This window comes from Leuciscus leuciscus (genome assembly GCF_965113295.1).
Source record: "Leuciscus leuciscus genome assembly, chromosome: 9".
Classification (NCBI taxonomy): Eukaryota; Metazoa; Chordata; class Actinopteri; order Cypriniformes; family Leuciscidae; genus Leuciscus; species Leuciscus leuciscus.
Window position 1 is genome coordinate 31,687,987 of NC_138733.1, and position 144,179 is coordinate 31,832,165.

A 144,179-nucleotide genomic window follows, 5' to 3' on the forward strand; every position below is an offset into this window, starting at 1 on the left:
CACTGTAAAAAAATTATAATAATCCTAATTTTACGGAAAATAACAGATTTTTTTTCAGGTTGTTTTCTTTTAATTTAAATTGTAGTCAAAACTCTGTAAAATTATCTCTAAATTAACATCTCTGCTGGTTTAAGTATTATGATATTAATGATAAATTACAGTAATGAACACTGTAAAAAATGTCTAACCCTCCCAAATCAAAAATTTCAAGTGACCGATAACATCAACATTTTTCAATTGGCCCACGTGAAATTCTTGTTGCAATAGTCTGTTAACATTGGCTCAATGAGAAATAATACGTCAGACTAATTGAACAATTTAGATGTTATCGGTCACTTGAAATTTTTGACTTGGGGATGTAATTTTTTTTTTTACAGTGAACGATTTTATACAGAAAACAATACCATATTTTTATACAGTACTTTTCTGTTTTCTTAAATTACATAGGCTACAAATGTTTGTAAAATTTCAAAAAATAATCTGTAACTAATACAATAACAAAACAGTTAGATGATAAAACAGTCAAATGACTGGCAGCAACGGCTGCCAAACAAAAACCTTAAAATTAAATCTCCTTATGTAAATAAGCTGAAAACACGTCACATGACATTAAACACTAGTCAAACACATTTTTTAAACATTACCCCAACTACACTAAGAGACTAATAGAGAGTTAGAAAACCTTAAAATTATACAGGGGCTTAACGTGTTCTTTGTATGGCAGTGGTGCTATATAGCACCTCAACCACCCCAAAGAACCATACTGGGCTTATTAACAGGTTCTTTATACGGTAGCGGTGCTATATAGCACCTCAACCACCCCAAAGAACCGCTGAAGAACCATACTGGGCTTATTAACAGGTTCTTTATACGGTAGCGGTGCTATATAGCACCTCAACCACCCCAAAGAACCGCTGAGGAACCAACATTTTTGTGTGTGTGTGTAGACAGTAAACAATGGACAGGCTTCTGTACACCACATTCCACTTCACCTTAATGAATGCATTTTCTGTCCGGCAGATGCAGAAGGTCTAAAAGCCAGATGGTTATACTCCGACTCAAAATCCACATTCTGTTTAGTCTTATAGAGATTTGCTTTGCTCTTTCAGCCCATGCACATTTACACATCTGTCTCTCTCTCTGGTGAAAATCTCACTTAGGATTCTTGGTGTGCGACATGAAATAATCATTCATTTATAATCAGATGCCCAGATGGCAAACCACAGCAGATATAACACATACACATCATCACCTAGTCCTGTCGCCTTCACCTGCTCTCTTCATTTTACATTCTACACACAATCGTTCACGTAGCTAAAAAAAAAAAAAAAAAAATACTGCCAATTATTAGAAGGTCTTTTTATGGCGAGATTAAATAAGCATTATTGGACGAGGATTACCTACTTCCCAAATGTACTGTGAAGGATTGCTTTGCAAAATCAGAGCAAAATTTACATGTATATACATTCTCCCTCAGTACTGCAACAGTTCTGGGATGAATGATATTTTCATGGTCCAAATATAACACTAAATTTGGTTCATAAAGTGTAAAATCCCTCCAAAGGCAGACGTTGGAGATGGTGTATTGACTTTTTTGCTTTTGCTTGTGCGTGTGTGTGTGTGTGTGTGTGTGTGTGTGTGTGTGTGTGTGTGTGTGTGTGTGTGTGTGTGTGTGTGTGTGTGTGTGTGTGTGTGTGTGTGTGTGTGTGTGTGTGTGTGTGTGTGTGTGTGTGTCTGTGTGTGTGTGTGTCTGTGTCTGTGTGTGTGTGTGTGTGTGTGTGTGTGTGTGTGTGTGTGTGTGTGTGTGTGTGTGTGTGTGTGTGTGTGTGTGTGTGTGTGTGTGTATTTATTATATAAATTGTTGGTTTCAAAAGTCTGAGTCCACACTTGGATTTTTTTTTCTTCATTTAAACTTGGAAATTAGTCCTTTTATCATGAATATATTTTTCTTTTCTTGCATCTATTATTTATTAAAATTTTTAACTCAGTGTTTAGTAAATATGTGAGTAATTTATTAGTGTGAAGTTGATTTCATTTTCTGGGACCTCTGTGGAAATATCAGCTTGGAATTCTTCAACTGATTTGATTTTTCCTTTATGAATATTTATTCTCAGCTGTATTACTGCAATAGCTTGTGTTTGAATGATCAAATGCGGGTGAAAATGCTTAATCAGCCAGAGTTGGATCAGAGGAATAACTTTACAGCTTAAGAAAAAATAATTAGACAACCACAAGATATGTCTTTTTTTTCTCAGGAGATATTTAAGTTAAAGTGTATACTGTAGATATGTCCTGTAATATCTCTGAGCGTCTTTTGCAGTGTAATTACTTGCGTCTGAACCTCCAGGGCAAGTGGAACTAGATCCATTGAGCAAAACCAACAGAATGCAAGTTTCCTTTAATGTATGCTGCTAACACCACATATGGAGCAGAGATGTTTAGTATGCATTAAGGTCTTATCTAGCTCAGTCCTAATGAATTCTGAGCCACGTGTGCATTAGGCATCCATTTCAGAGCCTGTTTAAGTGATAAGAAAGCTGATGCCTTTTTGATCTAGTGAAGGACCTAATATGACTCAAGGCAGGCGAGAGAATATGAGTAGGTGAACCATCTTTATTGACTTAATGATGAATCTGATCTCCCATAATGCCTCAGTCCATTTAGATTTCCTCTCTGCTCACCTCTCTTTCCTACACTTACTCTTATTTCATGTTACCACCCTTTTCCATGAATAGGGTCCAACATGGACCAGAAACGCTTAAAAAAGAAAGTGTATACTACCATTTAAATGTTGGGGTCAGTATGTATTTTTTATATTTTAAGAAATAAACTTTTATTGAAGGATTAAATGGATCAAAAGTGACAGTAAATACATTTATAATGTTACAAAAGATTTATATTTCAAATAAATTTCAAAAATAATTCCTGAAAAAGCTATCACGGTTTTCACAAGTATATTAAGCCGCACAACTGTTTCCAGCATTGATAATAATAATCAGAAATGTTTATTGGGCACCAAATCATCATGTTAGAATGATTTGGTGCGAAAAGGATCATGTGACACTGAAGACTGGAGGAATGATGCTGAAAATTCAGCTTTGATCACAGGAATAAAATACATTTTAAAATATATTCAAATAGAAAAGTAGTTATTTAAAATGTTAATAATATTTCACAATATTACTGTTTTTACTGTATGTTTGATCAAATGAATTCAGCCTTGATGAGAATAAGAGACTTCTTTTAATAATAAAAAAAGATGTAACAAGTATTAAACTACTGAATTAATATATGAGCCATTTTAATATTATTCATTAATTTATTTGTATATACTGTATGTGTTTTCCATTTACTTTAATGGGCAGAAATCATGCGGCAAACAAAATGTGATATTTAAAATATATTTTAATTTTTTTTTACTACAATAATTTGAATAGCACATCAACAGATCATGTCAAAATTATGATATTATGTAATTTTGACTGTTGGATAAAGTTGGGACAGGCCAAAGTCACCAGGGGGAATAACCATATTTCAAGAACTTTGGAAATGCATGTGTTGAAATTTTGTTAAATAGTAGATTATGTAAGATATCTCATAATTATCACGTGTCTCCAATGTTAAAAAAAGAAAGAAAGAAATGGGACACCATACTCTATTTGTGGATAATTACAATTTCATTCTCATTATTGTTTCATTTCTCACCCACTCCTTCTCTGAATCTCTGGCTGTTTTTTAAATTCAGATCCCAGGCTTTTCTCTGACATGCTCCAATTTCATATGCCTCCCCGCTTTCTCCCTCTTTCCCCCTCTCCTTTCATTCTCACAGGCTATATCTCCTGAGATCTCTCTCTCTCTATAACCGATGAAAGTCACAGTGACTTTGACAGCCCAGGCTTCAGAAACAGGTCTAATTTAATTTATTTGTTTTTATTACCGTAATAAGTATGGCCAGGCACTGAACCCTGCGTATATGTGTGTATCAGTATGTGTGTGAACACATACATTAGTTTAATATTACTTCATCTCAAATAGATAAGGTTTATATATTTTTTTTCATCATGAAGAATTTAAGCCTGTCCACAGTTGAAGTTGCTCTCTCATAGCTCAAGAGACATAATTTAGTTATCAGCTGTTTCATTTATGCATTACCTTTGCCTTCCAATGTTGAAATAAATCACAATTAAATTAATTCTACTTGAATTAAATTACTTTTTTGTAGAAAATGTCAGTTGCATGTTTAAATCTTGCTGCGACAATTGATAGATTTTTGCATTTATTCATTTATTTGCTTGAATGAGAGCAGAAGTTCCTGTTTTTTCTCAGGAGAATACATTGAGAAGCAGTGGACTAAAGTCAACATGCAAGGGCATTCACAATCAATCGTACATAGGCTAGATGTGACATATATGAGTGAAAAAGTATTTAATAAGAATAAAATGTAAGGTGTGACTTGATTTTAGCCATCAGGTTTTAATTGGATCATAAAAAGTGGGCACTGTCATGTCAAAGAGGAAAGTCATTTCAGAGGTGGAGCAAATAATTTTGCTAAAAGTTAAAGACATTTTTTTCTGATGAATTGCACAACATACAAGGAACATTCATAAAATAGTCTGTTTCCATTTTTTTTTTGTCTGAGATAAACAATTAATATATTAAAGAGGACCTATTATGGCCTCTTACAAAGTCTTGATTTTGTTTTTGGCCTTCACTAGAATAGGTTTTCATGCTTGAATGTGCAAAAAACACATTGTTTTTCACATATTTTACATTATCACAAGTTCAACACCTCTTTTCCCAGTCTGTCAGTAACGCTCGGTTTAGTTCCTTTCTCTATTATGCCCCTCCTTCTGAAAAGAGCAATGTGCTCTGATTGGTCGCCTGGATCAGTGAGTTGTGATTGGTCAACCTCAAACAAGTTTACTAACTCACTAATAACTAGGGATGGGTATCGTTAAGGTTTTAACGGTATTACTACTCTTACCGATACTCCTTATCGATCCGGTACTTTAACGGTATTCTTATCGGTTCTTTTTGTTATATTAAAAAAAGGGGAAAAAATTATTTAGGACATAATTAATATTGCTTTATATTTTGAAATGTAAAATAAATATCTATAGCAAAAGAAAAAGCAATGCTTTAACAAAACAAATAAAACATGTATGTTTTGCAGAAGGGTGCTGGCTTTTGTGTTTTATATAGACAGACAGGACGCCAAAAACAAAGTACAAACACATGGTCAAACAAAAAAGTATACAATAAAACAAATATACAAATTATATACCCAGTGCTTTAATTTCAGTAATGTCCACTGACATTACTGTTCAGGAGTAATATGGGTTAAAAAGACATCTAATAAAGTCAGATGTAAAATAACACTGCATAGTTTATCATTGATAGATTAAAGCTTATATCATTCAAGAGCTGTGACTGATTTTCTCTTTGCCTTTTGTTGTTTGATTCACATTAATGGAGCAATCGTCAGCAGGATTATTAGACTGCTGCCTCTTTAAGACCAAATGCAGATCTAATCATTATTAAGCCTCATATTTTCTCCCAACTATTTACGCCGATTTAAGACATAAACTGTATTTAAGTGAATAAACTGTTTAAGTGAATCTCCAAGACGGCCATTTTGACATATTTGTGTATTTGATCGTTTAGATGCGCACATGAAGCCCAAAATATACGTTGCTTGTCTCGTTGCGGTGTGTTTCGGAGCGCGCGCCGCATTTTGGAACAGCGTCTTTTGCGTCAATTTTGGTACTTTTAATAGCCTTTTATTATCAAACGCGTCCCGCAGTTTAGCAACAGTATAGACTACATTTTACAACAATCACCGATCGTGCAGATTCTGACGTTCCTTTTGGGTTTTAGGGAGAAATTACAGCGCATCGCTCTGTGAAGGGAAGGAAGTTGCGCTGGAGAGAATGTGGCTTTAGTTTTTAATGGTTACACCTCAAATATCTTCTTTTTTATAATCATTGGAAGCCAAAATCTAAATCTAAAATAAAATTAGTTTAATATCAAAGATCTAAAGTGTAACCTTTTGAATGTTCTGTCCTCATCGTCACTCATTAAGCAGGGCTGTTGTGTTGCGCGCGCCGTGGCTTTGCGTTAAAGATCGCTCTCTCTCTCACACACACACACTCTCTCTTTAGCAAAAATGCATCACAGACAAATGGTTCAATATTATTATATATAGAAGTAGCTGGCGAGATTAAATTCGCAAGATAATAATTTCTTAATAGCAATAATAAATAGCACGTGTACTTTCATAATTTCTCCAGTACCGACAGCAGAACCGATAACGTCCGAGCTTAACGATCCAGCGGTCTTTCAAAATTCAGCACCGGGGCCCGTTTAATACCGGGTTTCGGTACCCATCCCTACTAATAACTAAACTGAACCATGCGATGCTCCTTTATTTTGTGTATGTTTTGGCCAAGAATTATTTAAATTAGGAATATTGTGACATGTTTATCCTGGAAGAAAACTTAAGTCTACAATTGAGGTGTTTCAGGGAGTTCAGAAACAGTGTTATAAGAATAACTCCCTTTGGTGACTTTGTGCTTTGTTATTTTGCAGACCTTTTTCATGCTCCAAAAACAACATAATAATAATAATAATAATAATAGGTCCACTTTAAAGAAATCAGATTCTAAAACCCATTAGCGGATCCTGAGCGTTAATTTAGGTAGGGCAGATTATGGGTCTTAGCGCCAGTTTATGATAAACATTTTATAAGCTTTACATTGTATTCTCTGAACACTAGACTTGTAGTCAAGACCGCCTAAACCGAGACCAAGACACTACCAAGACCAGAGGGTATCGAGACCAAGACAAGACCAAGACCAAGACCAAGACAGACCAAGTCAAGACCAAGACCAAGTCGAGACCAAGACCGAGACCAAGTCGAGACCGGAGGGGAAAAAAACAAAACAGACTAGTGTTGAAGCTAAGCAATAACTTGTATGAATTCAAGAACAGCAGCATACTAGGGTTCAGCCGCAGTTTACATTCAATACATATTAGACGGTATTACTTCAACTACACAGGCAGAACAATACAGAGACAGACCATGTCATGTGTGTGACTGTGAGCTCACTTTAATGTTTTTGCAGACTGGGTGAGTTCAACTATGTGTAGCAATTGCATGACGGCTGCTACTGCACTATTAGAGGATTGAAACTCCCTTAACTTTTGTGTACTGTTGAGGACTGACATAACTGGTACTGATGGTTCATCTGACAAAACATCAAACACCTCCAACACCATCTTGCTCCTCCAACAACTGTCTAAAGAATGAGAAATATGTAACCAATTGAAATTATACTTAATGTGTAGATGAAACCGTAACATCAAATTAAAGATACACAATTATAAACTTGGATTAGGCCTAATGTTTAGTCAACACAACGGAGATATGCAAATGATATTTAAAAGACCATTTATTTAGTCTAACACCATCTTAAATACAATACAATACTGTAAATCAAACAACACACAAACACACAGATATCAAAGTCACAAATTCATCTAAGCAAATGCCTGCCTATCTCTGCCGATTTCGGAGTCTCCAAATGATTCCATTCAGCAACTTTTAAATACATAATTCAATTTTTAAAAACGAAATTATAGGCTGAAGTGCAGGATCCGAAAGTTGGTCGTTTTGTCGCTATGGTTACACACACACACACACAGCGGTGTGTTGGCGGTGCGCTCAAAGTCATCTGTCAGTTGTGCAGTTACCCAAACTCTCCTGAATGAAGTTAAAACCCATCATGTCACTGATATGTGTTTTTTAAATCAAGTGATCAAAGTGCTCGTTGCTGCGGCGATCAGTGGCGCGGATAAAGTGTTTTCTGGTGTGACTCGCGCACACGCCGAACTTTCACTCGGACGCGCGCTTCAATCCGTTCAGTTGCGGATAATAATGTTGCATTATCGAACGTTGTGTCGTCGTGGATATTGTAGTATTGTATTGCAAAATTCCCAGACCACTATGTCGGTCTGAGACAGCGAGACCTAGACAAGACCGAGAGGTCCGAGACCAAGACAAGACCAAGACCAAAGACCGTCAAGGCCGTGACAAGACCGAGACCACGCAAAAGTGGTCTCGAGACCGGTCTCGAGACATACATCACTACTGAACACACACACAAAACCTTTTGCAGAGGTTGCGTTATTCAGCCTGGGTGTGGCTCGCTAATGTTGATTGACAGGCTAAGTACACAGAATTGCCTTAAAGGGATACTCCACTTTTTTTGGAAATAGGCTCATTTTACAACTCCCCCAGAGTTAAACAGTTGAGTTTTACCGTTTTCGAATCCATTCAGCCGATCTCCGGGTCTGGGGGTCCCACTTTTAGCATAGCTTAGCATAATGAATTGAACCGGACAAGACCGTTAGCATCTCTCTCAAAAAAATGAACAAAGAGTTTAGGTATTTTTCCTATTTAAAACTTGACTCTTCTGTAGTTACATCGTGTACTAAGACCGACGGAAAATGAAAAGTTGCAAACTTTGCTGCAGTACCATGGGTGAAGCAGGCGTAATGATATGACGCAGCGCCTGATAATAGTCCCCAGCTCAGTAGCCTATTATCAGGCAGCATGTGCTGCGTCATATCATTACGCCTGCTTCACCCATGGTACTGCAGCAAAGTTTCTTGATTATTACGCAGGAATGAGAGTATAGTTCCTAGTCATATCAGCCTAGAAAATCGCAACTTTACATTTTCCGTCGGTCTTAGTACACGATGTAACTACAGAAGAGTCAAGTTTTAAATAGGAAAAATATCGAAACTCTTTGTTCATTTTTTTGAGAGAGATGCTAATGGTCTTGTCCGGTTCAATTCATTATGCTAAGCTATGCTAAAAGTGGGACCCCCAGACCCGGAGATCGGCTGAATGGATTCGAAAATGGTAAAACTCAACTGTTTAACTCTGGGGGAGTTGTAAAATGAGCCTATTTCCCAAAAAAGTGGAGTATCCCTTTAATGTAGTATGTACTGCCTCCAAATGCTATTTTAAAATATTACAAGTTGAGGAGGAATTCTAGGAATAGAAAGTCTATTCAAACATAAAACAAACACAACACCGATGTAAAGGCTATTCACATGACTACATTGAAACTAAAGGATTTATACTTTAATTTGATACATTACGCCACATAGGAAAAACAGACATGCCAACTAGTTACTGGCCTGATGCAAACTAATATTATACACAAAGCTGAAGCAGACTGATATTGTCTTGTTCTGGAGCGGGGGTTTATGTAAGATAGCGTGAAAATAAACGGAGCAATCTGAAATCTGCCCCAATGGCTCTCAAAGAGAGCGTGCTGTAGTTCCATTTTTCACCACAGATTCACATTGGGGCGCTGTAGAGCCAGAGAGGCACCCTCTGCCCTGCTTAGTATCATAGTATCACCAGAGCCCGTCTACGGAGAGCCTGTCCACTCCCTATTAAGCCCTATTGTACCGAATTTTGGTTGTAGTACCACCAGAGTTCCACTGGGGGCGCTCGCCATGAGTGCAAAATGAATGGGAGTCAATGGGGCTAGACGGCTAAATTTGTCTCTTTCACCCGATTGCCGTTGAGAAATCTCAGATGTGATTGTAGATTTTGCAAGTTCAACATGGGTTTTAGGTCGAAAGTTGAATGAACGAGTACTTATGTCGTTTTGATTTCTTACAGGTTGAGTTGTTGTTGCCCATAACACGCTAGCATTCTGCTAATGACGTCAGCATTCTGACGTCATTGACATTTTGAAAGACTTTTTTAAATCAAATAAGTGACTCTAAAAAATCTAACACCCAGCAATGTGTAATTTCTTTGCATCTCCTTTCGAATACAACATTCAAATTACTAGACAAAAAATTATATCCTGAGAAAAGTGGATTTTGAGGGGTATACCGCCATTGACCTCCATTCATTCTGCACTCGTCCTGTGAGCGCCCTCATATGGAATCAGAGTGGAACTGCAACCAGTTCAGAAGCCGGAAGTGTAGTGAGAGTGAAACTTCTCGCCATATTAGACATTCTCTGGTATCACCTGCCGAAGCCATGCGTTAAATTTTAATATATCCTGTTCACTTTGCAACTTAAAATAGTCTATAAAATCAAAAAAATATTTGTTTAAAATGTGTGTCTAAACCACACCTTAAATCATGCACCGTTTTCTCTTTCTCATTGTGTGGAACTCTTGCAAATATGATTTCTCATTATGATAGTGGCGTAGGGAGGGCTGAGGCTGAGCAGGGGATTGTGGGTAATGCCCTGCTGGCTCACGCCTCAGGCTGTCAGGTTGTGGAGTGCAGGATTGACAGAACCCAGAGCTCTGGGGTACGAATATGAGAACGAGTAAAAGAGGGCCGAGAGACTAAGATCCCAAGCAGGGATTTGGTTAGTGACCCGCACGTTTTTATGCCTCTGGCTCTGTATCTTTGTTGTTCTCTCTCTCTCTCTCTTGCTCTCTCTCTCTTATTCACTCTTTCTTATACCTTTGTCAGCAAAAAGAGAGTGAGAGAAGGGGGAAGGTGAAGGAGAGGATTTTATTCTGGTTAAAGCGCATTGAGTGGTCAACCAAGTGTGAAATTAACAGACAGAAATCAGCGCCTCTCACATATATCAAAATATGCTTAAAAACTGACCCTTTACCACATGAAGACACACACACACATACATGAACAAATGAGGCCTAAACCACAGCCAAAGACAGATACACACATGCAGACCAATGTACTCCTAGAATACAAAATGCTAAAGATTGCCACTCACAAATTGGACTGTAACTATATTCTTTTGATGGTGACCCGGTTGCTAGGGGCATGACTTAGCAGTCATGGAAACAGCAATAACAAATTCATAATGAGAACCTATCTCGTCTTTAACGAACAGAGTTTTAGAGCACAGAAAAAAATTTTTTAGAACCGAGGGCCAAATTTGTTGCCTGCTCTGCCCTTTATTCGTGTGAGCTCTAAAAAAAAAAGTCCTGAACCCAAAACTTTTCTGCATGATCAGCATTATTTTTTTATGTTTTCTACAGCTTCTCTCTCTTTTTCTGACTCTCTTTCTTTTCCATCAGTCTGTTTTGTTTGCTTGTGCTGGACGTGAATAACCTTCGCATTCTCATTAGTCAGAGAGAGTAAGCGTCGAGTCGTTGTCTAATAGAAGTGCACTGATGCTGATTGGTGTATTGCTTTTTCACAGCAGGGGGAAAACCATCTATTAAATATTAATCTCTTTCCAATCCAGCTCATAAGACTGAAAACTCCTTCTCCAGCTGCATTTCGATTATGAGAGTCACACAGACAGACACACACACATTTTTATAGCCGTCTCTATGTCAAGGATGGAGTGTCCAGTGCAGACGTTCATGGTCTGGTAACATGAAACTGTCAGAACGTGTGTTAAAACACACACACACACACACACACATACTTCAGGAACAGACAGACGTGTGATTGTCTCTGTGGATGGTCTGTGAAAGTCGTTAGATATTTTACACCATCTCTTTCTGATCTCAAAGACCCCCACATTAAAAGAAAAACACAAACCCATACAAGGTCTCGCTCCGCTATAACAACCTGACCATTACATCAGTCTGATTCCTGTTAACCTGTGCCTATGAGCAAACTGGGATAGCTAGTATTAGTTTACAATCAATCTGATTCTCTGGAGAAGGAAAAAAATACTTGACAGTTTTAGTGTTAATCAGTTTTAGGATATATTTAGTTTCAACACAAAACTTAATGTTAAAGAGTTATCCATCATATACATCAATATACATTATAAAACGACATTACTTACCTTTCATAATCAGGCTTCAGCTGATGTCTGATGACTGTCACTGCACCGAAAAATGTATTTAACCCAACTGCTGGGTTATGACTAAAATAACCCAGCGGTGTAGAATATTTTGTGTAATATTTTAACTTAAGATCAAATAAGGATTTAGAAAATGTAAAACATTAAATTGTCAAATGGAAGACCAAGGCTGAGTCCAAAAACTTAGGCAATGACTTTGCAGGCAGAGTTTGCGCACAAAGATACCTCACAAAACTGATTTGAAACAGACTTCTGAGGCAGCGTAACGGTTTAATGATCTACAGCAAGAGCGAGCTTTGGTGAAAACTAAGTGAATATTTAATTACTATAGTAATTTCTCGCTAGAAATGACTTCATATGTGGAAAAAGTTGATCAAAAATGTATATTTACACACAAACTGACGACCAGCCGAAACTTTCAGACACCATCTTTATTTTTCTAGCTCAACTGTCACAGAATGGAAATCACAGGATTTTGGGATATCAAAGGCAGCGTAGAACACATCTGTGCTGCCTTCAAAAATCAATCAGATGAAGGTATCTCAGGAGACAGGAAGTGAAACGTCTCGGTTACGTATGTAACCCTCGTTCCCTGAAGGAGGGAAAGTTGACTGACCAACAGAACGGGGATATCTACCAATATACCACTGTTGCTGGCCCTTCCAGCGCTCTGCTCGAGTCTCCTGGTCTGCCCCCAACTGTTTGTGGGGAATCAGGGCTCACGCAGAGAAGGTCTGTCACTGCTGTTCCGCATGACCCATTCAGTCAGACCTAAATGATAACACTGGGAAAGCGTGTCCTTTCAGTGGAAAGGGAGACGCTGCCGAAGCTACATCCTGCCCGCAGGGAGGTATCATGTGGAAGTTACACATATGGACTGGGTGTTTCCGGACAGTACAACATATGGGGCCCTATTTTAACGATCTGAAACGCAAGTGTCAAGCGCAAAGCGCAAGTAACTTTGTGGGCGGGTCTTGGGCACTGTTGCTATTTTCCCGGCGGGATAAATGCCTCTTGCGCCCGGCGCAAATCTAAAAGGGGTTGGTCTGAAGTAGCTTCATTATTCATAGGTGTGGTTTGGGCGTAACGTGAAATAAACCAATCAGAGCGACATCTCACATTCCCTTTAAGAGCAGGTGCGCTTGTTCTAAAGCGGATTCCTATTATAACGGCGGATTTGCCAGGCGCGCGCCAGGAGCGGTTCACAGCCGAGGAGACCGACGTTCTCGTCAGGGACATTGGGGATGGAGAAACCCACCCAAATTAACTTTGGTTAAACAGGCGTATGATAATTTGGGTAAATGTGTAAGCTAGATGTATGCTTTTATAATAAATTGTCTATCTATCTATCTATCTATCTATCTATCTATCTATCTATCTATCTATCTATCTATCTATCTATCGTAATAATGTATGATTTGCAAAAATGAAAACTGCTGCTTCTGTGTAGATGAGAGAATCAAAGTGCGCACATTGATTATGGCCAAGCATGCGCCCTTAAAATAGCATATGAATAACATGCGCAACGCGCCACTGACTTTAAACTATTTTTTCCTGGTTAGTGGCGCAATTGTTTTCTAAACCTGCAAAATAGCATGAAGGAACGTTTGCGCCAGAACACGCCTCCTCTTTGCGCTGCACCGCCCTGGGGAGCGCAAGTGTATTTCCTAACTTACCGACGTGCTTCTGTGGAGGGAAAAGTCCGCTTTGCACGGGTGCAAAATAGGAATGATACATGCGTCGGTGTACAAAGTCAGTTGCGCTGGGTGCAAGATAGGGCCCATGGAATGTCACTGAGGTGGCTCCGGCCTATAGCATGGGGGAGACAAAACCGGTCAGAGATGGCAGAGTGGGCTCTGCTAAGCGAAAGACACAGGCTCGCCACAGGGAGCCGTGCTGTGGAAGAATACATATATGGGATCGCTGTAGGGATCACAACATATGGGCCCATCCTAGCACAGGCTCCACCAGTGCATACGAGTGCTAGGCCTGGCGCAGGGTGCTCAGCCACGTCCGACTGCCGAGGGGTGGGGAGGAACTGGAGCAGAAATGGTGCACGTATCTGGTCCATAGGAGGGAAATGGCGCAGCAAGCCGACACTTAGGGCCTACGGTGTTGACTGGCTATGAGAAGAGAACACACGGGAGGCTACCGGCTCAACATGAAGGCTATAAAACCTAGTTAACGTGTTTGGTGTCGCCCAGCCCGCAGCTCTACAGATATCTGTCAGCGAGACACCTTGTGCTAGCGCCCAAGAAGAAGCTACACTCCGAGTGGAGTGGGCTCGCAACCTAAGGAGGCACACTGCGTCTTGGGATTGATAGACCGAGACAATGGCATCCACTATATCCATTGGGCCAACCTCTGCTAGGAAACACCCTTTCCCTTCTGCTGTCCTCCGTAACAGATGAAGAGCTGGTCTGAGGTCCTGAAGCTTTGCTTTCTTGTCCATGTATTGGTGCAGAGCACGAACGGGACAGAGAAAAGCCAGGGCTGGGTCTGCCTCCTCCAGGGTCAGCGCTTGCAGGTTCACTACCTGGTCCCAGAAGGGAGTGGTAGGAACGTTGGACACATATCTAGGTTGGGGTCTCAGGATGATGTGAGAGTCGGCCGGCCCGAATTCCAGGCACGAATCGTCGACCGGAAATGCTTGCAAGTACCCTACCCTCTTGATGGAGGCCAAAGCAAGCAGGAGAACTGTGTTCATAGACAGGATTTTTAACTCTGCTGCCTGCAATGGCTCAAAAGGGAGGTCTCTGCAGTGCTTTCAGTACCAGAGATAGGTCACAAGAGGGTATAGATTCAGTCTTCTCGTGCCCCTCAGAACCCTGATGATCAGGTCGTGCTTACCTAAGAATTTTAGAGCACCACTCAACAAACAAGTTCTTGGCCATAGTATTTTAGTCATTATAAACAATAGTCTTTTAACTGGAGTTGTTCCTAAACATTTTAAATACACTCTTGTCCAGCCCCTTTTGAAAAAAACTCATTTGGACCCTGCTGTTGCATCAAATTACCGGCCAATCTCGAAGTTACCTTTTTTGTCCAAGGTTTTGGAGAAGGTCGTTTTGAATCAAATAAATAGCTTTTTGATTCAGAACGATATATTTGAAGTTTTTCAGTCAGGTTTTAGGCCTTTTCACAGTACTGAGTCTGCCTTGATCAGGGTTTTAAATGACTTACTGACTGCAGTCGACTCAGGGTCTTCAGCAGTTCTTGTTTTATTAGACCTTAGCGCTGCGTTTGATACCATTGACCATGACATTTTACTCTCACGTCTAGAAAATGTAGTAAGAATTCAAGGTACAGCGCTTGCATGGTTTAAGTCTTTTCTTTTAAATAGAACCTTTTCGGTAAATATTGGTCGAGACAGTTCACAACCTGCCTCTCTACCTACCTACCCCTTGGGTAAATTTTTAGCAAGCATAGAATACCCTTTCACTTTTATGCAGATGATATGCAAATTTATCTCCCTCTGAAAAAAAACAGCAAGAACCAAATAGAGTTGTTGCGAAATTGTATACATGACATTAAGTCATGGTTATCTTTAAAAAAATTTAAACTAAATGAAGAGAAAACTGAAGTTGTGTGGTTTGGAGTTCCAAATAATCTTGATGATCTGGGTGATTTAGCCCCCTTTTGTAAGCCATTAGTCCGAAATTTAGGTGTTCTTTTCGACAGTGATCTCAGGTTTGAGAGACAGATTTATTCTGTCGTTAAGTCTTGTTTCTATCATCTGAAATTAATAGCGAAAGTGAAACCATTTCTGTCCACTCGTGATCTTGAAAAGTTCATTCATGCATTTATATTTACAAGACTAGATTATTGCAATGCGTTATATGTCAGCATAAATAAAACACTGATTAATCGCTTAAAATTAGTTCAAAACGCCGTTGCGAGACTTTTGACGGGTACTCGTAAGCGAGACCACATTACCCCCAGTATTGAGCTCTTTAAATTGGCTACCAATTGACTACAGAATAAATCTTAACATTTTTATTTTGGTTCATAAATCACTGCATGGTGATTAGCTCCAAAACTCTGGAATGATCTACCCCTCTCTATCAGATTGGAACGTACATTTACTGTTTTTAAACATAAGCTTAAAGAATACCTCCTAACTTTAGCATTTAATGGGGTATAGTAGTTGCATTTGTAGGTTTATCAAACTGAGGGGTTTATTTCATTGTTATTTTAAGTGGTGTTAATGATGTATGTTGTTATGATTGTTTATGTGTTTGTACAGCACTTTGTTCAATGACAAGTTGTGTAAAAGTGCTTAATAAATAAAAGAAAGAAAAGAAAAAAGAAGAAAGGTTCCACTTCAGAGTGTAAGCATGCCTCGTAGAGGGTACTTTCGCAGAAGTCATGGTGTCTATGACAGCTTGTGGTAGATCGCCTAGAACCTCTATGTCCCGTCCAGGGACCAGACATGGAGTTTCCAGAGGTCTGGACGAGGGTGCCATAGGGTGCCCAGTCCCTGAGAAAGGAGATCCTAGGCTGTCAAGAGGAGCATCAGTTCGGGGAATCAGGTCCAGTTGGGCTAATAATGGGCAACTATCAAGACCTGCTCCTCGTCCTTCCTGACTTTGCACAGTGTCTGTGCGAGAAGGCTCACTGGGGGAAACGCATACTTGCGTAGGCCCCGTGGCCAGCTGTGTGCCAATGCATCAGTGCCGAGGGTCCCCTCGGTCAGGGAATAGAACAACCGGCAATGGGACGAGTCCGGAGAGGCAACCGGTCCATCAGTGCGGCCCCGAAGTGGTCCCAGATCAGCTGGACCGCCTGGGGATGGAGTCTCCCACTCTCCCGGGGCCACAGGCTGTCGTGAGAGCTCGTTGGCTGCACGATTGAGCAGGCTAGGGATACAAGTGGCATGAAGCGACCTCAGATGCTTCTGACTCCATAGGAGGAGATGGCGGGTGAGTTGTGACATGCGAGGGAAGCGTAGGCCACCTTGATGGTTGATGTACGTAACATTCGCAGTGTTGTCCGGACGGACCAGCACATGCTTGCCGAGCAGCGGCGTTTTGAGGCGGCTCAGAGCAAGGTGTACTGCTAGCAACTCGAGGCAGTTGATGTGCCAATGCAGTTGGGGGTCCGTCCAGATACCCGCTACTGCATGCCCATTATACGTGGCCCCCCAGCCTGTGTTGGAGGCATCTGTGGTGACCACAGCATGCCTGGCCACTTGTTCTATGGGCACTCTGGCCCGGAGAAACGAAGGGTCTGACCATGGGCTGAGGGTTTGGCTGGAACAACAGCTACAAATTAAAAATGAAGGAAGACCCATGCCTAAGATATATAGGCTACATGTATGGTTGAGCTTCTGTGTATGTTCACTGATATGTTTAAATGTGAAAAAAGCCTAAATTAAATCGGTTTACTATATAAAGTCTGTAAATTTGTACTAAACCGCTCAATTCGTATGAATTTAACAATCGCTTAATAAACTTTTTGAAACGTTAAAGTGGTAGTTGCGTAGCTGTCAATGGAGAGACAGAAAGCTCTCAGATTTCATCAAAAATATCTTCTTTTGTGTTCAGAAGATGAACAAAAGTCTTATGGGTTTGGATCGACATGAGGGTGAGTAATTAATGACAATTTAAATTTCTGGGTGAACTAACCCTTCAAGTAAACTTTTAAGTAAAAAAGTTATTGTGTGTAAATCTGAAGGATGAAATTAGAGACTTAAATTCAAGAAGAAAAGACATTTTGTTTGTTGCATAAAAACTGTTGCATAAAATATAATGCTGGCAACAAATTCAAGGCATTCAAGCAATTTGTTCCAAAATGCTGATTCATTCTGCAACATATCTAGTTTATGAATGAGTCATTAAGTCAAGTCAAGTCAAGTTTATTTGTATAGCGCTTTTCACAATACAGATTGCATCAAAGCAGCTTCACAGTATTTAATTAAAATAATACAACAAAGTTTGTTTCAAGAGGAATTTATTGATTGATAAAATTAAATTAAATATCCCCAAAATATCCCAAACTGAGCAAGCCAAAGGCAACAGTGGCAAGGAACCGAAAAACTCCATCAAGTGACCTAATGGTGTCCTAAAACTCCATCAGGTGCCTTAATGGAGAAAAAAAAAAAAAAAAAAACCTTGACCCTTAGACCCTTTCAGACAGCCTTTATTGGTAAATTACTGGTAACAGATATACCAGTATTAACCTTTACAAATATACCGGTAAATTGGTTCCTGGTAGTTGTAACATTACCAGGAAATACCGGTATATGTGCTGTGTGAACGCGGAATGAAGATTACCAATATTTTGCCCGTACGAGGTCAGAACGCGCTGACCTAAGAAGTGATTTGGGCCAATCAGAAGCCGTTGAAAGAGCAATGGCTCCCATTCATAAAATTCTGGTAACGCGTTTACTCAGCACTGTTTACAAATGTCTTTAAATTGGAGTGATACCGAAACTAAAGTGCTTCTTCTCGTCTGGGCAGATGAAGAGATTTGTCTGATGTGTGAACGGTATCTTACCGGTAAAAATCCAGAACGCTGTGTGTGAACATCACATTTTTTAATTTACCGGTAAAGTCGTTCTGGCAATTTTAAGGTAATTTACCGGGATTGCTGTGTGAAAGGGCTATTGAATCATTTAAACGATTCGTTCTAAAACACTGATTCATTCAGAGATGAAACCTGACTATGTGCATTGCAGAGACACGCAGCGGCTACATCTGCTTTGTTTAAAACTAAAAGTATATGAGATAATAGTGATGCTTCTGGATGCACAATTAAAGCTAACGATAACTATGCATGCTTGCAGTGTAGCCTACACAGCTCCGTTAATTAGCAATCTAGTGTTTGCATGCACTGCTGGCTGGAAGTGTCGACAGCGGTGTTTGGTGATTTGATGCTAATGCCCTGCTGCAGATCCTGCGGTCTTGCCTGCTCTGATCAGCATCCTATTTATTTATTTTTTTTAAATCTGTGAAAAAAAAAAAAAAAAAAAAAAAAAAAAAAAAAATCTCGAGCAGACTCGCGCTTGCTACGGAGCCTTTCAGGCTGAAGAGAAAAAACTTTGAACTTCAGAGAAGGAAGATGAGGAGAACGAGGGAGAGGGACCTCTGCAGAAACACAGCATGTTTGGGAAAACAGCCTCATTATTAAACACTGATGATAGCTCATGTAAGATACCCCTTTCAGAAGATTTACCATGGTAACTATTTAGTTTCCGCCATACTTACAAGTTATTGTTTCCACTGCTACCACAAAAAGTATTTCTGTTTTAATTCATTATGGTTTTACAACTGTAAAAATAACTGTCATTGAAATGTACTTACCATGGTATATGATGGTAAAGATAATTACAAGATGATAATTTAATGGTACTTTGATAATATGAATGGTTGACATATTCATATATCATGTAAAACCATGGTTTTACCTTGCCATTCAAGTGCCATAGCATATAAATTTGCGCCATTCTATTAGCATCTCATGCACCATCACGAAAAGGGGTTTAAAACTTTATGACTAATATTTTCTGTTGTTCATAAAGAATTCATTATCACCACGAAGGCGTTATCTGATGATCTTGTTCAATTAGAAAGCACTTATCATTTGGAGAATGTTGTGAAGACCGAACACAAGTTTTTAATGGAAGGTTTAAGTATCCATGACCCAAAATGTAGCAATAAACAAATTAGGAATGAATTTCATTAAATGAGATGGATAACCTTCAGAGGAAAATTATTTTGGGACTCGATGATAGAAAATATCAATTGTAAAAGGGCATGACTTCTACAAATGATGTTTTTTGCAAGATCATCTTAAAATGTTACATAAAATACATCCCACTAATGATATTACATTAGTCTTTCGACCAAGTGATAAACAATTTGCATCAAAATAAGTCCCTTTTTTCCTAGCCTTTAAACAGTTGATAACATGCCAAGATATTTAGCTTGTACTGATGGATGCTTATACTTTTTAGTCGCATTTTTTCTCTCTGCATTTAGTATAGTTTTAGCTGTCTGCTAACCATTTCGGGTTGCAGCCTGCCGTCGCTCAGAAAAATCTAAATCCTAAGTGTTTCCGTAGGCTCATCTGCGGTGAGTAAATATTGGTCATGAATGTGCTGGTAAAGGAACTGATGAGGGTTTTATTTGATGTCACCCCTGCAGCTCGCATGCAGCGCCACGAGCGCCTCTGGCCTACATGGTGGTTAATGCATTCCCTCTGCTGATGCGTGTGTTTTTAATTTAGCTTTAATTAAGAACGACGGACTGAGAGGGGGTTCGGGTGGAGGAAAGTTGGGTTAGCAGTCTGGGATGAAAGAGAGCAAGAGAAAGAGGCAGATCAAAAGGATAAATGGTTTTAAAATGATGTCGATTGTTTGCTGAGAGCAGCGTTTTTCTGCTCCACTAATACAAACAGAGAAATTAAACAAAGTTTAGATCATAAACACGTTTTATGACTCGCTCGCTTTCTCTGTCTCATCATTTCCCCATTTATACACACAAACTGTGAAAGTCCTAAACATTCGAACACATGATCCAATTTCCATGCATGTTGGGTATTTATTGACCTCTTTTTACAAAGCTTAAATGGTGTCATTTCTGCTCAGCATTTTCAAGGAGGCTTCCTTTGTCTTCCATCGCTCAGACAAACATATTCTTTAAAGTATTTTTTCATGATTCACAATGACAAATACACACACACAAGTCTGTTTGTAATGTAATTTTCCTGGTTGAATTTTGTAATTTTTTCAGCATGACTGCTGAAAAATCAAAGCATCAAATGTTCTGCCTGGCAATAACAAGCAGCAGCATTACTTATTTATGGGTTATATATAGTTCATATCTTTTCTTATTGTGACATGTGCGGGTGTTCCGAGTTATCACCATGGAGAGACCGTTTGCATGACAACTGTGACCACGAAGATGCAGCATAGCATTGACCAATCCCAGAATCCAACACTTCATACATTTATAATGCGAGACAGGGATTGAAAAGACTGCATACAAACGTTAGTCCATTTCAGGCTTCACAAGACATGAGACATTTTAGGCCAACTGGTTGGTTGTTCCTTCCATGAACCTCTATTTTCTGTCCATTTTTAGATGTCGCCTAGATGGCAGCAGGGTTACTGCACTTGTCTACAACTAAAAACACAACACAATATTTAGTTATAAATATAATAAACATTAACTGAAATAAAACCTTAAACGTGACATTAAAAGTAATACCAAAAAGAAAATTGACAAAAACTTTAAAGCTGCTAACTGTAAGAATTTCCGTGTATTTTCACGCCACTTTAAAAACGAGATCTTCCCTGACTTCCAAGGTTGTCTATAAAAGCATGTAGACTGATTTTTAATGTGAAGGACTCCCTGTTGGCTTGCGCAGCACTTACACACACACCCCATCTTACCTCATTCCTCCATTCCCTGCTGAGGCAATGCGGGTGCAAACGCACGCCATTAGCACGCTGGTTTTCACACACGTAACATATCCACTTCATTTCCATCCCTTATAGAAATCCACGCTGCGCATAACACACACATATCTAAATTGTCTTTGGTTTCTTTTGATTTTCATTTTGTTTGTTACGTTCATACTTACCTGTGTTCAGTGTTTGTAAGCGTCTGTGTTGCCGGTCTTTCATGTTGTGTTTTCTTCATCGGCTGGCCAAATCTGAGCGCCATCCAGCGGCCTGGATAAATAGTGCCTGTGTCGCTGTGTGCGTCGGTGCAAAGCAACCGCAAGTCGGCTCGTCCATTGTTTGTTAATAAGGGGGATTATGGAAATGTAGCGTCATTTTTATGTGCTTATTATTATTTGTATATTTGTATGTTATTTTGTCAGAATTTTGTTTCTGTAAATATTTTGTTAGTTTATGTGTGTATATGTATTGGTGTTATATTGTAAAAATGTACATAATTACCTGTATACTTACCTCACCAATGTTTGCAGTGGTTTTAACTAAAGGGGTGGGGCTTGGACTATAAAAAGGAGCCCCAATCTAGCTTATGGTGTCAGTTAACCTGGTGAGCCAGTGAGCAATTGTGGTGCTGTGAGCAATTTTTAATTTTTTTTTATTGACAAAGTTTGTTCTTATTGTGCAGTTTTTGTTTGCTTTTTTATTTATTTTAAAATGGGACTGTTACACCTCTCGAGCACTGTAAATAAACATCACTTTACACCTAACATCACTGTGAGTATTGCCATCTTTTTTTTTGTGTGCGAACCTAGTTTTGCCTGACAGCGAAGACACGTTGTCTCACAACAATGTTCAGGATAATAATGAAAGAGCCATTCAGTACTGTAATGTCAATGTGTCATGCAAAGAAAAGAGATTCATTCAAACTAAAGTCTCACAGACAGATCTGTATAGATATATAGCCTTTATAGCCTCAAATACTTTATAATCAAACTATCATAAGCATAAGAGTATAATTTTAATGACCTCATCTGTCGACATGATGCCAGTGAATCGCAGAGCTGCTGCAAACATATCCATATCACTATGATCAGATGCTCTTATAACTGCTGTTTTCTCACCGCTGTCATTTTTGTTGTTTATTTTGTTACTGAGAGGAAAGTGTGCAACACATATTTACATATTCATCTAAACGTTGCTCTCAGCAGCAGTATATTGCTGCAAAGGTATTTCAAACTTCTTTTTACTTCTAAGCAAAGAATGAAAAAGAAATTTGCTGTGAGTATATTGGGGCATTAAATCATGTCCAGTCTCTTGTACGTTACGTGTGCGACTGCGAGCACGAGCAATTATTTGCTGGCTGCAGTTCATTTAACGGCCACCAGTGTCACTAATAACAAGTGTTTCGGAATTCTACTTATAGCCTCTTTGACTAAAATTAAAATGAAAACAGAAAATATAAAAATGCAAGCGAATTCAAAATATGAATTAAAATGATAAAATATCTCTATGATACTTAAATAACACTGGATGGCAGGTCATGTCGTTCCAAACTGTTTCTCTTTCGTCTGTAGAACACAAAAAGAGATTTTTGCCTAATTATTCAATTAATTTATTCAGCAAATTCCTTTTAAGCAGAGGTGGAAAGTAACTAATTACAAATACTTTCGTTACAGTACTTGAGTAGATTTTTCATACTTGAGTATAATTAAATTGTGGTTCTTTTATTTTTACTTGAGTAGAATAAAAATGAAGTATTCAACTTCACTACATTTATTTTTCACCAAAAGTACAAAGTACTTTGAAAAAGGTGCCGACGGAGCAACAGGGCGAGCTGACATGTGACAGGCACTTTTCAAACTACTGCGGTGGAGCCCTGCGCTTCAGCCAATCACAGACAGGTCTGATGCACTTCAGCCAATAACAGACAGGTCTGACTCGGGTGGAAAACCAATAAAAACTTCCAGTTCGGCTGGGGGGCGGGGACTTCAAACCACACTTTGACATTCAATCACTGCAATCCTGTTTTGAATCAGTATCGCTAACGTTTCAATATTTTAGTGAATGTAAGTGAGCTATGCTCATATATTTAATTTTTAATTATGGCAGCTCCTGAAATGGGTCATTCCATTGATAATACCAGAGCACTGAGTAGTTGAAGTAGGCTAAATAAAAAACTCAGCTCATAACATCATGGACACAGTTATTGCATGGACGGAGCTTGAACAATGTAACTTAAGTGTCTTAAAAACATGGACACAGTTCAATTGAATGGTAAAGCTCGCCTTTAACAATACAGTTAAACTAAATGTACAAAGCAAAATATGTACAAAGCTGAAAAAACCTCAACAACAGTGAAATAAGATCGCATGATGATGCATGTAAAACTGTAGTTCGTTACTATAGCAATGGACTCCCTCCCAGCACATTTGCGGTAAAAAAAAAAAAAAAAAAAAAGAGCATTTAATTTAACATGTTAACCGTACCCCACTTATTATTTTTTACTGCCACTTTTTTATTCATACTGGTGTACATCTCTCTTTTTTTTTTTATTGGACCTCTCACTTAACCTTCTTTGCTTTCAATTATGAAATTATTCAAATGAAAACATTCAAATGATCTTACCTGGATTTACTTTTCAAAATTAGTAATAAAACAATTGCTCGACAACAGGGAAAGCTAGTATGTTTGCTTAGCATACTGTCAAACACTACAATTTATGAGTTTAATATCATGTTTTGCTCCAAAATGACAATACATGTCAGTCGTGTTTAAAATTACTTCTGTGGTTTCATGTTGCTTCTTAAGAGTGAGAATATATAATTTTATTAAATTCTATGATACAGGCTATGTTGATTAACACTGCATTAAAGGGTTAGTTCACCCAAAAATGAAAATTAGCGCTCCACTTTTACTCCAGGGGGTTAATAAAAGCCTTCTGAAGTGAAGCCATGTGTTCGTGTAAGGAAAATAGCCATATTTCAAACTTTATAAACTATAATCACTAGCTTCCGAAAGATGGCCTACGCATCGATTCGATTTACAGTGAAAGACTAACCCCTGACCCGACGCACAACGTAATAACGAACGCGTAAGCTCAGAGGAAAGAGCAAAACAAAACCCTGGTCGCAAATTAGCAATTTTGAAGAGAAATGTCAGAGGATTTCTATATAATAGAAGAGGAGCTTCAGTTTGTTGCCCAGCACTATTTGTTTAAACCGCGAGAGGCGTCTAAGCTTACGATACTCCTACATCCTACTTCATACATGCGTTACTGGTTACTCTTGTGGCGCAAGGACATTTTTTTATGTAACTCAGATTGCATTCATCTGAAAGAATGTCATGTACACCTATAGGAGTACACCACCATGAGAGTGTTTAGCGCTCCATATCACTATCATCTCCCCATTTGGGGTAAAAATAGAAAAATAATACTAAAGTACTTTGTAATGTAGTTACTTGATAGATTTTAAGCAAACTACTTATTTACTCTTACTTGAGTCATTCTTTTTTCAGTATTTCTACTTGTACTCAAGTAAATTATTACTTGAGTAGCAATACTTTTACTCAAGTAATTTTTTTTTGTACTCTTTCCACCACTGCTTTTAAGGCAACTTTTATGCTAAAGAAGGCAAAGAACAAATATAAAGAAACTATTGAAAATTGGAGTTTGTCCTTCAGGAGGATGGCTTCATTATTTAGTGATGAATGAAAACGCCTCGGTTACGACTGTAACCTCGGTTCCCTGAAGAGGGAACGAGCGTTGCGTCGAGAAAATGACGCTGTGGGAACGCTTTGCGTGATGACGTCTTGAAGCACATGTAAAATCAGTCCAATGGTGTGGCGGAACGTCAGAGGCGGGTGACGTCACGTACCAGGAAGCTATAAAAGCCGGCCCGAAACAGAAAACGAAAGCTTCGTAAAGTCTGAAGTCGCGCTGACAGGCATGAAGGAGATATGGCAAGGCGACGCAACGCTCGTTCCCTCTTCAGGGAACCGAGGTTACAGTCGTAACCGAGGCGTTCCCTTTCAAGGGAACTCCCGTTGCGTCGAGAAAATGACGCTGTGGGAACGTCTATACCAACGCCTCCATAGCTACAAATGTCTGTCCTGTGTGAAATCCGTAGAGCAGCACTAGGAAGACAAGACATGAGACCCTGGAGCAGAGTCTAGATCCAGAGAGTAAAACCTGACGAAAGTGTGCGGTGAGGACCAGCCTGCCGCATCACAGACGTCCTGTAAAGAAACTCCTGAAATAAGGGCCTTAGAGGCCGCCATACTCCTAGTAGAGAGCGACCGGACAGCCAAAGGAGAAGGCTGTCCAGCCGCCTCATAAGCCAGTGAGATAGTCTCAACCACCCACTTGCTCATCCTTTGCTTAGACACTGGACCTCCCTTGTTAGGGGAGCAAAAGTCACTTTTACGCCACAGGGCAGCTCTGTGGACATACGCGTCTAACGCCCGAACAGGGCAAAGCAAATTATTCGCCTCCTGGTCCGATTTCGAAAGGGAGGAGGACCTCCAAGTGCCACGAAGGAAACGAGATACCAAGGGGTCTTTCCCCACAGACATTCCACCCAAAGGACTGTGGTAAGCACCTATGGCCGCCACATAGACCTTTAAAGTGGACGGGGTCAGACCTGCAGTGAACCGTTCCTGCAGGAACTCCAGCACTGTACCAATTGGGCAGTTGACTGGGTCCAACCGACGGTCACTACACCAAGAAGTGAATACTCTCCACTTCAGGGCATAAAGTTTCCTCGTGGAGGGAGCTCTGGACTGTAGAATGGTCTCAACAACCTCGGTTGAGAGACCTGACTCTATGAGCTGGGCCCCCTCAGAGGCCAAGCCCACAGGTTCCACAGTTCTGGCCGAGGGTGAAATATCGAGCCCTCTGCCTGGGACAGAAGGTCCCTCCTGACGGGTAACTCCAGAGGATGCCCGTCGAGGAGGGACACAAGATCGGGAAACCCGGTCCCTGCGAACTCTTTCCAGAACTCCCGGGAGCAGAGCAACTGGGGGAAAGGCGTACAGACGTAGCCTCGGCCACGTCTGTACCATAGCATCCAGTCCCAGAGGAGCTGGATGCGTGAAGGAGAACCAAAGTGGACAGTGAGACGTCTCTCGAGACGCAAACAGATCCACTTATAATTTCCATATCAGCTCCACCCCCTCAGGGGTGGAGCCACCATTCCCCGGGCCTCGGCCCCTGTCTCGACAGAGTGTCTGCTCCTATATTCTGGACCCCGGGGATGTAGGCTGCCTTGAGTGACAGCAACTTCCCCTGGGACCACAAGAGGATATGGCATGCCAGCGCAAACCCCCTTGATATAGGCGACTACCGACGTGTTGTCCGTATGTACTACACATGGTGTCCCCTGAGACCTGTGATAAAGCTCCTCAGAGCCCGGAAGACAGCTAACATCTCTAGGCTATAGAATGCCAGGAACGATGATGGTCTTCCCACAGACCTTGAGATGAGCGACCCACAGGATCGCTCCCCAACCCGTGAGGGAAGCATCCGTCGTTAGCAGTTTGCGACGACAAGGAGCTCCCAGCACTGGGCCCTGGGACAGGAACCAAGGTTTCTTCCACATAACCAAGGCACGTAGGCATCACCGCGTGACCTTGATTGTGCGAAATGGGTTGCCCCTCGGGGAAAAACCCTCTGGTCCTGAGCCACCACTGCAGGGGCCTCATGAGCAGCAGTCCAAAAGGTATCCCGTTGGAAGCTGCTGCCATGAGACCCAACAGTCTCTGGAACTGTTTGACAGTGAGTAGCTGGCCTAGCTTTACACTTCTCACAGCTGCCAGGATGGAATCGAAGCGTGGCGATGACAGGCGCGCCTGCATCGACACTGAATCCCAAACCACGCCTAAAAAAGTGGTCCTCTAAAATGGAGAAAGCACACTCTTCTTGGCGTTCAGCCGTAACCCCAACTCTTTCATATGGGCGAGAACAACATCTCGATGTTGAACCGCCATCTAATGCGACTGAGCTAAAATCAACCAATCGTCGATGTAGTTCGTGATGCGAATACCCCGGAGGCGCAGAGGCGCCAGAGCTGCATCCACGCATTTGGTGAAAGTGCGGGGTGATAAAGCAAGGCCGAATGGAAGAACTCGATATTGGTATGCTTTGCCCCCGAAAGCAAACCTCAGAAACTTCCAATGACACGGACGGATGGAAATATGCGTCCTTGAGGTCTATCGTGACAAACCAGTCCTCGGACCTGATCTGTGGCACGATTTGTCTCAAGGTTAACATTTTGAACTTGAGCTGCATGTACTCGTACAGAACTCGAAGATCTAAAATGGGACGCACTCCCCCGTCCTTTTTTTGGAACTATGAAGTACCGGTTGTAAAACCCGGTTTCCCTGTTGGAGGGGGGTACATATTCTATGGCCCCTTTCTCTAACAGAGTGTTTACTTCCTGTTCCATAACCAGAACCTGCTCGGGGCCCACCACTGTGGGCAGGACCCCCATAAACCGCGGTGGGCGTTAATAGAATTGTATCTAATACCCTTTTTCCACGGTCTGCAGGACCCAACGAGAAACATTTGACAGTAGCTTCCACGCTGTCAAAGATTCTACTAGAGGTACCAGTCTCTCGAGACTGGTTTCTGGATTTTGTTGCTGTTGAGTAGTCGGTTCGTCGCCCTGTAACGGCGCACCGGCAGGGAACGACCAAACAGACTGCTCCAGCACCCTCCTCAGAGGGGGCGGGCATCCCGAGGCCACTACGTTTCCGGGTGGACCTTGAGATATGTGCTCGCCGGAGACCGCTGCGCCCTGTAACACCGGAGGCGGCAGGGTTGGCAGAACGGTCCCCTGAGGGCACCGAAGAGAGACGGCACCGTATTTTTCTCCTGCTGTTGAGTAGTCGGTTCGTCGCCCTGTAACGGCGCACCGGCAGGGAACGACCAAACAGACTGCTCTAGCACCCTCCTCAGAGGGGGCGGGCATCCCGAGGCCACTACGTTTCCGGGTGGACCTTGAGATATGTGCTCGCCGGAGACCGCTGCGCCCTGTAACACCAGAGGTGGCAGGGTTGGCAGAACGGTCCCCTGAGGGCACCGAAGAGAGACGGGCACCGTGAAAAGAGGTGTTAACCGCTCTGCTTCGGGGGGACTACCCTCATTTGTCCTGAGCCCTCAGACATCAGGACTTTTCCCCAGCAGCCTTCTTGGCGGTAATAACGGTCCGCAGATCCGTTTTACCCCTCGAAGACTGCTGGGTTTGAGAGCGCCCTCCGTGTCCCCGAGATTTTTGTGGGGGAGCACGAGAGGACACACTCTGTTTTTGAGTGGCACGATGTTCAGCGCTCTTTAGAGGAGTGAGGCTGCTCCCGCTCAGCAGCCTCAATGAAAGAACGGCGGGGGAGAAGTTTTTGTAATGCAGCTGCCTGTTTAGCAGCTTCCTGAGATTTAGCTACCGCACTGTTTACTGCATCACCAAATAAACCAACAGTGGAAACCGGAGCATCTAAGAGAACGAGCTTTTCTTTCTCTTTTATATTGCTCAAATTGAGCCACAGATGCCTCTCAGTGGCCACCAGGGCTGCCATAGACCGCCCGATTGATTTAGCGGTCTCCTTGGTGGCCCTGAGAGACAGATCTGTGGCTCTGCGTAGTTCAGCCACTGTGTCAGGACCAATTCCCCCGCCCTCCTCTAAATCCCCCAATAATTCTGCCTGACAGGCTTGCATAATAGACATCGTATGCAGACACGCTGCAGCTTGACCAGCGGCTGCATACGATTTATGAACCAGAGATGATGTGAATTTTACTGGCTTAGAGGGAAGTGAAGGAGCTTTCAGGGAAGATGCCGTTGCTGGAGAGAGATAGCTCGCAAGCGTCTCCTCCACCTTCGGCATCTCCCCATAACCATATTCTTTATATTTGTGAATGTAAGAATAGTGGGATGTTTGTGGTGCATACACTCTGTATGAAACCGGTTTTCCCCACGATTTCGACACCTCGGTGTGGAGATCGGGGAAAAACGGAAGGCTTCTTCGCTGAGGCTGTGTACGAGATGGCAGGAAGCGTTCGTCGAGCTTACTTTTCGAACGAACGTCCTGCCTATCCTCTGGCCACTCAATAGATAGTCTGTCAACTGCTCTAGTAATAACATCGAGCAGTTCCTCAAACGCATGAGACTGAGGTGGCGAATCCTCAGACTCAGCTTCAATACTCACAACATCCAACTCCTCAGAGCTGGACAGTTGCAGTATTGGTGCCTCTATCGGGGGGGAAGAAACCGCAATGCGTGCTTCCACACCCTGATGAGAGGCACTGGATCTGTCAGATTGATGCTGAGATAAGGCAGAGCCCGTCTCAACATCCACTGACAGATCCATTTGCGAACCCCAGGTCTGAGATCGCCGCCGAGCCTCAGCCGCGGCGGGACCCGAGCCCTGGGGAACGCGATCGGGATTGAACCGAGCCAAGCGGGATCGGAGCGTGCGCAATGGAAGCGCGTCGCAATGCACACAGTCACCACCCTCGAGTGCTGACTGGGCATGCTCCTCACCCAAACAAACAACACAAAGAGTGTGAGTATCACCTCCCGTTAAATAACGCGGGCAGGGATGGACACACACTCTAAACTGCTGCTTGCTCGCCATACTGAATATATATATATAATATAGACAGACAACACCAAATAACAAGGACAGATTCAACACAGAGCGCAACTGAAGACTCAGAAAGCTTTCGTTTTCTGTTTCGGGCCGGCTTTTATAGCTTCCTGGTACGTGACGTCACCCGCCTCTGACGTTCCGCCACACCATTGGACTGATTTTACATGTGCTTCAAGACGTCATCACGCAAAGCGTTCCCACAGCGTCATTTTCTCGACGCAACGGGAGTTCCCTTGAAAGGGAACCAGTTTTCTAGACACAAACAAAACCATCACTTGAGGATTCAACTTTTTCCTTGTCTGGAAACTCAATACAGTGTCAGCTGTAAGAAATATAATCAGAGCCAAGCAATAAAAAAGGCTTGTCAGAGCTGAGCTCATATACTCTGCTGTGAAGTATTGAGTGTGTTTGTCTGACGCTTGACCCTGCTTAAAACCTTCACATAATAATTAACTTTTTATTGGGAAACACAGCTCTGGCATCCTGATAAGCAACCCCCGAAAATGATTAAAAAAGGATATGAAAAATAATGCAAAAGACCTGTGCTAAACTAAAATCAATTTCTAACTCTGGCACAGATATAACTGTTTAGGCAAATTAATCAAAAAGCTCCACAGTAAAATCTTATTGACTGACTGGTATAGTCAATCAAATCCTGATTTAAATGAAAAAAAGCTGCTTAGCAATGAACCGAGCAGCAGATTGTGTTGAATAAATTCACCTTAAGGTAAAAACCCAACATTTCAGCATCTACACTCAAAAAAAAAAGGAAAAAAAACCCTCTATAGTTTCACTCAATCACCCTTTGTTCACATTAAACGCATGTGTTACTTAAATTCTTAACTAATTTAACTGAGTAGTTTCTACAAAAAATGTGTATTGTCAGGTTTACTTAATGAGTGTTTGTTCATTTGTTCAAAACGCACTATTTAATAAAATATTCTGCCTAGAAAAAGTGATCTAGGTGTCCACAGTTTTATTATTTCAAGTTATCGATTAATTTATTTTATAGTCTGGCTATGGTAATCTGTTGCATATCAGGGGCCGTATTCAAAAAAACATCTTAAGGCTAAAAGTAGCTCCTAACTTGCTGATTTAGGAGAAACACTTAAAAAAAATGGCCATGTTTTTTAGGACGCCAAAATTTTGCCTTAAAAAGAAAATTTCACAAATCATTTTAGTACTAAAATCAGCTCCTAAATCTGTGAAAAGTTATGGGTATAGTCAAGAGCCCTCCTAAGTCACTAAGACCAAATCACAAACAATCCTAAAAAAGCTGAAGCTGGCAATCTGCCTCAGCAATCCGCCCAAAGACACTGTACACCATTGAGGCAACAGGCAATAGAGCCTTGGGTGCTACGATGACATCAAATAAAGGTTAATTTATGCACAGGCAAAATGCATTGAATGATGATAGTCTTGTGGGTTCCGGCTCTTGGACCTTTTTCCCCTTTCTCTCTCCCACTTCGCTTCCCTACTTACGGTCTTATCATTATAAAAAGGCAAAAAACACCAAAAAATAAATAAAAAAGCAAATAAAATCTGATTACATTGTTTTTACAAGTTCACACTTCAAATGATCGAATAGAGTAAATGAGTCAAATAAGCGTATTTGGCGTGCTGTCCGAGGGGATCGAGGGCTCCAAACTCTGAATTTGGCCCAAACCTTGAGTACTCCTCCGTATTGCTAGCCAAGAGTGAGGAACGGGGTGGCGGAGGGATGCAGAAAACTGTCGAGGTAACTAGGTGAGTGAGCTGTGTATTCATACCTCCTCTCGGGATCATTAGATAGACCGTTTGAACATTCTCCTGCCTGTTTTTTCCCAGAGAAATTAACAAAAAATGTATGGCTTCAACTTTGGATAAAAGTGTCTGCCAAATGCATATATGTAAATACCCTCAGAGGGTAGCTGAGAAACTGAAATGAAAAGATATAGTACATTACTTTTTTTTATTTTCCTTTTGGGTCTGTGCAGTTGCTGCTATCCATGAAATTGCAGGTCAAAATGTTGTACACGCATTCAGACTGTGTCGAAACTTTGCAGGCATGTTCATGACCCTAAATGAGAGTGTCTAATTTTCTCAAATTTACAAAAAAAAAAAAGAGGAAAAAATATAATAAAATCTGCAGTTGTCATTTCAAGTTCATGAGAACATTAACATACAAGCAGACGTTAATAATCAGCCTATTCGCTGACAATTCAGGTCGCTCAGTCACAGTGACCAGAGGTGTCAAAAATATTCACATTCATTACTCAGGTAGAAGTATAGATACTAGGGTTTAAAAAGACTTCGGTAGAAGTTGAAGTATCAACTCAAGCTTTTTACTCAAGTAAAAGTGTAAAAGTACTGGTTTCAAAACTATTTAAAGTACAAAAGTAAAAGTAATGTAAGGAAAAAAATGGCATTAAGGACAAAAGCTTAGGCCGCGCCACAGGGGCCTGTAGTGCACTACCTCACCTCCTCAAAAAAACATTATTCTAAAGGCCATAATGACTATAATGTTATATAAAATGTTAATGTTGAAAAATTTGGGATGCACTAGGGGTACGCTACTGTTTCAGCCGCATATGCCCATTGAAAATGAACGCATTTTAGTACAATGCAAATATATTACAGAACCATATAATACTGAGCATTGACGTGTTTCATGGAGTGGAAGATATGATGACTAGTTGCCTTGAAGTATTGTAATGGTGCACAGTGTTGCCAGATTGGGACGGTGATTTCCAGCCCAAAAGCTCACCAAAACCCACCCACTCCAAGGAAAAACTCCCATAATTTGACTGCCAAAATAATGTGATATTTTATTACCATGTCATTCAAGGTTGATAAGCACCATTTTTATCTCCTTAAAATAAAATAACGATGATAAAATAAAATAAAAAATAAATATATTTTCCAGGAAAACGGATCAAAACAGGGCAATAATTAAGGAGAATTAGCAAATATGACTAAAACGTTTCCCCATGCTGCCTTGAGCGCAGCGTGATTTTATTCACGCTGCTAGGCAGCCTGGATTCCATGGACCAGATTTTCGCCTCAGCGAGGGGACCAATCACAGAACGGGATGGGAGCAGCAAGACGATGACGACGTCTATGCGACACACCGAAGCAGTTTGTTTATATCTATGGATCCAACATGGCAGCCGACGCGAAGTTACCTTTCGATGCAGCCTTAGATAGTGTTCTAAGTAAAAAAAGAGCATTTTTTGGCATTAAACCATTTCATAACCAAGAAGGATGTTTTTGCCCTACTACCAACAGGCTTTGGCAAAAGCTTCATATATCAACTAGCCCTGTTAGTGGCTAAGGCAATGGGGCTTAGCGAGACCCCAGTCGTTATGGTCGTTATGGTATACAGCCTGGTAATTCAGGAGGAGCAACGCTGGCAGGATCTTCTTGATTGCCCTGACTCCTGTGGGACTGTCACCCCTAATAACGCTAACCTCTCGGATAAACTCTGTGGTTTTTTCGATAAAAACATGTCTGTAGAGTGTCCATATATACCTTCTACCCTCATGTTTGTCTTGCACAAACGGCAATAGTCGCTGAACACCATCGTGTACACATAAATCTCTGACCCATCGTCTTCTTCCTCGTCGAATTTCTGTCGCTCTACATACGTCACCTGGTATAATTGAAACGATTGGCTATGAGCTACGTACAGGCGCATTTGATAGACATTCGTAGTACCCAATAAACGGCTCTGGGCATTCGTAAACCACGCCTCAAATACGAGAAAATGAACGTGGTTCTCAGACCACGTCTCAATGAGACGAGGTCTGACGTTAGCCAGGCTAGATTCATCATTGATTCAAACCTTTTTCAGCAGCTGTCAGGGTGGGACAAGTAGAGTGCATGCAGTCTGGACGGTGTAAAAGTTGCAGATATTGGTTAGGCTAGTGTGCACATGACCATGGACAGGAGTCGTCCCATATTCGATTTCAATTCAACTCAACATTCAACTGTGCTCTCCTCTCAGAGTTATATTCACCATCGAGTCATCTCCCACCACATGTGTACGTTTTTAGAGTTGCTCACTATCTCACTCTTTACTGTAGATACAACTTACTGTATAGTATGTCACTTTGGCATTAGTGATCACTTGAATATACAGCTACAGCTTATAGCGCAAAATCACGTCTGCCTGCTGATCGCTGATTGGCTAAAAGTGTGTGCTCGGTGACGTCAACATAAACACCAGCTGACTCTGCATGGGCGTGTGTTAAGTACTGTCATGATGACTGATTTTATGGACTACATGCACACTTTAGTTTAGTTTTTTAACCACTTAGACTTTAAAATGTAGATGTTTGAAAACCGCCGCACTGACCCCAAACCAGCCCAAATTTTGTCCACACGCTCAAACCCTTTTTTACCCGCACAATCAAATTCAAAACCGCCAAAAAGTCAAACTTTAGAGGCAGACGATGTACACGATGGATCGCGTACAAACTAATAGGGTATTGGAATGGTATATGTTTATACTTCTCATCCAACCACAATCAAATTCACTCTATCTGGATAGGTGTTTTAAAAAAAAAAAAAAGCCGGAATGAAAACAAGCCGAAATGAAATGGGAGTAACAAGGCTATTTTTTAAATGTAAGGAGTAGAAAGTACAGATACTTGAGTGAAAATGTAAGGAGTAGAAGTAAAAAGTCGGTTGAAGTATAGATACCCAAAAGTATTTGTACTTCGTTACTTCACACCTTTGCAGTGAAGCAATGCATACTTACCCAGCATACTTTGCAGCTGGGATCAAATCAGAGCAAGGCTGATCTGAATATTCAGTAGTACGTGTGTAAAACTGATTTCAATGTAATCATTATGTTCACAACTTGTAATAATTACTTTAATGAGCTCATTGTTTCTTCCTAAAATTAATACATGATGTTCTCTAACTGCATGATTTGTATTATCTTATAACTGTACATTCATGAAATATGAACATTTCTGCACAGTCACTACTGTAATGTAGACGCATGTGATTTCTGTAAAGCTGAATTGAAATTACATATAAAGCACTTTACAAATAAATGTGAATTGAATTGTAATATTGTATGTTGCCATTTTTTTTTTAGATGTATAGTCCAAAAGGTGTTGGATTGTCTGCCATGTTTTGTTTGCTTGTGCTCGTGTTATGTTTGCTGCTTTCCATACTTCCAGCATGCCATCTATATACCTAAATTAAACAATAAAATGAGAAGTGTTGAACATGACAATACTTAGTATTTTGTAATGGATACTTTACCCCAAAATGACAATCCTGTCGTCATTTATTCATCCTCATGTTGTTCCAAACCTGTAGGACTTACGGTATTTTCTTCGGTGGAAGTTCTGCAGGAGAAAAGAAAGTCGTACATGTTTGGAACAACATGAGGATGTGATGAATGACAACAGGATTGTCATTTTTTGGCTGAAATATCCCTTTAACCTGATGCAATTTAATGCAGGCTTTGCAAAGAGGCTGTTATTGAAGGATGAGGCACAACTCTACTGTACCTGACAGTCAACTTGTATCCTGCAAGAAATCAGTAAGAGATCGCAAGAATTGCAAGAACCGATTGTTTAAATCCAATGGTCAGCGAGAGGGAAGAAAATGGTCACCATGGGAAAATAGTAAAAAACCAACCGTGAACTCCAGAGAAAAATTTTTAATGATACTATCGCACATGATCCCTTTATTAAAGATTCTGATATTTGTGGAAACAACACAGTCCTGGTTATTAATAGAGCTTAAATTGGTCAGAATATTTCTAATCTTGACAGGGCACTGGCAACGACACAGGAGGCATATGGTGGAGCGACATGCATCAGCTCTCGCTGATTAGTTCGCGTCTCTAACGAATCCTAACAAATCACATCAAACAAACAAATAGAAAGAAATCCACATTCTCACCAAATATGTGAAGCCGAAGGGAAAAAAGCAAATGAAAGAGATTTCTCTCTGAGCCTGAACGTTGTCATAGATCATTTAACTGCACTTTTCCGAAGCAAAGCACTGTGTGAAGGTGTCTTCAATCCCTTCTTCATAAAGGTGACTTAAAATTCTTAACTCACTCTCTGCACGTCTCGACTCCGAACACCGTCATAGATCATTTTCCATTTCATAGCTCACATTTCTGTGCGCAGCTTAGGAAAATAAATAAAAAGGAGGAAAACGGAAAACTGTTGGACTGGTTTGCACAGCTCCTGTACAATGCCTACACACACACAGAAGCCCCTTTCACACAGCCCGTTGATCCCGGGAAATTGCCGTAAAATTGCTAGAGTGCCTTCTGTGTGAACGCAAACACGTCCCGGAATTGATGTCGGGATCGATGCCGGGATGGGGACCTAGTAACATTGCCGGGATCAGTCCCAGCCAGAACGCGCCCTGTGTGAACAAAACCCACTACCAATGCAATAAGGGGGTGTGTCGTAGTGATGACGCACGTGCCATCGCGCGACTTGCTCTTAGAAGAAAGTTTTGTGTTCGTCATCAACAAAGAAAGAACGAAAAAATGTCTGCAAACTGGAATGAAGCAGAGCCCAGGGAGCTCCTTACTATCCGCGCTGAAGCTGAGATCGTTCGCGGAACGGTACGCGATGCATTAGTGTACATGTTTTCGTCGCGTACGTTACACGTCACATCCTGACGTCACGTGTCTTTACGGGATCTTTACGGGATGTGTGTGAACACACTCACAGATTCCGGAAAATCACTGGCAGTGTGAATGAACCAATATCAAACAATTTTCAAACAGATTACCCCTGTATTTTCCAGTATTTCTGTGTGAAAGGGGCGAGAGAGAGAGAGAGAGAGAGAGAGAGAGAGAGAGAGAGAGAGAGAGAGAGAGAGGCAGTAGTTGTAAATTGACACATTACCAGTTTGCCTTGATTTATTCATGAACAGCTTTTCTGTTTCCCCCCGTCCCTTTTATTCAAAATGGCAAGATTGACTCGCTGTCGCTCTCAAACAGAAATGAGATTACGGTCTTTTTTCTGCTCTCTTCCGCACTTCTATTGAAAATATCCACTTGCAGGAATGTTTGAATTAATGTAATACAAGGTACGACGGGGAGTGTTTGACAGCGTCTCTCTCTCTGCAACACTCAATTATTAATGGCTCAATGTGCCATATTGATCGTCTGTTGCAGAAAACGTCTGTCGCTCTTTTCAGGTTCATGTCCTGTATATCTATATAGCTATATTCTGTGTTCATTATGTGAGTGTGGGTTATATTGAGCTGCAGAATCATAGGTGACGGTGATGATGATTGTAGCGATATATCTTTCTGTCTGTCTGCTGGCTTCGTCTAACGTCCTTTCACTCTGATGGTATCTTACGCTCACATACACACTTAAAGAAATAGTTCAGGCAAAAATTGAAAAATTCACTCGCCCTCATGTCAACCTCCAATAGGAAGGGATGTGTTGTGTTTATCAAAAGTGACTAGAAAGAAATGTATAATGTTACAAAAGATTATACATTTCAATGAATGCTGTTCTGTCTGATTTTAATACTTGTATTTCATGGAATCCTGAAACAAATGTATCACTGTTTCCACACAAATATGAAGCAGCACTGTTTTCAACATTGATAATAGTCATAAATGTTTCTTGAGCATCAAATCATCATTAGAATGATTTCTGAAGGGAACATATGACACTGAAGACTGGCGTAATGATGCTAAAAATTCAACTTTGATATTATGGGAATAAATTAAATATATTCCAATAGAAAACAGTTTCACAAAATATTTCACAACATTACTGTATTTTTTATCAAATAAATGCAACCTTGGAGAGCATAGGAGTGTACTTTCAAAAACATAGTGTAAGTGAGCAGGGTCTCAAGCTGTCAAGGTCCAAAACAGCACCATAAAAGTTTCTTCAAAGCAGTCGACATGACTCATGCAGTAGTTGTGTGTGAGAAACAGACTGAAATTTAAGTCATTAGTCACTGAGAAAGAGCGCATGACCTGAGCCGACCCTCACAACCCACTGCGGATCATCCCCCGCTATATGCATCATAAATGCAAATTATACAAACTGTTGCCTACTGTAATTTGTTGTTGATGTATGGGTGTTTCTTTCACCATGGGTAGTTTGGGCCCTGTGGACTTTAGAAGAAAAAAAAACTCTTGAGTAAACACTTTCACACATATTAATTTTGCTCACTTACATTGTCCAGCAGTGTACACTTTTTAAAACATTTTAAATCAAATTGTGTTTCTTTTCATTTTTATTTATTAGGCTATGTCTTCTGTACCTTTATGATTATTTTTTTGTATCACTATGTGCTATAAATAAACTTGCCTTGGCTACAGACTTTCATAGGAGAATTCATTCAGTCATCTTTGCCTGTATTTCCGCCACATCTCAAATTACTTTGTTTGTGTAGTATTTTTGATGGAAATTACATTTTAAACATTTATTGGATTATAATCCCCTTCTTTGTTTTTTGGTAAGGTTTATTTCATATCTAGCATTTGATGTATCAATACACACACACACATGTATACAATACACACAATTAAATCATATTTTCACACTTAATATATAATAATGCATAATTACTGCTAAATGTTTACCTTGATTTTTCTTTAATTTCATTTCAAACTTTTCACAGACACTGTTGTCTTCTTGTTAAAAGGGGAAATGATAGTTTGGTTGAAATTACTGCACATTTGTGTAGTAATTTTGAAATATACTGAAAGGTTTTTATGTCAGTCTTTGTTTAGGTTATTGAAGCTTCTAAAAAGGCAAAAAACGTAATTTGCAGTCAAAGCATTGTGATTTTTTTTACAGCTGACTCTTTTCTTTGTGAACTCTCCATTACACTGTAACTCGTTTACAAAACAATTAGCAAATTCTCCGAACAAACATATCATCCTTCGACGCGATCCATGACGCCAATAAACTATCAGCTTGTTGTTCCTGATGCTGAGATTCTTCTGAAGTCTCTAAAGAAATGAGCAGATGAGCTGTTAAAAACAGGACGCATCAAAGCGAACGTTCCTTTAATCTTCCATTTACTCTTCCATTTGTCCTGTTGTTGACAGACTCAAGTTTGTGGAGTATGTCAGAGTATGTGAGCGTGCATCTGTCTACTGTATCCGGTGTAGACAGTCAGTGATTATGATGAGTTCTGTTTGCTCTTGACGCGACACATCCGGTGCGTGAGCAAATGTCAGCCGTTAAGCAACTGAATGCCAGTGGGCGGGGCCTATGATCCAATGATGTATTCTTCGATGTCTTGCTCTGGTCTTTTTTATTTTATTTTATTAGTCTGGGGGCAGTCATATGTGAATGCATTTGCCCGTGTGATGTCACATATCACACAATATCAAAACTAGTTATTTTTGGAGCTTGATTAAATTAATGCTTTGTTTATAATGATGAGGATGTTTTAAGCTCTGAAACTTGCAGGATGTTGATTAATTGGTACAAAAAACTCTAATTTGTCAAAAGATCAAGGGATATTTTATTTCTCATGTCATAAACCCTTTAAGAAGAACTAGCATGACCAACTAGCAATCAGTTTCTCATGATCAATAAGGCCAATCTATGTTTTATATAACTGACTTATATGAACAGTCTTAAAGAAAAAAAAAAGGACTACTTGTTAAACCAGTCTTAGCAGTTTATGATACTGGTTTAAATAGATAAAAAGTTTAAAAGAATATGACGTTTTGAACATGAATTATATACAAAAAACAACAAAACAATATCTGTTAAGTTTTAATACAAATCACTGTTACCTTAAAAAAACTTGAAGTCTTATACAAGCTTCACATGTGGCTTTCTATATAGATACAATGTTCATTATGTGAGTGTTTCTCAGACTGTGGTGTGGGTAGACCTGAGATCCTGCTATATTGAGCTGCTGAATCATAGGTGACGGTGATGATGATTGTGGCGATACGTCTTGCTGTCTGTCTGCTGGCTTCACGACTCCTGCAACAGCCTTTCACTCTGATGGTTATCTTTCACCCACACACACACACATATGCAGCACACTGAACCCTCAAAGCACATTCAGAGCCAGCTAGATCACATTTGTAGTGTAAACTCATATATGAAACACTAATATACGCACTGTTTTTTGAGAAATGTTAATGCTTTTATTTAACAAGGGCACATTAAATTGATCCAAAGTGACAGTGAAGACATTTAACAAGCTACAAATGGTTTCTATTTCAAAGTAATGATGTTCTTTTGAACTTTTTATTCATCAAAATCCTGGGGGAAAGAAAATCGTGGTTTCCGCTAATAAATGTAGCAGCACAACTGTTTTCAACATTGATAATAATAAGAAATGTTTCTTGAGCATCAAATCAGCATATTAGAATGATTTCTGAAGGATCATGTGACACTGAAGACTGGAGTAATGATTCTGAAAATTCAGCTTTGATGACAGGAATAAATTACATTTAAAAATAAATTAACATATTAAACAGATATTTTAAACTGTAATAATATGTCACTACATTACTGTTTGTATTGTTTTTTTCCAAAATAAATGCAGCCTTGGTGAGCAGAAGATACTGTAGGGTAAAATCTTACCGACCCCAAACTTTTGATTGTGTAGTGCCTAATATTTGTGCATTTCTTATCAACAGTGCCTTGATGTATTTGTTAAACAATGTGTTCATGATATGGAGGAATTTGAACTTAATATCCATCTACTGGGTTTGGACTAGACCGACATATATTAAAAGTCGAATCTAACGGAAAAATAATTGGATAATTTCAAAGTTACTCCTATTATTTGTACACCTACAGCACTGGGGCTCTGGGATCCCAAAGTCTGTTGTATATCTGTTTTTCGCTCTTAAAGGGATACTCCACCGTTTTTTCATATTAAATTATGTTATTCCCTTAACTAAGACGAGTTGATACATACCTCTCTCATCTCAGTGCGTGCACTCAATCGCTCTGGCGCGCGGCGACACTTTGATAGCACTTAGCTTAGCCTAGTTCATTCATTAGGAACCAAACAGAGATGAGGTTAGAAGCGACCAAACACCTCCACGTTTTCCCTATTTAAATACAGTTACACGAGTAGTTACACGACCAAGTATGGTGACACAAAATAAAACGTGGCACTTTCCTAAGCGGGTAAAAAGGATAACTATAATGTTTGGCGGAATAGCACTTGAAGTTGGAAGCACTTCGACGCGGTGCAGTAAAAAGTCACGTTGGTTCTAATGACAGAAGTGAGAGGGAGAGAGGATTTTTCAGGAGTGACTTTTTACTGCGCAGAGTCGAAGTACTTCCAAGTGCTAATTCCGCCATACATTATAGTTATCCTTTTTACCCACTTAGAAAAGTGCCACGTTTTATTTTGTGTTACCATACTTGGTCGTGTAACTACTCGTGTAACTGTATTTAAATAGGGAAAACGTGGAGGTGTTTGTTTGGCTCCTAATGAATATACTGGGCTAAGCTAAGTGCTATCAAAGTGTCACCGCGCGCCAGAGCGATTAAGTGCACGCACTGAGACGACAGAGGTATGTATCAACTCGTCTTAGTTAAGGGAATAACATAGTTTAATATGAAAAAATGTTGGAGTATCCCTTTTTAAGTTATTTCTCTTTCTCTCTGTTTGTGTTTTAAAAAAATCAATTGATCCACAAAGACATCAACAGCACTAAACTAATCGCTCATACATGTGCTCAAACACAACCTAAGCTGAATTTATCAAAATGAACAATTCTGCACACATGCACTTCACAGTGTTGAAGAACCATTCAAATAAAATTTGAGTGTTTCTTACAAAAACAAGAACTTCACGTTGAATTTAGAGTCCGCTCACACCGCACTGCATCTGTGTGAGCGTTTGCTCTGAAACAGGAGTGAGTCTTTTGTCGCAGTCCCTGTTGCATTTCTGTGCGTGTGTGTTTGTGTTTCTGAACACCCTTAACAATTGACCTCTATCTTCCTGCATTTGATTAGAATCCTAATGTGTCGTAATATTATTTGCTCAGATCAGTTCATTTCCCTGAGGTCTCTGCGAGAGCTGATGCAGTCAGTTTGTTTCGTTCATTTGGTCAGTGTCAAACTTGTTTTCCAAACTCGGGGCGTGTATCATCAAGTCTGCATTAAAATTTACTTGAATGGATGGACTACCATTTGCAATTAGTATGAATAATAGTCCTGATGCTCAAACTGTGGAGTATGCTGTTAGCAACACCAAGGTCATGGGTTTAAATCCCATTTGAAAATGTGTCAATTTAAGTAAACTGCTATTGATGTCATTGATGATAATGTCAGACAGATGCAAATAGGTTGTGTGTGTTTGTGTATGTGTAACTGTGAGGCTGGCGTCTTCTCCTTTATCTTCACTGTAAAAAAAAAAAAAAAAAAAGAAACAAAATAATACTCGGCACAGTATCCAGGTACAAAAAATGGTAGAAATTCACCATTAAAATAATTATTGACATTTTTTTCTTTCAGTTTATTTTACAGTAGAACATATTGGTGCCATGTTATTTACCTAACAATTCAACAACTTTTCAACAAGTTATATAATGTTAAAATATCAATCTACTTGAACTATCAAAATTTGCATTTTACTATAAAATCTACTTATAAATCTACTTACAATCTACCACCATATAATACAGGTAATATAGAAAGTCTAAATTACTATTCGAAAAATGAGAAGAATCTAAATTATATATATATAAAATATAGTCATATGTGATGTATTATGCAGGGACTTTTACTGTTTTTCACTGTAAATTATATTGTCATTTAGTTTTTATAAAAAAAAAAACTTAATTTAACAGTATTTTACAGTAAAATTACATACAATTCAGTGTAAAAGGCACACTTTCTAAGATTTTTGGATCAAAATGTCCAAAAACCACTAGAACAATGTTATACATTTTGTTGATTTGTGCACCGACATTATCCCAAATGTTTACATCCAGATAAATAAGCAGTTTTAACCAGGACACGGTCCGTGCGTCGCTTATCAATGACATCATACCCGCGTTACACTCGATTTCCGGTTTTGTTTTGTAGAAACCATGGAAACTTCAAAGACGCTTTAATATATTATGTGTTTTACTAGACAGGTGAGCAACTGTTTGGATACATTCATCGACAGAAAACGAATCATTGTTATCTAGCTCAACATGTTTAGTCTTTTTCTTTAAATCTCATTTTCTTGATTTACCGCGAGTACCATATTTACCATGCCTACTATATATCTAGCTCACTGTATGTGCAACAAGTGTATCTTATATTAGCCGCTGAGCGAACGCACAGAGTAGCATTATGACAACTTTCGCTTGTCTCTCGTTAGCAATCGTCCCAGTGGCACTCGTTCCACTCCAAAGTCTTTAATACATGTCATCAGTGAATATGATTTCTGCCCGAGTCCCGTCGTATTCTCCACCGGCTGTAGAGGTGAAGACAACAACTCCCATGATTCCGCGAAATCAAGGCGTCATCAAGCTACGCCTTTGTTTTGAATAAACAACCTCTAGTTGCGAAAAATTACATAGTATGCCTTTAAGCCATTCTTTCAGCTTTCACTGTACTATACGGTAAGGTAACTAACAGTTTGCCAATTAACAGGATAACTTACAGAATTTACAAACATATAAACAGCTGCTGGAATCTAACGAATCGCTCCAAAATGTGACTCAAAAACATCCCTAAATTGAACTACTGCACAATTGTGACACTTCGACAAATCACATGCTCGCTTTCCAAAAACCTTGACCAATCACATGCCCTCTAACTCCTTCACCCGACAAAACTCTTCAACATTTAAGAGAACTAAGCTGTCAGGATGGCGAACTCCTCACGGAGATGTTTATGCTCAGCGGTGTGAATCGGTGGATAATGAAACCGTGTAGTCGAGATGGATGGGGACACAGATGAAGCTGATGCAGCAGGTGAACCTTTCCCTCCAGGTGTTTCTATATGAGGGAATCGGGTTTAAATTTAGTCGATCAATATAGGAGAAAACACCGCCTGTGTTCATTACCAAATCCTCTCAGGCAGCATTATAAATTAATCATTACAAACACTCCACATTGAACTCATCCGCATTCCAAATAGTGAAAGTCTAGTAATGTTTAGGGCGGTCTGGTCAAATGTTGCTGTAGATATCAGGTGTGTGTGTGTGAGTGGACATAGAAGGCTTTTGTCATTCTCATGTCGCCACTCTCTCTCTCCATGACAGATGTTACTCTGTCTCAAGGGTTTTTATTGGACAGTGCAGAAAGAAAGAGCTGTTAATATTTATCTCTCGCTCACACACACACGCACACACACTCATTCAGTCAGAAGCCCTTCCTGTGACCTTCATAAGTGTCATTACAATGGATGGCAGACTGAATGGTGAAAGCACACACTATAATGGAGACACACACGCCCCATAGACATATGGCTAACTTATGTATGTATAAATCACAACCTTAATGTGGTTGGTTGATGAAGCATTAAAACAATTAACGGATAGAGGTCATTTGAGATGAGAATCTCAGTAATGGCCAAATTGTCATTGTGTCATTTAAGCTTACCTCTCTAACAATGATCCAAACATCTTTTGGCATTCGAACGCATTCTGTAAAGGGATATTTCACAAAAAAATTAACATTACTCACCCTCGTGTTTCTTTCTTCAGTTAAACACAAAAGGAGATGTTTAATGAAATGTTTTTGATTATTGGCACTGTGAAATATTGGGTCAAGCTCCAAAATTTGACCAAAAACCTCATAATGTTTAAATTATATTTGATGTCAAACTTGATGTGGATGAATGAGATTATTATTCATGAGATCTTTTTTTAGTGGTCATTTTCTGATGACATGATCTTCAGATCTCCATCCCAGTCTCATAACATCTCAGGTTTATATTCTGCTTCTTTTATTGTTTCTGAATCATCTTTAAACCTTTTACTAATCTTCTTATCTCCAACTTGCTCTCTTTAATGTTCCCCAAAGATCATTTCACGAGTTCACTCGTACATGGAATCAGATGTAGTCATTTATACGTATTTGGCGTGCTGTCCTGGAGAGGGCTCCGAGCTCGGAATTTGGCCCGAACCCAGAGTACTTCCCCAAAAAGCCAAGCAAGCGCAGGACAGAAATCGTAAAACGATGTGAAAATAACCCCCCCAAAAAGTGAAGGGCACGAGAAGGTATTTGCAAAAAACGAGCTTGACCATTAGACTGGGAGGGCTCTTGCAGCATCCGATGGGAGCTTGGATGCTCGGGGCATCGGACGGGTAAACCCCGCCAGCATTTGAACTGTAAGCTCTTGAGTACAGCGCAAGATTTATTACGTGCGTGATTCAGGAACGAGTTTAGCCGTTCGACAGGGAGGGCCCTCGTAGCATCCGACGGGAGTTTGGATGAAGTGCTCGCGGCATTGGACGGGTAAGCCCCGCCAGCAGTCGAGCGGAGGGCGCCCGCTGTAATCGGTCGGGAGGGCTCAACCAGCGCTTCGAAGGGCAATGAATGGTGTGCAGGTGATGGGAATGAACGATTTAATTAGTTAGGGCTTGGTATGCGTTTCTGATGTGGAAGCGGCTGGATCTGATGTAGGTTTTGAAGGCTTCTGATGACCAACGACAAAGGGTTTGAATTTGTTTTTGGGAAAGACCCTTTTGGGCGGCTGTGGTTGTTGCTCCGATACGAAAAGAATGACTTGAAAATTGATTTGCTGCGATACCTGACTGGATGAGAACTGCTTTAAGGTGTTTTTGGAACCAGAATCTCGTGGCTGGATGATTGGAGTCGTCTGCGAAGAGTGGATCGAGTGGGGATTTGAACATGGAACGTCTATACTGCAGGTAATTTATGAGAGAATGGTACGGTTGAATGGGAGTGACCTCGATCAGTTTTACTTTGTTTAATGAAGAAAGATATGGTTTCGTTATCTATGATCTGTAAATCTGAAATTGTAGGGTAGATATATGTGTGTCGAAGTTCATGTCGAAGATGTGATTGTTAATTCGGAGCAGCGAAGAAAACCGAAGAAAGTTTTTGGTGAGTATGACGATTGTAATAGGTTGTCTGGTCTCCGGGTGGGTGGGATGAGTTCTTTGAATTCCTTTAATGAGAAGGGAAGTTTGAGAGTTATTTATGGTGGGGGCGGGCTTACCATAGTCTAATTTATGGAAAAATGTAATGCCGCTTAGATAGCTTTTTATTGACCCAGCTTGGAGACCTTTTACTCTATTAAGGTGAGATATGAAGGACGTAACGGATAAAAGAGAGAAATCGGGAAACGGATTTGAAAGCTTTCCATGCTGTGTAATATGTTTGGAGGGTTCTTGGTGAAACTGCTTGGAGGAAGGAATTGATAGAAGTGTCCAAAAGGGATTTTAGCGGATGATCAGTTGAGAATAATGAGGGACTGTGGTTGGAATTGGATCTGCTTCTGGCAGACGCGAACCAGCGTCCTTGGTAAAATCCCCCTGCAGAGGGGGCTGCATCGGTAACAGTTTAATATCGAGTGGGAGAGAGATGTATTTGTCATAGAAAATAGTTAAGCCATTCCACTGGTTAAGGAAAGTTATCCATAAACCTAACCCGTTTTTGCAATTGCAAGATTAAAAAAATGTGGTCTTCCAGCTTGTGAAAGGATGACGCGAATGTGAGTAGATGTGCGATGAAAGGGCGGCCTTGCGGAATTATGTGCATAGCATAGTTTAGGTGGCCAAGCAGCGAGAGGAGTTCGTGATTGGAACAATTTGGTAAGTCTATGAGATTGATGATTGAATGAGATAGATTTTTTCCTTAGGCAATGAAGCCTGTAAATTTAAATTAGTCCAATTTGATGCCCAAAAACTCGATGGATGTTGTTGGACCCATTGTTTCCTCCTGAGCTATCGGGATCCCTCGCTCTGCAAAAACTTTTTGCACCGTGAGGAGTTGTGTTGCAGGGATGGCTTCGTGTGGTGAAATGAGAAATCATCAAGCAAACGGAGAAGGTAAGAAACTGCGTAATTATTGGATAGAATCCAACATATGGCTTCGGATAGTGTCGAAAAAAATGTTGGGCTGCTTTTGCAGCCGAAGGTTAAACGCACAGCGAAATAAAACATTTTGCGCCAGTTCACGCCGAATAAATGCCATGAATCCGGGTGGATTGGCAGTACTTTGAAAGCCGAAGTGATGTCCACTTTTGCCAACCATGCGCCGCGTCCAGCGATTTTGATCATTGTTATGGCTTGTTCGATATCGTGATAATGAAGAGAATATTCTTCAAGTGAGATAAGACTATTGATGCTTGGAAAGCTGTGTTGTGAAGGGCTGAGAGATCAATTATCATGCGCTTTTTTCCTGAAAATTTTCTGGTAGCTACGCCTGTGGGGCTAATATGAAAATTATTTAACGGGGGTATTTCGAAGGGGCCGATCATAAAACCTGATTCGATTTCTTTTTTGATCAGTTCGTCTACTACTTCAGGCTCTGCTAGAGAGGATTGAAGATTATCGCAGATGATGTTTTGAGTGGGCTGATATTCTACGCCAGGTTTGAAACCTTGTTTGAGACCAGACAACAGATAATTTGTAAAATTAACATCGGGGTTATGAGATAATTCATCAGGTAGACAAAATATATTCACAGGAGTCGAGAGATAGTTTTATTTACAGACGTCTACATGGGCACCACCACAGTAGTTACAGATGTGGAGATAGCGACAGCGTTGTCTTGGGCATTTCCCGTCGTTGAAATTATTGCATACTTGCCTGTTGGCTGCAACATGTGTGGCTCTGCTTGAAAAATCTCTACCGAAAGAGTGATCCTCTCTGGGGAGTCGTAAAACATAGCTGGTAGATTTAATCGGGTTCTGTTCTGGACAGGGAGGAATTGAGGGATTAATTTGAGGGCATGCCGTGGTGGCATGGTTGACGGATCTGCAAATTGCACATGAAATATTTCGGCATCCGAGAAAAACTCTGTTATGGAGATCAGTATCCAAAGCACCCTAATAATGACACTGATTCCATTGTGAGATACGTACGGCGCATTTAGCAGAAAACAGTTTGTGGTACGTGTAGAAATGGCTACCCCCATAAGACTAGCATAGCTCCGCTATGATGGAAAGATAATCATTCTAAAAGCAGAACAAATTATTTCAGTATAGCGGTTGAAGGAAATACAAATTTCAGCCAATGACAATGTGCGTGACGAAAATGTTTTGTTTTTTAAAGTTACGGATATATCGCCGCAGTCCACCTGGTGATTGGACTCTGATGGGGGAAAGGACAATAAAGAGCCCAAATCCACATCTGCACCTGCAAAGATTTGTGCTCTGATATTGTTCATCACTGGAGGAGGTTCTGGGGCGACAGCGTTCGGAGGAGCTGGTTGAGGTGTTGCTGAGAAGAGAGAGAAGGGAGATCGAGCATACCGGGGCTGTGGCCGTTTGCGGAGGCATCCTCACGCAAAAATCGGCCCCCGGGATAGGTGGAGGAGCAAGAAAAGGGGAAGAGTGAGGAACAGGAAGGGGAAGAAATGATGTTGGCGCTTGTCCGGTTAGCGGAGGCATCCTCACGCTAGGGTGAGAGCCTGGAGCTAGAAAGTTCTGCTAGGGGAAAGGGTAGGAGATAGGAAGAAAAGGAAAGGTTTTGATGTGTAGTTGATGTTGCAGGTGGCTGAAGCGTGCCGTGCGATGGTGGGAGGAGCTGTGGAGAAAAGTTGATCCGGGAGAGTTTCAAGCCCTTCCGCGATGGGTTCTGGGGCACGGCCCAGGCTCGCTGAAGGTCTGCGGCATCGTGACGCAGGGGCAGGACCCGGCACTGCGTGGGAGGAAGGTGGAGAAGCTGCTGGACACGCGACCGGGGCCCAGCAGGCCTTGCTCGCTCGAGCAGATGAAGCGGAAGCTGTAGGAGAAGGGTGAGTAGATTGCAAGGAGAAATATAGATAAAATAATTCTGCTTTGTTTAATCTTCGTAAGAAGTTGACGTCAGAATTAATTAGGGGTGGTCTCAGCCCTTTAACAGTCCATTTGAGTGCGTGGAGTGGATCGGAGGATGGAGGCTCGATGATGTTTTTGGTTGGAGAAGGATTATTCCTTGGAGCGGCGGATTGCGACGGAGGCTCAGCTGTGACGAAAGAATCGTCATCAGAAGAGCTTTATCTCAGACATGACAGCAAAAGGGCGGGGCCAAATGCTGTGAAACTGTTATGGGACAGAGGTGAGGGAAGGCTATATTTATACCGGCTTCCTCTTGTGCTGATTGGTTGATTGGCAGAATGTGCTCCTCCCGAACTTTGTTACATAAAACTTCATTTCTTTTAAATGTTTAACTTGACAGACCCCTACAGCGTTTCATTGGATCTCCTCAAAACACACTTTAGATATACCGGCATATATAATGCAGCAGTGCCTTTGTTGAACTGCATCTAATGTCATAATCCTTCCTTTGTTCTTGTTTATTCCATAAAACATAACATCTAAATCTCATCCAGTGCGCGATTAAAAATGCGAAACCACAAAGGCTCGCTTGGGAGAGAGAGAGAGAGAGTGAGAGAGAGAGAGAGAGAGAGAGAGTGACAGAGAGAAAGAAAGAGACAGGCACATGAAGGTGATTTCCTATGCAAAGCATGTTAATGTGTCTGTGTGAAGAGGTTTATACATTGTTCGGCTCAGAAAACAATAGATCATTTTGTTTAATAAAGCCTTGAATCATACGACGCACACATCTGGAGAAGAAAGAATAATTCTCCATAGAGAATAAGGACACTCCCTCACAATGCATTAGTGTTCTTGCAGACACAAGCAGACAGGTCACTATTTTGAATTTTGAATAAAAAATGTTTGTAAAAATGACTTTTGGCAGAGCAATCTAAGAATGATTTAAATTAAAATTGCAACTGATATTACTTCATTCCAATGGAAATGAATGGACAAGCTGAGCACATTGCATTGTGGGATACAGTATTCTGTGCTGTGTGCTGTTATATACTGCATATTTAGCAAATGTAGTAGGTATTCTATAACGAAAATATGCACTGTAAACATTATATACTGCAGTAATAGTAATAGTAGTATGCTATTCTGGAAATTGCCATTTACTTCACTGTCTGTTTAATCTTCATTGTAGTGCTTTTCTCTTTGAAATATGTAATTAATTTGATTAATTAAATGCCATACCATGTAATTAATTTAATTAAAATTTGCAAATGATTGACAGGCCTAATTTGAATGTTTTCTGTTTCTCCTTCGTTGAATAAAAACACCTGAAGCAAAACAACTGAAGAGGAAGAGACATGGATGTCTTTACAGGAACCTTTACATGCTTTTGCCGAGAGAAAACAAGAGGGTGAGTGATGCGTTTCAATCGAGGTGGGAAAAAGGGCTTCTCACGTTTCATAGTGTGGCCATTTGAAGGCTCATGGGCCTTAAGTCGATGCTTTAGGTTTTTTATTGTTGGCCCACGGCGGTCGTAACATCCACAGTGATGATGCGATGAGACAGTCTGTCACCTGCGGTCTCACTCAAGTCTGAGTGGACCTGCGCACACATACATGCACGCTAAATTTTCCATATGCACTCTCACACACCCAGATCATCTGAGCAGACGGCAGGAACTGGAGTGGAGAGAATGTCATAAGACTCACATGGTAGCCTTTGATGTATTATTTTGATTGCATTTAATGGAATTACTTTTAAAATCTACTAGTAATTTGTTAAGTCTATTTATTATATCCTAGCTTATATTGGTTATTTAAAGGGTAACTAAACCCTAAACCAACTTTTTTTAGTTAATGATCTCGAAGAATGGGGCTTTATTAGTGCTGTTCATTGATTCGAATAACTTTTTTGACATTTGGGTATAAAGTGTTTTAATTCTACAATATATGGTGTAAAAACGTCTGAGTGCTGCCCTCTTCAGGTTGAACGGTGGCTACTGCAGTTGAATTTTCCTATTGGATGTTTGCGGTGCTGAGTGACGTAAGCGGTACTACGTGACGTAAGCAGGTTCCAGCTCACCACGCCCTCCCTTGGTACAAGCTACCACGCATAGTATTGCATCAGTTAGGATAGATTCAAGTTAGCGTAGATTTATCTGTATTTAGTACAGTGTTCCGGAGGGTACGTAGGTGTGGTGTTGCTGGTTGCAACAGCATTGCTGGACTTTATAGCTTTCCAGCAGACTTGGAAATTAGGCGCCAGTGGAGCTCAAGTGTGCAACCTGAATTTTACGTGGGATTGCTTCTCCAATGCAATAGAGGTGGAAATGGGCTTCTCCACACAGCTCGCGCTGAAAAGCAACGCAGTGCCAAACGCTGCTCCTCCTGCATGGACTCCACCACCGCAGCGGCGTCTTGATGTGAGTGATCATATATATAATCACAATTTATGGTTAGGCTAAAGTTAATCCTCTGGGGTCGACAAACGCGCCGGCGCATTTTGCTGGATTTTTTCCACATAGCGGCAAAATATTAATATGTTTATTTTTAACATATTTAAGGGTTTAGTTACCCTTTAATGACAATAAGATAGTATGCTAGTATCGGATCAGGGCCTAAGAAATTATATAATACCTGTGGAATAATATTCCTATTCATCTCAATAGCAGTTTCTTTGCTGGTGCAAAACTCTCAGGAAGTCAAGTGGTGAAAAAGTCCAGTTGATGGTTTTAAGAGCCTGCAAAACAGAATCAGTCATTAGTAAAACATCTAAATAAGCTCACCGCACCTGTTCAACTGCTTGTTAATGCAAATATCTGATCAGCCAATCACAAGGCAGCAACTCATGGTCAAGATGATCTGCAGAAGTTCAAACTGAGAATCAGCATGGGGAAGAAAGTAATTTAAGTGACTTTGAATGTGGCATGGTTGTTGGTGCCAGACAGGCTGATCTGAGTATTTCAGAAACTGCTGATCTACTGGGATTTTCACACACAACCATCTCTAGGGTTTACAGAGAATGGTCAGAAAAAGAGAAAATATCCAGTGAGGTACAGTTTTGAGGGCAAAAATGCCTTGTTGATGCCAGAGGTCAGAGCAGAGGAGAATGGCCAGACAACTCAAATAATCATTTGATACAACCGAGGTCTGCAGAAGAGCATCTCTGAACGCACGACACTTCGAAGCTTGAAGCACACGGGCTACAGCAGCAGAAAACACACCGGTAACATTCCTGTCAGCTGAGAACAGCAAACTGAGGCTACAAATCACACTGACTCACCAAGATTAGACAATAGAAGACTGGAAAAACGTTGCCTGGTCTGGATTTCTGCTGCAACATTCAAATGGAATGTAAGCAATTTGAAAAAAACATTCTGATGTAACTATGTACTAAATCGAATAAGCAAAACGATTTTTGAAGATGTTACATGAATTGCATTCAAAATAGCTAAATATATGTAAATTAGTGCTGTCAATCGATAAAAAATGTTTTAATCGAATTAATCACACTTTTGTTTTGTGATAAATCTATTGCACACTTATCGTGAAATTAAGCATACACCATTTATCTTGTTTAACACGTTCATTTTGTCATCATTTGCTCTATCCAGCAAAGTAAACAATCAGATTGAAGGGCGATTCTCACAAAACTGTATTTTCTGCAAGCTTCAAGGACCCTTGGAGACTCCAAAAGGACACCAAATAACCAAATGATATGAGTCCATATAATTCTATTATATAATAAATGTATGCACACCAAAGCACACCCGTAAAAAAAAAAAAAAAAAAAAACCTTTACAGACTTCACAGTGTGTAATATGTGTACAGAGCAGCAACAAAGAGCTTGTTTTCATTTTAGACGAGTAAAGCTGTGATACCGAACAGGAGCACACAGAGATGCCAAAAAAACTCCTAAAAATCGTCCATATCAAATAACTCCGCCTTGACTTGACTGCATAAATCTACGACTACTAAACACAGCAACATACACATGACAAATCAAGCATTATCCTGAGTGTGTGGAAACAGTGTGAATGTACTCAAATGTGTCCACACATAAATGCAGCGTGCGATCAGTGATCACATACATACACGGTTTGTTGTTTTTGCATCAATATAACGGACTCTCACGCGTTTACTGTACAACTCCTGTACGTCACCAAAATTGCGCTCTTTTTCGGAAACAATCACAGAATATGATAGAGCTTGTGTTTTAAAGCAAAGCACACACTGGAACGAATAATTCACTAAAAACACAATGTAAGTCTCTATTCTCTCTGATATCTCTGATGTAATCAGCCTGGCCTTCTTTACATTAACACTGTTTTGGAGTGGTTGTGTGAATTAATTCGATTACTGGATAGAAAGGAAATTTCCTCCAGGGTTACAAGTGCTTGTAGATGCTCAGTGTGATAAGCTCCCGACTTCTGAGATCATATACAGTAAAATCATGATATTAATGACGCAGCTTCACATACTTTTGTAATTTATTTGTGTTAATTGTGTTAAATAATTATAATTGAAATTATGCTGACAGCTTATAACAATATGTACAAACATATGTAAATAACATAACGTAAATTACGTTAATGATGCAGCTTCACATACTTTTGTCATTTATTTGCGTTAATTGTGTTAAATAATTATTTTAATGCGTTAAGGATTTCGAAATTAATCGTATGCATTAACGCTGACAGCATATAACAATATGTACAAACATATGTAAATAACATACATTGCATGTTCATGTAAGCATTAGAAATCTATCAGCATTTGGTTTCTTAAAATCAACTATTACTAATTTTTAGGTATGTACATTAACTTTGGCTGCTTTGAAATCACATTTCTCACAATTTTTGTCTGAAAAAGTTTCATACACTGTTAGACTTTTCTGTAATTTCTACAGTTATTTACTTTAAATCCCCCAGTATTATACTGCTATTTCTCTTTACAGTAAATAACTGTGATTCCAATTGCATCATGGGAATTTTCTGTGACGTCTAACACCACATACAGAGACTTACTGTATTTTTTAAATTTGCTGTATACTACTGTATTTGACGTAACTGCCTCTCTGGCTGGCACCATTCCACCGTGCTTTTTATTTCCTAATTTTTGCCTTACACCACGTGTCTACAACGCTATAATAGCCAGAGGCTGTCTATATTGGACACATTGAAGCGACCGGACCTTTAAATGCAAACCTGTTTATCCCTTGTAAGAACTAGTGCGAGCGCTTGGACTCGTATCGGACTACGTCTGAAATATAACGGCCGCGGCGCATCACTACACTGTCTGGGATTTGTCGTGTCGCGTCAGACAGACATCCAGTGTAGGTAATGGGGTCTGTCTTTTGTTGGATCGCGACGTTCGTGTCTGGCCCGGGGAAGAGACGGAATTCACTTCACCGAGAGAGAGATCAGCAAGCAAGGTAAAAAAAAAAAAAAAAAAAAAAAAAAACATTCTGTGTGTGTTGTCAGGATTGTGCCCTGTTTAACGTATGTTATAACGTTAACGTTAGCCTAACGTTACTCGTCGTCAACATGGCGGTAACGAACTTTACCATGGTAAACTGCAGCTAACGTTTCATTTTACACACTTTGTTAGATTATTGAATTGTCGAGTTAAAATATGCCAACGAGCAACGCGTTTACATTAACAATAAATGTGAATAAACTAATGTGAAATTCTGTTTATATCTTAATGTTGGCCTACTGATGAGAACCTTTATAGTTTTAGCATTAGTTTGCTAACTATACCATATTATAGTTTTTTTATTTTTTTTTATGGAATTTAATATTTACTTCCATTTTTGTGTTTAAAGGCAACTGCAACAAAGCGCCAATTCGCGCCAGTGACTTAGCAAGATTCCAGAGGTAGGCCAGCCCATTTGTGATATATTTTGAGATAAGTTTGCTGAAATGATTAGCATACACTATGTGAAAATTGCTTTTGAGCCACTGGTGCAGACTAGGTAGCTAACAATATCTTATAAAATCTCTATAAAATTGGCTAACTTTATATCAAATAAGTGACCTTTGCATTATGTCTAACTTTATTACACAGCAAATGAACCAATCAGAAGATGGACCATTGTCTTTGTTCAGTCTCACCAGATTAAATGTATCCAGGTAAGCACTGCAGTAAAACTCTCACTAATTCATTCAGACCAAATCTAGCATTCTAAACAACTTAAGTTTATATTTTTGCATTATTTTTATATTTTATTAGCCAGCGACTCTACCATTGCAGTTCCACCTGACTAGGAAGGTCCTAATATCAGCGCACAGGTGGGTTAACTACTGTAGGAAGGAGAACGATCATCACACAGTGATTTCTTGCATGTATCTTACTGTGTATTTGTCTCAAACAGGTACTCCTTCACTGCAGACAAGCTGAAATGGGCTAAAATCATCTATTTCAGTCGTTCAACTTCTTTCTATGCATCTCAGCATTTTTGGACAGAATTTAGGATTTGTAAGTATTAAAATTTAATCTGGCATAATTTAATTTAGTTCTTTTGTATGCTATTTATTGACAAAAGCTGTTTACAAATATATATTCAGTTTTTGTGAAAATAATAATAAAAATTAACAAAAAAGGAGGTTAAAAATAATGTGACACTAATATTCTCTCTCTCTCTCTCTCTCTCTCTCTCTCTCTCTCTCTCATATAGTTTTGGAACCGGGATCTCCTCTGAAGGACTGAGTACATTTGTGTTTGTGGGCACGCATGCAGACCAGGGAACACTCTGATGTTGTCAATCAAGTTCTGAACAGGAACCAATCTTTGGAGAAGTTCATTTATTCACAAAGGTGGACAAAAACATTGTGTTGGCTTTTTAAAGATTATTTTGATGATGACTTTTACTCCTATGCTGTAGAAAAGATGGAGTAGACAGTCAGACATTGATAATAATAATAAATGTTTCTTGAGCATCAAAGAGACTTCTTTCAAAAACATTACGCCACTTAAATACTTCTTTTGGCCACCAGTGTACATGAATCCAACACATTTTTAGAAATAAGTGAAATTATTTTTAAGGTGGGGTTATGTGTCTTGTATTGTGAAAAGAACTGTGTTTTGTCCTGTTTTGGATATTTCCTTTTTGAATGCTTAATGTATTTATATTCTGCAGTTTTATGAATGTAATGGTTGATATTTCATTATAATACTTGTATAAGCTAAACAACCAATGACTCTACATTCATTTAGTCAAATGCTAATGTTTTGTTTATGATTTTATGTATGTTTTCAAAAATGTTTGCAGTGAAGGACAGCACATAATGTGTTAATTTAACACGTTTACACATCTTTGTGCTAACCTTTCTGACATATTTACTTTGTTAAAAATCATTAACACAATGAATGAGTTAAAATTAACACAAAAAATGTTGTCTCTAAACTTACCCATTAATGTGTAAAAATTTCACACATCATTTCCAGCATTGGCATGTTTATTTTGTGATATATATGAAATGTTTTAAATAAAAAAATGGTATTTTGTGATAACTTTGTCTAATTGGTTTGTATGAAAGTAGTACTTATGTAGGATAAAAATAAAATTAATCATATATCAAAATTATCAAATCTAATTTTGATTTAGTACAAATAAAAATAATTACAGTAGTGTACTGATTAGCTTAGTTTTTACAGTAATGCACTGTACTGATTAGCTTCGTTTTTACAGTAATGCACTGTATTACACAAAACTGAAATACGGTTTGGTACTGTAACTCTTAATTACAGTAACTTACTGGCAACAGTGTTGCCAGTAAGTTACTGTAAAAAACCCTTGAAAAGTCTAACAGTGTAGTACAAGGGATTATGGCCAATATTAACATGGATGCCCACTTTCTCCACCAGCAAAAAAATACCTTTCTGAGACCTTTAGTGAGACATGCTAATCTTAATCTTGATTGCCAGGAAGTTACATTTAAAAGAACACAGTAGGAATGCAGTCACCAAACTCTGCACAATGCTCAGATATTTTTTTCTCAAATCTGTTCTTAAAAACCTTTTGTGTAAAGCCAGCTTTTGGTGTTGTCAGAGCCAAATCAAGAATTCCCTGAATAGTCAGAGCAGCAGCATGTGGAGATGATGTTTCAGCTGTGAATGTCTCAAAGCGGGAACACAGCGCTGAGACGAGTCTGGCTGCAGATGCTGTGAAGCTGAAAGTACAAGGACCAAGAACTAAGTAAACATCAATAAAAGTCTGAAAGGGAAAAAAAAGAAAGGCATTTTAGGAACAATAATGAATGTCCTCTGCTGACGTCACAATCTGGTCCCCCGTCCTCAGTGACGTGTGTTTCATGGCACATGCTTTGAATCATTATTCATCTTACTAAAAGCTCTGAAATGCTACGCAGGTCAAGATTATTCCGGTCTCTCTTTATAATTCCAGAAGCTCATCCGGAGTTTCTCTCAGGGCTCATTTCAGAATGATGATGAGCTTGAATCTTTGTTTAAGTGAAATGAATTCAGTGGCGTGTCACGGTCCAGAGGTCGTTTCTTCCTCTGTTAATAAAGTTTGTAAGGTAAGTGAGGACAATGCCAAATAGGCTGTGATGTTTAGTGCATTTCATATATACATGAAATTGTGTTGAGTACACACACACACACACACACACACACACATGCATATGCAGTCAGTCTGCCTCACAAAGGAGTCCACTCATTTAAAATTCTCTCCTCACATGCATGGCTGTGCCGTGACAACTCGCTGTGAAGTGCAAAATGGGAAATGTGACACTTTTTTACACCTTATATGAATTTATGGTAAGTGGGTGGTATGTCCTATACAGCCATTTTATTATTCTGGCCAAAATATGTTGGAAATATTATATATTGCGAACAACATGATTAAAAGAAATATGTTTTGCAATTTGTAAATATATTTAGTTTGAAACCTCAAATTTCAAAGTAAGAAAACATATTTCCAATACACATTTTATATACATGCAAATGCGTTTGGACAACATCTTCTTAAGCCTTATGTTAATATTCAAACAGTAATTCAAAACTGTCAAAACAGTGGGGAAAACATGTTCTTGCATGCTCTTTTTATATGTATAATTTAAGGATTTAAAAAATACATCAGAAAAAATAAACAACAAAGATACAGTTTGAGGTTAAATAAATTAATATTATTTATGCATATAATATTATATATTTATATTACTTTTATTCTGCATTTATGACAGATTTCTATTTCAAACAAATTAAATAATACATTCATACATTCATTAAATAATCCTGAAAAAAAAGTATTAGTGTTTCCACAAAAAATATTATATATATGTTTTATTATATAAAATATTATATAAGCAGCTTAACTGTTTCAACATCAAAGGTGCTGTATGGAATTTTATTTTTACTGTTACTTTTTACTGTTACTGTTCTAATCCCGCCCACCACCAATTCACCCAATAGCATTTCGAAAAACAGAGTAGCGTAGCGTATTGTAGTGGTTTCTCGATCTGGCAACCCGCGTGAGCGTTGAGTCTGAGGAGGAGGGTGCGGTGGAAACAACTCTCTCTCTAATATTTCGAATTTGGACTGCAGTACCCATTTCAACCACTAGCTGTCAATATTACATACGGCACCTTTAACCTTTAACAATAAGAAATGTTTTTGTGCACCAAACCAGCATATTAGAATGCATAATAGCTGAATGGGGTGGATATAACACTAAGTTTATGATACAACATAATGCAAATGTTTTATTCTTTATACCTTTATTCTTTAGTGTGTGTGTGTGTGTGTGTGTGTGTGTGTGTGTGTGTGTGTGTGTGTGTGTGTGTGTGTGTGTGTGTGTGTGTGTGTGTGTGTGTGTGTGTGTGTGTGTGTGTGTGTGTGTGTGTGTGTGTGTGCGCGCGTTTGAGACCATAGGGGGTGAGGGTGCAGGGACCGATGGTCGTTAATCTCCGTTTGTCCTTGAGAAGGTGGAGCAGTCTTGTCCTTCTGCCATCCATTTGCAATGCCAACCACACACACACACCCACACACACACACACACACACACTGTCCCTGTATGCACTAATTGTACGCTGATGCAAATATATATCAAGACGTTCGCTATCTGTCCACCCCACAAACACAGCGCACACATTAAGACACTCTCCATCTCTGAGGGTGATTAAACTCGGTCCCTGCAGGGTTTGGCTCCTGACTGCCCACAATAACACACTCACTCAGTCTCATATTCATCTGATTACTGCCCACCACCCCCATCTGTCCGCCCTTAATGGCACGCCCCTCTTTTGACTGCTAGGGCGTTTTTATAGGAAAGAAAAATCTACAAAAAAGCAACAAAAGATTACAAAATACCCCATACAATTGTATAAAACCCAATAAGAATCTGTGACAATAACACAAAAAAATTATAAAAACAATATATTACATACTAGAATATACAGCAAAAGTATTTAATACTAACAACACGATATATATATATATATATATATATATATATATATATATATATATATATATGAGGAGTTCAGATGCACAGGCTCTAAGTGCCATCTTAAATTTTCTTCTAGAATGATTTTTATGAAGCTCGTATATTTAAGTTCAATAATTTCACTTAAATGACAATTCATAGGTAATCTTCCTTGCCATTTAGGTGAAATTACTGAACTTAAATATACGAGCTTCATAAAAATGATCATTCTAGAAGAAAATTTAAAATGGCACTTTTAGGCTTTTGCATCTGAACTCTTCATATATACATACATGTGTTTTTCATTCTGTTTGGTTGTGTAAAATTTGATTAGGTGTTTCGAAAAAGAAAATGTGGCAAAAAAAGTAAAACCCTACAGATCTAAAGAAAACACACAAACAAATATGCAACAATTAGACAAAAAAACAATATCATAACCGATCATATATAATATATCTGAACCAAACCACCACTAAGACACTGAACATACCACTGCAAACCTCCGGGTATAAACGGCTTTCATTTGAAGAACAAGGTTTGTGGGAAAGGGATTTGTAACTCCTCAAAGATAAATTTCCCATATACAGTCATCTGAAAAAATGCATTATGCTGATGACTTCATGCTATTCCTTCTAAATTTTCAATGAATAATCCACATTAGAATGCTCTGGCTACTGATGTTGTCACATACGTTCGTATAGTATGCATATAATGAGCTTCTGACTGGACGCACCCGGCCTTTGAGCGATACTTCATAACGGCTTTTGAATACTAATGAAACAAATGCAGGACGTAAACGTCTCAAGAAATCACCTGAGCCTGTCACTGTCACCTCGCATCACACACGTGGAGGGTTAGTCCTAGAAAGCCAGTATTCAGGTTGTTTTTACATAAATGATACATATTTATTTCTGATTTCTTTCATGCATTTACTTTATTCTATTAATTTGTCGACATCAGCTGCCAACACGACACCACAAAAATACTAATAATAATAATAGCAACCAATCCCTCAGAAAACCTTAGCAACCAAAAAACAATGCTCTGCCAATGACAATACAATTATTGCATACTAATTTTGCATGATAGCAATTGCACAGAAGATGTAAAATTATAGCGTGTACAACTATAACCTACAACTGGCTTCTACAATACATACATCTAACTTTGTGAAATCTCCGGCCTTTTTTAAAATAACGTTTGATCTTACAAGTTAAAAGGAAAGTTTTCCCAATTCTTTAGACATTCGGGAGTTTGAGCAAAGAAGTTTGAGTAATTAAGACTTAAATTCATGCATTTCGTGCAGGATATGAGCGGTAGGTCTCTCACGCTCACTGGTTGTCCTTTTCCTGCTCGTTTTGATCTTACAGAGACTTACTGAGGTTAATAATGCTGTGCATTAATATTTTATCAGACTTCTCAATTAAAGCTTTATTTGCAGGAGAAGATTCCTCCATAGTGAATTCTCCCTTTCACTTGATCAAACACACACATACACACACACACAAGTTCTTTCTCTCCAGTTTCAAGCTCACATGCACATATAAAACACAATGTGTGTTTGTGTCAGTCAGGTTTTGCCTTCACTGTGTTCCAACAAAGACAGTAAAATCAGCTACATTGTTGAATCAGTCGAGGGTCCCCATGAGGACAACGGCTTTATAAGCATACTAAATAATCATCTAAAAAATGCAAAAAGATTTTTGTGAGGGATAGTATGTGAAGAGGACAGAAAATATCACACTTCTGAATAACTGTCTATATATATATGTATGGAGAAGGCAATACAGAATTGTAAACAGGGACAGGCTTAGGTCGAGGCAGGCAGCAAACATACACAGTTCAAAAGGACAGGCCAGAGGTCTGGGCAGGCGGCTGACAATCACAATCCGATAGACAGGCGATGATCGAGGCGGGCAGCAGAGAATCAAACAACAGGAAACAGTCCAAGATCAAACACAGAATAACAGTCCACAGTAGAAACGTCAGAATTGACAACCATAGCAAATCAAGACTTCGCAATGGTGGTATGTGTGTGAATAGTCAAATAGTGTGTGTGTGATGAACTGCAGGTGCGTGCGCAATAAGTCCCAGGTCTGAGGGCCTATGGGAATTGTAGTCCGAATAGCAACATTCAATATTCTGGTGAGAGCTCCCTCTGGTGATCCGGAGGAAGCGGAGAGGAAGCCTCTCCAGTAACATATATATATATATATATATATATATATACATTAGATATTAGAGATGTACCGGCAGCCGATATTTATCAGCCGATTTTTTATCAATTTATAACCTTTAGCATATTGGTTATAGCAAATATTTTATTGATTAACTGCGTGAAGGCACTGAGTTGCATAATGTCTGTTGCATAATCCAAAATGTATCTCTGGGTAAAATGATTAAAATCTTGCTAAAACAAAATGAAATCGGTACAAAATACAGCAGGGCTCGACAATACGGAGTGCCCGGTGCCAAAGTGAATGACGCTCGGGACAATTGATGGAACTGTCCCGATCAGGCCAGTGCTGCATCTTCACGAAAGTTTATCATTTGCATGTTTTAAGCCAATTTAAATAGGCTTATTCAAGCGCGAAAAGATGCGAAAAAGAACTAAATTCTACTCACTGAAGTTTTGTGTGCTCACACATCCATAGCGCATGTATGCCTGTTTTGGCGAGTGTTCTTGTAAGCATTGTCAGTTGTGTCTTAAATGAACGTAAACAGTTTAGAAATAAAACACACGTGTGTATCATATTAGGTCCGTGCAGCTCTTAAAGTGACAGTAGCCTGATATTCCTGCTGCACTCATGTCTGTTTTAATGTTAATCAAACAACAAAAGACTAAAAAAATCGCTTGACTAAATAACTTTTGTAACTTTAATGAGGATTCATTTATACAATGAAGAATATATTTTACATGTGATTACATTCTTTTTGTACCTGAAAACTACTGTTAGACGTTCCTGAAAAGCACTGTTTATTTCATATGCATCTTTGTTCTGTTGTATTTATGTATTTATGTTGGCCTGATGAATGTTAAATGGAGCCAATCCATGTTCAATAGAAATTATTTGATTATGATGCAGCAATAAACTAGCAAGTATACCTTATTGCATGCTTTTTGGACTTCATTTAAAACATGATTAAAACATCTATTTTAATGACAAAAGTTCAAATAAGAAAGCAAGTGACAAATATCAAGGCTGTTTCAGTATTGGAAACGGCCAATTGTTGTTTGGTAAAATTGATATCAACCAAAAAAATACTATCAGTGCCCAAAATATATCCCAAATATATATATGAAATGTGTTGGTCTTTGTTAAAATCTATTAGGCCTAGTATATGCAGAAATTATCATTATCAAGATTATTAAATGCTGCAAAACTATTGTTCATTCTAATTAGTCAATCATGTCATTCAGCACATATTTGTGAATATAATATATATATATATATAAAATATATATATATATATATATATATATATATATATATATATATATATATATATATATATATATATATATAAAATGATTTTTGCCCATGGCAACACTGTATAACTCGCCAATTATCCTGAAAACATTCCTACTCATAACTGTGCTCATGTTCTCTCTGCATCCTCTACGAGTAAAATAATACAAGAACTTAAGCTCAAATCAATATAGCAAGAACGTGTGTGTATTTATTTATAAATTTATTTGGTAAGTAGTCCTTCAATAAGCCAGATAATGTTCAGCCAGATAATCATTATCATAAAAAATAAAACCCTTTATGATACTATAAGACCCGATACAAGTGTTTTTTTTGCGATAATGACCATCTGACTGTACATTAGCATATAAAACCCTTGTAAAGTGTTAGCAAAATACCATTAGCTCATCATAAAAGAAGTCAATGGGAAGTCACCAGCATGACAGAAAATCAACCGTGTGTGTTGGTGTCTCTTCTACATGCCTCCAACTGGCCTGAAGAAATGAAGAACTTCCAGTTCTCTTCGTCTGTTAGGAAAATCTGTCTCTTTCTCTTTTACTTTTTCATTATAGTTCTGTAGCTCAGTACATCACACACACACACAAACACACACACACACACACACACACACACACACACACACACACACACACACACACACACACACACACACACACACACACACACACAGACATGCGCACACAACCTCTACTTGCACATATAAACTCTAGAGAGGTTCATGAAGCAGCAATGCATCACCGGCACACACACACACACACACACACACACACACACACACACACACACACACACACACACACACACACACACACACACAGCCTTGACACTTTGGCTCATGCTTTTTTGACGGCTCTGCATGGTTGATTTCCTGGACTGATCCCTGAGACCTCTTAGTTCATTTAGATTACAGCCCGGAAAGTACTGCGTAATTGAGACGAATTTACAGTGTAACTTTCGGTAATTATAGTGTACCTATAAAGTACTTACATGTAAGTATAAGGGAATAACATGTAAAGTTTGGGGAATAAAGGGGTCATAACCAGGAGAATTAAAAAATTATTTATACAGTAAGTATTATAGAACTAAGGGGTACTTATTCTACTATTATGATCCAACAATCTTACATTTGGGAGCAATTTAGTGAGAACATACACTGCGTACCTTTTTGTAATAATAGTGTACCAATACATAAGTAATATTAATTATGTAATATTACATACGTAATATGAATTAGCAACATGTACTTACTATAGGGTTAGGGCAGTGGTGTAGTCTAGTTTTTTGTAGTGAGTATACTATAATATAACCCAGAGCGTCACCCCATAAGCACAACCACACTCACTAATGCGCGCATACAGTATGCATCGACATGAAATTGAGAGCATTATGAAATATTTGGTGTTATCAACATGTCAATTTATTATAAGCAACACAAGACTTTAACAGCCAATGACATTTACAGCTGGGGAGACTGGACTGATTTTCTACTGTTTAGTGTTAATCACCATCTAACTCAGTCAGTTAAGAGCTACCTTTAGCCTTAGATGTTATATGAATAATGGTCCCTGAAGCACAGGTTTTATCAGCTGACAATTAAAAAAAAATTATAATAAAAAAAAATAAAGAAACATTATAGGCACAAATACAAATTTACTTTTAGAAAAAAATATACTTTTAAAAATAAAAAAGGTGTTATTGTTTTGGCAAGTTTACTGTTTAAATTAAAACATGTATGAAAACTTGTGTGATATTCGATATTCCCTTAAAATAACGTTTTAATAGATTTTATTATTTTATTATTATTATTATTATTATTATTATTATTATTATTATTTAAAAATTCATTTTACTGTGCAATTTCTTTGTATTTTTTTTTAGTTAGACCGAACTTTTATTTTGGTGGGTTGTAGACATTTGAGTTTCTGTGTGTTTTAATAAACTATAATTATTTTTATTAGGCCTACTTGAAGTATACTCTACTGTGCAATAGTAATATATTTCTGAAATAATTTCTTCAAGTTATACCGAACTTTTATTTTGACAGGTTGTCGTGAAGACATTACAGTTTCTAGTTTTATCAAATGAAATGGTGAAATTCTCGTGCAGTGACTCTCATAGCAGCTCTGCGATGAAAGTGCACATGTGTATCCTATCCTATATCATATCTCAATACAGTGAAATGCTGAAAACACCACGAGCGTGAGTCACGCGTGCTTCAGTGTGTGTGTGTGTGTGTAGTGGAGCACACATTGAGCGCTCATTCCCAGAGACGCGTAGAACAATTGCAGTCTCTTTTAACTTTAATATTCATATACACTAGTCCATATCGAGATTTGATTCATTGTTCAGCCCTACTTTTTATTTATTCATTCAAAAATAGCCAAATTCCGTGACGTTCTGCTTAGCAAGCTCCATTTGTGACTGGATTCCGCGATTCGGTGTCGCTTCGCAAACACTGACGGGGTGAATTTATGAATGAAAGTGAAAGTTCTGACACAAAACGAAGTTGTTACGTATCCTCACAATTTTTTAAGTGGGAATACGGAAATCCTTGACCTTTTCTAGTGGGTATACGGCGTATACCTGCGTATCACGTAGACTACACCACTGGGTTAGGGTAGGATTAGGATTTGATTGAGGGTTAGTTGCATGTAATTATGCATAATTTACTGTTACTATTATGGTAAGTACATGTAACGTATGTAACAAGGACACTGTAAAATAAAGTGTTACCTAGACTTTTTAAAAATTACAGGATATATGTACTTTTATATGTTAAAATACATACACAAAATCTAATATCACTGACTAATATCACTGACTTAATTATTAAAAAAACCTATACAGTATGTATTGGTTAGTTCTATAATACTTACAGTATAAATATATATCTTTTTAATACTCCTGATTGTAATCCCTTTATTCCCCAAACTTTACATATTGTTCCCTTATACTTACATGTAAGTACTTTAGAGGGACACTATAATTACCCAAAGTTACACTGTAAAATCTCTTTAATTATGCAGTACTTTCCGGGCTGTAATCTAAAGCGTTACCGTTGTTTTCTTAATTTATTTACATGTGCACATTTCATGGCAAAAATGCCAGCAGTCTTTCCTCTGCTTCCTGTTGATCTGTACTGACAATGCCTTCAGGCTTTTTAGCACCGTTCACACACTCTCAATCACATGCACTCACTCTCGTAACGGCTCCTGTGTGGGATCTGCTTTGATAAAACATCCCCACATCCGAGTCCAGACTCGGCTAGATTAGAATAAATCAGTTTGGACCATCATGTTCCCTTTCCAATCAGACAAATCCAGACGCTCCTGGATCAAAAGCAACACAGGCCATGAGGAACAGCTGTCGGAGGCAAACTCATTTAAACACAACCCTAAAACAACAAACCTGCTCTCCAAAGACTGACCCTGCACTCCATTTCACAAATTGGTTTACCAAACAAATCATTCCAAACGGTTTGGCGTTATTTTTACTGACAAATATCCAAACAGATTCACAGTCAAAATATTCTGATCCCAGAAACATTAAAAAGGTACTTAACTGTTGGTGAAATGGGCTTTCAAAAAAACTTGGTTTCTACTATACTGTAGAAAAGCAAAACATTTATTTATTTTTAAATCGGTGCTACCTGACTAGAGAAAACTGAGAAAAGGTAGTTGTCTTTCCTTTTGCCAAATAGGTAGGAAATAGGTAGGAACACCCATAATGCACTGGGCATGTTGTCGTCCAAGGTCACTCCCACCAGTCTGCTATGGATACACTCATAGATATCAAATAATAAAGGCTATATGTCTCGTCCGCACTGCTGGCCAATGGAGGTCGACATCCGCACACGGCGGCCATCTTGCCACAGGGAGCTCGCTCACTCGTCACATTGTGTTTTAATGGTGCATGTACTTTTAAATAACCATAACTTGCTCAATTTTCTACCGATTTTCAAATGGTTTGGTTTGTTATAAACGTCAGAGATGTAGTTATGACACTGCATACATATGAATAATTATAACAATGGACTTCCATATGAAAGAATTATAGCCACGTTAATAACGTTTGTAAGAAACCAAACCGTTTGTAAATCCGTCAAGATTTCAGCGAGATAAGAGGATTTGTGTTCGTGCTGATCACTCACCTTACTTCAGATACCACAGAGCTCGCCAGAAAGCTTCCCTGTGACAAGATGGCCGCCGGTGTGATGCCGTTTGAGACTCCGCCTTAAGACATCTAGCCTTATATGGATATCTATGGATACACTTACCAGAGTCAAATATCGCCTTGCTTTAGTAGGAAATACTTCTTAGCAAACTTTTAGTCATAATGGTGTCGGCTTTTTATTGTTCCCGGGTGCAGGAATTCAACGAGTAAACATTTAGCGGGAACGAGTTACTTTCGGTTTCCAGCGCGTTGTAGGCAGCGACTAAAGACTGCAGAGAGCAGTGAATACGGAGAGAACGCTGTGACAGAAAATCTGAAAAAAACTCAGTTTGTAGTTACAAAAACTCTGTTTGTAGTCAACATTTCAAACTACACGAACACAGTGTTACGGAAAAACTGGCAAAAAAAAATATGTAGGCCTACATCTTTCAGTTCCTCCCGAAGGAAAATGCTGTCTTGTTCAGGTAAGAAAGCTGTTGCCATATTGTTCCACATTTACCATAATGCTGTTTAAAGAGTAGACAAAGTATGATACAATTTTCCATGATAAACCTACTCTTACTATAACTGTTCTGTTAACAACCCTCTGTCGATTCCGACTATACATGGGATTGGATACAAAAATTCGGAAGTATAATCTGTCGTTTTTACGTGCTTTGCATCATCCAGCTGACTTTTGCTGACAAATAGGTAACATGGAGAACGTGTAAGCATTATTCATTTACACATAACACCTAGAATACATGGTATACAATATTGTAACAAAACAAAGCAGGTAGAAAATCGGCAAAGTTACACTTTAATAGTCCAAATCTAAGACAAAACTCATTGTTTATACTCAATTGCAATATACAATCGTAAACTCCATTTTTATTCATTTTCAACAAAAGAATCAGTGAGGTCAAACTGGTCAAACAGTGAGGTCAAACAAATACTAAATATTACATGTGTTTTGATGTTTATTTTATATCAGGTTTGCAGGTCACTGAAATGAAAATAGATTTGTGTGATTTTGTTATTTCTACTAACAAAAACAAAATAAACATTATGAAATTATATCTGGGACACAGCATTTCTGGCCATTAAAAATAAAAAATTCTTCAATATTAATATTCTACAACAAAACTGACTAACAACACATTTTTTTTTTTTTTTGCATAAACACCTTCTGTTCATTCAGAATGTTTGATATGTGCAAAGACGCATTGTTCTTCAGCCTTCATGCGACTGAACGTTTCTCAAAACATAAAAATGTTAAAACTAAGATGCACAAATGTCTGTGAATATTTTAAAATCCAATATCACAGACGTCAATATCAGCGTGTGGCATCAATACTGGATGTGCACTAGAAAAATATCAGCCTAAACCTCAGAGAAGTTCTTCTGATAAAGAATGAAATGAGGCAGGGATGAAATATATTACCAGCAGACAAGATTGAGAAGGAGAGATGAGGAAGGAGACGAGCCTTGATATTAAAATAGACAAGGATGAAAGGTGACAGACAACTAAATCTCACCTATACCCAATAACATCTTCTCATTTCACACACACACACACACACACACACACACACACACACACACACACACACACACACACACACACAACACACACTCCTGATAGCACACCCAGAACACTCTGACAGTGTCGTTAATATGAAGTTTTAATTATTTAAATGGATAAAATGTCTCCTCTGCTTTCATGGCATCTCTGTTGAATCTCGGCGTAAGATTCAATTACATTAATAACCAGTGATTTGATTCTGACCCACATTATGAGTTCTATTAAATTCACATTATTTGGGTTGAGGTGAGAGAGATCTTCTGAAGCAGAGGGAGATGAGAAGAAAATCCTGGTGTGTATGAGTGTGTGTTTTGACGTGAAAGTCAAGACTCTATATATATATATATATATATATATATATATATATATATATATATATATATATATATATATATATATATATATATATCTATGGCCAATTTTTCTGGGGGTTTTGTAATGTGTGTGTCTGTATATACAAATATGCATTAGTAACATTTTCTTCCTATTTTTGGGAATAATCTTTTGAGTTTTTTAACATAATATAGAATTATGTATTATAATGTATTTAATATATTTTAGTATTTTAGTACATAGTTGCTATGTAAGGGATAATGTACATCCAGCCGGTGGTTCTCTCAAAATAACCCCCGACAGGGTGATCAGGACCCCGACCCGAAACGGATCTTGATCAGCCTGAAGGGGGTTATTTTGAGAGAACCAGCGGCTGGATGTACATTATATAATATATATTAAAGGAACCGTATGTAAGATTGTGGCCAAAACTGGTACTGCAATCACTTTCAAATTACTGTAGAGCGGTGTATCCCCTCCCCCTCCCCCTCCCCCTCCCCCCTGACTCCAGGTTGCCAGATAGGTTGCAGGATCCAGCAGGAACGTAGGCTGCTACAAGGAGCTTCCAATGGCAAGTGACGAATCCTACACAGTAAGTTTTTTTTTCCTGTTAATTATGTTTATGCTTCTTGAGAGATGTTTTGCGAAGTAATTATGTATCGCAAAAATTTACTAACGGCGATTAGCCAAATATAATCGTAAAGATGTACGCTCGTACGCTTTTCAGCCGTCTCCATCTTTCAAAGGCATCTCCTATACAAATCCTTGTTTTATTTCGGACTTTGTCACGACGTATTTCGGATTCATAACGAGGTCTTTTAGGTTTTGTAACGTTAGACATTTTTTATCCGACACGTTTGTAGCTGCAGCTGTGGTAACTAGAGCAGAGCTGGCAACCCGGATGCCGAAACACTACTGACTTCGTGATTGGTAGATAGGTGGAGGGTGGAGCTTCAGGCCAAAACACAAGATGACAACATCAACATCAGTTGAGGGCTGCAACTTCATTTTTAAATGACAATATCCTGGCCGGACTACTGTTGTCAGTGATATAAGTATTTGAAATGAACATGATTTCTTAATGTCTAGTGACATATAAGGGCCATTTTATGATTAATTGAAATACATTTCCTACATACGGTTCCTTTAAAATATAATATTGGATAAAAAATAAAATGCAATGGAAACAATTCACATTTTTGTCAGTGAAGTATAATTTTTTAATGCATACCAAGGTTATGCTTATTATGATGCAGCGAAGACGCAGTGTCACAACGCTGATGTTTTTATTATTCTACCTGGAGGTGAAACACATGTAACCACACTAACCTCATCTCTCTGTCTGTCAGACACACATGCACATACAGTGGAAGAGGGGTGTTCGCAGGGTGCGGCGGGTGATAAACTGGGGGATTTAGGCTCATTCCCAGCATTCCCTTCACTCTCATTATAATCCCTGTGAGAATTCCTCTCACGCAGCGTGAAGCACAAGTGTGCAGGGAATATCTGTGCTGCCGTGTGTGTGTGTGTGTGTGTGTGTGTGTGTGTGTGTGTGTGTGTGTGTGTGTGTGTGTGTGTGTGTGTGCGGCAGCTCGATGACTTGTACCCTACTGTGGTTAAACATATAATCATCCATAACCTTCTAAAATGGTCCATATCTTCTTGTCTAGCACGCACACACGAAGGCTGTTTACTCACAGCGTGTGAATTATCAGACTGAGAATGTTCCCAGCATGGCATTGTGGGTAATGTGACTTTTCAGCATGGGTCCACTGCAATCATACACTTAGAGAAAGAAAGAAAGAACAGGAAAGAGAGAGAAAAAAGAGGTAAAGACACAAAGAGAGAAGAAAGACTGATGATCGCCAGGGAGAAGAATGAAAGGGAAGAAAAGAGAGATTGTGAGATGTTTTTTTTTTACATGAAATGACTTTAGGGTCTCTGCGGCGTCATTTGTGGAGAATTCTCTTTCTTTTTATGGAGCTTTTTTTTTTAGAGCCTAACTGTGTATGTGTGAACAGTAAATATTTTAAATGTTTTTAGTGTGGTACCACTGTAAATGTAGATGCTTATTACATCAAAATGGGAGCTTTGTGTCTTTTAGTCTGTATATATTATCTGCTAGTGTATTCCTAAAAGTTGTCAAAATGATCTTACAGTGTTTCTCTTCCAGCAAAAGCCGTGATATGCAATAAAATGCCGAGAATGATCACAAATACCTGCCTTTGATTAGCAACAGCAAGTAGGTAATAATGTTCTTCAATTGCGCTAATTGCCATACTTCATTTCCTTTCCTAAACATCAATTGTTTGTGAAGTACTTGGCTAGAAATGCATTCAAACGTATCTGAAAGTGACTTCCGTACCTGGTGCAAGCTCTCAAGTGTGCTGTGATTTGATGGGTTTTGTTCAGTCCTTCAATATGCCTCGTTCAAGCATCTTGTTTTGTAAATACGCCAACACAGAGATGAAAAAATGCATGTCTATTAATAGCAATTTTTGCTGTAGATAAATAGGCAAGAAAAGTTTTTAAATTAAAGTGCCCCTGTTATGCTATTTAAAATATTTCTAATTTTGTTTTGGGGGGTCTCCTACAAAAGTATTACTTGCATCTAAGGTCAAAAACACTTTAATTTTCTTATAATATATACATTGCAGCATCACCTCTTTTTTTCACAGTGCCTGAAACGGTTTGATAAAGTAGTAGGTCTCTCTAAACCCCTCCTTTACGAGAACTCCCTGTCTGATTGGTTTATTGATAGGTCAGATGACCCAGTCTGTTGTGATTGGTCTACTCTACTCTGATTGGTCAGGAGACCCAGTCTGTTGTGATTGGTCTACTGTACTCTGATTGGTCAGATGGCCCAGTCTGTTGTGATTGGTCTGCTCTACTCTGATAGGTCAGATGACCCAGTCTGTTGTGATTGGTCTACTCTACTATGACTGGTCAGGTGGCCCAGTCTGTTGTGATTGGTCTACTCTACTCTGATAGGTCAGATGACCCAGTCTGTTGTGATTGGTCTACTCTACTCTGATTGGTCAGATGACCCAGTCTGTTGTGATTGGTCTACTCTACTCTGATAGGTCAGATGACCCAGTCTGTTGTGATTGGTCTACTCTACTCTGATAGGTCAGATGACCCAGTCTGTTGTGATTGGTCTACTCTACTCTGATTGGTCAGATGGCCTGGTCTGTTGTGATTGGTCTGATAATGAAACATTGGAAGAAGTATCTGAGCAACCCGAACCACCATCACAAGCAAGATGTTTCTAAGTGGTGGACGTTGTTCGCGGGCATACAATGAAGACCATAGGCTGGCATTATGCAAATTTGTTACAAACCTACTTAAATGTCCCTTTAAAAAATTGTCCTGTCAATAAAGACCAGTAAATTTTATTGTTTGATATGACAATTGAATTTGGACTTCTTACTAGCTATGTTTCCAACCAACTATTTTTATACGCATTTTGGAATATTGCACAAAAAACGCCAGGATGCACATAAGTTCTAAAAATTCTAAACATTCACATTAAAAAATCAATTTAGGTGGATTTAAAAAAAAAAAAATCTGATAAGACATGCACATACACTACAATGGAGACATGTTTACTGAATAAAGCCCTCAATGCACAACAAAAAAAGTATTTTGCTTTTTTTGCTTTCAGTTATCCAAACACGCTAAAAGGACGTGTTTGGATAACTGGACTAACCAGTGCACCGATTACATTGCACAGCATCTCAAATGTTGCAAAACCATTACAATTGCATTCCCAAACACCAGGCATCTGAACGCAAGATAACATGACAGCGTTTATCGTGTTTAGTCTGCGCACGCTGAGATGCAAATCATTATGATGGAGGGAAAAAAAGAGCCACAGTTTCTTCCCCAATTGCAGCAATTTTCATTTTTATTACAGACATTTTGCACAGATTTCCCAGGAAGTACTGATTTTGTTCTCTTAAACACACGGGATGTAAACGGTGCTTTATTCGCAAATGTTTTATGCAATATTCCAATTTTGCGCATAAGTTAAATTCGCAACTTTGGATTGAAACATAGCTACTGACACTAGAGCAGAATCACACAAAGTCTTTGCTTACCAGTATCACTGTAGAAATGCACTATATGCAGGTGTATTTGTCACCCCTGATTTATTTCACTACTAAACGTGTCTGAATAAAACAGTTTTTCTAGGCCACTAATATGCCAAGAGACTTATACAGCATTTTATTCTAATATTTATTTCTTTAGGTGTAAAACTTCTTGAAATACACAATACACAGCAGTAAATAATAGTAAACCTGCATCAAAGGTCAGTTCATTTACAGTAAACCCACTGTGAAACAATATACAGTATATTAAAGTATATTTCCGCTCTTAGCTGGTTGTGTTTCGGTGATGCGAGACGCAGAGATTTTCGGCTTCTGGAGAGTTATCGAACACTTCCACCATCAGAAAAGCCATTCACTTAAGAGCCTGCTGTCATCTTCCCTGGGGACCTCTCAAAACACACACACACACACACACACACAGCCATCTCCTGAAGAGCCTGTCTGATAGTGTCGCCCTGAGCTTGTGTGAGGAGCGTTTAACTGGCCATTAGAACAGGAAAGTGCAGGAGAGAAAAGCGAGGCTTCAAACTTTTCAAATCACAATCCACATACTTATGCTACCCACTAAAAGTATGTACTTCACTGGTGATGCAAAATTGGATCCTCTAGAGTGTGACAAGGTGCGAGCACTGGATCTGCAAAAGTCAAAAGTGAACCATAATCATTTCTTCTGTTGTTCAAGAGGTTAAGGGTAAAATTAGACCACAATGCACTATGTAGGGTGAAAATGTGCAAATTCCCAGTGCATTTTATGTTTCGCCATCTTTCCTCCTTTCTTTTGCTTTTAACTGTGACACTTTACAGAAATTAATTTCTGTATTACTTCATTGACTATTGAAAAGAGCACAATTAATAATTCTTACAGATTTGATTGTATGAAATCTCATTTGAAAAGATTGATCACATTTGCAAAACTCTACCTGCCGGGTAGCTCTGTAATATGTTTTCAACAAGGGTTCTTCTAAGAATATTTACATATTATAGATCTATGAAACAAAACTCATTTTCGTGACATTTCCATCTAATGATCTAAAGAAGAAATCTTATTGACCTCATACTTTTGAACAGAAGTGTAATATAGGCCTGAAATAAATACGTGCATGGCCTAAAACAGGCACAGAGATGCTTATAAAGACACACTAAATGCATGACCACACACAGAGAGAGTATTGGGGGTGAAATATGAAATGTATTATGATGTGGAAAAGGAGCATACGGATTCCATTACCCATAATGCTGACAATAAATGAGAGGAAGACATTTTGCTGAAGAATTTTCAGATCTCAAGGGATGAAAGAGAGAGAGGGAGAACAAGACAGGGGGAGAAAGAGGGTGTTGAGGTTAAGAGGGGTCAGACTGATATTGAAATGGATAGAGGAAGATATGGGGGGATGGGAGATGCACGGAGGAGTGTGAAGGAGAAAGAGCAAGAGGATGGAGACTTTTGATTGTGGCACAAAGGGAACAGTTGAAAATTAGCAGAGTACGTAAGAGTACAACGTGGAAGCCGAGCGAGGAGTTGAGTAATTTTGCCTAGAGCGAGAAGCGGGTTTTTTGAAAGTCAGAGCATCTCACTGCTAGATCACTCCGTTAGCACTTTAACATATAAATTATGCAGCTTTTTTGTGCTTAAAACATTATGTGAAACGTAGGCTACGGTGTGACCCAGACGCAAAGGTAAACTGAACGCATCCAATTTTGTTTTGATTTGATGCAAAAGACCTCCAGTAGCTCAACCGCTAGAGCATTGCAATAGCAATGTCAAGGTCATGGGTTCAATTCAGGAACATACAAACTGATCAAATGTATAGTATGCCTTAGATTTAGTGCTTTTGACGGTAACACTTTATTTTACAGCGTCCTTGTTACATGTTACATGTACTTACCATAGTAATAACAGTAAATTATGCATAATTACATGCAACTAACCCTCAACCAAACCCTAATCCTATAGTAATTACATGTAGTTAATTAATATTACTCAGTACTTAAATGTATAATTATACTGTAACAATGACACCTTCAAATAAAGTGTGACCCTTTCGACTATATAATGCCAGATTGTCACAGTTGCAGCTCGACACAAAAGCCCCGCTCTCTCATTAGACAAGATGAGCACCTAATGATTTGTTATAGTTTTTGCTACAGAGTCCATACAAAAATGAAGTAAATGGCAAAAAAAAGTTGTTATTTTTAATGTAAGTTTCCAGTTATGCAATTAAACAGAGATGAGAGTACACTCATAGTAATAGCTGGAAGCATCATCAAGTTAGCCAAATATTTAATAAGCAAACATGCAAGTGAGGGTGAGGATGTGCAAAACAACAGCCGTTCAAATTCTCTGGAAGATTCTACTAAGAAGAACTCTGCAGATTCAGTGGGGGTCTGTGACAGTGAATGAGTCGGGAGCGGAGTGGAAAACCCGGAGTGGAACCATTCCAGAATGCTTTTGTTGGGAGGGAGATGAGACTGATGTTGCTCTTTTTTCTCATTTTGACATGAGGGGATATAAAGAAAAGAGAGAGAGAGAGAGAGAGACTTTGACTTTTAGTCTTTCTTTTTTTAAAGGTAGGGTATGGGATTTGCAAAACGGCCGGCAGATTTTGAAAATACACAACTCAAATGGTCCTACCTTCTTTCCTCCAACGCTGGCCCTGACTCCACCCATTCGAAGAACATGGAGGGGGATGGGGGAGGGGGGGATGGTACGACCGTTTGATTGACGAACTTACTGTCCAATGATTCTAGGTGTTCTTGGAAATGATTGGCTGGAGTTTTTCGAGTCCTGCCCGTTCCACAGATGATTAAATTGCTTAATTTTCATTTCAGTGCTTCTAAGGCTACGTTCACACTGCAGGGCTTAATGCTCAATTCCGATTTTTTGAAAAAATTTGATTTTTTTGCAAGGCCGTTCACATTTCCAATTAAATGCGACCTTTTGTGATCTCCTGTGTGAACGTGAAATGACCCAGAAGTGACCCGCATGCGCAGAAGAGTACTCAACGGTCAACGACGTCACTTGTTGTTTGCGGAAGTAGCTAAACTTTAACTGTGATTCTCTCACACACACACACACACACACACACACACACACACACACACACACACACACAGGAGCGCGCGCAGCGACCGTTACACAAGAGCCAGACAGCAGCCGCTGACCTATCTAATATCAGATTCAGCACAAATAAGTTAACATAACGTATATATAATGGCCGTGGGCTTTTTTTTATATTTTTTTATTAACGGGCTCGTCGAGGTCGACCCGTTCGGCAGATTTACCTCAGCTCGACGAATATGCAGTCCGTTTTCAAACCGACGACTAGCTACTTCAACGCAGGATTATGACGTTTTCCGCGTATCAATGACGTGCCGGTCGGATACATGCGACCTGGCCGTTCAGACTGAAGTCGCATTTCAAAAGATCGGATATGTATTGGATTTGGGACCACATACCCAAGTGGCCTGGGTCACATTTGAAAAGATCGGATCTGTGTCGTTCAGACTGTCATGAAAAGATCAGATACAGGTCGCATAGGGGCAAAAAAATCGGAATTGGGTCGTTTCAGCCTGCAGTGTGAACGTAGCCTAACTCAGTGGCTGTAAGTGGGTTAGGAATAGGATTTCAAGTGATTTTGGAAAAAATGGACAAAAAAGAGAATCACATACCCCACCTTTAACAATTATTACTTGCAACTTAATCCAAATATCTTAATATACAAAATACATCTTAATTACAACATCTTAATATACAAAATACATCTTAATTACAACATCTTAATATACAAAATACATCTTAATTACAACATCTTAATATACAAAATACATATTCTCCATCTACATGACAACACTAGGATCTGTCATTTAGAAACATGGCTTTTCCTATCACTGTTATGCTGATGACACACAACCTCTCTTTCCAGCCTGACGATCCAACGGTAGCTGATCGTATCTCAGTCTGCCTGACAGACATTTCTGGCTGGATGAAGGACCACCACCTTCAACTCAACCTTGCGAAGACAGAGCTACTTGTGGTCCCGGCCAACCCAACGCTACATCACAACTTCTTCATTCAGCTGGGTTCGTCATCCATAACTTCATCACGGTCAGCCAGGAACCTTGGGGTTGTGATTGATGATCAGCTGAGTTTCACAGACCACATTGCTAGAGAAGCCTGGTCATGTAGATTTGCCTTATACAACATTAGGAGGATCAGGCCCTTCCTATCGGAGCATGCTACACAACTCCTTATCCAAGCGCTAGTTCTATCCAGACTGGACTATTGAAATACTCTCCTGGCTGGTCTTCCAGCTTGCACGGTCAAACCTCTGCAACTGATACAGAATGCTGGAGTTAGAGTGGTCTTTAATGAGCCGAAGAGAGCACATGTCACTCCTCTCCTCACAAAATTGCACTGGTTGCCAATTGCCGCTCGCATCAAATTCAAGTCACTGAAGTTTGCCTACAAAACAACCACTGACTCTGCTCCCTTTTACTTAAACTCATTACTTCAGACGTATGTACCATCCAGAAACTTGCACTCTGGATGGTAGTCCATAGCCACGTTCAAGAAACGGCTGAAGACGCTTCTTTTTCGACAGCACTTGATCCAGTAATACTAACACTTTCTCTTCTATTCTAAAATTGTTTAAAAATAAAAAATAACATGCACTGCGTTAGATTAAACTGAGAAGGGTCATAGCACTTGCATATTGCTGTCCTACTGTTAGTTTAACTGCTTCTATTGTTCTCATTTGTAAGTTGCTTTGGATAAAAGCGTCTGCTAAATGAATAAATGTAAATGTAAACATAAATATACAAAAAAAAACAAAAAAAAAACATTAAAAATCACAAAACATTATCTCATACTTCCATTTGTAAAATTCCATCTTCCAATTTACATAAAACATCATTCAAACCCCAAGTAAGTTTAAAAGTAACAAGATCTCCAACCATTTTATAATATGTGAACTCAACAGTAACCCGGGCAGATATCAGACCTCTTAAAGTCCCCCTGTAATCAATCATTTTATCCCTTAAACTTAAATCACCAAAAATTTTCCTTTCAGAAAAAAAAATTCTTCATGCCTTAAAATAGTTTGAATGTAACTCTACACCCTTGCCTCATTTAGTATATGCGGTTCTATGAATATTTAAATTAGCCCCGCCTCCCCTCACTCACACCAGCTCAGAGATCCACTCGCTGACGATCACACCTTGACCTGATTGGTTACAAGGTTGTTTGTGACGTCGGAAACACCGGCGATTTCAAACCATGTTTGAGACTGTCTTTGGTTCACTTCAATTTTAAGGACAAAATACTCAGCAATGGTGTTGACTTATGATTTTGCACATGGTTTGTATTAAAGCATATTAAAAACCCCACATAGACAAATAAACAACATTAAAAGCTTGATTTTCACCACAGGGGGACTTTAAAGTCATATTTACATCAAACACCCCTATTCATCTTTGCTTTTCTTGTTAGCCACACAGCTAACTTTGCTTGACCATATAAAAAAAATAATTAACACATATATTTTTCTATTTTCATACTTAGATTTCGGCTATAACTAAAACCATTTAATATAAATTCAAAATTCAAATTTTTACTCCATTCTTCCAACAATAGAAACATTGGCTTCAATCTTTTACAGTGCAAGAATAAGTTAAACACAACTTCAGACTCAAAAAATGGACATTCATCCATTACTGTTGGATCAATATATGCCCTATGTCTATTAGTAGTTATTTCTCCTTGTATTATCCACCATTGGAGGTTCTCTTATCAATAGGACGTTTATATAAAGTCCTCCAATACATTGTTCTCAAATTCTAAAAAACATATTAAAGAGTAATTAAAACTTATTTAGTTCATTTTAATTTAACGTTTATATTCATTAAAAACAATTGTCGGTAGTCCCAGTCATTCTCCTCTCCTCATAAAGACCACAAGCCACATCAGCCCAATGACAAAAAGGCAATCCTACATCCTATATCAATTAGACCGTAACCCCCTTCATAAAGAGGCAGGTAAAGTATGATTAATACACTCATATCATGATTTAGTCTACTGGCAATATATATATAAAAAATATAAAAATAATAATCCATACACATTAATGCAACAGGTCGCCAATTCTTCAAGCAATACAAATCACCGTTCTTCAGTAACAAAAACAACACTGCTCTATTACAACTATTAGGTAAAGACCAGTGGCGTAGCGGACGGGCCCGCAGGGCACTATGGAGGTATTTTTGGTGCAAAACTACTGAACGCCTGTGACAGTGGAATTTGAAGTTGTAGAGAATAGCCACACATGTGTATCAGTAAATTTGAAGTCACAGAGAGAAATGTTTTAAGAGTTGCAAACTTGTAGACTTTTTTTTATCTTCCACAAACACAACACAACAGTTACACCTTCTCAAATTCTTCATTGCAGGTGGACAAATCCTATTCTACAAATCACAAATTAAGAAACTCATACGCTCACATTTTTGCTACAGTTGCTACAGTGAATATGGTGCAAAACGCATTTACACACCCGCATCAAGAAATGTGAAGTCACGCAGAAGTTTTGCTCATCCGCAAATCAGTATGTGAATTCATCCAATGAGAGTTGCACACTTGTAGAATATTTTCTCACAAATGTCTTGTATATTTTTCTAGCACAAACACAAGTACATAACTACAGCTGCTTGAATCTTCTGCGACGAATCTCAAACACTGTTTTTCGCTTTCAAGTGACAAGTTTCGCGCGCTTTCCCTTTCGCACCAAGTGCACCGTGAAATGTGGGGAAAAGTGAGTTGTGCATCTGTAGAGGCAGTGGGCGGAGCCTACATGAATATTCATGAGTTTCCCGGGCATGCGCGTGGAACTGCTCATTCTAGTTCACGCTCCTCGTTTCTCAGCAGGTTTAATGGATTATTTCAAAAAAGGTAAATATAGTTTCAGCGCGAACTTAAACTACAATTGTGTATCGTTTTGTTAAATTCATAATGTTTTTATTAATTCGTCACTGACTGAATGATTGCTGGCATTCACTTCGTGTAGGCCTATATATAGTAGCTACAGCAAAGTTCAACTCGTCGTATAAATTGCACCTTGCGAAGCTTTAAAACTGTGGCTTTTACTAATTGTTATCATTTGTTGATTGCAATAAATTAAATAAACCCTCATAAATGTATCTGTGGGCTAACACTTTTTAAAATATATACAATATATCCTGGTGTGATTGTTCTTAAATTCTTGTTCGTTTAAATAAGCCAAATCATTTAAGACCAAACTCAAGCATGAATGTGTTGCTTTAATACATACATACAATTCGGATTAAACAAAATTGTATGGACAAAAGTGGATAAATTACATTTGATACAACTAGGTTACTGTAAATGAGAAACAAAAAAAACACTTAACATTATTTTACGGAATAAGAGCATGCGCGCGGAACTGCTCATAGTTCACGCTCCTCGTTTCTGCAGCAGGTTTAATGAAAATATAGTTTCAGCGCGAATTTAAACTACAATTGTGTATCATTTCATAAAGTTCATAATGTTTTTATTAGTTTGCACGTTTTGTAATGACTAAATGATTGCTCTCCTCTGTACCTCTGTACCTCCTCTGTACATTGCAATGCTTTAAACTGTCTTTTGTTATCATTTGTTGAATGTCACTGCAATAAATAAAAAAATTAAAAAAGAACGTTCCACTTTTACCGTAAAACCAAAAATTCCAGAACACCTGAATGATTACAGCAACACTTATTTCCAACAGAAGAGCAGAATATTCCTAAATACATGAACCATTACCATTTAATTTATTTATTGCTCAGCTCTTCTGATACCTTACCTTATGAAGCTTTACAACTGTGTCATCTCTGGCAATAATCTCTGGGAAATAACTCCACAACCATATCCATGTCCAAATAAACATTTTGCACCCTATACTGATGTTTCTCTTTGTCATGTTCTTTCTTTGACCTTATGTGTTGCTCTGTGTGCCTGGATGATACACAATGATGACCATTGATACAAATGCATGATCTACTTCTGACTTGAACTCTTGAAAATGAAACCTTTAAACTTTGTTGGATCAATGTTAAAACATGACATTCTGGCATTTAAGATTTGCATGACAAAAGTTTGGAATCACTATGATTTAAGAAATGTTATACTTTTATAGCAGGCAAGGTCAATTTCCACACTTCATTAAGCAGCACAACCATTTTCAACTGTGATAATAATCAGAAATGTTTCTTGAGCAGCAAATCAGTATTAGAATGATTTCTGAAGGGTCATGTGACACTGAAATCTAGAGTAAAATGAGCTCTGCCATCACAATATTTTTTTTTAAACATTAAAATAGAAAACAGTTGATAAAAAATATTTCACAATATTACTGTTTTTCAGATAAATGTAGTCTTGGTGCCTTAGAGGTACCTTACCTTAGAACCTTACTAGTACCAAACTTTTGAACTGTGTATATTATTAAATCAAAACCAGCACAAGCACACCTTGCAATCAAAACATTAAAAATAATATTGTTACATTATTTTGCCAGTATGTTTGTAAATTTTTTTTTTTAGAACATCAAATTGGTGGCTTATTATATTCCGTAAAATAATGTTAAGTGTTTTTTGTTTCTCATTTACAGTAACCTAGTTGTATCAAATGTAATTTATCCACTTTTGTCCATACAATTTTGTTTAATCCAAATTGTACGTATGTATTAAAGCAACACATTCATGCTTGAGTTTGGTCTTAAATGATTTGGCTTATTTAAACGAACAAGAATTTAAGAACAATCACACCAGGATATATTATATATATTTTAAAAAGTGTTAGCCCACAGATACATTTATGAGGGTTTATTTAATTTATTGCAATCAACAAATGATAACAATTAGTAAAAGCCACAGTTTTAAAGCTTCGCAAGGTGCAATTTATACGGCGAGTTGAAGTTTGCTGTAGCTACTGTATATAGGCCTACACGAAGTGAATGCCAGCAATCATTCAGTCAGTGACGAATTAATAAAAACATTATGAATTTAACAAAACGATACACAATTGTAGTTTAAGTTCGCGCTGAAACTATATTTACCTTTTTTGAAATAATCCATTAAACCTGCTGAGAAACGAGGAGCGTGAACTAGAATGAGCAGTTCCACGCGCATGCCCGGGAAACTCATGAATATTCATGTAGGCTCCGCCCACTGCCTCTACAGATGCACAACTCACTTTTGCCCCACATTTCACGGTGCACTTGGTGCGAAAGGGAGAGCGCGCGAAACTTGTCACTTGAAAGCGAAAAACAGTGTTTGAGATTCGTCGAGGCAGATTCAAGCAGCTGTAGTTATGTACTTGTGTTTGTGCTAGAAAAATATACAAGACATTTGTGAGAAAATATTCTACAAGTGTGCAACTCTCATTGGATGAATTCACATACTGATTTGCAGATGAGCAAAATGTGAAGCAGACTTCACATTTCTTGATGCGGGTGTGTAAATGCGTTTTGCACCATATTCACTGCAGCAACTGTAGCAAAAATGTGAGCGTATGAGTTTCTTAATTTGTGATTTGTAGAATAGGATTTGTGCACCTGCAATGAAGAATTTGAGAAGGTGTAACTGTTGTGTTGTGTTTGTGGAAGATAAAAAAAAGTCTACAAGTTTGCAACTCTTAAAACATTTCTCTCTGTGACTTCAAATTTACTGATACACATGTGTGGCTATTCTCTACAACTTCAAATTCCACTGTCACAGGCGTTCAGTAGTTTTGCACCAAAAATACCTCCATAGGGGCACGCACTGCGGGGGGGCCCCGCGTTGTGGGGGGCCCCCAAAAAATGGACTCGAATAAATAATTAAAGCGTTTTTATAACGTGAACGTATAGGACTTTTATTTTGGTAGTAATTGCAGCCTACCGTGTTTGGCGATTATGACCATATCCGTTGTCCTTGTTATCCAATCACGATTAAGAATTTCCGCAACTGTTTAGAGAGTGAAGCTTATGAGCGCAAAATGAGTAAAAGAAAATATGTCAGCGGAGCTCAAAAACGGACTAACCAACACCGAAAAGAGCAATTAAATGCAAAACTACCGAAAATTTCATCCATATTTCTTCCAAATCAGCGGGAAGGAGCTGCGAGAGCGAGCACGGGTAACGTTACTCAGGAGTTTGCTAGCAGTGTCATCACGGACATTACTGCTTCTAACGTGGGCGCGGGCGCGGCTGTGGTGAATGATACGCGGCACGCCAGACATGGACTCAGATGCTAAAAGCGGATCTCACGGTCCAGACGATGACTGTCACAGCACTGAAAATATTATTACCTTTATTGAATGTTAAACGTCATGAATCTTTGTTGTATACTGCAGATAGAAAAAATATTTTGACGTCATGTGCTCCCTTGCATTTTAACAAGTTAATGTAATTGCTGTTTTATTGTTGGTGTTTCTTTTATTCTTTTTTTTTGTGTGAAAAGTTCTTAATAAATAAATACGAAATAATTACATACTATTAAATTCCACAGTACTAATTCACGATTTTGAATGAAAAGGTGAATCCCCCATCTAATTATGCGGTGAGGGGCCCCGCCTCCACTCTTGCGGGTGGGCCAACGCAGTTTGCGCTACGCCACTGGTAAAGACCCAGTTTTTAAAAGCATTTCAAAATAGTCCTTTCCAATCACATGGCAGAAATGTTTATAAAATTCCATCCCAGGAGCCTTCTCTGATGAAAGATCTTTTACAGTTGTGTCACTTCTTGAAAAGTATTTGGTGAATCAATAACCTCCTTGATCAGTCGTCAACTTCTTCAGACATAATCATTCATCTTTACATTTCGGATCTGTGACATTGGCTGTGGTCGTGGATAAGTCAGAATAAAAGTCAACAGCAATTCTTCTCATTTCATAAGAGTCATAGGTAACAACACCTTCATAATTTTTTTACCATCAAAAAAATTAAATTACCACCATCAATTGTCCTTGATTAGTCATTCGTTCTAAATTTAAAAATAATTTTACATCTTCAACTGTAGCACTAGCCTCTGGCACGCACCTGAAACCATGGTGGAGAGATAATGGCATCCTTCCACCTGTGGACGCCATACCAGTAACACCACGGCACACTACGTACTAGAACCCTATATTAATATTTACAAACAATAAATTACGGTCAAAGAATATTAAAAAAAAAAACACACACACACACAAGAGAAAATATAAAGAACAGCGCACAATGGAAAGGCTCTCTCACACGCACCCTTCTAACTTCCAACATGCACTCTGAGAGAGAGAGAGAGAGAGAGAGAGAGAGAGAGAGAGAGAGAGAGAGAGAACAGGAGACAAGGAAAACTCAGAGGGAGTCCTGGAGAAATCCCCTGAAGGTGCCTCACGTACAGTTTGAAACCACAGCGAGCCTGAAGAGAGGTGTGTATTTATCTGTGTCTGTGTGAGTTTACTTAACCATACTTTAGGCACAAATCTGTTCTCAGAAATAAGCTGAATCTGACAAAACCTCCCTTTGGGAATGCCCTCTATTGAAAAATGAACTTATAAAATAATAAATAATTTATTTTTATTTTTTTTTTATTCTAAAAATGCATTCAATCAATTTATTTAGAATTGTTAGAATTTAGAAAGTGTTTCTGTTTATAAATATGTATATATATATATGAATTAATTAAAGCTAATTCTAAGCATTTTTTATTGTAAAATCTATACTGAACTTCCTATAATAATTTCAAATTATTTGTTATAATGTATTTATTTATATCCATCATGAACTGACATTCCCCACAGTAAATCTTGAAATCACCTACATTGTGAGGCAGCCAGCATCTCCACTTATTATATAAACGTATTAAATCATGTTTTAATCAATATATGAAAGTATCATTAGCTCAGTTTAATCAATGGAAAGTCCCACTGTAATAGAAAAGCAAACATGCATGTGTGTGTTCCAGCTGCCTGCTGAATGTGTTGGCGTTTGAGCACCTTGTGTCTGTCTGTGAGCGCAAAGCTCTGACCTCATTAGTTAGCGCGTCGCTCCCGTGCCGTTGCGTGTGTGAGAGGTGGCATGTCTGATCTTGGCATAGAGAACGGGCAGCAGAAGGGCAGACTGCTTCTCTTTCACCCCTTCAGACTGGACCACACACACACACACACACACACACACGCTGCTGTCGGGACAAAGGGACTTTTCCCTGAGACCTGTAGAGAGATTAGACAGCTATTTAGACAGTACATTTGCACATTTGGCAGACGCTTTTATCCAAAACGACCTACATTAAATTCAAGATGCACAGTTTCTCAGTTTATGCGTTCCCTGAATCGAACCCAGGACCTTGGCTTGGCTAGAGCCATGCTGTACTGTCTTGCATCAGATGAGCGTGCATATGACAGTAACTTATGCCCGGTACACATTGTACGACATAAAGTGAGAGAGGTTAAAAGTCGGCCGTTCTCACAGTCTTGTGACCACAGATAGCCTGCGATAATTTTCTGACAGTGTCAGAAATTCAGCATGATCATCTCACAGTGTGTTTGCTGCTACGCTCCTACGTCTACTGACTAGCCAATAAAAATGCAACAAGCGTATTGATCAACGTGACATGGCGCTAAAACTTACTAATCCTCAACCTCCATTTGCAAAATTGGCATGCCAAGTTGGCCTCATTGCTCTAGCAATGACCGCATCCATATTCTCCTCTTTCACTTCCTTTTCTTTTTCTCAGTGCATATAAAAACCACAACTACCAAAGTGTGATTAATCTTGCTCTATTTGTTTACCACTAGCACATGTTGATGACGTTTCCTTCTTTTATACTAACTTGCGTCATAGCCTACAATTCAATTGGTGTTATCATTGGCTACATACATTTTGTACCCAAATTTATTAGATCCGTGTCATGCAGTGTGATTTGTAATGATCTTATAGGATTGCCATAGCAGGCATTAAAGGGACCGTCTACCATAAAATTATAAATGTGTCACTCTCCTGTCATTCAAACCTGTATGACTTTCTTCTATTTCAAACAAATGTTTTACAATGAAAGTCAATGGGGTCCAAAAACACATTAGACCCCTTTGACCTTTAAAATGTTTGCTGTCAACTTCATCACATCACTAGTATAGCTTCTCAAGTTCATGGAGAAATGCCCAAACTAAAATGCGTTCTCAACTTTGAAGTGAGGTGTTTGTTTTTGTTATACATAATTTTTCATTTTCTGTTGCCGATGTATGTACAATGTGCTTTCAGGGTGTCCAATATTTTGCATCTGTGTTTGCGTACTTGCGTAGAGTATGTTTCTGGCCTCAGAACAAACAAAACTTTGAACACTGCAAGTGTTTGAGAGACTGCATATGGTCTTATTTTTAGATATACACTGCGCGTTAATGGGTTTCGCATAGGCGGCATTGTTATGCTGCGGCAGGTGTTGGTGATCACTGTAATGGGAAGAAAGGGAAAGTCAAAGCTAAAGAAAGTAAATAAAATCTAATTAGTGGCAAAAACTCCTTTAGCAGTGGAATGAGCTGAGGCATCATGGGAAAAGCAGTGAGAGAGAAAGGAAGAAGCTGCACAAATGATCAAAAGAGAGAAAGAGATTCCTGTAATAAAGAGAGCAGACGCAGTGCCGCGTCTAAATATTAAAGGAAAACGTAACCCTTTCCCCCAAACTACCGTCACCTTCCCTGTCTCCGCTCCCCAAGAGCATTTCTGACTTCGAGCTGATAATCATAATGACGGAAGGGTCAACGTCTGTGTCACCGTGAGAAGGAGGAGGAATCTCTCATTAGACCGTTCTGCAAAACGGGCGCTTCACACGATCCTCTCCTGAGAATCCTGCCGTTTAGACACTGAATAAAATATGTGGAATTAAATCAGATATTGGTGGGAGAGATTGGTGCCTCTCAAAAGCATTTTAAACTGGCAGGAGGTGCGCAGTTTTGATATATCATCTGTGGGAGTGCGGACGTCATTGGTTTGGCAGGGATTTCAAAGAGGCGCTGTCAGCGAAAACGTCTGCTTGTTTTTGTTCGTCAAATTTCTCGTCTTCGATCGCACTGATTTTCAAAGTCTTAGAAGTTATGAGGCTGAATACTGTAAATGTATCTGCACTTCAATGAGTTGACAGATAAATGCTGCAGGGAGGCTTGACATCAAGGTATTACAACGGACTGACTGGAATGGCAGCCAATGAAAACGCAGCCTGACAGATTCAAGCGACTGAAGGGTATCGGACAGTTGGTCTGGTTGGATGAGAATTTGACTAAGCCGCTTTTACCACCATCAGGCCGAACGGTTCTAAAAATGTTCAGGAGCGGATCCAGTTATATTTCCACTCAAAAGTAACAAACATTGTTATAAAAAAAAAAAGAATAAGAATAAGCATGAGATGGGGGAAAGAAAGAGGTGTAAGAGTGGAAAGGGGTAGAGAGAGTTGAGGAATGGGTGTAATGAGAGGGAAAGGAAGAGCGGGAGAGGTAGAAAGAGATGAGGGGAGAGGAGGAGAGAGTTTAAGAACAGGAGAAGAGTAGAATGGGGAAAATGAGAGAGTGAAGAGATGGGTGAAGTGGAGGGCTTTGGTTTAGTGGAAAGAATAAGAGGTGAAATTGTAAGAAGACATGAACAGAAAAAAAGGGGGAAACCGGATGGAAGATGAGTGAAGAGACATAGAAGGTATATACTTTTAAATGTAATGGTTTCTTCTTGAAAGAAGCTAGGAAACATATCTAAAGTGTTATTATGGCATTCCACTTAGTAGAGTAAAGTACCAAACTATTATTGTACATTTGTAGTTTTGAGAAAGCCTTAGAGTGGCAAGTTATGTAAATGTCCAAACATTTTTATTTTATTTTATTGAAGTTCAAGAACTTCCGTGGATGGCCAAGTTTGTTTTCAATGGAATAAGAGCATGTCATTATTAAAGTCCCCCTGTAGTCAATAATTGTATCCCTTAAAACTCATCTTTGAACACCAAAACAACATATTTAAAATAAAATTGCATTGAAAAAGAAATGATTCATTCCTTACAATGCCTCATTTAGTATATTATTTCGGTTCTATGAATATGCAAATGAGCCCCGCCTCCACTCACTAACACCAGCTCAGAGATCCACACTTTGACGATCACATGTTGATCTGATTGGTTAGTTTGTGATGTCAGAAACACCAGCGATTTCAAACCAGTTTTTGCGACTGTCTTTGGTTTACTGCAGTTTTAAGGAGAAAATCCTCAGCAATGGTGTTGACTTATGAATTTGCACATGGTTTGTCTTAAAGCATATTAAAAACACCACATAGACATATAAACAACATTAAAAGCTGGATTTTCACCACAGGGAGACTTTGAACAATACCACCAACCACAATGGACGAAACCTGTGGAGATATTGAGGCAAAAGAACCATGGATTCAACATTCCTAATGGACCCATAATGCATGATAAGAATATATTCTTTGATGTAGAATACATTTCTCTGTCCAGATGTAAATGTTGGGGTAGGAGGGAAAACTCCTCATTGAAGAACTTTATGATAAACATGCATTTTCATCAGTGTATTTGTGCATCTATACAAATATGTTATGAAGTCAATAGAGAACACACCTGCAGTTTTGATGAAAGCATTTACTTTTAATAAATGCATTACCAGAAAAAGATAGTGTGTTTCATTATGCAGTAAAGTTGAACTTTGGCTAAATGAGTGAGTGTGTTTAGTTGGCTGTTAATTGTTTTGAGAGAGCTTTGAATAAATGTGTCAACTCAGATGAGAAAAACTGTAATATGCTGATCTAACATTTCTTATTAATATCAATGTTTAAAACTGTGATGCATTTTTGGGGGGTGGTGGTGGTGGGGGGGGGTGTTCTTTGATGAAAGTTTAAAAGAACATTTATTTCAAATAAAATCTAAATGTAACTTTATAATTAAAATGTATAAATACATTATATTAATAAATAAAATGTACAAAATAATATACTGAAAGTGAAAATAAAATGAAGCCAGTGGTCTGATATACGCTCACATATAAGCTACATTTCCTGCCAAAACTACTTTGCAACAAATTAAATATCACCCAAATGCTGACAGAAACTATAAGCGGAAGCAATTTGACATTTTTGCACCGTTAATGACAATGCAAGCCGCATGAATCTGGCAAGTGAGATATGCATGCTTTCCTTCTCACCAACATCAACGCAGCTTTGGATTTAAACAGTGAAGAAGGCTGACGCTGCATGGTGTTTGTGAGTCACTTAACGTAAACACTGACCCACTGACTGGCCGACTAAATTAGCAGTCATGCAATGCCTATTCTAGTCGTATTTTTACATGTACGGGCTTAAACGCACAGCAGATTGTAGCAATAAAAAAACTAAATGCCGATCAAATGATCTAATGCACAGATTCACATGTGAAATGTGATTACGTTATTCTGCTAATTTAGAGCACCTGCATAAGCGGTTCGCTTGGCGTCTGGGGGAATCGCTCAAAGTCATCTGCATACAGTAATTCGTTTGTGAGGCAGCTTAAAGCAGCAGGCCATTTGATAATGAGTTGACAAACTAGTTTTAAACTTGTCAACAACATTTAGTGTGATTATGAATTTTTTGTGGGAAGTTGTTTACTCAGCTGGATGAAGGCCATGTTTAGCTGGCTGATATAGCTGGAAACGAAGATCTGAGTCTTTGTGAAGGTGCGCAGTGTCCAAAGCAAATTAGAGAAATTTGCTCTCTGAAATAAACTGCTGCTGTGAGAGCTGCCATATGCAATAGAATTACTGTTTTTAATGAAAAAAAAAAAAAAAAGAACATTTGAAAGAAAAACAAGCCAAAGAAAACTGGACTTTCGTTGCTCTTTTGAGATAAAAGACTTTGGGAAAGTGTTTCACTGCAGATTTTGAAGACCAACTAACATCCGAATCCGCTTTGGTTGGATGTTGTAAAAGCGGTTTCAACTCCAGTCTTGAGTTAAAGGATCTAATAAGACATTAAAAATATATTAAAGGCCCACTGAAGTGCCTTGGAACGCGCAGCTTTGTTTGATTCGTTGACGTAATTTCCACTGAAACAGGAAGCTAAGGCTGGACATATTGAATGGCCCCTCCCCCTTTTCAAATAGCCAATAGCGTTTACTTAACCTCACAAGTCTGCAAGTCGTACTTGACAGCACCATGGAAGCGAATCTGAGCGCTGATGATACGTTGGATTCTAGAGAGCATTTGATTGGACAGAAGATGTGATGAGAAGTAGCCTGGGAAAACCCAGACAACTGCCGGCAAATTTAGATTTGCTCTGCAAGTAGTCTGGCAAAGAGCTCATTCAAGCCCATTTCTAATCCCTCGAAATCGCGGCACCAATCAGAAACGTTGGGGCGGGCTTTACACGATGACGATCACTCTGATTGGTTTTAGGTCTATCCAATTGCGCCCAGAGGCATTTGAGCGACGTCCGTTGGTGAAGCGCAGCAACTTTTAAATGCATTATTATATTCAAATTGCAAACACATGAGGACAGTCTCCATGAAAGACCCACTGGCAGATGAACGTGCTGCTACATTTCTCTCCGAAACGGTAGGAAATTAAATTTAATTTAATAGAGGATTTTAACTGTGACAAGATGATTGACAGGGCAGTTTACGTGACAGGATGCACGCGACAGATCCATCCGATAAAGATGACCAAGTAGTATGTCCCAAAGCTTGCCTACTTTTTTGCTACACATTCAAAAGTAAATACCTTTTCTTCACAAAAAGAGTACATACTTTTATAGCGTAGTGTAACTTAGGCGAATTGGGACGCAGCATATGGCTTTACACGATGACGATCGCTCTGATTGGTTTTTAGGTCTATCCAATTGTGCCCAGAGGCATTTAAGCGACATCCGTTGGTGACGCCCCTTTGAGTTATTAATGAAGCTTTGCCAGACCATAACTCAGTTACTACTGAGAATGGTATGGTTTTAACCAGGCTAGATGAGAAGCTGAAGTCCGTGGTGATGTCTTATATCTTAAATCTTATATCTTCTAATAGATTATATCTTCTAAATGCAAATTTTGTCACTGTTTTGGAGTGCACCATCTTATTCATAACCTTAAGGCTAACATATTCATACTAAAAGCTAAAAAACTTAAATTTTGATTTCAGGGGTTCTTCTCGTGTAGGAAACTTGAAAGAAAAAATGTGTCAAATTACCACTCTGACATAATTTCCCACCATAATTGTGCCACATACAAGGTATTTACAGAATGAGACTAACAAAGCAGATCCTCATCTTCACATTACAAGAGTAAAATTACAAATCTTCATTAATTTATGGTTAAATTACTATAATTATCCCTGTATTTTCGTTGTCACATTACTATCAGACATTTTTAGGTCATGTTAATAGAGCATGATTAGCTTCGAGTAAAGCTGCCACAGAAAGTAGTCCATCACTGCTTTAAAAATCAAATGTATCAAGTCAATGAAATTACTAAAAGGATCTAAAAACACTTTTAAAAAGGAATATTTGTGTTTCTTTGGGAAATGTTTCACGGTTGGAGAGACAGCAATCCATCTTTCCTCTACCTGACACATTTACTACAGTATAATGCATTTCTCAGGACTGAATAAATTGCCTACTACTGAGATACACTGAGGTTAAATAAATCCTTACAGATGTCATTTGCATATTGTCCTGAAGGTGCAGTAGAAAAAGAAAAGAAAAAAAACACTGTCAGTTAAATTCTAAAATCAGAGAGAAGTTAAAAATTACCAGGTAAAACTACATTCTGACTTTTTAATGCAAGAAACCTTGAAGAACATTAAAAATGGATTTTAGGTGGGGGGTGCTACACAAGTTTAATACAGGGCCCCTTTATCATCACTCTCAGGCTAAACTCTTGTAATATTTAACGCTAAAGTGCTTCATTATGGAGGTAATATGATGCCATAAAGAATCGCATGCGCAGGGTAAGATTTGTTAAAGTGTATAAAAAATATTTGCAGCATTTTACTGTTATTCGTAAGTGTAATTCATGTATTGTGAAACTGCAGCTTCATGCTAATGCTAAATAAATATGATCTGTATTCTTCTGACTTCCATTTTTCCGCGCTTACACTTTTGGCACGTTTTTTTCGCACAAATACGGCCAAAAGCACTGCAGGCCTGTGGTCTGTGGACAGCAATTTGCAAGTGAAAACAACAGTCAGGAACTGAAAAACGGATTGATCGCTTAAAACCAACCTTTGTGTAAAAAAAAGAAACTATTGCAAATGTCTAAATGACTTCTTGTGTACATGGGGCAAAAAAGTTTGTACAATTGCGTCTTTCTTTTAGCTACGCTTACAGTTTTGGCATGATTCTCTCACTCATTGAAGAGGAGGGCGGGTCCATCTTCTCCATGTAGCCAATCAAATGAGCTTCAAGCTGACTCTCGATTTACTCTCATCTGATTGGTTCAATAAACACGTCAGTCGCCAGAAGACATCCTTATTTTCATATAAGAGTTTTCCAAATAACATCAGCAGTAACATCAGCAATTTTCTCATTTCTGTAAATAAATATAAAACTAAATGTATATTGCAGCACAGGGTGAAGTCCGTATATACATTAACTACGATTTGAGACACATACATGTAAATTTAATATAAAACTATGTAAATGGCGCTCTGTGGCGCGGCAGGATTTTGAACACGGTCATGAGCCGCCGCGGACAGACGCCGAAAGGCGCCGCCGGTGTGTGTACTCTCATAGAGAATAATGTGTTCGAATTTAAAAGATGTGGCGCTGCGCGGCGCGGTGCTGAGCTGCGCGTCCGGTGTGCGACCCCCTTGAGTCAGCCTAATGGTGCACAGCTTATATAGCAACAATGATTTATTTATTTATTGTGTACATTAAAAGTACCATTTCGGCAACGAGAACGATGCTGAGGTCCCGTTTACACGTACATGGTTATTTTGAAAAACGGAGACATTTCCCTTCGGTTGTGCCCCTCGTTTACACGCAAACGGAGAATGCGCCTCTGAAAACGATTCTTTCTAAAAACTCCGGCCAGAGTGGAGATTTTGGAAAACTCTGTTTGCACGTTTGCATGTAAACTGATAAAAACTGAGTTTTAGGCAGTCGACGTCACAGTATGCGACAGAACTTGCACTGCGTCAAAGGTGCGACCTATATTTTCGGGATTCTGATTGGTTAACATGGGCTTGAGCTTCTCGTTACACTGCCACCTACAGGTTTGGCCTGCTCTTGACGGCATATACACAGGTTTATGTAAACGAACACTTTTATGAAAACGGAGAGGGTGAAATGTCCGTTTATGAAAATAACCGGCCACGTGTAAATGTAGCCTGAGCCAAATGAAGAAGATGTGTTATTGGTTATTGAACCAATCAGATAAGATTGTCAGCGAGAAGCTCATTTGATTGGCTACATAAAGAAGGTCTTGCAAAACTCAACGAGTGAGAGAATCGTGCCAAAACTGTAAGCGCAGCTAAAAAGAAGACGCAACTGTACATATCGGGTTATTTTGGGAACTTTTTTGCCTCATGTACACAAGAAGTCATTTAGACATTTGCAACAGTTTCTTTTTTTACCCAAAGGTTGGTTTTAAGCGATCAATCTGTTTTGCAGTTCCTGACTCTGTTGTTTTCGCTTGCAAATTGCTGTCCACAGGCCTGCAGTGCTTCTGGCCGTATTTGTGCGAAAAAAAACGTGCCAAAAGTGTAAGCGCGGAAAAATGGAAGTCAGAAGAATACAGATCATATTTATATGAAGCTGCAGTTTCATAATACATGAATTACACTTACGAATAACAGTAAAATGCTGCAGTTGAAAGGCGATTTACACCTTTACAAATCTTCTCTTGCACATGAAAATTTAATTTACACTTGCAATCTTATGTACACTTTCCACAAATCTTACCCTACGCATGCAATTCTTTATGGCATCATATTACCTTCATACTCCATTTCATTTGTTGGTTTTTATGCATAACAAGGCTTCTGTGCCGCCTGACGGCTCATTCTGTCTCGCTGTATCTCACATGTGGTCTGTGTCAGTTTATTTTTGACTCTCATCTTCCTTCTATAGGCTGTGATTGAAGATTTGACTGTATTGGAGACAGCGAGATATGCATTTCTGCTCATTTATCTCCTGAAATGTGCTTATTTGCATTAATATATGTCAGTGATAAAATGATCACTTGAATCACTACTACATTTCTCACTCTCACTCTGCTTCTAATGTTGTCTGAGTCTATTTATCTGTCTTATCTTCTAACCAAAGGCTCTGCTTAGTGGCTTTATTAAAAGACACACACATACACATACACATACATACACACACACACGCACTATTATGACTCTTTGAAGCACATACACGTCTTTGCCTTTCACATGTGAACTGAAATACCCATACGCCCACTAGTATATAAATAGCAATGCTAAAAATCGAAGCTGGAATTCCCATTAACACCGCATTTTATTCTACAAACTCCATTCATGTCTCCCCTGAGCTCAGAGATGGGTTTATTTGTGTGTTTTAATTAGAAAAATTCCCTCTTAATGGGCTTTTCAAAATTAGACTCTAAAAAATGTTAGAAGAATGATTTAATTAGAGGGAAACATCATCCAGTCCCTGCTAGAGAACCTGCCAATGTCTCACCCATCTTGTATTAGTTTGTGTGTGTTGATCCGTGTGTGGTCTAGTCATGCAAACACGTGGTATGTGGTCCAAAAAAGCATGAAAAATTTAGTTATGAGACTTTTTATCTCACAATTCTAACTTTTTTTCTATGCATTGCAATGACTTCTTTTTTTTATGAGAGTTTATGGGCCGGCCCTATCCTACACCCAGCGCAATGCAGCATTTTTAAATATGAAAAATTAAAGGATTAAAATGTAAAGATTAATACTATGTACATAAAGATATGTTGGAATCCGGCTTGTCCCGTAGATGGACTGCTCTGGAGAAGCGTTCAGTCTTTCTGCTTGCAAAGTCCGCCATGTAAATAGCGAATCCGCCATGGCGCGAGCGCAACTGGCTTTTAAAGGGAATGGGAGATGAGACTCTGATTGGTTTATTGCACGTTACGCCCAGACCACACCCATTACTCATTAAGAGAATAGGGACAACCCTTTTAGACCATGCGCCGGGCGCGCCGACCATTTTTCCCGTTGTTAAACTAGCACTTTAAGTGCACTTTAAGACACTAAGTGCACTTTAGACCATTAGATCGGTAAAATAGGGACCTATATCTTGCAAATTACTTTTTTTTTTCTCACAGTTGAGAGTTTATTTCTTGCAATTCTGACTTTTTAGGTATGAACTCACAATTGCAAGAAAAAATTGTTACATCTCGCAATTCTTTCTAGAAAAAACATTTCTTAGAAATGTGAGATCTAAGCTCACAATTGCAAGTTATGAAGTCAAAATATACGAGATATAAACTTGCAATTGTGGAAAAAAAATCAGAATTGTGTGATAAAAGTTTATTTTTTTATACAAGTTTCCATAAAAAAGTCCACTATAGTGAAAACTTCAGTGTCACAAATGTGCTTATATGATCTCAAAATATAGCAAATTACATATTTCTTCTTCATTATACATCGTTACATCAAGATTTTAAAACCTTCATGTTTATTTACAAGTTTAAGTGAAATAAAGCCCAGATTTTGTATGTGGTCTCAGACTGTTTATAGCCTATGCATGTTGTGTGTGTGTCATCTAAAAGCCTGTGTGCATTTGATTTATTGATTATAATGACTCGAGCTGCATGCAAATGCTGTCTTTGTACTGCAAATATGATTTTGATTGCTTATGAGCATGTGCATATACCTCCATTGTGTGTGTGATCGTGTGTGTTTTCCTTTTGGAAGTTAAACACTCTAGCCGCATTTACATCATTTATCTCACTTGTGTCAAACTGTTTTTGTGGTCTTTGGACGTGTTTTAAAAGAACCAAGATCCAAAACAAACCTAAAATCAAAACATGTTGTGCATATTTGTGAGTTTGTGTAGATGTGTTTATTTTAAAGCAACATGAAATGGTTTGATTAATGATTTCAGTTTTCTAACAGGCATCTACAAAAAATGTAGACTGTTACTTATACACCTCTTAAATAAGACATTGATTACCCAGTCAGGCCATTAAAATATAATACAGTAATTGAGACCAAGTTGGAAACTATCTTTATCCATGTTCTGAGTATCAGAAGCCGGAAAGAGGAAAGAGACAAGAATAATGGCCTGATATCCGACTTCACCAATCGGATAAGAGACACCAATGCAGCTCAGTCCAATAGACTCCACTTCCTGAGATATAATCCAATCTCAAAGATCAAATGTCTTCTTCAAAACAGTAGGATCCACACCACTAGACCAACAAAAAGACTGAAGGATTATCCTTGGTTATTAAGGCCAGACATTTTCAGGAGTCTCAACTTAGCAAGTGAAGCTAACAAAAAATCATTAGTTTAAACATCATAGACTGTTCCTTCGAGTTTTTATTCCCAAAAGAAGAAGAAGAAAAAAAAGTACTCTCTGCCAGAAATCTCCACTTAAAAAATGTAGTGAAAAGTTAATTGTGAAGTTTCTTAATCTTTGATATGAGATAGGATGGCACTTTATAAAAGACTGCACGAAACAGACATTCTCTAATTTAATTCTCTTTTAATCAGTGTGGAGAAGACATCACAAAAATACACTGGAAAGCTGTGAGGAAATTATAGCTTCAAGAATAGTTCACCCAAAATGAAAAATCTGTCATTATTTACTTACCCTCATGTTGTTCCAAACTCATGCTGTTGTTATTTTCAGTTAAAGTCAAGCATTCATACACTTCAGATCTGTCTGATCTCTCAAGCTCCCTTAAAAATATATTAAAAGTAGTCATTGCCACCGGTTTTTAAAGTTTGCGTGGCAGAGTGAGAATAAGTGGGTCTCGAAAAAAATGAACGCTAGTTTGTTCATGCCATGTGAAAAACATGAGGCCTAAAATTTTAATTAAAAAGTTTGTGAGTAAGCATGTATTTATGTATGTCTCCAACATGACGTAGCCTATGTCACATTTTTTCCCCACGGGCGCTTTTTACGGTAGAAACTTTGCTGCTTCTCGAAGCTTCGATACCTTTACGAATCGTTTGTTTTGAATCAATGCTTCGGAGTGCATATCAAAGTGTCCGAGTCACACATGATTTCAGCAATCGTAGCTTCATAATGGCATGCGAGTTTGGAAACGTTTCGAAATGGTTTACATACATTGTTGATCTTGAATCAGTTTATTACGATTGGAAAAATACAGCATAACTTATTTTAAAGCAGGGCTCAGTAGTTTCGGGATTTCTTCGCTGTATTCTCGTTTTTTGCTCGCAGGTTTCTCTCTAGAGCTCCCCCCACAGCTTCGGAATAGATATTTGACAACACTGTTGTAAAAACTCATTGGCGATTCTCAGACACCAGAGGCTAGTAGATCAACGACATCAAAGCAGATGGGACATTCTTTAAAACGTCTTCTTCATTCGGGTTCGGACAGCGTGAGGGAGCGCAATAATGACAGCATTTTAGCAGATTTCTTTTGGCCGTAAAGCAATTGTTTACATCGCGAGACCACCTGATATCACGCGATACTTCCTGACGCAGCGGCCGGCGGCCCGCCGGCTTAAAGTTGCAAGTGCGGATTTTCCGCTCACGGGCACCAGGGGGGTGCGAAACGACCACCATTCAACCCGAAATAAGTAATATAACCATTCCAATGACTCCGAAGCTGTTCAGTTAAGGTAAAAAAGTTACTTAGAGCACCTTTAATTCCTATAACTAAGTCCTTGTACTGTACACAAAATAAGTGTTATAATTTAAGAAAAGGCTGCATTATAGACCTTATGTAGCCCCGCCCCTTTTCAGCGCTGCGCTCGTTGTTCAGTCAATGGCTTATGGATTTATGAATGAACCGCTCGTTTTAAAACCTTCCTGGGCTACTGGTATTTGTTATGATATCTGTTTCAAACATTACAATGCTCATGATAACTTTCATTACCTCTAAAATAAGTAGTCCTAAATCCACTTCTCCAGCTAATTGCTCATCGACAGCGATGCCATAGAAATGCTGCATTTACATCATGTCATAATTACAGTATTTCGAGATGACAGAAGTCATATAGTCCAGTTCTATGAGGACATGAACCATTTTTACAAGTTGAAATCATGTAGTTGCAGTGATTACGACATGGTGTGAACACACATAGAGCTACTGCAAAAACGGAAGTTCAAAATTCTAAAGATGGTTGCGTGCTTGCTTCTCTGGCACATAAGGTACATCTGATACAGTTATCTTAATATGGAATTTACGAATACATCTCTGTACATTTGGTCTTTAAATTAAATTTTGTAGAATATGATTTTTGGCATATTGTCCTTTCATTTACACAGCTTAACCAGTAAATGTCCTCTGCGTATGGAGTTTCGAGCGTAGATATATCAACATAGATTCCTCATTATTGGCTGTTTCTATGGGCCGCTGTACCTAAGCCGTCGTCGACCATATTGGAAGAGTCAAAGCCGATCTGTGGACATTCGAGAGTAAAGTTGACTGAGCATCTGAAACCGTAATTAAATTCATGTATGCATATCTACATCTGCAAGAGAAATATTGAGTTCATTCATTTAAAACACAAACCAACACATTCTCACCTGTGAAAGGTTGTCCCATTCCTTCGGGAATTTAAATATTGACCATTTCATAACCAGAAGCTGTGCAATGTTCTGGCATCATTGCTTCTTAAGCCTAAAAGTATACATCGGCCGTTCGGTTCGCGCACTGTCCGTGTGACATAATTTTCATCATCAGGAGGGTCCACGGACGTCCACACAACCACACGTACAACAGCACGTGTGTGAATGACTTGAGGACTTGAAAACAAAATCAACTAGATAGTGCGCATGTGCCGAACGTGTCTTTCTGCGCTCACAGCCAAAGTATACTTAGGCTCACACACTCAACTATGCGTGAAATGGAGTGTAACGCGGAAAATGAAGTATACCTGGGCATTTACTGTGACTGATGACACGCTGATGGTTCCAAGATAGTCGAATGTGGTATCTACGTATACATATCTATGGTTTCGAATTCTTCAAAACAGTGACTCTAATTGGTTCAAAAGATTCAAAGTTTCGAAAGCTTCTATCTTGGCTTGGGCTGATTCACAAACAAAATGACTTATGTGAATTGTTCAAAAGTCTTATGAACTCAGAGCTTTAATTCAGTCTGATTAATCATTTCTCTGTATGAACTCACCAAATCTGCCGGGGCGGCTGGCATATCAACATATGACTCATGCATAATGACTCATCATAAGCTCAATATACTCATTAGTATGCACTTGCCTGCTGTGTCTCCAAATAAGCAAAAGCTTTTGTCTTTGTTCATGGTAGGCTAATCTCTTAAGTCTCTTATGAGCCGGTTCTTTTTAGTGAATCAAAAACATGCAGCGTAAGTGAAGTTCGATTGCGGAGCGAATGGCTCAAAAACATATAGCGCAATCAGTATAGTCTGACTTCTGAACGAACGACTCTTGAGTCATTTTCTTCATTATTTAGTGAATCAAACACATCTGATTTCAATCAGTATATTTAAAGTTCCCCTGTGGTGAAAATAAAGCTTAACATGTTAATGTTGTTTATACATATATGTGGTGTTTTTTAATATGCTTTTAGACAATCCATGTGCAAATTCATAAGTCAACACCATAGCTGAGTATTTTCTCCTTAAAACTGCAGTGAACCAAAGACAGTCTCAAAACGGGTTTCTAGATTTCAGTCGCTGGTGTTTCTGACCTCACAAACGACCTTGTAACCAATCAGGTCAATGAGTGACTCTGAGCTGGTGTGAGTGAGTGGAGGTGGGGCTAATTTGCATATTCATAGAACCGTGTATACGAAATGAGGCAAGGGTGTAGAGTTACATTCAAACTATTTTAAGGCATGAAGAATTTTTTTCAAGGAAAAAACTTTTAAATATGTCATTTTGGTGATCACAGATGAGTTTTAAGGGATACAATTATCGACTTCGGGGGACTTTAAGGACTGGTTCTTCATATGACATTTTGTAGTTAAAGATATTAGTATTTTATTTTGTTTAGCATTGTATTTAGTAATAAACAACAACTGAACAACAGTTCAGTTATAAATGATATAGCAAATTATTTGATTCCATTTGTTCCACCTCTAAAAAGATTGTGAAAAATCCTTAAAAAGACTGTGTAAACACATTTTGCAAGAATTGTTTTAAATGTATTTATTATTGAATAAATTAATAATTAATAAATTAACTTCTCAGCGTTGCGCACCAGTTCTTCTGTATATAACACTCATTTAAAACATTGGACTTTCTAAAAAAAGATATATCGTTGAAGCTGCACGGTGCACTATGAGTCATTTACAAAAGCCAAACATTTACCCGCCGACTAGTGAACTACTTTTCTGGATGACTAGTCAACTAGTAAAAATGAGCAGTCCATTTCCAAGTCCTTCATATACATGTCATATTAATTTTTAGCAAACGTCCATCTTGCACTTTTCTCTATCTTTAATCAAGAATTCTAGCTAATGAAGGTCCCAAAGCGCCAAACACAAGCAATCACCATAATACACATAGAGCCACGTGTGTTACATTATATACATGCTCACGCATGCACACAGAATAAATGTAAAAGAGGCTGTTTAAAGAGCTGTCTAGGGTTCTCTAGATCTCTGTTTAACTGCTGTCTAGGGGGTCATTTACGGTTCTGCATGAGTAACTGAAAATAACAATCATTCTCCACAAAAGCAATTATTTATGTCCTATAGCACCAGGGCTCGACTCATCTCATTGGACCATTAGTGTAACAGTCTGTATACGGTAAGCTGTGATTGGTTAGTGGGGCTTGAGTTTCATAGCTTAAATGAGAAAATGTTACACACCTTTTCACTCAGTCATGCTTAAACACAATATGTGTCTTTCAAAATAGCCCAGCTTTACCAGTACAAGCCATTTTTTAGTAGCCGGACAAAACACCACATAATATGACCAACTGAGAAAAGACAGTATTTTATATTTGTGCATTTGGCAGACACTTTTATCCAAAGGGACTTGCATTGCTTGCAGGCTGATTCATTTTAGTGAATCAATTGGTTCAAAAAGTTGGTTTTTGTAAATCAGTTCATTTGACAGAAGTGAAATATACATTTATTTAATTACTGCTGATTATCACTTTTTATTGATTTGTTCAAGGTTGATGCTGACACTCTAACTGATATCCTAATACACTCCATAGTTTTTAGTATGAAGATGAAAGTTTTCAAGTGTGTTACTGTCGAATTACATTTTTCAGATAAAAAATAAATAATAATAATTAAGCTATATGTAAGATATAAGCATTTCGTTTAAACTGTTACTCCTTTCACATCCGGGTCCATTTGACGAACAGCTGTGGTGATGATTCAAACAAAGGAACACGTGATGAAAACAAACTAAAGTCCATGAAAACAAAACTAAGAACAAACAACTAAATAAGCATGACAGTACACCCCCTCCTGGAAGGTGTGACCTCGCAGCGTGGAGGAGGTTTAGGAGGCGGCGAAGGGATGGTGAGAGGACGACAACAAGACCCCGGCGGCAATGATGGGCATCCTATGGCACAGACCAAGAGCCCAGAGATGACAGCCCACAGTGGAGTCGAGGAGCCAAGGTGGAGTAGTGGCTGACATCAACTGGGGGACGACCGTCGAAGGCGGAGCCAATGGATCTTAGTGCACAGACGGAGAGCCGATGGAGCAGGGCGACAGCGCTGGCACAGAAGCCCTAGGCTATGCTGCGGCGACAAGCGTCTGAGGTGAAGCCAGAGTGCCTGAGGACTGAGGCGATGCCAGTGTGGTGGAGGACCTAGACGTACCCGAAGGGAAAGAGGAGCCAGCTGCAGCCGTAGGGGGTGGAGGAACGAAGCGTAGCGGAAGATCCTCAAGTCCTTGGCAGAGGTGGCGTGACGACTGACCAAGGGGGAGCCGGTGGGACGAGGGAACCCGGTGGAGTCGAAAGGCCGAGGGTGTCTGTTGGAGCCAAAGGTGGGATGGATGTTGCTTAATGTCACAGCTGGAGGAATGGGTGAGCAGGGATGTGACGGAGGCAGATGGAGATCGAAGGCAAGACAGTCCATTGTGCGGTCTAAAAACGACGATAAGTTCAAAACAAACGGATAAATCAGTGCAAATAATTGATGGTGCGGTCTAGAAACAGCAATCAGGATTCTGAACAAAGACAAATCAGTGTTAAAAAAATAGTGCTGTCTAGAAACAGTGATGAAGAACGAGAAACAGGGTGGGGGACAATACCTCTGTGCTGAAGTCAATCAGCCAGTCCTCAGTCTCTATTTCCACCAGTTTACCCTCGGCCACTGATGTCGTGGGCTCACACCCCTGGTCAGACTCACTGGGGGGCTCCTCTTCCAGGGAAAAGGTCAGCTTGTCCTCAGGCCTGGCCAACACATCACAGCGTGTGGTAGCTCTGTCTGCAGGAGGGGGCTCACACAGTTCCCCCATGTTCGCAGATGGTGAAACAGGCTCTGGGTCCAGCTGTGTTCTGGACCAGGGGTAGACACTCCAGAGGTCTATGGGATGGTGGTAGTTTCCCCAGATCCAGAACAAAGACTTCAGGATCTCATCGTCAAAGGGGCTGGTGATGGCAAGAAGACAGAAGTTTTCAGTAAAAAAACAACAACAAAAACACCCACCTGAGCAATCACAGAAAACTTAGCTGCATAATCCATCTTTTGTTCTGTCACAAGATGTCCAAAAAGGGTTCAGTAAACAAAAAGGGTCCTTTAATGACAACAACCTCAGGTAATCCACAAAGATTAAGGCAAAGTCTACACACAAACATGAACATCGACCAACAAACAAAGAGTGAAGGTGAGGAACTTTAATACTCATGATGATGAACTTAATGGCGAACAGTTGTGAAGATTAGTGTCCATGGAAACTGATGAGTGGAGGGAAAGTCCATGTGACATTTTCAACATTGATAATAATAAATGTTTCTTGAGCAGCAAATCATCAATTACAATGATTTCTGAAGGATCATGTGAGCCTGAAGACGAGTAATGATGCTGACAATTCAGCTTTGATCACTGGAATAAATTACATTTTAAAATATATTCACATAGAAAGCAGTTATTTTAAATTGCAATAATTACTGTTTTTACTGTGTTTTTGATCAAATAAATGCCACATTGGTGAGCAATATATAACACAACACTGCACCCATAACCCAAACATCAACCCTATCATCCTCTAGACTGACCATAAACTAAACCAAAGGAAACAAGGTTCACTCAACAGACTGAAACAGTCCACCTTTCACCAGCATGTCTTTGTGATCCCCGTCCTCACCACAAATGTAATTGTGGTATGAAACCCAGAGTCACCAGCTGAACTTCAGTAGTTGTGTGTGTCTCTGAGGCCTGTATGTACACTATAGATTGGCAGTCAGTCAAATCCAAAACGGCTGAACCGAAGCTCCAGAGCAGTGTTAACATCAGGACTCCATCAGCGCTTCAGACGGGCTGCTCGGTGTGTGCCTTGTGCCTGCTGCACGAGACAGATGTCTTAATAATAAAAACAGCAGCCTTCATAAATGGAAGAAGAAAAAAATCGATATTAAACAGAAAATAGCCGGGAAAACAATACGCCTGGTTGCCATCAGAAAAAAGTGCACTTCACTAAAATGATTGTTATTTCTTTTGCTCCGGCAACGCCTACGCTTCTGAACTTTGTGTGTGTGTGTGTTTGCATGTAATCGATGCCCCGCGTCCATTAAATAGATGTTCGTCTGCCTGTCGGTGGGGAATTGTAGATCATGTGGTAATAAACATCACGTAGGCCGCTCGCCCTGACCTCTACACACACCGCATCGTGCCCTCTGTCCTTCAGACATGAGCGAACACACACGCACACGAATCCGAAGGTGTCCGACGTGCAAAAAGCCAAGCTTTCTCTTTCCATCTACGCCACTTTACACTTTAACCGCATCTGAGCTCCTCATTTCTCGCACGCACGCACACTATGCATTATGACGACTTCATTGGCTTGTATTGTTTTTAAATTAGGCTCATTATAATTAGTACATCCCAACCTTACACACACACCTCAAAGAAACCTTTTGGCATTGTTAGATTTTAATTAAGATATTATTTAATCCCTTTATGGAGCTGTGAGAGCCTCTAAGAGGTGCCCACAATGGAGGCTATTTCAGCGTCTTTCATGTGGTCTCAACAAAGATAGCAAACCTGACCCTCACCCACCCACCTCATATGTTTGATGTCAGCTGTGCATGATAAGTGGATATTCTCCTAACAGCTCACCAATTGGACAGAAAAAAAGCACCCCCTCCTGTCCAGATGCAGTCAGGGGTGCACAATGGAAATCGATTTGTGCATCATATCATGGCAACATTAATTACACGGCAGTGCATTTCTACAAGACCCCATAGCCGCCCATGACCATCACTTTGACACTCGGCCGGACACACTCGTGATGATGTGGGGCGGTTAAAGCACTTGTGCAGTGATGACCCATATATCCAGCTGTTCTGAAATATAATACAATTCAATTATATAACTTTATATATATATATATATATATAAAGACATTTATAATGTTTACAAAAGATTTTTGTAAGAACAGATTTTTTTCTATTCATCAGAGAATCTAAAAACATCACGTTTCATTGTAAGCAGCAAAAACTGTTTTCACCATTAATAATAAGAACCATTATTAATAATTGAGTGACCTAATAATAATTGATAACTGAACACCAAATCAGCATATCAGCACATACATGACAATGTAAATAATGTGTATTAGATACAATTAGATATTAAATTAACTAATATAAATCAATAAAATTATACATTTCAAAAGAATTAACACGAATAATAAAAATAATAATGTATTATAGGATAATATATATATATATATATATATATATAGCCTACTTATATAAATGTGTGTGTGTGTGTGTGTGTATTTGATCACTTAAAAACATAATATTGTATCATCTAACATCTAAATAAAATATACATTAAAATTACATGCACAATGCAAATGTGCCTGCCCGCTATAATTTCCCTTGCGAAATAAAAACAAAAACAGAAAAACAAAACCGCGTGTGTGTGTGCGTGCGTGCGTGCGCGCGCGCGCTCGTCCGGTAGGTTGCGCTATGCTCGCACCCGCAGGAGTCGCTCTCCCCCCCCCCCCACCCCCTTTCCGTGCGCGCGCTTCCCCGGTCCCACGCCGAGAGAGAGAGAGTGTATGTGTGTAAGAACGCGTGTGTGTGAACGCTGGAGCACATTGCTGTTGCAGGAGCTTCGGCGAGACGGTCGCACTACCGATGCGCGGTCGGATACGGAACTTCTCATGGATACGCCAAAGTAGCGCGCGGAAGGACGCCTGTCACTCACCGAACGGATTTATTACTCACGAGGATAGGTATGCAAAAATGAAGTCATATGCAATTTGATCATTTATGAACTAACTGCTTTTGGGAGTGAAAGTTGGATGGGGGGCAGCTTGCATAAAGGGGGGCAAGTATTGAATTAGGTTTATTCCGCAGTAAAGGCATGCGTTGCATTGACTGTTATGCGTTTGGGGTTTGAGAGCTCTTTGCAATGCATCTTTGGGCTAAACTGTGGCTGTGTATTGATCTTATGATTAGATATGCATTGCATTCAGGAGAAGGTGGGATGTCGTAGCCTGATTTTAGTTATCATGGGGGGACAGACAAGGAATATCCGCACATAGGAGACTTGTGGACATGCAGAGGGCAGAGAAAGTTGTTGGAGGTGTGGTAGATGTTAATGCATGCATGGTGCAGTGACAAGGTGGGAAGCTCACAAGGTCCCGAGCATCCATAGAAGGGGTATAAATTTGAAGGCGGCCCCCCCGGTGCATGTGTGTGTATATTCTCAAGGGGCCCAGTGCATCTTTTAATTAAAACCCACGGAGCACAGACTGCACTCCACAGATTCTGCACAAGTGTGTGTGTGTGTGTGTGTGTGTGTGTGTGTGTGTGTGTGTGTGCGCTACACGTATTAATGTGCTGAATTCACTTTTTTTCTCGCCATCATCATAAGATTGGCTTCACACCGCTCTGCGCTCGGATGATGTTGGCGTGCTCCGCACATCAATGGGACACACACACTCTCTGAAATGCGACACTGCTCTGCGATAGGAGAATACAGAGAGATATAGGGTCACATAAGCATATGCATCTAAAAAAACTGTATAAAGTGCATGTGTTGAGCTGTTCATAAGCATTAAATCCAATGTGTTGTTGCTGAAAAGAAACACAAGCCGCCTTTGATTAGAAATATTAAGGAGAATTTGAACTACTTCTGTTTTGTTTCTACCACTAACTATCACTTTTGTAGATTAATTACTCATTGCCAGCATTAAATCAGTTTCCCGGGCTGTGTTTTGAATGTGAATGAGATTGAGGCATTTATATAGCGCTTTCATATATACTGTTCACCCAAAGCGCTTTACAATCATATCAGGGGTCTCTCCTCAACCACCACCAGTTTTGGGACTGATCCAGCTTGGGACAGGCATGGGGTTATTTATGAGAAACTCTATGATTGGTAATTTTGTTTGTGAGGATATTTTGTAATCCACTTTTGAAAGTAAAGATCTACTCCACCCGAAAAATTTAAATGCTCTTATCATTTACTCATTTACCCTCATTTTGTTCTATCTTTCTTCTGTAGAACACAAACGTGTCCATACAATGAAAGTCAATGGGGTCCAATGTATTTTGGTTCCCATCACCTTTGTGTTCTGCAGAGAGTCATACAGGTTTGGATTTTTGGGTAAACTATCCATTTATGTATTTTGAGAAATTAGTTATTAGTGGTCAGTCAGTTCATATGTTTTTCTTAATGACCAATACTGATACATAGAGAGCACAGTGATCAATATAATGCTGCTATCTATTAACATAATGATATAATAATAGCTAATGAGATCCACAGCAATGCTGAAATTAAATTGAAACCTTTAACAAAACCTTTTTTCCCTCTCCTTCTATGGAACACAAAAGTAAATACTTAGCAGAAAGTCAAAGCTGCTCCTTACAATGAAAGTGAATGGTGACCATGGCTGTCATGTGAGTTTTTCACAGAATATTGACTTGAATTTCAGTCTGTTCCTTACATATAGCTAACATATGATTTTGGACGATTTATAGCACCCGAATTGTATAGACTAATTTTATGTTGCTTTTTGGTGCTAGACCCGAGCTTGGTCACCATTCGCTTTCATTGAAAAGAGCAGCTTTTGTTTTCCACGAGAGAAATAAAGTTTGGAACGACATGAGAGTAAGTAAATAATTATGATTTTCAGCATTTTTGGCCTATTCTAATCTCAAAACGGCTGATACGTCAGTCTATGACTCAATTGTGTATTTGTAAATGTGTGTCAGTGCATACTTTTGAGCACAGCAAAGTGATGCATTCATCCTCTGCTAATGCACAAACAATAAAGCATAAAACAACAGCAGAAACGCATATTAAGATCATGCTTAAAGTGTGTATAGGATCCGACTGGGTGAAAGAGGAGGTAGTCTTGTCTGTGTAGAACAACACACACACACTTTTGTCCACGTTCCAAACAGCTGTCTGTTTGGATACATGATATGTTATCTCAAATTTTTTTTTTTTTTTACTAGTCCACCTGTTCAGTTCCGTTTGTCCTTTATGTGTTCATCAGTCTGTGTGTGTGTATGCGGGTAGAATGACCTCCACGGCGCTGATCAATGCCGATGTTCTCCCTTAGAAACGGAGGGATGTGTCCCTGTGTGGGGCGACCCTTCCCCCATCTGTTCCCAGCGCAGCCCAGCGTGTGTGTGCGAGCCGATTCTCAGCATCTGTCTTTGCCAAATGCCAGGGCTCAGTGGACGCTTCACATGAAATCAGCGCCCCGCTCTGGGTGTGTGAGGGTGGGGGGTGGGGGGGAGTCCTGATGTGCCGTTGTTGCGTCTCAAAGCGTTTGTGCCATTGTTTGTGTGCGCTGTGTGTGTGTGCGTGCTTTTGTTCTCCGCTTGCGCTGGAATGCTCTTCAGTGCCGTGTCAACTGTAGAGACCCCCCTCAGATCCCGTCCTACACCCCCGCGGCCCCTCTCTTCAATGTTTTCCCTTGTTTTTCAGTCTTAATTTGTTTTGTCTTGCCCTTCTAGACTGTCATTTTTCATAGAGGACTGAAAGACGGAGTAATTAGAGCGGGCTCTTTCTGAAAGTTTCTTTCTGTGCGCGGTCGGGCCCCGTCAGTATGACAGAGGGCCACACATATAAACAAACGTCTAAGACAGTCGAATACCAGGCTGTCTGTGGTTGTGTCTCAAAACCTAGTGAGCTGCCTAGTGCCTACCTAGATAGCATTTTTGAGCATTTATAGATGTATTTAATCCCTTACTAAGAAATTACTGCTGTATTAATTTACGATTATTTAAATGCAATTCAAAGAAGACTGTGGTGTTAAAATGATACATTTCAACAAAAGGATAAAGCATTAAAGCAATAATAATACAAATAAATAAAATAATACAATTATTTTAAAATAAATTAGCTTAAATAAAACCTTCCTACCTTTTTTGTTGGTTGATCAGGTTACATAAAAATATGCATATCAGCTCAATTGCAAAATGTGATATTCATTTTATACAACAGTTCAATAAGAAATATAAGGTGATTTATGTGAATCGACAATTTTTAGACACAATATTGTCAATTTGAACCGTTTTTTATACTTTGCCAATGAAAAAGTTCTAAACAAATAAGAAAAAGTGAATGATTCACAATTTTTGAACGAATCGGGTGAGTCAATGATTCAATGACCCATTCATAAAGTCAGTGGACAGTCCTTGTTTCTTTCAGCCTGTTTGAATGAATCAGTTTAATGAATGATTCTATGATTCACCAAGTGTGCCGCACCGTCCTGAAAAGTAAGCCAAATCATTTTGACGGCTGCGGTATCATAAACCCGCCCTCTTTATGTAAGCAAGCCAAACTAAATCCAATTACACTTCAAAATAGTTTTTTTTCCAAAGATGGTTTCTATCATTTCTATCATTCTTATCATGCAGATCAAGCATAAAATGGTACTTTTCATTTAGCTGAAGAGCAAAATTATATTTGGCTAACTCTTGAACTCTTTGTGCTGTTCAAGGTTGTGTGTTGTCTGGTGATAGATTAAACCTGTTGTAGTAAAGTTCTTCAGGTTTTTTTGTTTTTTTTTGTTACTGAAACACAGAAACCAAAAATTTTCATTTAGCTGAAAACCAAAAATGCTAAATTTAACAAAAGCATAATTTTCGTTCATAGTGAAGTGCGTTCACACTCCAAACATATTTAGTTGTTGCAGCATATTCACGTTGCCAGCACGAATTAGACACTAACACAGTCAAAACGTGTCATCAGAGAAGTGCTAATTAAACGTCACTGTTTCTGTCAAGGATTTCAGCCCTCCGAAACTATTTCAGCTGAAACCAAAAAATTGAGAATAGCTGTTTCTGCCTGGTTTCAGTTGCAGAAATTTCAGTGCATCATTAGCATTTTCATAGTTCAATGTCCAAAACCATGGTATTACCATTGCACCATATCCCAAAAACCATGGTAATTATTTTTTTTTTGTGCAAATAAGTGTGTTTGGCGCTGTGTAGTAGGTTGTCTGCTAGATTCTGTGTGTGAGCTTATTAGCCTAAAACACTAAAGTACCTTGTTTGGACTAAAGTCACAGGTCTTTTGTTTCCTGTCTGTCTTTCTTTTGCGTTTCTCAATGATCATAGCAGCTAATTAACAGCATTGTAATTAGTCAGGTAATAAAGCTTCAAGTCAAGAACAACTGCTCAAGGGAGCGCCTGTTTAATGAGTGCTGATGCTGTTGTGGAATCGAATGGCTTTGCAGTGTGTGTGCTGTTTGCTTTCTTGGGAATGAACGTAAGAGTCAAAATGAGTACATTGGGTTTGATCCAGCTCGGTAGACCAGAAGAGAGAAACGATAGATGGATGGATAGAAAGAGCGAGCGAGCGAAATGCAGGGTTTGGTCCAGTATGGTTGACTGGCGGTTGAAATCTGAGCATGTGATTTTAGGCTAAGAATACACCACTGAACGAGATGAACACAATATAACTGCACTGTAATGATTTTGTGTTAATTCAATGTGTTACTCTTTCTTTGTAATTATTTGTGGAATTGACTAGCAATTTCTGAATGAAAATTGTTTCAAAGTAAACCCTACAATAATGTTTTTTCAAGTGTGTGGCCATTTTCAAAGTTGGCCAGTTAATAGAGCTGCATGGTTCTGGATAAATTAAGAATCACATCTTTTTTTGGTTTCTCACACGATTCTGAACAGTCAACTAAACAAAATAACACGTAATTTACTAAAGATTCTGACAGAATATTCTGACAGTCTATTTAAAATGTTTAACTAATCTGAATCAATCTTTTTTTTTTTAAACCATTTGAATAATTCAATTACTCATAAATACTTAACTTGTTTCATTACTGGATGAATCCAGAATTTTGAATGATTCTCTTGAATGAATGATTCAATGACAAATACATTTATTAACAGTCACTTGTCGCCACCTACTGGTGTAACGATGTAATTGATACAATCATTATTTGAAGTGCCAAGTTTCAAAAGGTTTGAGAAGCTGTTTCATAGCTAGATAGCCTAACTCAGAGGCAGCGCCAATACCGATTTTAAATGTTCCGGTGTGATTTTGTCAAAAGTTTAATAGACACAGGCGAATCGCTGTCATTTAGTTGTGTTTGTGTGGTTATAGCGTGATCTGTGTGTGTGTGTGTGTGTGGAGGCTGGTGAATGATGTGCTCTGAGCACATGCTGTCGATTCGGTGACGCCCTTGTCTGTCTCGCCGGCGAGCCTGATGTGTATTGATCCAGCATGCCACCGTCAGTGCCAACCACACACACACTGTGTTAGCAGTCTGAGAAAGACTCTTACCTTCCTGACAATCAAAAGCATCTTGATCATTTGAACCAGCCAATCATAGCTCACTTTAACAGCAGCTAACCAAGAATCACAGCAGAATCAAAGCATCCCTCTTACAAAAGAAGCTATTCGGATAGAAAACATATTGACTTGTCTTTTAAAGAAACGCCTTGTTCTGTCTATCAGCGGACTGGCGATTATCTTAGTGTCACAGTAATTTGTTGATTGTTTAAAATAACATTTTTTGATGATTGATTTTTCTCTCGCAGGGGAAACGTGCTTAAAGTCGAGATGCAATCAAAGCACCCTGTTTACCTTCTTGATATATAATCCTGGTCTTATTGTGAACAATTGATTAAAAGTACATTATTTGAAAGACATTTTTGTCGAAAGAAAAACATTTTGCGCTATTTATATCACTTGCCATTTAGTTTATCATCCAATCACAGTTCCTCAATAAAAAAATTTATTATTGTTAATAATCTTGTTTTACTTGGAAATTTGTGACATTGTGAAAGTAAAATGGGTTTGTTTCATTTGAACTAATTAAAGCAATGGTAAGGCGTACAATTACGTAAAGGGATAATGTAGAGTGAGGCGGTTGATAGCGAATACAACCCCGACACGGGGTCTTGAATCAGCCTAAAGGGGTTGAATTCGCTATAACAACCGCCTCACTCTACATTATCCCGCTTATTACATGGCTACGTACCAAATCAATCAATAATTTGCGACAAAATATTGATTTAAAAATGAGTTTAGTGATTTAAAAACGATTGTATTGCTTCCGCTAAAGAAAATAGTCCGTTCCGTCTCTACGGTTAGAACCATGTAATAAAACGTGTTAACATAACATGAAACTTCATCCTAGGCCTGGTCAACGTGTGGGGCTAAACACTTCAACTAACTATAAGTAACTTTTAAACTACATGTGAACTAAGTCTCATTAGAGTATTAGTAGACTGTAACAGACTGTTAGATTCGGGGTAGTATAATAAGTTTGCATGTAGTTGCAATGTCACTTATAGTCAGTAGAATATCTGTTGGGGGACCATCAAAATAAGGTGTTTGCAGATATTAAGCAGACAGTCTACTAATACTCTAGTTGGCAGTTAGTTGACATGTAGTTGCAAAGAGGTTAGTAGACTGTCTAAAGTCGAAATAAAGTGTTACCAAACAAGCTAATTATCAGGAAGTCATGTGATGAGAAATCCATAACGTGCTTCTATTTCTTACGTCATCATTTTACACAAAGATTTATGTAAAGTAGCGACTGCCTCGTCCGTCCACTGACTGAAGCGCTGGTGTTACAACTCGAGGTGCGTCGTTAACTGCTCAGAAAAAACAAATAAACTAATTTTAAAGTGATTAGAAACTTGAAATTGGACCACCCACCCACATCCGCTCACCCACATTCGTCTCTCTGCTCGTTGATATCTCTCTTCTCTCCCATATTCCTCCAGCGTTTTTTCCCTGATGTGTTTTTGTTAGGCTCTGATTCATTACATCGGTTGAGATAAATTCTGTTTTTCAGTGGGTTGATGTTACCAGAAGCAGGGGAGCAGCTCGTTTAGGACGCGGCAGTGGTGGGTCGATAGCTTGTTAGAGCTCCGTTTGACAAGATGTTGTTCACAGGTAATTTACCCATACATTTACTAAAGTTGCCACTTACGTCACTGTCCCAGTGTGGATAAGCACAAATCAAAAACGCATTGATCGGCGTGCAACCTTTATAAGACAAACACCTGGGTGTGTGTTTGTGCGCTTGTGGTAGTAGTTTATTGGTGCTCTGTTGTGAAGTGTTCGTTTGTATGCCAGTGTGTGATTTCATAATTGATCATGTCTTCTATAAAGTAGTTAAATTGCTTTTTCCCTTACAAAAAAGTCTGATAACACTTTAGTATGGGGAACACATATTCACTATTAACTATGACTTTTGCCTCAATAAACTCCTAATTTACTGCTTATTAATAGTCAGTAAGGAAAAGGTTTGTAGCGTTTAAGTTAAGGTATTGGCTAGGATTGAGGGATGTAGAATAAGGTCATGCATTTATATGTGCTTTATAAGCAGGGATGCACATAAGTGGTGCGCAGGTGCGCATGCGCTACCCAATTAAACAATGCGTACCAGATGAATTGCCGCAACCCTCATTTGCGTACCTAAGATTTGGGGATAGATAGGTGCGCAATCTGTGGTGTTGGATAGGCCTCAGAACTAGAGATGCGCGGATGGGCTATTTCATCCGCAACCACATCGCAAAACTCATCATCCGTCCGCCATCCATCCGCACCAACGTTTTTGACCAATTTTCAAAACCGCACCCGCCCGCCATCCGCTGATTGGGCAATGCAAGGCGCTGCTGACGACATTCGCGAGACTAGAAAACTCTCTTACCTCAGAATATCAGCAGTGAACTCCGTCTCCGATCGGCGCACATGGACAAAAATAAATAAATTATTTAAATAAATAAATAGCCTAAATTAAACGAACTTCGGCAAACCTGACCGTACAATATTTTCATTGTAGCCTAATAGAAAACGCATTTTGGCACATCATTTAGGATTTTTCGTTGGTGCGCCATCAGCTAGCCTATGCCTACAAAAGACAGGTGAAATTTAATATTAATAATTGATCCATGTCGGTATACACAGCCTAATATTTTACACTTAGGCTATAATAAAAAAATAGCCTAAACAATCAAGATAGCCTATTTACTTTTTTTATTTATTAAAACCACGAAATTAGTTAATGAAACATGGATTAAAATTAAGATACAATTAATACAAAACGAAATTCGCTTTAAAGAAAGGCTTTGTGCTTTCTGTTTGAGGTCTCTGTGAAAGTTTGAAAGTCTTTTAGTGCCGCGGCGCTTTCAAAGTGGTCGCGTCCGTAATGGAGAACTGTCACTCACGTAAGATTGTTTTTTCCTCATAAATGACAAAATACTTTTTTAAAAAAGTCAACCCAAAAAAAAAAATATATATATATATATATAAAAAAAGGATGGATTTATAGCGTTTTGGGGGGAAAAAATGGATGGATGACCTTCTATTGCCTTTGTTTTTAATTCTCCTTTTTTGAGTTTGTCACGTAAAGTTACCTCCTTCGCCAGCGTTGCCATCTCTGATAATAACAAGCAGTCTGCATAGACTCGACTAGCCTACTGCCTGATAAAAATTTGACTATTTCAAAGTGTGCTCGATTTTTTTTTTTTTTTGGGGGGGATGTAGGTATAGTCAGATAACAATATTTAACAATATATTATGCATCCCTCTAATTTGTTCCTCCCGTGAGGTGGGTTAAGGAAAAAATGCATTTGAAAATGTGAGGACCATGCAACAACCCCAGGTTCTCCCCTGAGAACAAGACCAAAAATGTTATGTGCACCCCTGTTTATAAGTACTAATATGCATGCTAATCAGCAACTAGTTAATAGCAAGAATTGAACCCTAAAATAAAATGTTTCCAAAAGTTTTGTGGCGGATACCGTTTTACTGAATGATCAAACTAGTCATGTACAGTATGTGACTTAATCATTATAGTGTTATCTAGTAAATCATGGTAGTACTAGTGCCGTTGCTAGTGATTTTTTGGGGGGAAATTTGTGGGGCCATAATGAAGGGAGGCAGCAAATTTCTTGAAAAATGAATGTTGAAAAGTTCATTACATAGGATAAATTTGTTGTCAATGTTACTCAAAAGTTACTCAACCAATATTTTCTTAATAATCCAGTAGGCTTTTAGGGTACTTGTTAGCATTCAAACAATAAGTGTGTGTTGAGCATCATCTCTGCTAAATTTGTATTCAGTTATGTCAAAGTCTTGACATGTTTGCCTTGTGCCTAAGACATTGTCAATGTTGTCATTGTCGTCAATGTTGCACTTGCTTAATTTTGAGACATTTAAATTAGATTATGTACAGTAGATTTGCGGTTTAGCAGCTCCATGGTCATGCATTCCCAGTGAATGATCTGATTAGATGTATACCTTGAAAGCAATGCAATTCATTTAGCTAAAAATGTCTGGCAAATGAATAATAATGTGAACCTCTAAAGTACAGCATGAATCAGAGATGTTTGCATTCTGCACAGCTTCGTCTGATTGAGTTTCAGTTTTGTCGTTGTGATGTTCCGCTTGCCTCCAATTTAGAGTCGGAATACAAAAACAATGTGTTAAGAATTGATTATTGTCTTTTCTTGTGTTTATACGTGTTGATTTCATTTCAGAATCCATATTGTAATTGGAAGGCTTTCTTCTTTTGATAAATCGCTCTTGATAGGGGGTGGTGGTATGGTCGGTTTATTTTTCCGTCTTTGTAAGTTTGGGAACTCAACACATTGGGCCCTGGAAAAGAGGGGGCCCCATCCATAAATTTTGTCCAGGGCTATGTGAAATTTAACAAAAGTCATGGGTGGTACTTGTTAGTGGTTGTTTAGTGTATATGCTCATGTGTATCGGCTACATGTATCATACATACATGCATACATGTGTTTTTGCACTTTATGTTGTTTATCATGTTTGTGTTTTGTGCATGTGTGTAAGTTCTCATACTCCATCCATTGTGTTTTGTATTTCTGTGTTTGTTATAGCCAAGGGGATTGGTAAACTATGGCTGTTGTGCTCATAATGGAAGTGGAGCGTGTTCAGACTGCACAGCTGCCTTGAGCTTTTTCTCTCCGTGTGTGTGTGTGTGTGTGTGTTTGTCTTTCTAAACACTTATATGTTCTTCACGTATGGAGGGTGTGTGTTGTGTTCAATGCATTTGTGGAGGTGGTTGCTGAGATCAGAGTGGCTTTGTTTATGTGAGTTTAGTGAGTTGTACCTTAGGGACAAAAATGTCTTCAGAAGTTAGCTAAACCTGACAAAACCTCACTTATGGAACGTCCTCTGAGGTAAAAAATAATTAATAAATATAGTAAATACAAACTGTTTTCTTTTAGAGATTGGGTTTGGCTTGTAGTCATAGAATTAGCATTCGAAGCTCAATTAGATAGTGAAGTAAACTTGTGTGTGATCTGGTTTAGTGAGATTTACAAGCTGTAATTGGGTTTGGAGCTGATTATTACTGGCAGAAACACAAATCACACACGTCGAGACTTAAAGGCAGTTCTTTCATTGCAGCAGATCCGTTAGACAGTGACTGGGTCTTTCTGAGTGTATGTGTGTAAAGTGTTGTTCAGATTTGATTAGTTATGAAGGTGAGGGAAGCCCAGGCACAGCGATACAAACACACACACACTCGGCAGTGTGAGTCACATATTCATGGTGCTTTCGCTCAGTGTTTTTGGCAGTGTGCGGTCAGTGCACTTTTACCTGACATAAATTCCGTTATAAACACACACACACACACACACACACACACACACACACACACACACACACACACACACACACACACACACACACACACACACACACACACACACACACACACACACACACACACACACACACACACACACACACACACACACACACACACACAACACACAAAGACACAGTAATAGAAACACATGTACACTCGTTTACTTAGCTATCTGCTTCTGTTTTTGAATATGCAGTAGACTAAACAAAACCCATAATTATAGCTGAAAAAGTTTGGATATGTAATTATTTTAGTTATTTTTAGTTGCATTAATTACTTTATTTTTATAAATGAGGACATTCCCAAAGGTTTCGTCAGATCTAGCTTACAAGTCCTACTTAAACACAAACTCAATTCCTACTTAGACACAAAATCTTTATTTTTCTGTTATTTGAATTACTTCATTTTGTCCGACAAACAAACCACACAGGATAGTTAAGCAGATTAACGTCAGCATACTTGAAAAATAGTGAATGTTGACGTCTTTCCACGATTGAAACAACATATCTTCTGATGTTCATTCATGTTTAAGGAGAGTATATCCGAACTCTTAGACTTTGTCCACACTAATACGTTTTCGTTTGAAAACGCATATTTTTCTCTCCGTTTGGCCTTCCGTTCACACTGAGACTGCGTTTTTATTAATGAAAACAAAGCTTTTTGAAAACGCTCTCCAAAGTGGATACATTTGAAAACGCCGTTTTCACGTTGTAACTTGGACTGTGCAAACGGAGGTATTTAAAAATGATGACGTAAGTTTAGTCATGACACGCATATTGAAGGCCTACCAAAAGATATTCATGTTTATACCGGTATTGTGCCAGTTATTCATTTTCACACTGTTGCTAAAATATGTTACTTTGCACACTCTTCATATCACAGTCCTGCAAAGATGACAGAAAATGTACTCGCATTTGCTGTCCTGCGGCAATACATGAGACCAGTTGCGTTTTAGACCAAACATATGGTGACTGAGTGCGACCTGGAGCCGGTTGCATAAAAATAACCCTTATGTTAAAGAGGTAGTTCACTTTGAAATAAAATGTTGGTATGTTTTAGCTTACCTCAAGGGCATCCAAGATGTAGGTGTCTTTTTTTCCGCAGTAGTTTCAATTTTGATATTTTTAGGTCAAACCGTTCTTGTCTGTCAGTCATATAATGCAGGTCTATGGTCACTGTCTCAAAGAGCATGCACAGAGTCCAAATTAAAACAATTCCCCATCGTCCAAATTAAACAATTCCCCATCGTAAGTACACATTGATGGCCCAAGACACGAAACGAGCGGTTTGTGTGAGAAAACGAACAGTATTTATATCGTTGTTACCTCTTGTACACAGCCACGTCCAAGTGATCTGACAGCGCGGGCGGGTATAGATATATACACTAGATGTCGCCTTGGCTACGGTTTCGTTCCAATGAACTGCAGGAGCCAAGGCGACTTCTATTGTAATGTATATATCTATACCAGCCCGCGCTCTCAGATCACTTGGATGTGGCTGTGTTTAAGAGGTAACAACGATATAAATACTGTTCGTTTTCTCACACAAACCGCTCGTTTCGTGTCTTGGGCCATCAATGTGTACTTACGATGGGGAATTGTTTAATTTGGACGATGGGGAATTGTTTTAATTTGGACTCTGTGCATGCTCTTTGAGACAGTGACCATCGACCTGCATTATATGACTGACAGACAAGAACGGTTTGACCTAAAAATATCAAAATTGAAACTACTGCGGAAAAAAAGACACCTACATCTTGGATGCCCTTGAGGTAAGCTAAAACATACCAAAATTAAATTTCAAAGTGAACTATCCCTTTAAGACTGTGTCTTAAGTACTAGTATGACCACCTAGCGTTGAGTCAAGGGACAATCAGTATTACTTTCTAGTATCAAATTAGACCAATCTACGTTTTTATATAACTGACTTAAAACCGTTATGAACAGTCATAAAGAAAAAAAATTTGATTGTAAGACTAGTCTTAACCATTTATGCAACCGGCCCCTGGACGCATCAGGGAATGGTGAGATATTTTGCTAAATAAAATGATCCTGCCAGAAGAATTGCGCGATAACTTTATTATTTATTTTCCAGCCTGTTTCATCTCCGTGAGCTTTTGTGAGGTTTTACGCATGCGCAGTAAAGGTGAATTTAGCGTTTTCAGCCGTTTTCCAAAAGTTTCTCATCCACACTAAAACATCGGAAAACGCCTGAAAACGCTAGTGTGGACGGAGAGCGCTTTTAAACGAAAACGCTCTTTTCAAATGTATCCGGATTAATGTCGACGTAGCCTTATGTCCTGCTAATCCCATACATTACATTTAACTAAAAAAGGTTGTCAAGTTTGACACATTTAATATTATTAAGATTTGTTTAATTCAGTTAGGCTTGTGTACTACATGTTGATTGTGTTAAGTCTAAGTGGTAATTTGATGTAAAAAACAAACAAAACTAATTGAACATGTGCACGACTGTCCACAATTGATTAGTTAAGTCAAAAAATTGTGTGTGCTTTGAGTTGCATTATGATGCCAGTCTCAAGTGTGTGTGTGTTTCAGTCCGTGTCACACTTGTTACTCTCCTCTGATCTGTTCCTGATCGCAGGGGTTTCTGTGTAGGCTAGTCTCTCTTTGATGAATCACTTATTGAAGGACAGCTAAGGGGTCGTTCAGGCAGCAGTAGTGGTGCTCAGAGCGGGGGCATAATCAGTCCCAGAGGGTTCGAGCCGTGAGGACGGTAACACCGGCTCAGATAGCGGTAATTACCCTGACCATATATTCCCACAGCACGACAGGAGACAACACGCGCACATACAGACTCTCTCTCCAGGAGCCACTGAGAGAAAGAGAGTTTGTTCAGAACACACCTGATTCATTATTCTGACAGGAACTCGCAAGGTTCATTGTTCTGGGAGACTGCATTGTGTTCCGTTAAAGGGACAGTTTATATGAATAATCTGTCACCTTCCCTAGTACTAAATTAGTGCTAGATCATGACAACAAAAGAAACCAAAATGTAAAAAAAAACACATTCTACCAAGAGTTAAGAGTCAGCTCTACAATTGCTTTTAAGTGGTGCATCTAGTATCTCTCTCTCTCTCTCTCTCTCTCTCTCTCTCTATATATATATATATATATATACATACACACACTCTAGAGAGAGAGAGAGAGAGAGAGAGAGAGAGAGAGAATGTATAATTAAAAAAATTTTAATTAAAGGGATGGTTCGGAGTAAAATCAACCTAGGGTCCTTTGCACCATGACCTCGAGCCAAACACCCCCCAGAAGCCTTTTTTCCCTTGGTTGAACATTAAAGTTAGAGCTTATTTAGAGATATCAGCCGAATGGCTTAGTGCAGGCGCTAATGGATTTTATGTTGTATCTCGTAAATTCCCCCACTAATAATGTCCGGAATGGTACCAAACTCCTACAGTAGTACAAATAGGTTCTGTACTCATAAAACGAGGCATTGGAACGTTTGTAAGTACATCAGGAGTTTATTTAAATAACACTTGCCTGATGGCTAATGCTACCGCTAACCCGGACGTCGACGTCACTTCAGAAAAGCACGTAAAAGTCCTGGCAGAAAGCGATGCATAAGGATGTAGTGTAACGACGAATTATTATTTTTTTCCGAAGTGTAAACAACTTAGTGTTAACTAATATTTTTTGCAAACTGGTACTACCAACAAAATATTAGTGTTTGGCTCGAGGTCATGGTGCAAAGGACCCTAGGTTGATTTTACTCTGAACCATCCCTTTAATTTTTCTCCATTAAAAGTAATTTACAATTTATCAAGTCTTTATCAGACAATTGATGTAACTGCATTGTTAATTTAAAAAAAAAAATTAAAAAATGTTGCCATTAAAAAAAAAATATATATATATATATATATATATATATATATATATATAAACAATCCATGGATTTGAGGCAAGACTGCCCGGGTGAATAGGGTAAAAAATTTACTCCATACATCATTTTTTGTACAAGTTTTCTGAAATGTTATGTTTAAATATGCAAATTAGGCGTTATCTAATTAAATATACAGTAATTTGCATACATTTCTAGAACCAAATCTGAACATTGGATGAAGTTAGGTTCACAATTCTTGTTCCAATTTTTTGACATGTTAGAGTCAAACGTTTTTACCAAGGGTATTTTGGATATCTCCTTTTATCGCTGTCATCAACATCCAGAAAAAAAGATAATTTTCAAAAAAATGTAAGGAGTAAAACGTTGCAGAAAATCAGGCAAATAAAACCTCTGTAAAAACCTTCAGAATACAGATAGGAATAAAATGAAGGTAAGTGCTGCTGAAGTGGAGATTTCTGGCTCAATGCAGGAGAGAAAACAGCCTTTAAAGATATATACTGTAATTGAAATCTACAGACGCAAATAGATAAAGTGCTATAAAAGATACACTTAAAAGTGTATTTTGGATGTTTTCTTTCCACTAGTCTGAAAAAACACTTGAAAAAAAAAGCCAAAAAGCCCCAAATCTCTAAATTGACAGATGCATGAAAAAACAGTGTTTTTGCCTGTAGTGTCTCGCCTTAAGTTCTTCCACGTTTACAATATACACACAATAAACTTTTGCTTGGATAAATAGTGCTGATAGCAGATTTCTTCAAATTTCAATTCAACGTTCTTTTATTATCAACACAACACATATCGACACCATTTTGGGTATGTTCCTCAATGTATATAAAAAAAAAAAAGCATGTTTTTTGAGCAGCATTTTTGTGTGAACTATGCCTTTAACTGTGTATATGTATGTGTGTGCAATGCATCTTCTTGTTTCTACATGTGTGTAAGAGCCTTTTAGAAAGGCCACAAGAGTTAAGCCCCATTCAAAGGAGTCTGATTACCCGAACAGGATGTTTTTGAGTGTTTGTGGACAAGGGACCAAAAGGAACCAGGAAAATAAAAAAAAAAGAAGTGAAATCCTAGACCTGGAAAGCACTTGATGATGATGTCAGCAGGTCTTTTGAGAACGTGTATGTTAGATTTTCTTCTTTTTTTTTTTCACTGCAATCTTAGGAGAGGTTAAAGCGGGTCTGATTCACTTTAACTGATGTGCTTTCAGTCTTTGTGTCCCTCAGTGTAACGGTGAGTGAGACAGCCAATTTCAAGAACTCTCACACAGACCTAACAAACCATCAGAAAACATTTCAAACCGTCAGAACATCAGTTCTTAAAAACTCCGACTTTATAAAATATGGTGTGCTGGTGGAGAGGATGCTTGACTGCTCTGTAATAGACCCTAGGTGCTGTAGTGTTGATTTGATGTGAACAGAAACAGCACAAACAATATGCCGTTCTGTTGTGTTCCTGGTAGGCGTGTAAAAATAGAATTCAAAATAAGGTGTGGATCTGTTAAATGGAGCAGAGGCAGGAGGTTAAAGCATTTTGGGGAAAAACTCAATTTAAATTCAATACTCGTCGCTAGGGCTGCACGATATATCGTTTTAGCATTGATATCACAATGTGTTCATCCGCGATAGTTAGCATTGCAGGATGTGCAGAGCCGCCTTAACCTAATGTTAGGCCCCGGGGCTGAGAGGTTTTGTAGGCCCCCCATCCCCTCAATTTAAAGAGTCTCATTTTAAAAAAGTGTAATAGCCTATCTAGGTAATCTACATCACAAAATGCATTAGTTTCTTTTGAGACCTACAACAGTGATTTTTTTAAATATTGTTTTTCATTTTAATATTGTTATTAACATATCACTGAGCACATAAACACAAGACACTTTATTTAACAACCACACACAGCAACTAAATTTCAACTTTATGCAAATGAGAAGCGATTTTCGCGAGCGACGACCAATAGGAAAGAAGCCTTTCAGTGGAGCTCAGCTCCCGTCACCGTCTCGAGTGCAGTGCAGGCAAGACAGAAGAGTTCAAGGGCGATTTCACTGTTTTATATGATTTGACTGTAACTAACCACAAACATGGATATAATAAAATGATGCATGGAAAAGAAACTGTCGACAGTCTCAGTGAGTTTAATTCATACATTTATAGTTCGAGTGTTGTAGTTTTATGATGCAAGTTTAGCACTGCTGCAGTTCATTTTACAGTGCATTATGTTGACTATTAGGGACAAGAAAATGTATTAGCCTATTTGTCAAATTCGGATGACGTTTTAGTAATTGATGACAGTATGAGTGAGTTTAATTTGTAGATTGATCGATCGTTAATCTAGTAAATGATTTAATCCCTGAACACTGCTGTGTGTAATATAAAAACACTCTCCCAACAGCATACTGTTTCTTTTGAGCCTAATTCCTAGTCAAATTAAAATGATATAGTTGTATAATATCACTTGTGGTGGTGTTTTGTATAGATGTGGCCAGACGAGCAGTCTCATTCGCGCCGCGGGACCTCTAGACGCACGTAAACGCGTCTTTACAACACTGAAATCACTCGCGCCAGACGCTCTATTCGCGTTTGGTGTGAACGCACCTTAACAATAACATTAGAGTGACAGCACTACCAACGCCCACAAGCGACTAGCGACATACAGCGACAAAATCTGACAAGTTAAAACAAAATGACCTTTTCAGCTCATCATGAACCTGAACATGGGAGGCCCCTGAACTTGGGAGGCCCCTGGGCTTCAGCCCAGGTAAGCCCGTGCATTAAGGCGGCCTTGAGGATGTGCGATGTCAAGGATCGTAGTTGATCCGTTCGGACCATCATAAAGTTTAACCATCATAGAGCAAACGTTTTTCACTTGCAAGTGTTTAAGTTCCTGTCAGTTTAAACATTCAAGCGATTTTAAACCATTTAAGCGCAAGAAGATGCGAAAGAGAACTGAATTCTGCTCTCTTCCGCATCTATTTGCGCTTGAACAGACACATACATGCAAAATGTATGTCAAAATGCCCGTCTTTGAACACAGTCGCTCGTGAATGTAAACAGTAGAGAAATAAAACAGATGTGTATCATTATATTTGATCCATGCATTTGGTCTTAAAGTGACAGCAGCCTAATATTCCTGCTGCGGTTTGAGTCATTATTGTTAATCAAACGACAAAATACAAAGAGAAAATCTGTTTTGTAGCTTTAAAAAAATAATAATTAATTTATATAGTGAAGACTAGGCAGTTATTTTACAACCAATTATTCAGTTTCTGTACCTGTTAGACTTACCCGAAAAACATAAAGCACTGCTTATTTAATTTGTATCTTTGTTATATTGTATGCTTGTAATTTGTCTGTAATTTTCTTTGCAGATTCACTCCATTACAAAATCACCTCAATCATTCTAGAATTAATTATTTTCAAATAGAGCTATTCAAATCATCTGGTGATTTTTTTTCATATCTCAATATATATCGCAGTAAAACAATATATCGCAATGTCAGTTTTTTCCAATATCGTGCGGTCCTACTCGTTGCGTTGATTAAAGTTGCATTGTTAGATCGATGCTCCATTAATGCTGTTTCAGTAAAAAAAATTTTTTAAATGTTTGTGAATTAACAAAGTGAATTTAACTGAGCACCAGCCATCGGACCATATCTGTTGTTACACCATGCATTGATTTGTTTATATAATAATAGCAAATTCTGCATTCGGTTCTTTGTGGGGCGAACAAGTGTGGGACTGTTTGTGCTTCAAGTTAAATATTTTGGCTTTGGGATAAATTTAGAGGGTGATAATTCTGTCAAGAACAGCTTTCAGTTGTTGCCTGTCTGTCGTCTTCAAGCATCACCTCGATCGCACGAAGATTCGTGGAGCCCTGTGGATGACGAGAAGCTGCGATAGACCCACGGCTGTGTTCATGAGATGGGAAGCAGATGGTTTGATGGTCTGCCTGGGGGGCTGATGAAAAGAGAGAGAGAGAGAGAGAGAGAGAGAACGTGAAATAGCAGCACTTGTTGCCCGAAGCCAGTGTTTTGAAACATGGCCGCTACACAAAGAGAGCATGATGGCTACTCAGATGGTCAGGATTTAGGTTGGAGCTCCAAACACTTTCCCTAGATAATCGGCTATGCTTTAATGGATTACAGCCTGAGGTAATTACAATGGGATCTGTAGTACACACTTTAAATAAACCTGCAGGCAACACCATCCTGATGGACCATAATGCTTAATGAACTGCAACGCCATCACAGTATATTCCGTTCAATGGTTGAAGTTTTTGAGGTTTTGCTGTACAGTTGTAGATATATTTGCGTAGTTGTCAGCGGGCAAGACTGTTTCGCATTACATGTAAAAATGACAGAAATGTTTAGAGTCCAAATGATTTGTTTTAAAATATTAATTTCATTGATTTGAATTTGAAGCTGTTTTGTACTGATGCCAAATTTATCATTCATTGTTATAAATAATCTTTTGGTTTGTGGCCATTAAGTATTCAAAAAAGAAAATTATCAAATAAGATGAAGTACTTAATTATTTTTTTTTCAGGATAGTCCAAAAATAGCCATTACCACATGGTTACTTAACTTTTTCCCCATGCATTTGTTTTTTTCTTACTTGCCCGTCAGCGGCAGCATTTTTTTAAATCATTTTCACAAAGAAACATTTAGAGACAAAACGATTTGTTTTCATCGATTTGAATTTGTTTTGCACTGATGCCAGACCTATCATTCCTTTTTTATGAGTAATCTTTCATTCATTGCTTTCATTAAGTTTCCAAAAGAGAAAATCATCAAATGAGATTAAGTACTTTTGATTTTTTTTTTATTAAATGCAGGTTGCTCAAAACAGTGTCCATTACCACATGATTATTTAATATATAAACCATTTTTTCCCTTGAATTACTAGTATCAAACATTACTGCGATTTAAAACTGCTCTGATGTAAATTCTGCAAAACACTCCACAAAAGGTGGGCACATCTAGCAGGCAAAAAAAAAAGCTCAATGATTAAATTCACAAAAAAATAACAAAAAAGGTAAAGTTGCCACACCACAGCTCCAAACCTAGAAAAATATGTATTGCATGTTCTCACCAAAAATAACATTTCAAGCAGACAATGAACACAATTACAGGTGGGCCCTTATATTATACAACATTATCAACCACATGACTACATCACATGACTATATATATATATATATATATATATATATATATATATATATATATATATATATATATATGTATGTATATACAATCAATAGGATCTAAACACAAGGACAGAAACCAAAACGCAAAACTGGACTAAAAGTGAAAACATTAAGTAACTTAAAGACTTAAACAAAAAACTTTTGTAAAAATTATAACAGTCCTACACCAATAGAGTTGATACAAATTCTAAAAGAAAAGGGTGAATATCAAACTCTTCATTAAGACCATTAGGTGTATTAGGTTTAGATGTAAATTATGCACATGTAACTATGGCAACATGTGATATTTCAATTGACTTGATGTTAAACGATGATTAAATATGTATCGCCCTAACAGGTTATTTAAAGTCATCTGAATAATTTCGCTTATCAGTAAAGTTTCCATCTCAGAAATGCTCTTTATGATCTACTTGAACCGAATGTAGTCAAGTTGATTCAGTCATATTAGCTACTGTAGTATATTTCACTTCAATAAAACTAGTTAGCGTAGATGTTAACATTTGCAAATAATGAACTTCAAAAAGTATTAAATCGGTCGTGTGTAAAATGCATCCACAGAGAGGCAAATTGTGTATTAGTTTTTATTCGGGTTCATCAGTTTCATCATAGCCACGAAATAACGGAAAACAGAAATGCATGTGATTTGTATGTGAAATTCTTCTCCAAGTGTTACTGATATGAAATTAGAGCCAGAACAGAGTAATACGAGACGGGCGCATTTCTTATAATAACTCCAGGACTGGCATCACATTAAGAGCTCCTAAGTTAGCAATCTGAAATTCGCCATGGCCGCGTGTTGAAAGCTAATGCCGTCGTAATGGTTTCTCCATTTAACAAATAACGCCTCTCGCCATGTTACAACGTGCAAATGACTGAATTTACTCAAATTAGACTTGAAAGGCCATTAAGTATATTAATATATAAGCAGGGACTGGGGCTGGAGTACATAAATTGTGGTGGTCCAGCAGTGTTGTGTTGCACAGCGACACACACACACACACACACGCGAACGTCCATCACTTGCTGATGTGGTCCTCAGAGACTGCTTGCAGCGCATGCCCTATATTTATGGCTGAGTCTGGAAAATATATCTCTGCCTGCCAAAGAGTGAGGGAGAGAATTTAGGAACTTAAAAATAGAAGGGCTGCCGGTACGGAACAAATAGACGTTTGTGCAGTACAGAGAGAGAGAGAGAGAGAGAGAGAGAGAGAGAGCTGATGTTAAGAAGGAGCACAGGCAGCTTCCTTTTTATAACTCTGTGCTGCTGATGCAGGCCGGGTATCACTCGTTCTGACTCACTCTAATCTCCAGGAGAGGCAGACAGGAAGAGAGTTGTATTTTCGGTGTTGACATGCGGGGGTGAGCACTAGATGAGCAGCTCTCGGTTGGGTCCACAGGAGACGTCGGTCACGACGGCACCTTCATCGCCACTGTGTCCGTTGGCATCACACCGGCGAAACACGGGAGTCAAGGCGCAACGCACGACAAACAAATTGTAGATTCGACAAGGAGCCCAAGAGAGTAAAGACTGTCTCTCCTCCAGTGAACAATGGATGGATTCAGATTTGGAAAAAAATCTTATTCTGGCAGAGAAGAGAAGCCTGCGGATGGCTGTATACATGGCAAACTGAGAGCTTTTAGCATCCCGCTGTGTTTGGACTGGTTATCATTCCCTAGTACAATAATTCCCAAAGTAACTTATTCCTCTTAGCTGTGCTAAACAATTCCCACATATCCTGAAATCACAGTTAACTGAAATCATGGTTAACCCTTACATGCATACCTCTGCTTTTTAGTGACCCGGGTGTCATTCACTACCCTCCTCCTCACTTATTTTTTTAAAGTTATACATCAACCTTCTTAGTATTCCTCAATCAACTCATTATAAACAAGAAAACAAGAAAAAAACTACAAAAGAATGCTTGTTTTCTCAATAATTTTTATGTAAAAATGTATAGGGTCGCTAATGACCGAGGTGTGTAACAGTGTAAGTATATTTTTCTGCACAACAATAATCAAATCTTTGATGACTTAATAAGTGCAATTCACCTTTAATTAATTTAATGTCTGATACACAATGATGAAGTGATGTTTCACTCATAGTTACTGCAGGCAGAAAACAAAGGAATAGGACGTATCATCAGCAAAACTTGAAATGACTCAGAGATTTACTGTGATTTACTGAACGCAATCACATATTAGTGTCACTGTCACTTGATGATGGATCTGATAAAGAAGCTGTCAGTGATTAAAGGTGCAATGTGTGTTTTTTCTGAGGATCTAATGGCAGAAATGCAATATAAGATCCATAACTATGTTTTCAGTGGTGTATTAAAGACCTTACTTAATGAACCGTTATGTTTGTATTAACTTAGAATGAGTCATTTATATCTACATAACCACGGCCACCCCTTTCAATGAAGGTCGACATATTGTGACGTCATGTTTCTACCGTAGCCGACAGCGAACAAACTCTGAAAATGAGAAATGAGCTCTGATGAGGACAGTGATGATGGTATAAAACATCTCCTCAAACTGAACCCTTACAAGCTCCAAAAGATAACAAAATATGCGTTATTTTATTCTTCTGTAATTATTACTCCATTGACAGGTAGAGATCCATCCGTGTTAGATATAGATCCGGGTCGCTAAAGAGCCAAAAATGTAATAATAAATGTAGTTGGTGAAACATTCATGCGGGTTTAAAGTTTTGGGATTTTCTTTGTAAGAAATTCATTATTTTGAGCAAGGATACATTAAATTAATCAAACTGGACAGTAGAGACATTTCATAATGTTACGCAATATTTCTATTTCAAATAAATGCTGTTCCTTTGAATGTTTTATTCATCAAAGAATCCTGAAAAAAAAATATCATGGTTTCCACAAAAAATATGAAGCTGCACAACTGTTTTCAACATTAATAATAATCACAAATGTTTCTTGAGCCGCAAATCAGCATATTAGAACGATTTCTGAAGGATCATGTGACACTGAAGACTGGCGTAATGATGCTGAAAATTCAGCTTTGATCACATGAATAAATGACATTAAAATAGAAAACGGTTATTTTAAACTGCTATGATATCACTGTTTTTACTGTATTTTCTATCAAATGATTGCAGCCTTGGTGAGACATCTTTCAAAAACATTAAAAAAAATCTCATACTTTTGAACAGAATTTATATTCCCATTACAATCATCATTGATAGGTTTAGGGTTTGCAAAAAGGTTAGATTTTTAATAACATGGTGAAATGATCAAGTCATATATCAATATTTCCTCTATGACAATCATGGTTAGGTTTAAGTTTGGGTTTCATTTTTGACTTATGAGTTGGCTAATCGAAACTCTAAAATCACAGGATTGATTGGTAGGAGTGTTGCTATAGGACTAATAAGGTCCTTCTTGTGGAAATCATGTTTTTGTTTATTATTGTTCTGTTAAACCTGTTGTGTTGGTACATTTACTGGCTGATATTTCAGTTTCTACCATTTCTTTGTGCCAGAAAGGCCCAATTACAGTTCTGTGGTCTCTTCAAATGACATTTTTCTTAGCAGTTCTCGGGTTTCTATTGTCTCTTTCTGGCTCTTCTCTTGGGACGCACACGTGATGCCCTTTAGCATGGCAAACGGCCAGTACATCTCTTTTTTCAGCTGGAGAATGGCTCCAATATTTCTACAGATGTCCCCAGATTGCACAGCGAACGAGTATTAATGTCGTATTTTAAAGCTGAGATTCAACTGTACTCTACATTTATGGTTGAACCGGTAACTTGTCATGACCGTTCACTTGGGTGCAGAAATTTAATAACATCTTTTTTTTTTTCATAATACCCATGATAAAGCAATCACATGCATGGCTACACTCGATACGATGGAACAAAAGGGTTGTACAATTAAACGGGCAGGTTTACAACAGGCCGCTGACAACGTGAATTACGTTAAAATGATCCCCGTAGATCAGCGGCGCCCTTGCCGCTGCTCCACAGAATCGTAAAAACGGCTTAAAGATTTTTCCTCCGTGGTTCCCCTCCTCCGTCTCTAGTGGGAGGGAGTTGATTTAACAGCTTCCCAGGGTAAAACGTTCTCTAGAAGGCCTCAAAGTCACTCGCCCCCGGACCGTGAAAAATATATAAAGTGCCCATCATTGTACAATTCCACAGATTTCAAGCTGCTTAGACTGCACAAAATATGTTATTTCAGCATGCTTATTTTTCACGTACATAAGTGTTTGCCACAATGGGGAATCTGTTTTAGTGTTATGCTTTTGCTCTGCTGTGTCCCTACACCAACTTTGACCCCATTAGATTGTGTCGCCTACACAGTTCTCTGTTCGACTACTGCCATTAATGCAGCGCTGGAATGCTAATGTGACGTTTGCTCAGGTTTCTTTGCCTACAGTCTCCTGATAACCTGAAACGCTTAAAGGTCAAACTTATTAGCAAAGCCTGTAGCGTTTCCCCGTAGAGTCTGTGAATTATGGTACGTCTGCAATGTCATTTTATCATCCGGCTTTAGTACTTTGTTGTACATTGTCTCACAGTTTCTTTCTTTAGAGATAATGGAAAGGAGTTTTACTTCCCAGTGTATGATAGCATGAAAATCTCTGGTAAATGTTGCCATATTCTTGCGAGTTAAACTACAGTATGTAATGTAAATTAATGTAAGAAGCTATCATAATATGGGTTTAATTTTATTGGTGACTGATTCACAGTTTCCAGTTTTATTGTAGTAGCAAAATCTTTTCTATTTGCGAAAAAATTAAAGTTGTGCTGTACTATTAAACTATGGCATCCATGGTAGATTTTTGTAAAGGTCACTTCAAAGATAGCATGAATAGATAGAATGATCTACGGGGATCATTTTAACGTAATTCACATTGTCAGCGGCCTGTTGGGCGGCAGTGGCTCAGTGGTTCATGTAGGTTATCTACAAACCGAAAGGTTGGTGGTTCAATCCCCGGTTCCACCTGACCAAGTGTCGAGGTGTCCATGAGCAAGACACCTAACCCCAGCTGCTCCCGACGAGCTGGATGGTGCCTTGCGTCAGTGTGTGAATGAGTGAGTGAATGGGTGAATGTGAGGCTATGTAAAGCGCTTTGGTGGCCATAGGTCTGTGAAAGCGCTATATAAATGCAGTCCATTTACCATGAAAATCATTTTGTAAGTTAAAGGTCCCCTGAAATCAAAATTAAAGTTTTTTAGCTTTTAGTATGAATATGTTAGCCTTAAAGCTGCCGTCAGCAAAATTTTTTTGATCATATTCAGTGAAATTGACACTATAATCCGACAGAACAACATAAATAAGATGGTTTTAGAAAAAAACCCGAGCTTCTAACTCCACCTGGAGCGTGTTATTTGTTTTGCAAAAATCCACCGCTCCCGGATCATCGGGTCCAATCAGCGCAGGGGGGGGGTGTGAGATCTAACTGTCAATCACAGGTCGTGCACACGCCACAGATCCCCCCTCACTCGCGCACGTTAATATCACATGCACACGCCACGCCTGAAGTTCGCCTGGAGATTGCATGAAGCGTGATGGCGGAGAGAAAATCTATTAACAAGCTTCCAATTCCTCGGTTATTGCTATCTATGGATAGATTAGCCAGGGCAGCCTACCTCCGAGTCCATGGTGTTGATAGATGCTGAAGAGACGGACGCGTTCACAGAAAATCAGGTACACACGCACAGTGACGCACTGACGAGCACGACCTCGATGGGAGGGTGCTCGCTGGTAGTGGGGAGGGGCATGAGAGTTGTAAACATTCAAAATTTTGGCTAATCGACCCAATCTGCCAGACTTGCCGACTGCAGCTTTAAGGTTATGAGTAAGCTGGTGTGTTCCAAAACAATGACAAAATTCGCATTTAGGAGATATAAGAATCCAAATCTTAGTCTCTCACTTCCGCCAAAATGGATCACAGATTTTTATGACCTCACCGTGGACTTCAGCTTCTCATCACATCTTCTGTCCAATCAAACGCTCTCTAGAATCTAAAGTGTCCCGCCCCCTATGCTATAAATACCACCTGGCTAAAGCGCCCGTTGACACACGTCACGGAGCAATATGTGTTGTGTGTTCGGTTGCTCAAATGTTCAAGTTTTATTCAATTTTCCAACTGTACGTTGGTTAAGAATGAAATGGCTAGACTTTATTCACACCTCTACTATTGAATCCAACGTATCATCAGCGCTCGGATTCGCTTCCATGATGCTGTCAAGTACGACTTGAAGTCTGTGAGGTAAACTAATGCTATTGGCTATTTGAAAAGGGGGAGGGGCCATTCAATATGTCCCGCCTTAGCTTCCTGTTTCAGTGGAAATTGCGTCAACTCCTCAAACAAAGGACTTCAGTGGGCCTTTAAAATATACTCTGAGCTGAATGTTGATACTTTTGACACTCTGTTCGGTCGAATGAACATGGCGAATGAACATTGTTTCTGGATTCACCTCTGACAATGACCCTAACAGGGCTCCAGACTGCGACCAAATGGTCGCATTTTGCGACCAAAATTTGAGAGTGTGCGACTGAATTTTTCATCCAGTCGCACATGTGCGACCAGTAAATTTGTTTTGTTTTTACACGTTAAACAGAAGGGGCGCGTCAGTGAATCCGGAATGTGTGGCAGGCCAATGAGTGTGAGAAGAATTGGGAATGGCCACTGTAACTGGCTAATGTGTGGAGGGTCCTAGAGATAATCGAGCGCGCGTAAACGTCCGTGGGAAGGAGACGGAGACAAATATCAATGTCACAGACACAGCCGGATGATGATTCAGAATCAGAGGTTTGTGAGGTGATAAAGGCCCGAACCCACCATTTTCGGGAAGACTGGCTGCGAGAATTCAGCTGGTTGAGGTACTGTAAGGAGACGAACTTAATGAACTGCGAATGTTGCAGTCGCTACCCCAGAACTGCGGGGAAAATGAAGTTTGCAGACAGTGCAGGCACTTCGCAGTTTAAACACAATATGCTAGTTAGACACATTCTCAGCCTCAAGCATAGAGTATTCCGTAACATGTTAATAAATCAAAACAAAATGAAAGCGGAAAAAAACTGCGCTACTCATTTCTGCGTCACGGACCGTTTAATAGTTCGAACCAATAATAGACAGCGCAGAGCTTCTCTCGCCAGTCGCGGGCGGATCTCGATCACGCAACACCGTTACATCGTGGACATCCAGTGAAGAAATCCATTGAGTTCGCGACAGAATTAATAACATCGTTGCGAGATCCAGTGAGAAACATTCAGATTCAACGCATAATTCTCTGTTATAAACCATATCAGATCAAACAGCGCTGACGTGGAAACCAGGAGAAACATGTGCCATGAACGAACAAGTTATAGAAGGCTTTAGGTCCACAGATCAGCAACATTCACCATGGATTTAATGTAGTAACACTAACTGTAACGGTATACTGTGGTTATAACAGTAGCCTACACATATCTTTTTCCAGCACTTCAAAACTATAATATCATATTTAAATGTTATTTTTAATGTGTTGACCAAAACATTTTTTGTTCAACCTTTAAAGATTGTCTCTATTTATAAAACTAAAAGTTTCAAGAAGTAGGAAAACTCACACTTATTTAAAAAAATAAATAAAATTAAATTACCATTGTAAACATAGCTGCTGAGGGCGCTTATTGGCTATTTTCAATCCCTAATATCTATTTTGTCACTCATTTTGCTATTGAATTAATATTAAGACATTATGAATGATAATAGTTCAAGTTAATTTTATCTACACCTCAAATTAAGCTCAGTGCTTTGTCATCCCACAGTGCTACCAGATACTTTCTGTAGAACTTAGTGCCGCTGCCCTCAAATGTTAGTCTGGAGCCCTGTGAACTTAAAATAAAACTGCACATTGTAATTTCTGTACGTTAAGTCTATTTATTATCAAAGCATTTGTCAGTAATACAGTTATTTTTGGGGGAAATGTGAATAATTGCATTGCAAGGTGATTTAAGATGTGCCCCTAAATGTTCTTCTTGCGCTCCTAAAATTTTAAGTCAGGGGCTACAGCGCTCCTAATAAAAAAAGTTAGTCTGGAGCCCTGCCTAATATATAATAGTTCTAAAGCTGTCCATTGAAAGCTAAAACATGAATAATTTGTCACTCAGTAGGCCAGTGTGTTCTGAAATTTTGTGTGAAGTGTAAGTCTGTGCTGGACTTTTGTAGGGTAAATGTGATATACAGGGCTGCAAGGTACTTCATTACCATCTGAATATTATAGCGGGGGATTATATTGCTAATATTCTTGAAATTGAATGCTTGTACTCATTTGCATTTCCAAGGCAAAAAAAAAATCATACTTTTCACCCATTGAAATGTATGCATGTATTGTATGATTGTGAATATATTTCACAGGTCAAATTGACATGCTTTTGTGTCATGAATGCTTATACAATGTTCAGGGTAACACCGAAAGAGCAATTCTGTACTGTAATGTCAATGTGTCATGCAAAGAAAAGCTAACATAAGCTCAGTAAGTGAAAGAATGTTTCTTATAGCTTTGCCAGTGGACTTACTTCTAAACTAGGGGGGCGGATTGAGACTCACCCAGAGAGAGAGAGAGCTGGATGACACTGTGATGGAGGGAAAACAGACCTGTTTAATGTGTAAACGTCAGTCATTGTCACAAGAGGTTCTTGCATCAAAACATCATTCGTCTTTCGAACTATACAACACAGTTCTGTCTTTTTGTCAGTGGGCAGTGAAGGGTAATTGAATCATTTGGGTTGACTGAGTGGTTTCAGGTGGCGGTTGATTATTCAGTCGCTTGCTTTTTATTCAAGTATTTTAGTCTCTTTTTCTCCCGCTCAGTTATAGTGTGCGAAACACTTTTAACGGTCTCCTGTGGAATCTCAGTGGCATCATGGGACATGTAGCCTATAATTTTATCTAGCGAGAGGTTTCTGGAGGCAGACAAAAGGCTGTAATTGAGTTTGTGTGGCTAAATGCAGGAAACGCATATTTAGATAATCGGATAATTGAGTGTTGACTTGACTTGCCCTTGATTTGGTGCGTTTCTAGTGCAAAATCAAGATTACATGCCATCTGTCTCTTTTTTGAAATGAAGACATTATGTGTGTTTTATAAAATAGTTAATTCCTGGATGCTGACTCTTCAATTTTGTTGCATTGCCTTGTGCAACTGCTTAAATGAATCATATTAATTTGAGAGATGTTAACGAAAGCATTGTTTTTTTTTCCTGGATCTGTCTATTTTAGAGAACATTTTGCAACATTTCAACAAACAAGAATACATTGTCCTTAAACTTTGACATTTGGCATGTTTGCTGTCTGCCTGTTTCTTTCTGCATTCATTAGGTTGAACTGTGTTATGCAGTTTTCACGGCCCTCATTAGCATATTAACAACCTAATTAGCATGTCTTCTCTAAATGTCTTTACCTCAAGTTGGGATCAAACCCTCAGTCCAATGCATTCATGTAAAAGAGCCCTCAACTAAATATGGTAAAGTAGAAGTGATCGCAGAACAGAGTTTAGAGTAGTGACCTTATCAAGTGTCAGTGCGTGGACTTCATCATGACTGATGGTCCATTATATAAACAGTATTTATGAAGCTCTGCCCACACTCTCCGGCAGGCTATTCAAAACCGTTGAGTCTTCAAGGAGCCAAACGAAAATGTACCGTTTGTCTATGTAAACTTCAATATCTTATATAGACTGCAATATCTTCTGTTTGAAGGTGGTTTGGTGGTAATTGTAGTGGATTCCAGTGTTCAGGTCGGTCTGCTTAGATGGTTTTACTGGGATTTTGGGCATTTGTCAGCTTGCCAAGATGGGAGATCAGCTAGTCAGCCCGTTAAGACCTGCAAACCACCTTAGACAAACTGGTGTTTTTGACTGGGATATGACTGTTGACTTCTGCACGTCAACAGTGTTCCGCAAATTGACTCACCCTGATGACTGACAGTGTGAATTACACTGTCACACAAAGGTAATATTAAAGATATAACAGAAAAAAAAGAAAAGAAAAAAAAACGAGAGAGAGGGAGAGAGAGATACTAGATGCACCACTTAAAAGCAATTGTAGAGATTTTTTTTTAAACTTAATATGTTGTTTAATATTAACAAACGCTGTCTTTTTTGACTGGTATCAATATTGTTGTGTGTGTTTTTTTACACAACAACAACAATAAAAAAATAAAAAATTATGATTGGCCTTCAAGGCAAAAATATGATGCTACAAAAGTGTAACTTATGGCCCAATTATTCAGTTAAAAACAGCAAAGATTTAATATTCTCAAAGAATACTGAGATAAAATGCGTATCCAAATAATTATAATCTCAATAATGTTGATGTATTTTCTAAATAATTATCACTATAAATCTGTGTGCTTAAAGTTGAAAGGATTTTTATGTTTAATTATTTTTATATTTTTGTGACTATAAAGCCAAACATAAAAGGTAAAAGAATGCAGCAGAGATAAAGGAAGAAATAATGAATGCCGACTGTCAGCAAACAATAACATGACTTATAAGCCATAAAATGAAACCAGCATCAATAAATCAACAGTAAACATTCACACACACACAAAAAAATTATAATATGATCCTTAATGAGCCCTAAAATGATTGGGAAACTAAAGGCTCAGTAATGTCAGAGATAGATTACTATTACTATTACTAAACTAAGTTTAATTTCGAGTTGCAGTTCAGTAATGTTCTCTTCCTGTCAATCCAATTCAGATTCCAATTGGAATCATTTCAATACAAAAATTCTGACTCGTGAAATTGAAAGGGAGTCTATTAGTGAAACAATAGCAGTGATTTGACAACAAAGAGTTCCGGTTGGTGCCGTGTCATTTCCTGATCCAGAGGCCAGAATACAAACACTTGTTGGGTCAATCATAATGACACGGCGAGGGCATCAGGAAAATGTGCTTACAGCTCATTCACTGATGGAAGTATGTCTGTCCCTCGGTTTGGGGCGAACAGCCAACCGTCCCGCTCTCTCTCCGTCTCTCCCGCCAACAGCAGTGGGAGAATGTGCCTCTTTAATGGGAAATGATGTCAGGCGCTCTCTCTGTGAGCTTGGCACCTCTCTTGGCAGTGCCCGCGCTGTGCCAACCCCGTGAATACCCAGAGGTCACTGGCTGGGTGTCATGGCAACGGGATAAAGTACCCGTCTGGCCCAGTCACTTCTCAGGGGGTCCGGACAGCCGAGTGGCACCACCTAAATCACACACTTTCTCACACAATAATTTCACACAGTGCTGAACAGGAAAACGGATTTTCAACTTTAACTATAAATGAAAGTGTAATGCTTGTAGTTGGCTTTGTCTTGTGTGTTTGCAACTGTGTTTTTTGCTCCAGCGTCGTGAATTTTTTATAGCCGGCAGCTGTTGCAAATGCCAATGCGTGCGTGTTTATGCATTTGTCAGTGTGATTGATTTCCTGTGAGCCGATTTCGGTTTCTGGACCGATCCGTCATCAGGCCCTGATAGCGCATGTCTATCTGATACGGCTATTCGTTTTCATCTGGAAGATACAATTATTACAATGTTAGACACGGCTAAAACATCCATGTTAGATGTTTGAAGGACATCCAACAGATGTTGGACCTGTTTGTCGTTTGGTGTCGCCAGTTGTACTGATATTACACACATAAGCTTGTGTGAAAAGTTGGGCTACGTTCAGACTGCAGTTAAATGTGGCCCAAATCCGTTTTTGTTATGATTCCAAAATGGAATTTGATCTTTTCAATTCTGATTTGTGCCACTTCCATATGTGGTCCTAAATCCGATACAGGTCAGATGTTTTGAAATATCGAAATATATGCGATTTTTACGTCACTCTAGATTGACATTTGTCACAATTCTGTGCTCATGGGAGTCACTTCAAAGATTTTAATATACCCGACGTTATTAAGACATTTGCGAAAGGTCAGTGAAGGACAGTTTTGTGTCAGAACTCATTAGTATTACAGTGACAGCTCTATACAAGCAAAACACAAGTTAGTCTCTTTTTATATTTAAATATATATTGCCTGCTCATAAATTCGCTGGGTTTCCTGGCAATTCACACTTTAAATAAACACGTAATCACTAGGGCTGCCCCTGACTAAAGATTTTTCGTGTTGACTAGTAGTCGTTCATTTACTCCATTAGTCGACTAATTGCACGTTTATATTAATTCAATTACTTATATAATAAGGAGAATAAACCATAATGAGAGTTTAATATAGGCTATTTAGGCGTAATAGGCTATTCCGCGCTCAAACACACGCTTAAAGCTTGCTGCAAAGCACCGGCAAAAGTAATGTTTATGAATGTGTCGTAAAAAATAGCAAGGAGACATTTTAATTATTTATTAATAAACTAAAGCTTTCTGCGTCAGTGTTGGCTGCAAAGATGAAGTTGACGATGCTAAATGTCACGGACATTTAGTTATTTTGATCTTAGTTTAATTTTCATGGACTTTTATTTTGTTAGTGTCACATGTGTTCCTTTGTTTAGTTTCCCGCCACTTATTAGTTACTATGGAGCTTCATTAATCATCACAGGTGTTTGTCATCATTTCCCTCATTTGCTTTGTATTTAGTTGCAGTCTCTTCAGTGTTCATTTGTCCGGTCACGTTTACGCATAGCTGTTGGTTTCGCTTGCTTATCTTGTTTTGCGTTACCTTCTGAGTGCATTAGTAAAGATGTTATACCTCATCTCCATCTTCATCGTGTGTTCCTTGCCACTGCAGGTGTAGAGTTACATTCAAGCTATTTTAAGGCATGAAGAAATTTGTTTTCAAGAAAGAAAGAAAAAACATTAAATATGTTATTTTGGTGATCAAAGATGAGTTTTAAGGGATAAAATGACTAAAGGGAGACTTTAATTATGAAATTAATTACCACAAGGACAAGTTAAAGATCTCTTGGACTGCGCAACTTCTCCACAAGTTTTTTTTATTTGTCTGCAACTAACCGACTAATACAGTTTTGGTCGACTAAGCTTCTTCAAGTTGACTAACATTTACTTTTGCCTCAATAAACTTCTAATTCCTGCTTATTAATAGTTAGTAAGGTAGTTTAGGTAGACTATTGGGTATAGGATTGAGGGATGTAGAATATGGTCATGCAGAATAAGGCATTAATATGTGCTTTATAAGTTCTAATAAACAACCAATACCCTAGTTTATGCTTGATAATAAGAAACTAGTTAATAGTGAGAATTGGACCCTAAACTAAAGTGTTACTGCGACTTTTCACAGCTGTGCCGTTCCCTTTAAAAGCTTAGGTCACGTTGTGACCATTTATATCTCAAAACAAGTCTTATTATTATGGTTGTTGTTTTAGTTTTAAACTATTAATATTGCATATTAAAAATAAAACATTTACAAATCTGTCCTGCATATCAGTTAATGGACATATAAACTAATGACATAAAAATGACAAATTGGTTGTAAAAAAATACGTTTTGGTCAGTAAATGTCGATTCAGATAGCTGGAAAAGTTTGTGTTTGAAAGAGAAAGATTAACAGGAATGGGTAAAGCAGTGGCTGAGATCTTTAGAAAACATGAGGAATTGCCTGGAAATTGGAACAAACAGCCAGAAGCACTTTTCAGTGGTGCGCACACAGCTAATCCATTCAACACAGCCCCTGCAAGTGTGTGTGTGTGTGTGTGTGTGTGTGTGTGACTGTGATAAGAACTGCTGGTCACTTCTCACTCCCACTCATCTGAGAGCTTTTGCACATGTGTGAGTTTGTCTGGAACAGAGAGAAAGAGATATTTCACATGTACTTGTTCTAGTAAATGAAGTGTGTGTGTGTGTGTGTGTGTGTGTGTGTTTGATTCTGTGTGATTTATTCATTTCCTCAGTTAGCCAAACGCAGAATCCAAATGTTCGTCTGTCTGTCTATCTATCTAATCCATCTATCCATCTATCCATCTATCGTTATTTTTGCTCAAACATATGTCATATTTTGAACATCATATGTGTTTTGCCAAATACTGAACTCATTTAACCATGTGTAAACTCTTTGTTTAAAAGTATTTTGGAGCTACATAATAGGGTGTCTGTTTTTGCGGGGTTTTATCAAATAAAGATGCAGATAAACTTCCAGGCCATCAATTAACCTCCATTTAAATTCTGAATTTAAATTTAGAATTGAACTTCAAAAGAAAACAGCAGTCGGCCTGTAAATAGAGGCTCTCAAACAGCGAGGAATGAAAGTGCTTTGGAGGTGGCAACTGTTTATACAAATGAACACCAAGCAAAGCGTTGATCACAAAGGAACGCTTGAAGGTCATTACTCATGCCAAAGGCTGTGTCGCAGTAAGAACAAGCTGTAGGACATTTTTTCCATTTAGTTTGTTGAAGTGCCAAGAGTTAGTGTATGTTTGTTTACCGAATGAATGAAAGCTGGAAGAGCAAAATTCTCTTTCAGAACGGATTCATTTCCTGACAAATAACGCGAGGCGCTCATCGCATGTTCATAACAGCGTTCCGCTTGGCTTTAATGAACGACCTCACAGGTTTAGACGGATGACATGCTGGCAGAATGAAAGGTGTTTACATGAGCGGGTCAGCGGGCCAGAGACCAGGCACACGACAGGCCGGACTGTGGTCAGGCCATGAAATGTCATGCTTGTTTTGTCGGAAGGAAGTTAGTATGTATGATTGGTGTTTGATGAAGTGAATGTGTGTGGATGTGTGTTTTCTGTCTGTTTAGGTGTGTGTTAGATGGATGGGTAGTGTATTGAGGTGTGTGTGTGTATGTATATATATGTATGTGTGTGTGTGTGTGTGTGTGTGTGTGTGTATGTATGTATATAAATGCATGTATGCATGTATGCATGTATGCATGTATACATCTTTAAGCACATGTGTGTGGAAGGAAATGCAGATTAACCATATAAATAAATTGTTACATGTACTGATGAATATATTCATGTATTTTTACATTATGTGCTGTGAGAGATGCTTATTTTCCGAGTGCCAGTGTGTGTTTGTGTGTGTCCCAGTCTGATAGCAGACGCCACGGAGCGAGGTTGCATTACCCATGATCCTGCTGTGTGGCCACCCCCCCCCCCCCAGGGCATTCTGGTCTTGTTATGCTGGTGACACAGTGCAGGGGTCTTATCAACAACTATCCGCACACATACACACACACTTTTCACCAGCCTGTTAACGCTGTGCACTCAATCTAGAGTTGCCGCTGACATCTTGATAGTGATTTTTCCTATTTATTTACAATGTTCATTGACAGACTTTATTTTGTATTCTATATAATTGTGCCTCTTTATCTCACATGAACAGTTTGTTCTCACATCTCACATTGTTAACGTTTGTGATTAGTTAGGTTTTGTAGAGTTCTCTGAGCCTCTCAGAAATTAGCAGCTAGCTTTGGGTTTTAGCCCAGAAGGAGGTTTTACTTCCGCGCTCATTTTTGGAGGGGAAATCATCAGAATTCTCTGGAGTCATTTTAAATATGGTAAAATGTGTTAAATGGAGCTGAAAATGAATCATCAAATTAGCCAAATAATTAATAAAAGCACCCGCAAGGGGTGGAAGACAGACTTTGAAACTTTAGCTCTAGCAACAATGTTTAGCTAGCGCACCGTTTTATTTTTTTCTTGTGTTGTTGTAACATAAGTGATGACAAATTTGAGGTGTTGAGCCCAATAAATGAAAATGCAAGGAAAAACACAATGGGTCTCAATGTAAATGTAGTGAGATGTGATCGGACGTTGCTGCTAAAGTGAAAAACAGCTAAATAATTCTGTTGTCATAGGAACAATAATATAACACTTTTACTGGCCATTAATCGGTATTCTGCATATATAAATACAATTTTCTCAATTCATCCACCATTGGCAGGTGTAGCTAAACGCTAATTTTGTGTCGTGTGGGCCATGTGTGTGTGTGTGCCTGTTCATATAGGACAGATGTTGTGAAGCTAAGTGGATGTTCGCGTGGGCTAGCGTGTATCCCTCAGAATGGATGGTGTAGGTGTTTGCTTGTATTCAGTGTGGGATGTGTGTGTGTGTGTGTGTGTGTGTGTGTGTGTGTGTGTGTGTGTGTGTGTGTGTGTGTGTGTGTGTGTGTGTGTGTGTGTGTGTGTGTGTGTCAGCTCTCTGTGTGTGATGGTTCTGTGTGTGTGTTGCCGAGTGTGCAGTAGAGAGATTAGCATACCGCTCGTCTCAGCGCTCAAAGTGGATAATGGTTTGGGGAAATGCCTTTTGTCGTTTTTTTTTCCTTGCGTTCTCTTCTCGTCTTTCGAGGCAGCGGTGTTGAGTAAGCCTCAGTGTATAAATAGGCCCATATGTGCCTGGTGGCGCTGTATGCCAGGTAACCCTCTGTGCCAACTTAAACGCCCACACAAATACACACACACTGGGATAGAGAGTCACGTCAAAGAGACACAAACCCGTCCCGGACAATTTTAACATGTTCATTTAGTATTGTCTGTAAAAATGTTAAAAAGTTAATGCATTTATTCATGCCATTCAGCTCATAAACAAACTTATTTATATGCATTAGCCAATCTTACTTACTTACTTACTTACTTACTTACTTACTTACACACACACACACACACACACACACACACACACACACACACACACACACACACACACACACACACACACACACACACACATAGCATGGTTTTACATGTTTGGAGCAAGTACATTTATCTTCTCTTCAGAAAGTATTTATTTATTTATTTTTTGCATTTTCAAAAATGAATCACCATGTTTTTTGGACATGTACCACAGAATACCAGGATATTCTTTGAATTACGTTGGAGTACTTTGTAAATACCATTGTATGCAAATATGATAATCATTTAGTATCATGGTATATCAAAGCACCATATTATTACCATCTGTACATAACTTTATCATAGTATGTGGGTTCATTTTCTCTGTCCCTATAAGGGTAGGAAAACCAGCACACATTCCAGTCTTCAGGAGAAGAATGGACACTGGATTTCACACGGTACCAGGATTTCTGTATGTGCTTGTGCAAATTTGAGGGTTTATTTCTTATTGTGTTTTTCGGTGTAGATTTGCATTTGTCTGAAATGAATTTCCCACATTCAATATCTAATGGGCACACGACCAAGACTCTACTGCAGGAGTCTCACACCATCTTGAACTACACACTCAGAAACACACACTCATTAGGAGCTCTACCTGGACCTGGCACATATCTGTAGGCATTTTTCTGCTACTGCTAAGTTCCACTCCAGATGTGCCAATGTAATTACCACCTCAGAAACAGCTGTGTGTGGGTGTACGTTCGAGGATGTGTGTGTGTGTGTGTGTGTGTGTGTGTGTGTGTGTGTGTGTGTGTGTGTGTGTGTGTGTGTGTGTGTGTGTGTGTGTGTGTGTGTGTGTGTGTACGAGTGAGTTTGATTACTTGCTCAGGTTGAAACAGGAAAATGAATTCCTGGCACTACTGTTACGCCAATTCAGCATTGTGGAAAAGGGCCTTTCAGAGACTATTTATATGTGCTTGCTTTGCTTTGTGTGTGTGTGTGTGTGTGTGTGTGTGTGTGTGTGTGTGTGTGTGTGTGTGTGTGTGTGTGTGTGAGATCCCTCTTTCTCGGCATATGCGGACATGTAGGAAGTGGAGATTGCTTTAGGATTGCATTGGACGAACAGCTTTGCATTTTAAAAATGCCACAGTGATGTGAATCCATTTCAGTATAATCTATATGTATCATATTACTATGCATTTCCATATTTTAACAGATGAAAGTGTGAAATATCACAGCATCATCATTCTGCTCAGTTAACACAATATGCCTCAGTTTCCACTTTCCATGAGTTTGCAAACACAAAGAGCCTCAGTGATGTCATGCTTAAATGGGAGTATGGCATTTACCTGTACTATTGATTTTAATAGAGAAGACATTGGTGTTGATTGGACAAAAGGCTCTGAAAATCTCTTTGAGGTTTCTTACCTGTCTCTGAGAACATAAGTGATATTTTCTTGGGAAAAATCATCTGATTATGAGGAAATTGGGCTTTCAATCAATAGACATCTTGACCTCTTAAATGGGCGGGACTTTTTAACAGGCAGCCAATAACTGAAACTGAAACTGAACTTTTATGAGCTCATATTAAGGCAATTACTTTATTAAATTTTTGCACTTTTTAAAAAGGCAAAACGGAATAATGATGGTTCACACAGTTTTACACACAATGTAAAAACATTTTAAAAAAATTGTGGTGACCAGTTGCATGACCTAAAACATACATTTTTCCATTCATATAGATTTTAACCCCACATCTTGTGTAAACCGATCGTGATTTTTCATGGCAGATTCCGATTTTTTTTTTTTACAAGCAAATGTGCCAATTCCGATACCAGTTGCCTTTTCTTTTTTTTCTTTTTTTTGCACATTTGTTTGTTTATTTGGTCTGTCACAGGCCAAACTGGCCTTTTCAGTCGCTATACAAATAAAGATGCTACACACTTGTAGCATGAGCAGGTTTTTTTATTAGATTGCATAATTTCAAGATTTAAAGCAAAAACAGAAAGGTCTCAGTTTAGCTTTGTGAAATTATGCTACACAAAACATACCTGCACAAAAGAAATAAAGCAGACGGACTGAATGAAAATGCAAATTCACTCTCCATCAGTAGATGCCGCTTATACTAACACTACTTTAATAGGCATTATACGGAGGTAAAAGGAAAAAAGAATGCATTCGTATTAGAGCTGCATGATCAATCGTTAAAAGATCACAATCTCGATTCAAACACCCATGTGATCTCATTCCTAAACAACAACGATTCACCTGTGTCTATTAAACCTTTGACGAAATCACACTGGAACATT

The 144,179-nt window shown here is 38.9% G+C and overlaps 1 protein-coding gene and 1 long non-coding RNA gene across 3 annotated transcripts in view; one reads left to right on the forward strand and one right to left on the reverse strand.

Moving 5' to 3' along the window:
- Positions 1-12,738: 12,738 nt before the first annotated feature.
- LOC309506939 lies at positions 12,739-82,353 on the reverse strand. Its single transcript, XR_014208970.1, has 3 exons — positions 81,396-82,353; positions 79,127-80,293; positions 12,739-13,500 (listed from the first exon to the last, which is right to left on the reverse strand). It is a non-coding gene; the product is annotated as an uncharacterized lncRNA (long non-coding RNA).
- A 22,851-nt stretch (positions 82,354-105,204) lies between these two features.
- The window catches only part of fat3a (FAT atypical cadherin 3a), a 160,980-nt gene continuing 122,005 nt past the window's right edge, over positions 105,205-144,179 (forward strand). For both annotated transcript variants that reach the window (XM_082180841.1, XM_082180842.1), the window contains exon 1: positions 105,205-105,384. The gene's annotated coding sequence lies outside the window, so the exon portion shown is untranslated. The remainder of the gene's footprint in view (positions 105,385-144,179) is intronic.